Source organism: Mugil cephalus, chromosome 16, assembly GCF_022458985.1.
Source record: "Mugil cephalus isolate CIBA_MC_2020 chromosome 16, CIBA_Mcephalus_1.1, whole genome shotgun sequence".
NCBI classification, from domain to species: domain Eukaryota; kingdom Metazoa; phylum Chordata; class Actinopteri; order Mugiliformes; family Mugilidae; genus Mugil; species Mugil cephalus.
The window spans coordinates 19,656,443-19,800,621 of record NC_061785.1 but is presented as its reverse complement, the minus strand read 5'-3'; the positions used below and the strand labels follow the sequence as shown (position 1 = coordinate 19,800,621).

The window sequence follows — 144,179 nt, the reverse complement described above, 5'->3', positions numbered from 1 at the left end:
GATTGGTCAGTCGTGACATCTCGGCCAGTTTCTTTCTATTCTTTTCTTTTTAATAACACCTTAAAAAAACCAAAGCTGTTTCACATGTTATTTCTCACCTTTTCCAGATCAAGACCTATCGTCATGGTTGAAGCTACTGTGTCATTTGACCCAAAGATAATCCCTACTCAAAATGTAGACTGCTCAGTAGCACTGCAGAACACAGCTACAATCTGCTTTACCATGACCAGTCTCACTTCAGTATCTACAGGTTCCTCAGGTGACAAACCTACCGTCTGTCCATTCTTTGGTACGTTTGTTCAGTGTACCATTCAAATGTAACTCTGATCTATTCCAGCTCAAGCAACGATCAAACATACTTTCACACTGGATGCCACTCGCAAGGCCCCAAAGAATCGAGCTTATATCACTGATAAACAACGAGAGTCGACCAAGACCATTACTGTTTCCTTAAATAGGAAAGAATGCAGCACCTTGAAATTCTTCATTCAGGTAAATCAGAAGACCCTGATACAACTATTTTGTTTTTAAGAGTCCTCTAACACTGAATCCTAACGATTCTCACAACCTTGACAACAAAAAACTTCATAATAGTGTCCTTTTCCTGCAGGCATGTGCAGAAGATGTTGTCAGTCCACTTAGGAATGAGTTAAGATTCAGCTTTGAAGGTTTATCATCTTCTTCAGGGCTCAAACCAAGTCTTGCACAGCAGGCCCAAACTACAGCCATTCATTCAGTAAGTAAATTTAAAGGCACAAAACTTAGCATTTATGTAGTTAAGAAAAACATATTTGTGTTTGCCACTACTTTTTATGCATTCATTTCATTGTTGCTACATTATTGACCATTTCGCATGTTACTATATGGAGAGCTCTCCTAGACCATGTCCAGATATCATCACAAACTTTGATTTAATTGGTTCTTTCTGGTAAAATACAATTTACTCCATACTCTCTTTCACAGTTAGGGTTTGAGATCAACTGTGGCACTGACAACCAATGTGTGGATGACTTGAAACTGGATTTCAACTTTACCAGGTGAGGACACGCTACAACACAGTCTTCGCTTACATGCATGATGGGAAGCCAGCAACCTCGGCCTAAAGCAGCAACATACCGGAGGCCTATGATACTAACAGGCCTTTAAGATACGATGGGGCTTCGCCTTCAATGGCCTTGTATGTTAAGGAGACGGAGCCAAGGAAGAGAAGCTACAATTTGAGAAAAATTCTTGTGGCAGCAGTTCGGATAATCTTGGTGCTTTTTGGAGAGCTATTTAGACCTGCTAAAAATTAATTATAGTACTTTAGTTTAGACGTAACACAGGCAGGTACAATTTGTACTTTTAGCTTCACCTTGTAATTGGATGTTTGACAGTGTTGAAAAGGTGAAAAAAGGTGGTTCAGGTTTTATGTTCACATTAAAGGATGCATCCCAGTCAAAAGCAACCCAAAGATTCCTCACAGTAGTACTAGAGGCCAAGGTAATTGTTGCGTCCACCTGGTAAAACTACGTGTCAGACAACACGACAACCAGTAAACAAACAAGTCTTGTGGAAATGAGCAAGCGTGATTTATTGTAACAAAGGAAAACACGCTAAGGTGAGGGAGGATGGGACAAAGAGGTTGTGCCAAATAAAATGAAAGTAATATAACAAAAGACGGCCTATCTGAGCTACCTCTGGAAAAAGAAAATCAACAAAAATTCCTAACTGGCTTGTCTACCAAGAGACTTTCCCCAAAACAATACAGCGGTGGCACAACCCATAAACCTAGTGGAATAACAATAATCACCTACGTGAGTGCACAAAATGAACAGGGTACCCCGTCTTACCTAGTCCCAAAAACCTCCCACACAAACCTGAACACACAAAAGTCGCTGCAAGAGCACTAAGAGACAAAGACAGCAAAATCATGTGCAGCCAAATCAAGAGGCAGGAGAAAAGAGGCTGAAGGCCTGAGACGTCCTCCATCTTAAGGTTTCTCCTCTGTTGTGATTGGCCAACTGACGAGGTAATCATCCAATAGCCTGTCTACACAGGTGAGCAGCATCTCTGCAGCCATTACCTGAAGAAATAACACAGGAAAGGGGAGGGGAGTCACAAACACACAAAGTACCTGGCTGCCTGGCACGTAACAGTAATACTATATTAATAAATCCTAAACCTTTGTAATTATAAAATTAATCTCTGAGTTGCTTTGATCAAAATAAAATTACTTTAATTTTAGAAGTAAGTTTAGAAGTAAAAAGTTGAAAGAATCCAAACCTTTGTGTCTTCCAGGCACACTTGGAGCTTGGCAGATTTCATTAACTTGGCTTCATAGATAAATATTATTGAGTGTATAGTAGAGGAAATTCATGCAGTGTTTCCTAATAATATTTTCCAAAGAAAACGTGTATACATTTGAAAAGTACTGGTCCTAACAGAGTGCCCTGTGAAACTCTATGACAAACCTTTGTATGAGTGGACAAATTTCGACCTATCTGACATATATATAAGATTCAAACCAGTTTAACGGCAGTACATTTAATCCAGACAATGTGAAGAATGTGAAGCTATAGTTTGAGTCTTGTCCCCCCTCATATTTAGATCCTTATTGGTTAAAGTGGGCATTGATGAGCTTCTGGATGTCACCGTATCAGTGGAGAACAGAGGAGAAAACTCCTACAGCAGCCACGTTACTCTCACATACCCAGCTGGGCTCTCTTACAGGAAGTTCACAGGTCTTCAGGTAAGGCTCAGGGTCAAACCTTTTTCACTAGGGGTGTAATGATTCCTTTTAACAACAATTCGATTCGATTCACGATTTGTGATGGCCGATACGATTCAAGAACGATTTTAGTTCATTTAGAACGATACAATCCAAAACGATTCAGTGACTTGAAATTGATTCAGTAACTTCTTAGCTTAAAATTAAACCAGTGTGAGGGGAATAAATACCTACTCAGTGTTTCCTCTACATTCATTTAGGAGTGGCGGTCCGCCAACAGATAATTATCTTGCTCAGTATCTACTCTTTGGGGTTCTTAATCTACGGTTACAGTCACTTTTTAAACTTCTTCAAGTGTCTCGATGCCCTGGACAGCGCTCGGTTTATCAATAAAGAACGAGGCTATTGTGGCCCTGAAGTTAAACACCACATGTCCGTTTCTGTTTATTATCTACTCTTTTGAACGCTGAAGTTCCCACTACACGCTGGTCTGTTGACAATATCACATGATGGTGGTGACCGACGTTAAGTGCCGACGTTTCATCGAGTTGTTTTCGTTTTGGTCAGGTCACTGTGTGTTACTGGTGGGGCGAGACGCGAAGGCGAATGTTAACATTAGCATATACATTAATTGTTCCATTGATGTTAGCCGAAAGCTAATAAATGTATAACAGTGTTTTCGGTATATAAAACTAATTTGTACATTTTGTTTGTCCAGTTCGTGTTTCTCAAGTAAATACTCAAAATGGATCCTCTGACGTTCTTAGTCCAATGCGTTATTTCCTAGTATCGATACAATCGATCGATTACCTTCTAAATCGATATTAGATCGATGTATGTTGTCCAGACAGCCAACATACTGAGCACAGATCGATGTAGTTGGATCGTAGGAAAATTAATCGATTCATCGATATAGTGGATGAATCGTTACACCCCTATTTTTCACAATGTCTCTGATCAGATGTTCTTCTGAGCCACACGCCAGTTGCTTTTTTTTTTTTTTTTTTTGATACAGGGAAGAATTGAGTGTAACTCCTTGGACAGTGAAGATGTTTTAATGCGGGGAAAGACAGATTGCACGATTGACAAGCCCATTTTCAAGGGCAACTCTAAGGTTTGTTTGTTATACAGAAGGATTTCGTCTCAGAGCCAAAAGAGGAGGTGGTTTGATTTCTCTCCTTCACATGGTTTTTAGGCTCTCTTCATCGTCTCCTATGGGATTGGAATCACCAGTGAACTTGACAGGAAGCTCTTTATCACGGCAAATGCCACCAGGTACCATTTGTCGAGTTACTTTTTATTTATGGAGCTGTCATTAAATGATTACTACTTTAATATAATAAATACTGATTTCAATAATTGCTCTTCTACCTGTTAGTGGGAATGAGGTGCGCTCCAGTTCAAGCGATCTCTACAAAATGAAAGAGATTGATGTAAAGTACAGCATCTTTGTTACAATTGAAAGGTTTGTGATGTTTTAGTTGAAACATACATATATATATATATATAACAAAGTGATCATTTTAAATTAGAATACCTAATAATTCAAAATGTTTATTTAGCTCCCTCAGCTACAACAATTTCTCTTTTGGAAAGAGTAATTTGGAGAAACAAGTCAAGCAGTCAATCAAGGTAAATTATTACTTCAAATAATTCTCTCAGTATTATTTATGATGTTTATTGCTCATATTTAGACTTAAAGCTTGGTCTTTTCTCAGGTCACAAATGTAAACAGGGTGCTGAATTTCACAGTGGTGATCAGGGTTCCAGTAAAGCTCGGCGACAAAGACTGTACAAAAATCTGGGTGGATTTGAAGAGTCTGCAGGTAATGCATGCCGAAACATTGAGCGATTGGCCCCAGAAATGTCTCAGATGTAGATATAAGATGCATGGATACGACAAAATAAGGACCACACCCTGGTCTCTGTTAAACTAACATGACTACATCGGCTCCATTTCAGATCGCAAACTGTCAAAGAGGTCAAGACGAACAGCCTGCTGTCCGAGACTTTGTTGCTCAGATACAGAAAACAAAGTCAGTGGTGAGTGCTGATACAATTTTCCTTTCAAAATTGATCTAATTTTAGATATTTTAGAAAATGTATTTGTATTTATTACAAAATACATATTTATTTGTATTTCTAACCTCCTGCAGGACTGTTCTGTAGCCTGGTGTACAGTGTTCAGGTGCGATAAGTTCATGGGAAGAGGGGAGAGTGCGACCTACAATATCTCTGCTAACGTTAGCTCACAGTGGATCAAGCAGGTAATTTGTGTATATTCAACAGTAAGTTCTACACTGTGTTGCATAATATTTTGCTCATACAACATTTTATTTTTATTTTTTTAATTCTCAGATTGGACTTCAATCTGCTAAATTCCTCTTGACCAGCACGGCGAGCCTGGAGTACGACACAAACCAGTACATCTTCTTTTCAGCGAGATCTAACAACAACCCCCCTGTTCAGAAGGTGATGCCAGATTTTATCCACTCATGTGTTATTTGAGGCATAAAAAAGCTTGAAACTGACCCACATTCTGTCCCGTCACATCTCAGATTGAGGCAGAAATAGAAGTGTATCCTGAACCAGATTTCACCAAAGAGATTGTCGGAGGATCGCTGGGAGGGTTGTCTTTCCTAGCTTTACTCACAGTCGGCCTGTATAAGGTAAGACACTGGACCTACACTACTTTAACTGACTGGGCATTACAGGAAGATGCAGCCAGTAAGAGTGCAATGGTTTGTAATTATTAAATATGTATTCAGTAGTTCTCCTCTCTTCTGATTTGGTACTAATTTATTTATACTCCAATGCAACAATGACATATGTGTATAACTGTTTTTTGTCCCCTTTATACTTTAAGGCTGGATTTTTCAAGAGTAAATACAATCAGATGATAAATGAAAGTGCAGAAGGAGAGGAGGATCCTGGGGCCGATGAAGATGCAGCCTGAGCAAAATAGAATAATGTAAAATATCTGTGTGAGCAATTATTTTAGACGCAAGCTTTTTGTGGAGAGACGCTGAAGGCCATCTATAGCAATTTGTAACGTTAAATGTGTTTGAGTATTTTTTAGAATGTTATCAGTATGTTTCCTTGCTGTCAGACAGTCCTCTATGATGAAAAACAAACTGATGTGTGAGTCTATGCTTTCTTCATAGCCCTCAATGATAGAAAAGAAAAAGGTGACACAACATGGAATTGTTGTGTCTAACCCAAGCCTGACAACCAGGCAAGCAGTGTTTTTATTTTATTTTCATTCGATACATTGAAAGATGCTTGGAATATTTTTCATTGACATTGTGAAATGGTGTAAGAATTCTAAAATGAAATAAAGGACATTTATTTTATGATTGATCTGTATTTATTATATAAATATGACTAAATTACAATACATTTGTCAACACTAGGTAACAGCAGTGAATAGAATAATTTAAAACTTTCCTTCATTTAACTGGATTCATTAAAAAAATTCCTTTATTTAAGAACAAAATGCTCTTTATTGCTTTACCGTTATAAAATGTAAACTTCTTCGGAAATACCTCATGTGAAGATTTGTTTTCATTACTGTATGTAAGTATATAAATCAGAGGTTACCGAGAGATTTCACGGCTGTCACTACTGTGGGTCAACCGCCTACATCAACACAGACAACAGAGACATTGAGGTTATGGGACAGTGAAAGACAGGAATAGAGACAATGAAAAACGTGGTGAATCTGCTGTTAGAACTGCTGCAGGAGAAGGCAGATCCCCCACTGACTTTTCAATGAATGATCCGAATCTTGAAGTCTTGAAAAAGACCTGGACATCTGCACGGGCCGATTTACTCCCACTCATTGTTACAGCAGCTACCTGGAACCAAGATGTGTCTGACTTGCACAGCAGAGGGCCCCCTCGATCCCCCTAAAAAAACATTAAAAAAACAACAACATGAGTTTGAGAATCCATGCCAAAAAGGTTTCAGAAAAACTGATAGATGGGATTTTTTTTCACCTCTCGAAGGTCCATGGTGTTAGTGCAGATGTTCTGTGAATCAGAAACATCCCCACAGCTTGCCACTTGAGTTTCTAGGTCTCGAAGAGAGGATCCGGCTTTACTGACACCTACAAGAATCACAAGAACAGTTTTTGTGGATTATCAACTGATGACTGTCATTGCACTTGCTATAAGAGCAAACCTTGCAACAAACACAAAAGCTAGATATAAGCTTACCTCTTCTTTGGGGTCCATTGTCCCAACCTGCCACCCAAAGCTGGCTGCCAATTGGGAAGGGTCTGGTGTTGCTGATGTCCAGACACACAGGCTGGAAGTAATTGTGGCATTCAGAGCCATCAGTGGGGTTATATAACTACAGAGCCATCAGTGGGGGTATATGACTACAATATTATTATTTGCATTTAGTACAGCTCATGTTCAGAGTGTGGTGAAAATTGTCTGTGTGTTTTCTAATAAGGAAAGGTTGGTTTATTGTTGAAAAATGTTGTTGTCAAGTAGGATACGGTATCTAACTTCTACCAGCAGAGGGCGCGTTCGCTACACTGGGTATTCAGGGACAAGGGACATCTCGCGTGAATAAGTTCAGAGAACGAGAACACACTTGAGTGTGAAGTTATTGTGTGCGTGTGTGGCTAACTGTGATGGTAAAATACATATTTTTGGAATTGGGTAATTGATATGTGAATATGTTATGTGTGAGTTTATGATCCCGGTTGGACTTCATGCAGTATTGTTTATGAACGTTGTTCTTGTTTAGCCAATGTACCGTACAGTAAACGGCTATTCAGTTGCCACTACTGGTTGCCTAGTTACCGCGCGCGAGCGGGAGACTGGAAAGTAGAGCCGGTTTAAAGAGCCCGGACTTCTCGTGTACAGTTCATAGATAAATGAATAAATAAGCTTAAATAGATACATAATTGATTTGATTAATTTGACAGTGTTTAAAAGACAGGACTGGCTGACTGTGTGTTGGAGAAACAAGTTGATATTGAATGTACATGGTGAAACTGGTCTGGAATAACAATGCAACAGATATGATGATTGTTTGGATGTTGGGACAGATGTTCATAATTTTTCTGTGTTAGGATATCGAATACGTTCAGGGAACGAGAGCACACTTGAGTGTGAAGCTACTGTGTGCGTGTGGCGCCAGAACACCAGCACAGACCATATTGTCTGTGACTGTGCCCACACCATTCAGACAGTCACACTGCCTGTTTCCCACAACTGGTACCTCCACTTCTTGGAGAGTTTCAGGGAACGGTAAAGAAACTAAGGAGGAGGAAATACATGGGAAACATTTTTCACATGTAGGTACAGATTACAGACACATGAACACTGACCTCAACCAAAAGTAATGATCAGCAAACGTCCAGACTCACCTCCCTCCTGGACTGCACCCCAGCCAGTGACCCAGCTATCAGTGCCGTTGTTGAACACACTGCCACTCGCTGCCAGACACACAGGTCTGATGTAGTCTGTGAAGCTGACTGGTGAGGAGAGTCTGAGCAGAGCAATGTCGTTGTTGCTGGTGTAGCTGTCGTAGTCTGGATGCAAAATGATGGTGGAAACAGTTCTGGACACTTGGTTTGGGTTGTCACCCTGTAGGCTCTGAAGACCCAGAGAAACGCTCCAACCAGACGTACTTGCACTGGAGGAGAAAAGACAAAATGCCTTGGTTTTACAATGACAGGAGTGTCTCTGATTACAATGAAATTACTGTCAACTACTTGTGTTAAAACACATTTTAGTTGCCCACCTGGAGAAGCAGTGAGCAGCAGACATCACCCACTCTTGGTTGATGAGGGAACCGCCACAAACATGGCCACCAAATCTCTGCAGACTAACTTGCCATGGCCAACTTCCAGCTGGAGCATCTTGACCTCCAACAATCCTGGTGTACAGAGGAGTGGTGCCACACACTGGAAAATGGTTGCAGGAAAACACACAATTCAGTTCATTGGTCCAGTTACAAATGAGGTGAAATGCATTTTAGTTTAGGATTCTCTCTGGGTCCATTCATAATGCCATCCATCTGAGAAACACTTTCTTTTAAATGAATATGTCTCAAAGGCTTTGGAGGAACTTTTTTTCAGTTTACAACAAATGTCCACTTGTAGATACAGAGTGAGAGTTTGGGCTCAATGGTCATCGTGACCTAGGAAAATGTGTTTTTGGCCATAACTCAAGAATTTATATGTTACTGAGGATATAGTTTTTGACAAATATGTAACTAGATAAAACAATGGAATGAAGACATTTTATCATTTTGAAGTTCAAAACCGTCTTCACTGTGACATCATCAAGTCTTACAAAAACACTGCTCAAATACATTTAAGGTCTTTCCTACATATAATTTATGAGTCTGGGTGAATACAGATGTAAACTGTAACTCAAACAATTGTTAGAGGAATATAACAAGGAGTTGATGAGCTGATGATTGGACTGTCTGAGCTACTTCCATCTAGTTTTAGCTAGACATAGTAACCAGAGAGGTGTTAATGGTGTGAAGACAAGCAGCGTATTACCGTACCGTGTGAAAACGCGTATAACTGTTCTATAAAGTGTGGTGAAAATAAATGGGTACGTAGAGCATATAATCCAGAACACACAGGCAAATTGGCCTGATGTTAGAGTTTGGTATTGCACATGCTCCTCAAACTAAAGGATGTTTCTTTCATTAGGTCCCTGCACCTTTTAGTAAAGAGTTGTTTTTCTTTTGCTGTACGTTGTGATAAGTAAATGTTTAGTTCTTATTCATTAATAGATTATTAACTGTCTCATCTAAGAAGAGCATCTCATCCCTCCAGAGGTCATTTTAAACACACACACACACACACACAGAGAGCCTTGGAGAGCATGTGACAACATTGCTAATCTGCCCTTAGAAATCGTCCTTTCTCGATCGTCTTTGCTTGGCAAGAAGGGGGGACCAGCAAGTCTGCAAAAGGTCGAACGTGGAGGGAGTCAGGGTGATCAACACTTTTCATCCTCTTAAATTCCTCGCTCGTTGGAATTACATAACACAACATTTAAAGAAAAGTGGGCACTGAAATTTGATGACAGTGGTACATTTTATAGCTAGTGAGCAGGAGAAGAGCTTCACTTCCTGCACAGGGGCAGAATGAGTCAGCGCATACAAGTGTGACGGTGTGAGAAAAGAAAGGCCTCACCGGTTGGTCAGTTACCAGTTTGGAAGAAGTTATTCATCTTTTCAAATATCAGTGAGTTACTGGCCAGCTGTTAATTGTGTAACTGGAATTAGAATTCTGTAATTAGTCACAAAGTATCTGGAGAGAGACAACAGAGAGACAGAGAGATAAGATTACAGGGGAAGTTGAGCAAAAAAATGAGAAACGGTTACTGTTTCATGAGGGGGAGGATGTCTCAGTCATGAAATGGTAACGGGGACAATCAATCAACTCATATGACAGATCTTTTTGGTATTTGACTTGTCTTGGAAGAAGCCAATGAACAGTAGAAACAGAGGAAAGGAAGTTCAGTTCAATTTTATTCATATGGCGTCAATAACAAATTGCATAGATATGTCACGGGGACAAAAAAGAAAAAAAGTACAAGTAAAAGTCGAGTACAACTGTGAACAAGCCTTTCTGCTGCAGCCTTAACTACAGTTTAAAGTGATGGTCTCATGTTCTTATTTCTTTGGTTTCATATCATTAATTAAGTTCTGGTTACCATGAATTTAACAATACCAATGCTGTGTGCAATCAAGGTCCAAAATAGCCTGTTCTTTAGGTCTATCAAACAGAAAGAGTTTGTCAGTGTGATAACCCCTCCTACATCTGAGTTCCTCTAACTGAGTGTCTTGGTTTGGAGCTGTCTTGTGATTCTTGCATTTTGCTTTCACCATCTCCTTCTTTGGGGCTCAGCAGCAGAAGCTTTTTTTGAAGTTCGAAGTTTTCGAGTTTTAGCTTTTTTTCTGTCCATGGGACTAACACAATGGGCTGGGTAATTGCTGCTACACTGTTCTTGTCAGGTAAGTCTGTGCATTCAGGTCTTGTCTTGCATCATATTTGCCAACAGTTTTAATTTGAGCTTTTTATTTTATTTGATTACATGACATTAAGCAAGCTGTAAGCTGTTTGATCCCCATTGCATGCAGCAAATGTTATTAATGACAACACTTATTTGTGGAACTTGACATAGATACAGATAGAAAAACAATTTGAGATGAATATATGTGCTTTTTATCCTTTCATTCTGAATATAAGAGAAACTGTGAAGATTTACATTCTAAATTAAGGACTCTAAAAAAATGTATTGCTCAATAAATTGATTTCCTTGAAAATACGTTTTATAAAGAGCCACTGTGTGGTACTAACATTTCAGCTAAAGACCTCATCTGGCGCGCTGGCTGCTTTTTTTGTGTGGTGTTGAAGTGCTATTAAAGTTTATACACATTTCAGTCCACACATCCTCTTCATCTGTTTCAGTGACACCCTTACTGCAGCCATTTACGTGGTATTTTCTGTCACTTTCACTTGTTGAAGCAACAAAGACTATAATGGCTCAACAGGGGCTTTTTCAGTGATGAAAAAACAAAACAAAACAAAACAAAAAAAGACCACGAGCTGAAGAAATATTTTGATTTATTTCCTATTATTTCTTGTAAATTCCACAGCAGCAGAACTCTCACACGATGTCACTGTTGAACACTGAAATGTAAATGGAATTAACAGACGACAGTAAACATCGCCCTGCCATATATATATTCGTGTGATGGCACTGAAACTGGTGAGAATGACAACATGTTTTTTAGGAGGCTAATTTTAGAAAATTTCATGTACTGCCCAAAAAAGGAAAACTTGAGCAGCAAAAAGTGATGAGGAAATCTCACACGTAGGCTCGTAGAGAAGAGAGACTTCTTATCAGCTGCAGTGGGAGATATTATTGTTGCTTTTCTTTTAAGTTCATACAGAGTTCAAACAGTTTTTACAAATTGGAGGAAACATTTAGAGGTTATAAATTGCAGGCGTTGTAAAAATTATATATGCCTACATATGCATGAATGGATAGACAGTTATAGAGTAAAATAGGTTGAAAGGAAACACTGAAAATAACAGGCCAGGAAAGGATCTCACACACAGAAACGTCCTGTTTGGTCAAATCTGGTTTGATTTATTAAACACTTATTAAACACTTAATTACTAAATCATAGTAATCACTTACTATGATTTCTAATAGTAAGTGGCAAGAATTAGAGTCAACAGGGTCAGCCTCGCAGACAACACAGGCTTCACAATGAATCCTTGAACGTAAAAAGAATCATTCCTTCTGAGCCACTATGTTGAATATGTCTGACTTTGGTGCTCCCTAGTGGCTTCAGAATAAGACACCGTGGGCAGACTGTACTGTTACACCCCAGAGATAGACTGAAGGCAACACAAAGACCAATGACATCACAAACAAAAAAGCATAGTCAGATTAATTAACTTCCACAGAATCACATTGCGATAAACGGTTCTCTCTTCTGATTCCTTCAGTGTTCAAAGCTGCTCTTTGTTTCAATATTGATCCCGTGGCTTGGAAGACCCTGACCAACTCTGCAGCAGGTTTTGGCTACCAGGTGGTGCAAAGACAATCAAAGTAAGTCAGACGATGCATTGTGGCGCTGAATGTGGGTTTTATGCAAGATGACAGATTTGATCAGCTAACAACTCTTAGTACACTGCCCTCACCACACTGATGTTGTTTGTTTTTTTGTTTTTACTTTTTATTAGATTGGTCATCAGTGCCCCACTCGAACAGTATTCACCAAATGACAGAGGGGAAATATTTACCTGCAACATCAACAGCGAATCCTGTGCTAGAGTGTCACCTTCAGGTGGGCAACTTTTTATTTCTTGACGTCTTCACAAGGTTTCTAATCATACTGCATCACATACAAATGTATTTTATGTTTTAATATGGTTTAACTATCATTAAACCTCTGTTGAATCGTTCCCTTGCAGTGCCGAATTATGCAGTGAACATGTCTCTTGGTTTGACATTGAAAGCTAATCCCACCACACAGGAAACACTGGTGAGTAGGTGGACTGCAGAGAATTGCAGAGGTTTGTGCTACTTGGAAATATATCTATATTTTTGTTTTACTACTGATCAGGATTGGTCTCTTTTCAGGCATGTGGTCCGACCATTCCTAAGGACTGTACAAGTATCACCATGTACAATGGTCTGTGCTTTCCCATTACAACTTCCAATCCTGTTCAACCACCCATACCTTCCTCTATTGAAGGTAAAAGTATATTGAATTGAAAGTTGACAGTGTACTAATGTCATTTATTAAAAAGCCCAGAATCTGGAGGTTGCATGATACTAAAAGGAAAAATGTTCAAAGGATCCTTTGATTAATTATGTTCACTGGTCAACAGAGTGCCGGTGGACAGAAGTTGCTTTTCTGCTGGATGGTTCAGGCAGCGTGTCTCCAGACGATTTTCAAACCATGAAGAATTTTGTTAAAAATCTGGTCCGGTCATCTCTGCAGGGAAACACACGAGTAAGAGGACCGTGGTCCCAAAGACATAAAATAATTCCACAGTTTGCGTAAAATAAATGAATAATTGTGTTCTTGTCTTTCAGTTTTCTATTTCCCAGTTCTCCTGGAGCCCCACAGTCCATTATTACTTTGATAATTTTTTCTCATCTACACCATGGGAGACTAACATTGACCATATAATCCAATTAGGGGGAGGAACCTACACAGCAAAGGCCATCAAACATGTTGTGTGAGTGCTGTTATTCTGCCATTATATTATTTAAATGCTAAAGTATGACATCTTCACCTTGATTTCCTGTCCAGACAATTTTTTAACATGATGAATTTAATCATTGTGTGGACTTTACTAATACAACTACTTTCAAAAGAGGCATTGTATGAATTAAAATTTTACACCATGTGACTTAAACAGACCCAACCAAAGCTGGACGTAAAAACTGTCAATTAAAATTATACATCCTCAAATATTATTGAAAAAGTCATGGAAGGAATAGCACTAAAAATGAGGGTTATATGGGTAATAAAGATTAAAATGTTATTTTGTCATTTGGCAGTAACAACGTTTTTACATCACAAAGAGGTTCCAAACGAAATATGAAGAAGGTCTTGATCGTCATTACTGATGGAGAATCTCATGACCGGAATGAATTACCACAGGCTGCAACATTAGCTGCTGGGAAACACATTGTTCGATTTGCTATTGGAGTGAGTACAAATTATTGATAAATATTTTGGATTTAGATGTGGGTTCACTGCTAGCTTGTGTGTTGAAGAGTGAGTCGAGTGATTCTCTGTAATCCTAGTTTAGAACTTAATTTTAATAACTCAAACCATATATATAACATCTCAAACACGTTGTTTCAATGTCCCTAGGTGGGGAGTGCATTTGAAACGTCTGCAGCAAAAGGAGAACTGGACACCATTGCATCTGCTCCTTCAAATAATTATGTGTTTCAAGTGGACGGCTTCGGAGCACTTGAAAAAATAAGACAGAATTTACAGAACAAAATCTTCTCCATTGAAGGTGCTAATGTAAACTAAACCTCAAATCTTCAACGTTGAAATTACTGTACATGTTCTGTCATTGACCATTGCTACCTCAAGCCATAATGACTCAGACTGTTGTAGTCTGCCTTTTAAGTACTGTTTTGCTTTTCTGTCACAGGATCTCAAAGCAGCGGCGAGTCTCTGAAAATGGAAATGTCTCAAGAGGGATTCAGTGCAGCTTTTGTGCCTGGGGTAAATAAAATCACAGGAAGGCGACTGGACAGTGACTGGACTGGAGGTTTTAGTGTCATCCTGGTTATAAGAATGAGGAGACTTAATGTATTTAAAACTGTCTCATATCATATAGGTTAAGGTACATTTTAGCCTCATCGTTTTACAGATAGTTTCGTGGTGGAAATGTTAAAAACAGTATGGGTGTTATCTGGTTAATGGAATGGATTGGTTGGCATGACAACTTTTGGTCTACATGATGTCACATCCTGTTCCAATAGCGTCAAATAAGCAACTAAAATAAAACTCATCAGAAAAATGGACACTTGAGTATGCATCAGCATTATATTAACTATCTACAATGGCTGAAGCCATCCTTGAAAAAAATCCACTAACATGTAGGGGGTGGAGCTTATGACCTATACTGCAGCCAGACACCAGGGGGAGCTCTACTTGCTTTGGCTTCACTCTTGGGGAGCTGCTCCATCATCCATATTTATACAGTCTCTGCTCTATTCTAATATATTATATAAGTCTTACAGTAGGTAGATTAGCTTCTCTAGCTGCTAGAGGCATACAACTGAGAGGTGGTTATTTATTTTTTTCCTCAAATATTATGCAAAACACTTTTAACTCATTACTCCTCGGTCTACATTGCAGGGAATTCAGTTGGCAGTTGTTGGTGCAAACCAGTGGAGGGGAGGATACGTAAAATACTCACGTACTGGATCCTCAGGACATATCAAGACCAGTTCCTTTGAGCCTGCTTTTCTACAGCCTGACAGTTACCTTGGTAAGAATATTACACTAACAATAAACTACTTTCACACTGTACCTACTGTACACCATCATGCACAGTGCATGTGCTGCATGTGTGTAAAGGTTGACAGCAACACATTGATCAGAACAGGAAATTGACCGAAAAATGTGAAACGAGAAATAAGGAGTTGAATATATGAACATGTTTAATACAAGTCACGTTGTTTTTGTTTTTGCATTTAATGTGATACACAGAAGTCTCCTCACCACTGGAATATACACACTAGCTAAACTTGGATATTTGATATTTTAACTGATGACCTTGCTTGACTGTTTTGAATTCTAGGTTATTCTATGGCAGTTGCTGAAACTTCAAGTGGCACAGTCACAATTATTGGTGCTCCACGATATCAACACAGAGGAATTGTGATGGTTGTTGATGAAAGCATGACACATTATAAAATGATAGATCCATATCCACAGCAGGTATGTATTTATGTGTAAGCCATACGGACCTGAAAGACAACATTATCAGAATTGTGCTTCATCATGCTGTTTGGACGGTTTCAGCAATCTGGTGAATACTTTGGGGCAGAGGTTTGTGCCATGAGCATGAGCATGCCAATATACTGACCTCATCCTCATATCCGCCCCAATGCATATTGAATCCGAGAGAGAGGGAAGAGTTTATGTGTGCCAGTTGAAGTATTTGGTAAATGACATTATTGTTTTCTAATGACACAATTCATCTATTTTTCTACTTTTAATAAACGTGTAACATTCACTTTCATCCTTATGCTTTCACCAGACAGTTGAGTGTCGCTTTGACTCTCCATTAGTATTAAGAGGGGCTGAATCCAGCAAAGGAAGGTTTGGGTCTTCTCTTGCTGTGCTGCCTGATTTAAATACAGACGGGATCAGCGATTTAGCAGTGGAGCACCTTTGGAGAATGATGGCCAAGGCAGCATCTACATATTCCACGGCGAAAGAAGACCAAGTATCGATCCCATTTACTCACAGGTGAGCAACAATAGAGAATTCTCAAAGGACAATAAACACATTCGCCATCTGGGATCTGTTTGCCACTGCTTTTAAAGCCTGTATAATTTGAGTAATTCAAACTGTCTCCTTTACACAGAGAATAACTGGCTCTGAAGTCAAGTCAGGACTGAAGTATTTCGGCTTGTCGATCAGTCAGGAGTCTTTAGACCAGAGTGGAGATAAACTGCCAGACTTAGCGGTGGGATCAAAGGGCACAGTTGTCTTACTTAGGTATGTCCAAAGTACTGTAATCAAGCACTGTTTTGTCAAGTGTAACTATACCATTTTTGGTCATTTGTAACCTACTGTACACCACAGATTGTGCATAAAAAATGGATGTAACCACCAAGTCTTGAAAGTGAAGCCAATGCAGAAGTATGTAGGCACTTGGAGATGTATGGCTTGGATGCAGCTGCTGGGCCATGGAAGCCCATTCTATGAAGTTCTCTACGCACTGTTATTGAGCTAAGCTGAAGGCATCATGAAGTTTTGAGGTCTGTAGCCATCAACTCTGCAGAGAGTTGGTGACCTCTGGGCACTATGCCTCTCAGCATCCACTGACCCCGCTCCACTTTGTTATAATATCACTGACAGTTGACAGTGTAATATTTATTTGACCAAAAATGTCAAACTGAAATCTAATGTCAGAACTGTAGTCTACAAACCAATGGGTGTTGTCACTCTGGCAACATCCATCATTTACAAGGCTCATGATGTATTGTTTTTGTCAGTGTCTTTTGTAATGTGTGAAGACCAAAGCAAAGGTTGGTCAGTCGTGACATCTCGGCCAGTTTATTTCTTTTCTTTTTCTTTTTTTTTATAACACCTTAAAAAAAACAAAGCTGTTTCACATGTTTTTTCTCACCATTTCCAGATCAAGACCTATCGTCATGGTTGAAGCTACTGTGTCATTCGAGCCAAAGATAATCCCTACTCAAAATGTAGACTGCTCAGTAGCACTGCAGAACACAGCTACAATCTGCTTTTACCATGACCAGTCTCACTTCAGCATCTACAGGTTCCTCAGGTGACAAACCTACCGTCTGTCCATTCTTTGGTATGTTTGTTCAGTGTACCATTCAAATGTAACTCTGATCTATTCCAGCTCAAGCAACAATCAAACATACTTTCACACTGGATGCCACTCGCAAGGCCCCAAAGAATCGAGCTTATATCACTGATAAACAACGAGAGGCGACCAAAACCATTACTGTTTCCTTAAATAGGAAAAAGTGCAGCACCTTGAAATTCTTCATTCAGGTAAATCAGAAGACCCTGATACAACCATTTTGTTTTTAAGAGTCCTGTAACACTCAATCCAAATGATTTTCACAATCTTGACAAAAAAAAAAATTCATAATAGTGTCCTTTTCCTGCAGGCATGTGCAGAAGATGTTGTCAGTCCACTTAGCAATGAGTTAAGATTCACCTTTGAAGGTTTACCGTCTTCTTCAGGGCTCAAACCAAGTCTTGCGCAGCAGGCCCAAACTACAGCCATTCATTCAGTAAGTAAATTTCAAAGGCATAAAACTTTTAGTTACTTTTAGTTACATAACATATTTGCGTTTGCAAGTACGTTTTATGCATTCATTTCATCGTTGCTACGTTATTGACCATTTCGTATGTTACTATGTGGAGAGCTCTCCTAAACCATGTCCAGATATCATCACAAACTTTGATTTAGTTTCTTCTTTCTGGTAAAATACAATTTACTCCACACTCTCTTTCACAGTTAGGGTTTGAGATCAACTGTGGCACTGACAACCAATGTGTGGATGACTTGAAACTGGATTTCAACTTTACCAGGTGAGGACACGCTACAACACAGTCTTCGCTTACATGCATGATGGGAAGCCAGCAACCTAGGCCTAAAGCAGCAACATACCGGAGGCATATGATACTAACAGGCCTTTAAGATACGATGGGGCTTGGCCTTCAATGGCCTTGTATGTTAAGGAGACGGAGCCAAGGAAGAGAAGCTACAATTTGAGAAAAATTCTTGTGGCAGCAGTTCGGATAATCTTGGTGCTTTTTGGAGAGCTATTTAGACCTGCTAATAATTAATTACAGTACTTCAGTCTAGACGTAACACAGGCAAGTACAATTTTTTCTTTTAGCTACATACACGGATGAAATCAGATGTTTGACGGTGATGAAAAGGTGAAAAAAGGTAGTTCAGGTTTTATGTTCACATTAAAGGATCCATGCCAGTCAAAACCAACCCAAATATTCCTCACAGTAGCACTAGAGGCCAAGGTAATACCAAATTAATAAATCTTAAACCTTTGTAATTATAAAATTAATCTCTGGGTTGCTTTGATCAAAATAAAATTAGTTTAATTAACCTGAGTTTAGAAGTAAAAAGTTGAAAGAATCCAAACCTTTGTGTCTTCCAGGCACACTTGGAGCTTGGCAGATTTCATTAACCTGGCTTCATAGATAAATATCATTGAGTGTATAGTAGAGGAAATTCATGCAGTGTTTCCTAATAATAATTTCCAAAGAAAACATGTATACATTTGAAAAGTACTGGTCCTAACAGAGTGCCCTGTGAAACTCTATGACAAACCTTTGTATGAGTGGACAAATTTCGACCTATCTGACATATATATAAGATTCAAACCAGTTTAATGGCAGTACATTTAATCCAGACAAAACAATATTTTATTACAGTGACTGGATTGTGATCAGTTGTGTAGAATGTGAAGCTCTAGTTTGAGTCTTGTCCCCCCTCATATTCAGATCCTTATTGGTTAAAGTGGGTATTGATGAGCTTCTGGATGTCACCGTATCAGTGGAGAACAGAGGAGAAAACTCCTACAGCAGCCACGTTACTCTCACATACCCAGCTGGGCTCTCTTACAGGAAGTTCACAGGTCTTCAGGTAAGGCTCAGGGTCAAACCTTTTTCACTAGGAGTGTAACGATTTGTTTTAACAACGATTCGATTCACGATTCGTGGTGGCCGATACGATTCGAGGACGATTTTAGTACATTTAGAACGATACAATCCAAAACGATTTGTTGACTAGAAATTGATTCAGTAACTTCTTAGCTTAAAATTAAACCAGTGTGAGGGGAATAAATACCTACTCAGTGTTTCCTCTACATTCATTTAGGAGTGGCGGGCCGCCAACAGATAACTATCTTGCACAGTATCTACTCTTTTGGGTTCTTAATCTACGGTTACAGTCTCTTTTTAAACTTCTTCAAGTAACTCGATGCCCTGGACGGCGCTCAGTTTATCAGTAAAGAACGAGGCTATTGTGGCCCTGACGTTAAACACCACATGTCCGTTTCTGTTTATTATCTACTCTTTTGAACGCTGAAGTTCTCACTACACGCTGAATGTGTTGACAATATCACATGATGGTGGTGACCAATGTTAAATGCACGTTAAATTATCCGACGTTTCATCGAGTTGTTTTCGTTTTGCTCAGGTCACTGTGTGTTACTGGTGGGGCAAGACGTGAAGGCGAATGTTAACATTAGCATATACATTAATTTTGCCATTGATGTTAGCCGGAAGCTAATAAATGTATAACAGGAAAATAAATCGATTCATCAATGTAGTGGATGGATCGTTACACCCCTATTTTTCACATTGTCTCTGATCAGATGTCACGCCACACTTCTCAGCCACACGCCAGTTGCTTGTTTTTGTTTGTTTGTTTGTTTATTTTTTAATACAGGGAAGAATTGAGTGTAACTCCTTGGACAGTGAAGATGTTTTAAAGCGGGGAAAGACAGATTGCACGATTGACAAGCCCATTTTCAAGGGCAACTCAAAGGTTTGTTTGTTATACAGAAGGATTTCTTCTCAGAGCCAAAAGAGGAGGTGGTTTGATTTCTCTCCTTCACATGGTTTTTAGGCTCTCTTCATCGTCTCCTATGGGATTGGAATCACCAGTGAACTTGACAGGAAGCTCTTTATCACGGCAAATGCCACCAGGTACCATTTGTCGAGTTACTTTTTATTTATGGAGCGTCATTAAATGATTACTACTTTAATATAATAAATACTGATTTCAATAATTGCTCTTCTACCTGTTAGTGGGAATGAGGTGCGCTCCAGTTCAAGCGATCTCTACAAAATGAAAGAGATTGATGTAAAGTACAGCATCTTTGTTACAATTGAAAGGTTTGTGATGTTTTAGTTGAAACAAACATATATATATACATAACAAAGTGATCATTTTAAATTAGAATACCTAATAATTCAAAATGTTTATTTAGCTCCCTCAGCTACAACAATTTCTCTTTTGGAAAGAGTAATTTGGAGAAACAAGTCAAGCAGTCAATCAAGGTAAATTATTACTTCAAATAATTCTCTCAGTATTATTTATTGCTCATATTTAGACTTAAAGCTTGGTCTTTTCTCAGGTCACAAATGTAAACAGGGTGCTGAATTTCACAGTGGTGATCAGGGTTCCAGTAAAGCTCGGCGACAAAGACATCTGGGTGGATTTGAAGAGTCTGCAGGTAATGCATGCCGAAACATTGAGCGATTGGCCCAGAAATGTCTCAGATGTAGATATAGATTGCATGGATACGACAAAATAAGGACCACACCCTGGTCTCTGTTAAACTAACATGACTACATCGGCTCCATTTCAGATCACAAACTGTCAAAGAGGTCAAGACGAACAGCCTGCTGTCCGAGACTTTGTTGCTCAGATACAGAAAACAAAGTCAGTGGTGAGTGCTGATACAATTCACCTTTTAAAATTGATCTAATTTTAGATATTTTAGAAAATGTATTTGTATTTATTACAAAATACATATTTATTTGTATTTCTAACCTCCTGCAGGACTGTTCTGTAGCCTGGTGTACAGTGTTCAGGTGCAATAAGTTCATGGGAAGAGGGGAGAGTGCGACCTACAATATCTCTGCCAACGTTAGCTCACAGTGGATCGAGCAGGTAATTTGTGTATATTCGACAGTAAGTGCAACATTGTGTCGCATAATATTTTGCTCATACAACACTTTATTTTTATTTTTTTTAATTCTCAGATTGGACTTCAATCTGCTAAATTCCTCTTGACCAGCACGGCGAGCCTGGATTACGACACAAACCAGTACATCTTCTTTTCCGCGAGATCTACCAACAACCCCCCTGTTCAGAAGGTGATGCCAGATTTTATCCACTCATGTGTTATTTGAGGCATAAAAAGCTTGAAACTGACCCACATTCTGTCCCGTCACATCTCAGATTGAGGCAGAAATAGAAGTGTATCCTGAACCAAGATTTCACCAAAGAGATTGTCGGAGGATCGCTGGGAGGGTTGGCTTTCCTAGCTTTACTCACAGCCGGCCTGTATAAGGTAAGACACTGGACATACACTACTTTAACTGACTGGGCATTACAGGAAGATGCAGCCAGTAAGAGTGCAATGCTTTGTAATTATTAAATATGTATTCAGTAGTTCTCCTCTCTTCTGATTTGGTACTACTTTATTTATTCTCCAGTGCAACAATGACATATGTGTATAACTGTTTTTTGTCCCCTTTATACTTTAAGGCTGGATTTTTCAAGAGTAAATACAATCAGATGATAAATGAAAGTGCAGAAGGAGAGGAGGATCCTGGGGCCGATGAAGATGCAGCCTGAGCAAAATAGAATAATGTAAAATATCTGTGTGAGCAATTATTTTAGACGCAAGCTTTTTGTGGGAGACGCTGAAGGCCACCTTAGCAATTGTAACGTTAATGTGTTTGAGTATTTCTAGAATGTTATCAGTATGTTTCCTTGCTGTCAGACAGTCCTCTATGATGGGAAACAAATTGATGTGTGAGTCTATGCTTTCTTCATAGCCCTCAATGATAGAAAAAAAAAGGTGACACAACATGGAATTGTTGTGTCTAACCAAGCGTGACAACCAGGCAAACAGTGTTTTTATTTTATTTTCATTCGATACATTGAAAGATGCTTGGTTTTGGCAGAATTCACTCCCTTAGTCACTCATTCATTTGGGGTTTGGAGTCCAACCAGAATTGAAGAAATCCACTTAAATGTCTTCATTAATACTGAGTAATTCTATATTTCAGCACTATGAAATTAATCTACTGAAATACTCAGAGTAGGAAAAATAGTTGTCTGATACATCATTAGCACACACTGGTTGATTGATAAGGTCACGCTCATGAAAGGGTTAGAAGTGCTTTAAGTTCCAATCGAAGGCTGGACTGTAAACATAGGGGCTATTAGTGTCTAGTGAGTGATTATTACTATGTGGTACAATGCGACAGGAGCTTTAGAGTTATGTTTTACACTTTTGTAATCCTCAGTTTGAACTGAGCAGCTTATTAAGACTCTGACCAAAGAAACATTTCTGTATCTATATTTTTGCTAATGTTGTGTATTAATTGTGTAGAATTTAAAACTTCTTTACAAGATAACCTGTTTCATCAAATAATGTACTGTAAAACCTTTGAAGAACATGCTTAACAGCTGGGTACTACTGTTTGAATATTTTTTATATTGACATTGTGAACTGGTGTAAGAATTCTGAAAAGAAATAAAAGGACATTTATTTTATGATTGATCTGTATTTATTGTATAAATATGACTAAATTACAATACATTTGTCGACACTAGGTAACAGCAGTGAATAGAATAATTTAAAACTTTCCTTCATTTAACTGGATTCATTAAAAAAATTCCTTTATTTAAGAACAAAATGCTCTTTATTGCTTTACCGTTATAAAATGTAAACTTCTTCAGAAATACCTCATGTGAAGATTTGTTTTCATTACTGTATGTAAGTATATAAATCAGAGGTTACCGAGAGATTTCACTGCTGTCACTTCAGTGGGTCAACCACCTACATCAACACAGACAACAGAGACATTGAGGTTATCGGACGGGGAAAGACAGGAATAGAGACAATGAAAAACGTGGTGAATCTGCTGTTAGAACTGCTGCAGGAGAAGGCAGATCCCCCACTGTCTTTTCAATGAATGATCCAAATCTTGAAGTCTTGAAAAAGACCTGGACATCTGCACGGGCCGATTTACTCCCACTCATTGTTACAGCAGCTACGTGGAACCAAGATGTGTCTGACTTGCACAGCAGAGGGCCTCCTCGATCCCCCTAAAAAAACATTAAAAAAACAACAACATCAGTTTGAAAATCCATGCCAAAAAGGTTTCAGAAAAACTGATAGACGGTATTTTTCCTCACCTCTCAAAGGTCCATGGTGTTAGTGCAGATGTTCTGTGAATCAGAAACATTCCCACAGCTTGCCACTTGAGTTTCTAGGTCTCGAAGAGAGGATCCGGCTTTACTGACACCTACAAGAATCACAAGAACAGTTTTTGTGGATTATCAATTGATGACTGTCATTGCACTTGCTATAAGAGCAAACCTTGCAACAAACACAAAAGCTAGATATAAGCGTACCTTTTCTTGGGGTCCATTGTCCCAACCTGCCACCCAACACTGGCTGCCAATTGGGAAGGGTCTGGTATTGCTGATGTCCAGACACACAGGCTGGACGTAATCGCTGTAGCTCACTGCTTCAGCCAGTTTTAAAGTGCAATATTGGAGCCGGTTATCTGACTTAGCAGGATGCTCACAACACCCAAAGATTTCTCAAAACTGTTTACAAGTCGATGGCCAAGGAAAACCTTCCACTCACTGACATCTGTATTGTTTCTGTAAAAGGTGGATAAAAGGTATTTTTAGAGCAAAATCTACAGTATATATTATCTTGAAAAAGTACAACTAAATTTATTGTGTACTTACGTAGGAAAGCAATCAGCAGCAGAAAGGGCAAAGTTATGTGAAATTAAGGTTCCCCCACACATGAAGACCCCATTCTTGTGGAGACTAACCATCCAGGGCCAGGTTCCTCCAGGTACAACTCCACTTTCACCGACAACACGACTGTTCATGGGAGCTTTGCCACAAACTGGAACTAACTGTGAAAAAAGACAAAGTTAGAAGAAAGAAGAAAAACAGATATACAAAAATAATATGATTGTATTCTTTGACAAACTCACTTGGTTCCGTTGTTGCGGATGATGTTGTGGATGTTATTTGGGTTTTGTTGTATGAAGAAGGGAGACCAGGACAGGTGTAGCTGCTGTCAGCATCCAGCCCACTGGAGGTAAACTGACAAGCCTGGCTTATCAATGCTGATGTGGGAGTTGATCCAGGACTGATAACGGGACACTCTGGAGTAGACTCCTGGCAGACCGGGCCGAGCACAGCCAAAACCAAAACTGACAAACACCAGACTGGACCAGACGGAGCCCTGCTTACTCACCATTGGACCTCCAGAGTCCCCCTGAAAGATGGAAAGAGCACGGTGTGAATTTTACAAACTCCACACCACATTTACCACGAGGAGAGACATGACATAAAGCAGCCCACCTGACATGAGTCTTTGCCTCCTGCCAGAACACCAGCACAGATCATATTGTCTGTGACTGTGCCCACACCATTCAGACAGTCACACTGTCTGTTTCCTACAACTGGTACCTCCACTTCTTGGAGAATTTCAGGGAACGGTAAAGAAACTAAGGAGGAGGAAATACATGGGAAACATTTTTCACATGTAGGTACAGATTACAGACACATGAACACTGACCTCAACCAAAAGTAATGATCAGCAAATGTGACGACCACAAAAGTGTCACATTTTATGTTTTTGAAAAAGAGTAAAAAGAGAAAAATTGTCTTTTATTTTGAATACAATTTATTGTAATCCATTTTGAAGAAAGGTACCCCAAAGAGATTGCATTTATTTTTGCGGTGGTTTATTTTCCTATTCAATGTGTATATTGCAATGTTTGCTCCATGCCAGCAGGGGGCGAGGGCGGGTTCGGGTTTTAGTGACTTGCATTGCGTTTTCCCCTCATTACTGCAAGTGCCTTGAAACTGACAAGCCGTGTCCTCATCTCTCTCCTGTTTTCAGGTTTGTAAATGTTCAAATATGCTTTGAAACTAGGATTTAGCCATACCAGGATGTATTGGGGATGTTTGTGAACTATTTTAGTCAAGTAATTTTCGACGGAGACTTTTGGTGGTTTTGTTTGAAGTAAGTTTGAAACACGGAGGTGAAGTCTAACCGTTTTACAGTGTAGTGATCACGTGCTGCCTACATGGTTGTTGAAAGCAACTCAGTTTAATGCACACGCCTCCCCCACGTGAACGTACACCTCAGTAATGTTTTAGAAACTTACAATGTTGATGTGTAGCGTTTACTTTGCCGTCTGTAAGGTCCCAACCATTCATTTTGAAGTGTGATTTGGCTAGGAATGTTCATGGAGGAAAGAAAGGTGACTGTTTAAAACGAGTTTTGTTTACATTAAGCACTTTGGGTTTCCAGTGGTAAAATGCAGTACTGTCTTGATTTAAAACGAAGTAAAATACTTTGATGAAGAGTTAAAAGTAACTTGAACATTATGCTGGTTAATATACCATGGTCTATGTATTTCATTTTTGATAAATAGGTTAAAATACTAAGCTGAAGAGTAAGTGAACATGTTATTTTGGAGAAAAGAGATGTATTCTGTTATGGACTTTGTACTGAAGAACATTTTGAGTTTTTGTATTGACATGGACACTGAAATTCATTGAGAATGCTCAAAGGACATTGAATACTGAATATGTTGAATATAAAAAAGAGACATTTAACACAAGAGTGTATTTAAAGTGAAACTTTAATAAAAATTACTGCAAGTGCCTTGAAACTGACAGCCGCGTCCTCATCTCTCTCCTGTTTTCAGGAACTTAACTGTTAACCAGGGTGCCGTTGCTACGGTACCCGTTACAGATTTTTGGTGGCCCGTACGGGGATCGGCGTCAGATGCGCAGGCGACAAGTACAACCAGAACCAGCTGTGTGAAGCGTCCCAACACAGTTGATGACACTTCAGCCCATGCACCTGGAGGAAGATTGGGTCCTACATCCGTGATGTCAGCACCTCTTCAGCCCTCCAGACACAACCTACCCTAAACATCCATCATCTGAGATGCACATGCTGTGCATCCACCACAACGAGTGCCAGTGAAGCAACGTGCCTGTGAAGCGGCGACGGTGCTCAGCAACTGCAACCAGGCCTGGAGCCACGGATGAAAGAGCTGCCTGGAGGAGCGACCAACGGCGAGGAAGACGGAAAAGCAGTCATGGCGGACGGTGAGAGAAAAGGCTTGGTGTGGGACATCAAGAAGAGTCTGCTCACTCTGACGGCCGATGAACTTTTCCAACTAGCTCGCAGTGTTGGTCCTGTACCGGGGAGGATGCATCCACGCTTGAGGTTGGTGAGGAAGACAGTTTGCTTTGGAGTACATCCAAGCTTTCATGAACAGTGACACTCTCGTTAAATCTGAGGATTCAGGTATGGCAGTGTTGTTGGAGTTGAATGATACTGTGAGTAATGTAATTCAAGTTCGTAATGCTCAGTCTAAGATGATAACAGATGTTGATGAGCATGATCTAAGGGCAGCTACAGAGCTGAGTGAGAATGTGACAACAGATCAGTCAAGTGTAGTTGCTGATGATATGACGGCCAATGTTTCTAACACTAATATAACCCACACAGCTGAGGTTAGCCCAGATACCCCCCTACCAACTACCATTCCACCACTCACACACACTGACACCACCACACAGAAACTGACACAGTTGAGTTACAGAAAATGCTTTCTAGCTATGCAGAGCTTAGTAACAAAGTCCTTCGATACTTACACAGCCCCACATCACCACTTATCCCCGCACCTACACTAGCACATTCCACATCCCGCCTGATGTCAAACACACACCTGAACATGCTCATGACAAACATGACCGAGTCGTGCCCTTCGAGAGCTCTCAATGCTGCGACGTGAGTTCAAGGTCCAAGGCGGGCAGATCGGGGATCGGAAATCAGACCTAAGTTACAATAACATATGCAGACAATTGATGATGGAGTAAAAGATCGGTTCAGTGAGACAGAAATACTGAGAGGCGTTCTCAGAGTGATCACGCCAGGGCATTTCAAAGACATGCTGATGCACAAGGATGATTTGACAATAGATGAGCTGAAGGGCTTCCTGCAGTCCCACTTAGGTGGGCGAAGCAACACAGAGCTATTCCAGAGTTGATGTGCACGAAACAAAATGACAGTGAAACCCCCAACAGTTCTTGTACCGTGTCATCGGTCTGAAACAAAAGATCCTCTTTGCTTCAAAGCATGCTGACACGGAAGTGAAGTACAATGCGAACACAGTTCAAGACATTTTCCTACACACCATATTATCAAGGCCTTAGCCACAAACATGATGACATACGCAGAGAACTGAAACATTGCTTTCTGATAGCAGTGTGTCTGATGAGACAATTCTGAAACAAATGATGAAGATAACAAGCACAGAGAATGAGCGACAGAGACGTCTGGGACCAGATGTGAAAACGAAACAAGTAAGCGTGCAAAGCACTGAGCTAGTGGAGGTTGAAGTCGCAGCTGCACAGGGCAGTGGTGCAAAGAAAGATGCTCCAGATAAACAGCCAAAGGCTAATGCACTCCAGCAGCTAACTGAAAAAGTGACAGAGTTAATGACTAAGGTTGAGTTACTGCAACGGCCACAGCAGGCTCACAACTCCGAGCCCTGCCACCACTGCAAAGCTCAAGTGGAACAAAAGAAACCCAAGTCATATAGCTGTGCTAACTGTCTCGCAAAGAATCTCCCAGGTTGCACTCACTGTTTTAACTGCGGTGAAGGCGACCACAGAGCAGCAGGTTGCTTGAAGTCAAAGCCGAAGCGTCAGGAAAACTGGAGCCGGTCGCTGCAACGGGACAACCAGTGACCGGGTCTCATGTTAAGTCCCACAGTGTGAAGTGCGATGTATTTAGCTCTGAGAGTCATACAAAGGAGAGTATGCTGAACATGAAGACCTAAAGTATACGATGAAAGTGACCCCCAATCTCCCCTCTCCCTACCCACTCAAACAAGCAGGCGCCTAGCCAAGTTCATAGGTGCCAAAGCTCTCGCACGATGTGACCTGAATGGCCTGACAGTCGATGCACTGTTAGCACCGGAGCTCAAGTGAGCATGATAGATCGAAGCTGGAAGAAGAAGTATATACGGATGCACCGGTGAGGCCCCTCAGTGAGATCTTTGATGATGAAGAGCTGGAAATACAAGCTGTGAATGGAGGAGTCCTTCCTTTTGATGGCTGGGTCCTAATCGCAGTCAGCTTTGCCGGAAATTGGACTCTTAGCCAGTCTATAATGGTGCCTTTCCTCATCAGTAGCATAACCTTGAATGACCAATCCTTGGATTCAATGTGCTAGAGGAAGTGGTTCAGGATAGACCAGCAGAGCTCCTCCCAGCCCTCACCACACTCCTCTCTGACTCCATATCTGCCTCTGTGGATCAAGTGGAACTTCTGGTGAACTTCATCCAGACAGGCAAACCCGCCACGTGCCCCAAGCTATTGAGAACGGGCAACCACGATACTGCAGTTGCAGCTGGTCAAGTTGCCTGGGTTAAGTGTCAGGTCCCCTCAGCTGTAGATCAGTCAGACCCTCTCCTCTTGTTTGAACCTGAAGAAAACAACGCTCATCTCACAGAACTTGAGATTGGGGAGGGCCTGCTCGAAATGCAATCTGTGAAGCGACCTTATGTGACCATACCAGTAAGAAATTGCACAAAGCACCCTGTGATCATTCCAAGAAAGACTGTTCTAGGAAGTGTCCAGGCCGTTGCTAGGGTGATGAGACCAACCACAGGAACTGTCCAGGCCCAAAGTAGTAGCCAATGCCGCAACAAACACCAGCTGTGCAGACTGCTCCAGGCCTGTGGCAGCCTCCAGGGACCTCAGCCACCTTAATGAAGAAGAACAAGACAAAGTGAAGAAAATGCTGCGGGAAAAATCAGCTGCTTTCGCTCAAGATAGCCCGATATCGGCTGTATTCCCAGTTTGCAGATGTCGATCAACCTCAAGGACGAGATTCCAGTGCAGAGAGCGTACTTCCTCTGTCCCCAAGCCACTGTTTAAAGAGGTGAAAGAGTATGTGCAAGACTTGTTGATGAAAGGCTGGATTGTGGAAGTCAAAGTCCTCTTATGCAGCGCCAGTGGTCTGCGTCCGAAAAAAGATGGTACGCTCCGCCTCTGCATAGATTATCGTCTCTTGAATCAGAAACCATCCTGATCGCCATCCTCTACCTAGGATACAAGACCTGACTGACACCCTTGGTGGCTATTCCTGGTTTAGCATCCTCGACCAAGGAAAAGCCTCACCATTAAGGTTTCGTTGCCAAAGACTCTCAACACCTCACCGCTTTCATTACTCCTGGGGACTGTATGAATGGGTCCGCATCCCATTTGGCCTCTCAAACGCCCCCCAGCCTTCCAGCGAGTATGGAAGAGATGCTAGGTCCCTTGAGAGATGACTACTGTCTCCCGTACCTTGACGATGTGCTTTGCTATGCGGAAACCTTTGATGAGCACGTGGAAGGGGTTCGCAAAGTACTACGAGCACTTCAGAGGCATGGGGTGAAGCTAAGACCTGAAAAGTGTGAGCTGTTTCGCCGAGAAGTGAGATATGTGGGTCGTCTTGTGTCAGCTCAAGGAGTGAGGATCGATCCCAAGGACCTGGATGCAGTGCGATCATTAGCCAGCAGGATGCCACGGACAGTTGGAGATGTGAGAAAGCTCACCGGTTTCCTGGGCTATTACCGCTCCTACATCCAGGACTTTTCAAGGATAGCGAAACCCATCTATGAGCTACTACAAGTCAAGCCAGGACAAGCAGCTGCAGAGCGTGGTAGAGGCAAAGGTCCACAACTACCGTCCAGAACACCTGTAGAGTGGGCTGCCGAACACCAGCAAGCCCTTGACTGACTTGTTTCTCTTCTTGTTAGCCCCCCTGTGTTGGCGTACCCCAACTTCAGCGAACCTTTCGTACTGCACACAGACGCTTCAGACCAGGGACTGGGCGCAATCCTTTACCAACACCAGGATGGCAAGTTGAGAGTCATCGGGTACGGCTCTAGGACTTTAACTCCAGCTGAGCGAAACTATCATCTGCACAGTGGAAAACTAGAGTTCCTTGCCCTGAAGTGGGCTGTGTGTGAAAAGTTCAGAGACTACCTGTTTCTATGCACCCCACTTCACGATATACACAGACAACAATCCCCTTACCTATGTAATGACCACAGCAAAGCTAAACGCTGTAGGCCATCGGTGGGTTGGGGAACTCTCAGATTTCAGATTTGACATAAAGTACAGACCTGGAAAGTCCAACATAGACGCTGACACGCTGTCACGTCTCCCGTTACACACTGAAGCGTACAGTGAGTCCTGCACCAAAGAGTGTTCTGAAGACGTGGTTCGCGCTGTCTGGGATGGGAGTAAAGTAGCCAAGCAGAAAGATGTAGCCTGGGTTGCAGCTCTGAACATCAACTCACTAGCCGACCCGTCTCTTCCCTTTGATGACTTGAAAGCAATCAGTCATGATGAGCTTGCGGAAGCGCAACGTGCAGACGAAGCCATCAGTGAAATGATTAAGTTGAAACAGGCAGGTACACCCTTAACTGATGAGATACGGAGAGCCGCGAGTGGAGCTACTAAAAGACTGTTCCATGAATGGGGAAAGCTCGTTTTGGAAGATGGTATCCTGTACAGGCGTGCCAATGGCAGAAAGCAGTTGGTGCTCCCCGCCAAGTACAAAGACCTTGTCTTGAAGAAACTCCACAATGACATGGCTCACGTTGGCACAGAAAGGGTCCTGAACCTTGCCAGATGAGAGATTCTATTGGCCATTCATGGCAAAAGAGATCGAAGACCATATCACTAAGAAATGCCGTGCATAAAGTCAAAGAAGCCAGTACTCATGTTCGCGCCCCGATGGGTAGTATCACATCAAGCTCACCTCTAGAGTTGGTGTGCATCGACTACTTACATCTGGAGACCAGCCGTGGTGGCTATGAGTATATCCTAGTGGTCGTTGATCATTTTACAAGATTCGCACAGGCTTACCCACAAGAATAAAAGTGGAAAGACAGCGGCTGAGCGCATCTTCAATGACTTCGTCCTCCGCTTTGGATATCCTCAAAGTTGCACCACGACCAAGGCCGTGAATTTGAGACGAGCTGTTCCGTACTCTCCAGCAGCTGTCAGGCATTCGCCACTCCAGAACCACGCCCTATCATCCCCAGGGAAACCCGGCGAGCGGTTCAATCGGACGATCCTGCAGATGTTGAGGACGTTGACCGACAAAGATAAAGAACGATGGAAAGATCAGATCCCGAGAATTGTGCATGCGTACAATTGTACTCGCCATGAGTCGACAGGCCTTCTCGCCCTTCTTTCTCCTTTATGGCCGTCATCCTCGCTTCCCCGTGATCTGCTCTTCGGATTGCTTGAAGACACAGAGCCTGACTCACCGAAAGGATACGCGAAGAAGTGGGCGAAGCAGATGTCTGAAGCCTATCGAATTGCAGTGGAGAACAGCAAGCAGGCCAGTGCCAAAGGCAAAGTGCTCTATGACAAGAGAGCAAGAGGAGTGGTGCTACAGACCTGGCGATCGAGTCTTAGTCCGGAACCTCAGTGAGCGTGGTGGACCAGGAAAGCTACGATCCTACTGGGAGAAGGCCATCTACGTCGTGAAAGAACAGTTTGCTGATAACCAGTGTACGTAAGTGTATCCGAGTCTGGGGACCAGAAAAAGACAAGGACGCTCCATTCGCAATCTGCTCTTACTCGTGAATGACCTTCAGTCGAAGAGCCTCCACGACAGACTGCTCCTGAGAAGGCAACCCAGAAAAGGAGACGACAGACCCGACGTACCACCCCAGAGCGTGCAGACCCAACCGCAGGCAGATTCAGACTCTGACTCGAACTCCGACTCTGATGGTCCCCGTTACTGGCTGAGAATACCAGCTGAGAGGATACAGGAGGTCCCAACGGTAGTCCCACCTCAACGACCAGCCATTACAGTGAGTCGCCCAATTCCAGTCCCTGTACGAGAAGAGGTGCGAGTTGACGTAGACTACTTACCTGAAACGGATCCGGTACCTGTAAGAGAAGCAGAGACGGTAGAACCTGAACAGGATGAAGTTCAGTCTGATGATGCGAGACCCGAGGAGCAAGATGGATATGCTGAGGCTCCAGAGGCCGTCCAGGAAGAGCAACCTCTAGTCAATGCAATGCCGGACCAACAGACAGAGGTAAGGAGGTCAAGTCGAGACAGACAACCTAGACAGATCTTGACCTATGAGAGACTTGGTCAGCCCACACTGACGACACAAGCTAGAGTTAACATGGCGAACACTGACTTACACTCACCTGCTTACACCACACCTCACACTACACAACCCCTGCACCCATTCATTCCCTACGCAACACCAACATATCCCTTCAACCCCTATTCCACACCTTATCCCCCCTTTACATACATACCTTACCCCTTCCCATCACACCCATACATCTTTCCTGTCACCTGTTAGAGAAAGAGAACTTTAGTTCATTAGAGTTGAGTAGAAAATGGTGGGACCCATTTCTTTTTGTCGGGGAGTGTGTGATGACCACAAAAGTGTCACATTTTATGTTTTTGAAAAAGAGTAAAAAGAGAAAAATTGTGTTTTATTTTGAATACAATTTATTGTAATCCATTTTGAAGAAAGGTACCCCAAAGAGATTGCATTTATTTTTGCGGTGGTTTATTTTCCTATTCAATGTGTATATTGCAATGTTTGCTCCATGCCAGCAGGGGGCGAGCGCGGGTTCGGGTTTTAGTGACTTGCATTGCGTTTTCCCCTCATTACTGCAAGTGCCTTGAAACTGACAAGCCGTGTCCTCATCTCTCTCCTGTTTTCAGGTTTGTAAATGTTCAAATATGCTTTGAAACTAGGATTTAGCCATACCGGAATGTATTGGGGATGTTTGTGAACTATTTTAGTCAAGTAATTTTCGACGGAGACTTTTGGTGGTTTTGTTTGAAGTAAGTTTGAAACACGGAGGTGAAGTCTAACCGTTTTACAGTGTAGTGATCACGTGCTGCCTACATGGTTGTTGAAAGCAACTCAGTTTAATGCACACGCCTCCCCCACGTGAACGTACACCTCAGTAATGTTTTAGAAACTTACAATGTTGATGTGTAGCGTTTACTTTGCCGTCTGTAAGGTCCCAACCATTCATTTTGAAGTGTGATTTGGCTAGGAATGTTCATGGAGGAAAGAAAAGGTGACTGTTTAAAACGAGTTTGTTTACATTAAGCACTTTGGGTTTCAGTGGTAAAATGCAGTACTGTCTTGATTTAAAACGAAGTAAAATACTTTGATGAAGAGTTAAAAAGTAACTTGAACATTATGCTGTTAATATACCATGGTCTATGTATTTCATTTTTGATAAATAGGTTAAAATACTAAGCTGAAGAGTAAGTGAACATGTATTTTTGGAGAAAAGAGATGTATTCTGTTATGGACTTTGTACTGAAGAACATTTTGAGTTTTTGTATTGACATGGACACTGAAATTCATTGAGAATGCTCAAAGGACATTGAATACTGAATATGTTGAATATAAAAAAGAGACATTTAACACAAGAGTGTATTTAAAAGTGAAACTTTAATAAAAATTACTGCAAGTGCCTTGAAACTGACAAGCCGCGTCCTCATCTCTCTCCTGTTTTCAGGAACTTAACTGTTAACCAGGGTGCCGTTGCTACGGTACCCGTTACACAAACGTCCAGACTCACCTCCCTCCTGGACTGCACCCCAGCCAGTGACCCAGCTATCAGTGCCGTTGTTGAACACACTGCCACTCGCTGCCAGACACACAGGTCTGATGTAGTCTGTGAAGCTGACTGGTGAGGAGAGTCTGAGCAGAGCAATGTCGTTGTCGCTGGTGTAGCTGTCATAGTCGGGATGCAAAATGATGGTGGAAACAGTTCTGGACACTTGGTTTGGGTTGTCACCCTGTAGGCTCTGAAGACCCAGAGAAACGCTCCAACCAGACGTACTTGCACTGGAGGAGAAAAGACAAAATGCCTTTGGTTTTACAACGAGAGGAGTATCTCTGATTAGAATGAAATTACTGTCAACTACTTGTGTTAAAACACATTTTAGTTGCCCACCTGGAGAAGCAGTGAGCAGCAGACATCACCCACTCTTGGTTGATGAGGGAACCACTACAAACATGGCCACCAAAAGTCTGCAGACTAACTTGCCATGGCCAACTTCCAGCTGGAGCATCTTGACCTCCAACAATCCTGGTGTACAGAGGAGTGGTGCCACACCCTGGAAAATGGTTGCAGGAAAACACACAATTCAGTTCATTGGTCCAGTTACAAATAAGGTGAAATGCATTTCAGTTTTGGATTCTTTCTGGGTCCATTCGTGATGCCATCCATCTGAGAAACAATTTCTTTTTCTCTCAAAGGCTTTGGAGGAACTTTTTTTTTTTTTTTTTTTACAACAAGTGTCCACTTGGAGATACAGAGGAACAAGTGAGAGTTTGGGCTCAATCGTCATTCTGACCTCGGAAAATGTGTTTTGGGCCATAACTCAATAACTTATATGTTAGTGAGGACATTGTCACACCGTGGTGAGGGCGTCTTGTCTTGGGGTTGTTTTGTCCTGTCATTTCCTGTTTTATTTTGAAAAGTAACTCTCCTCTTTTTTCAGGTCACTTGCCCTTCCTCATGTGTCACCAGTCTGATTGTCTTCCCTGATTCCTGATTGTGTCCACCTGTCCCCTATTTCCCTCCATGTGTTTAAGTAGTCTGTGTTCCCTTGTCTCGTGCCAGAGTGTTATCGTCGTCAACCTGTTCTCGTGCTTTGCTTCATGTCTTCAACCAAAGTATTTTCAAGTAAGCCTGTGAATCCTCTCGGAGAGAAAGTTTTGGTTTGTTTAGTCTTTTCTTAGTTAAATCCTCAGTCCTGAGGTTTTCCTCCATTCGGAGTGTTTTGTGTTAATTTTGTGATTTGTTTCTTCGATTTGAATTTCCTCCATCTGGAGAGTTTTTTGTTTTCACTGATCAGATTTACGTCTAGGTTTTTTGTGGCCATTTGTTTGTCCCTCTGTGAGGGATCTCTGAGCAATCCAATTAAAGCCTTTTTTGTCATCTCTGCATTCTGAGTCCTGAGTCCTGCTTTGAGTCTCGGCCTGACAGACATAGTTTTTCACAAATATGTAATTAGATAAAATAATGGAATGAAGATATTTCATCATTTTGAAGTTCAAAAACATCTTCACTGGGGACTTCCCGGTTACGCCATGTGGTACTTAGAAGCACACTGTCCGAGCCCCGCACCTTTTCTGTTTAGTTTATTCATAAAATACCTTTCATCGTCACATAGTACTTTATCCTGAAACAGTTACTACGCTTAACAAAACTCCTGAGGCAGAATGAGTAAAGTGGGTAAATTGGGTGGTAAAACTGAAAAGCAGCAGGGTGCTAAAGCCTGTAGCAACATGGTGGAAGATCCTGTGGCACCATTAACGAAGGAGACACTTGTCCTAGAACTTGAAAAGATGAGAAGGAGTATGAACTCACAGCTCTACTAAATAGCTCCCTGGAACCTATCCGGTTGTCAGTCGAATCGTTTCAGTTGAGCTGGCGGCACAGACTTCTACTATCAGAAAGATGGAGACTAGCTTATCCGACCACAGCGACAGGATAACGCAACTAGGACTGGATGAGTGCGGGCTCCAGTCTGACCTGCGATCGGTGGTGAAAGAATACGGAGCTCACGGCGAAAGTGGAGGACCTGGAGTCCCGCTCAACACGCCAAAATGTCCGAACGTGGAGAGAAAAGATAGGCTAGGGTCTTTATGGCCAAGCTGTTTGCTGATCTACTGGGGGACCTGCTCTCTGGACCGCCTGAGCTGGATCGCACACACCGCAGCCTGCGGCCGAAACCCCGACTGGATGATCCTCCACGTCCTGTTGTCAGGTTTCATCGTTACATGGAGAAAGAGGCTGTTCTGAGGTGGGCAAAGTCACATAAGGACTCTTCTTACAACGGCTACAGAATCAAAATCTATGAGGATGTCAGCGCAGCGGTGGTGAGGAGGCGAGCAGCATTTAACCCGGTCAAGGGGTTTCTCTACCAGCGGGGAGTGAAGTTTGGTGTGCTGTACCAGTGCGCCTCCGAGTCACCCACAACAACAGGGAGCACATCTTCAACTCTCCCGAGGCCGCGGAGACTTTCTACCGGCAGATCTTTCCAGCCTAGGAGGCTATAACGATGGAGTAAAAAATACATTCAGGTGGTGCTATTATGGCTAAGGTATTAGATACAATATGTTATCAGACTTTTGTTAGCCTGCTGTTAAAGTTACGTTCATTCTTTTCGTTATGACAGTAGCAGTAGTCCTAACCGTTTTTGGCTTTATGTGTAGTGTTGCTGTAGGCTTGGGGCTATGCAATGGCACTTTATAATTTACAGCCTATTTGCAATAAAGCCACAACTGTGCAGGCACCTGTGCATAGTTTTGTTACTGAGTATAGCCTCTTTAAAGTTTGCTGTTGTGATGCATTTCTCAGGCTGCTTTCTCTCTCCCTCTTGGTTGACTGTAAAATTCAGGGTGTAAAAAATACAATGTTAAGAGCAGTTAACACTACATGATTAACCGGCTGTATGTACACTGGCTCTGTCAGCTCGTTGGTTTCATTCGAGCGGGCATCAGACATCTATTACTGTATTTCTCAACAGATGTAAGCTATATGTGGGTAGTGGGGTTGGTGGGGGCTGTGCTTCTTGTCCGGTGTTTGTTTCAATTTTTTTATTTCTCTCTCTCTCTATCTATCAAAAATGGCAAATGCCTCTGTAATGCCAGGGGGAATAACTGGACATAAAATTAATATTATTACTTGGAATATGCAGGGTTTGGGGGGGCAGTGTAAGCCTTCCAGAGTCTTTTCACACTTAAAGTATCTCTCCACTGATATTTCTCTTTTGCAGGAGACTTACCTGCGTACAGTTGACCACACTAGGCTCCGTAAACCATCGTTTGGACAGATGTTTTATTCCAATTTCAACAGTAAATCCAGAGGCACAGCCATATTAATACATAAACGAATTAGGTTTGTCCCTGGTCATATATATTCTGATCCTGGTGGTCGTTACATTATATATTTTTTGTATTCTTTATCAAACTCCTGTTGTGTTAGTCAGCGTGTATGCACCTAACTGGGACAGCCCAGATTTTATGTCCACATTATTTTCCCATCTGCCAAATTTAGGAGGAGATTTCAACTGTGTTGTCGATCTGTTAACTATGTGACCGTGAGTGGCTGGATGATGTCCAAGAAAAGTTAAGACAACAGTCAGGTTTCCTGTTTTTCTTTCTTTTTATTAATCAGTAGTCAACAATAACAGCAGCGGGTGAACACAAACAACGTAATTTTACCATGTTGTATATTGATGTGCCTGAAGAAAGAAGTGATCACCGCTGACAAGTCTTATCTTGCATTTAAAAAGGTTTATTTACAAGAAAGAACAATGTCAAACTCTTGCCGAATCTGAGAGAGCTTCTGGCCAATTGTCGAATCCCCTCTCCCATTCAGCTTCTACAGACCCCTTATATATGGTTCTTATCCCCAAGAACCCCCATTCATAAACAAAACTTGTCTCCTTACAAGGTCTAGCAGTTTTATGGACTGACAACTGGTACATCACCTTTTAACCTTTAAACTTTATATAGACATCCCCAAAAAGGAAACAAATACTGAGAACGAATGGAGAGGACCATATACTACATATTTCCCCCTTCGAGGCTCCTAGAGTCTCGAGCCAACAAAAAACAGCACAAACTATTCACTGTTACAACATAAATACATGTTCCTCCTACATGTCCAACTATAGCACAACTCTTAACAATACAACAAATTCATGGAGTGTGAGAGCAAAAACCTATCAGACAGCCATCTTTCTCAAAATGTTCATCTTTGAAACAAGACAGGAAATTCTCTCACGGCCCCTCTGCCTTAGGCGACCACACAGTAGTACTCCAAGCCTACTAAAAAAGAAGGATTTCTAAAATTTATATAGGGAAATATCTTAAGCAGAGTATATATATGGATACCTCAGAAAATAAATTAAAACCATATCCAACATCAGGCTGGTCGGACCCATCGGACCCTCCATCGGACCTTTCCCTTCCTAGCATTACTTTCCTTAACACCCGAAAACAAAAGAAAACAACTGAGGTTCCAATACATCCACTTTCTTAACAAACACATAACTCAATTACATTCATTACAACATTGACAAAACAAAAGTATGTTGCACTGTGATTCTTTTCCACTTTGCTCCATTCGTTTCCCACTGGCACTGCAAAGCTTCATCACAGTGTCCTAGTTCGGGTCCTTCAGTCCCCGAACACCCAGCTTCTCACATTGATCCTCCTTCAATATCCTTCTAAGTGGAGAAAAGACAGCACACCAGTATCTTTGCAAACATTAAAACAAATAGAAACAATACATTTAAAACAAACATCAACACACACACATTTCTCCCTTTGACTCTATGGATGATAAACTGCCCTGAAGCTGTTTAATCCCCAATTTTGTAAGATCAGTTTCACAGTCTTATCCACAAACTCCTTCCCGTTATCCGAAGATATTCGATCAGGAAGTCCCCACCTGCTTATGACCTCCCTGCACAGAAACTTTACAACTGACTGAACATCCTTCCGCTTAGTTGGACAAGCCTCAGGCCATCGTGAAAATCTATCCACGACAACTAACATATATCTTTTACCTGCAACTGGTTTTATCATATCAACAAAATCCACCACCAACTCACGCATTGGACCCCTTGGTGTTGGAATATGACCTGGAGGAACCATCACACCCCTCGAACATTATTTTTCAGACAGATAGTGCATCTGCTTATAACATGATCAATTTGCTCAAGCAAATATGGTGCCCAAAATCCATACTCTTTTATAATCTTCCTCCTAACTTCACCCCTTGCAACATGGGCTAAGCCATGTGCTTCCTGAATCATCAATCCCAACAGGTCTGGAGGTGCTACTATCAGTCCCTCATGATTTCTCAAAGACCAGTAGAATCCTGTGTTGCCCCTCGATCTACCCACAACTGTTTATCCACCTCAGAGACAGCTTCCTGCATTAAGACCACATCTTTCACTGTAATCTTATCCTCCAAATCTACTTCATGTGTGACCAAGAAAACTTTACCCAACTTCTCAGCTCCTGTCACTACTTTTGCAGCCTCATCAGCCGCTTTATTACCCTGAGTGACTCTTGACACATCCTTCTTATGTGCTGCACATTTAGCTATTGCTATTTCTTTAGGTTTCATCATAGCATGGAGAAGTTTCATTATCTGAGTGTGATGCTGTATTGGGGAACCATCTTTTTTCTTAAACCCTCGATTTTTCCCTACCGATCCAAACAAATGACACACATTATGAGCATATGCAGAATCTGTATAGACCGTCACACGGCTTGCCTTCGCTAAAAGACATGCTTCAGTTAACCCACCAATTCAGCAAGCTGCGCTGATGCAGGCTGCGGTACCAACTTCCGCTTTCTCAACAACAAATCCTGTTCCCTGGGCTTTTACCACCGCATACCAGCACTCAAATTATCTCCCACACGATAACAGACCATCAGTCCAATACTCTACATCTGCCTCACGCAGTGGGAGAGCTTTCAAATCTGACCTTATCTTGATGTATTTCTCTGCTTCTTGAACACAAATCATGTGGTTCACCATCTTCTGGAGTTGGCAAATTCTCAGCTGGATTTATCGTAACACATCTGACTAATGTGACATCCTCTTGTTCTAAAAGCCTATTATAGTCTCTAAGTCTAGGCATGGTCAACGTATACTTGCCATAGTTCAAAAGATTTCTGAGACTATGATGAGTAAGAATTGTCACTGGATATCCCCTCGTGACCAAAGATGCTTTGTCATACATTAAATAGACTCCCACCATTGCTCTATAACACAGTGGTAGTCCAAGTTCAACATCTGAGTAAGCAGTAGAATAATATGAAATAGGTTGAGGACTGGTCCCTGTACCTGTTGGCTGACAAAGAACTGCACATGCATATTTTTCCTCCAGCTGAGGTAGATACATACAACAGAAATTTCTAGAATAGTCTGGAAGGGCTAACACTGGAGCTTCTTGTAACCTCTGTTTAATCGTTTCAAAGGCTAATAAACCATCCTGTGTCCAGAGAAGATTACAATGAAGTTGAGTACTCCCAGTATCTTTAATCATAGCCCTTAAAGGTCCTGTCAAACTTGCATAATCTTCAATCCATGCTGAAGAGTAACCAGTGATTACCGAGGAATGTCATCATCTCCTGACTGTTCGGGGCTTTGGAGCCTTTCGAATAGCCTCTAAATGACTGTCAGAAATACTTCTGTGGCCCTGTGATATTGTTTGACCAAATACACTACCTTCTCCTGACAATATTGCAACTTCTTCTGTGAGACTTGTGACACATTTTCTGCCAAAATCTGCAACAGCTTAATGAGTCTTCATGACATGTTTCCTTATCTGGTGAACAAATAATAATGTCATCTACATATTGAACCACTGTACTTTTTAATTTCTGATCTAGTCCTGCCAAATCATCTATTTTCTTTATTGAAAATATGAGGACTATGTTTAAATCCCTGTGGCAACCTTTGGTACTCATAAAACTGTCCCTTGTATGTGAACCCAACAAACCCTGACTTCTACGCTCAGTGGAACACTGAAAAATGCACCACATAAATCCAATACTGTAAAATGTGTAGCATTTGGGGTAATTTGAGCTAACAAAGTATGCGGATCTGGCACTTCTGCTGGAAAATCGGCTACTACTTCGTTCACAAATCTCAAATCATGAACCATGCGATAGGAATCGTCTGGTTTCTGTAAAGGCAACAATGGCGTATTGCTTATAGAATTTTGAGTTATCTTCAGCACATCTGCTCTCAGAAGTCCTTCAATCTGTGGTTCAATCCCTTGAACTGCCTCTTCTTTCAGTGGATACTGATTCTTCCAAGGAGGTCTGGCTCCAGGTCTAAGTTCCACTTTCACTGGTTGAACTGATTTAACAAGACCAATATCAGTACTGTGTCGAGACCACGAACATTCAGGTACTTGCTGTAACATTTCTCTCCTCAAAACGTCTGCGTCCATTTCAACCCCACATATCGCTTCATGTGTCATTTGGACAACTTGTGGTCGCCCATGTCCTTGAGCAGATATCATAATCTTGAGAAACCGCTGATCCTCACTCTTCCAGATGGCAGAATTCCCCTCTACTGGTGCAAAAACAGGTGTTACTGCTTCCGCCATCATTTCTCCTATGTGTTTCTGTTCATATTCTTCAGACACCATCAAGGTCACATGTGGTACACTCTCTTTGATTTTATATTCTTCGCTCACATATTCATTCATATCAACCATCATTGCTGCTCCTTGTGGTCCCCAAAATTATACAAGACGAGGTGAGTTCAACTTCTTTTGGTTGATGACTTATCCACTCCTCACAATTTGACTGGACAGCGTCCTTAAAATACTTGAGCGTACAATGAAGTGAATAGTCTGGAAGTTTTGCATCAGGCATATTTGCTAAAATAAACTTCTCCCACAATCTAACAGGTTCCAAAAACTCTGCACTAAGATCTCCAATCCAGTATACTGAAGAGGCCTCAACATCTGTTGTCATCAGTAGTTGGTAAGCAGTATCAGATGGCATCTCCACCAAACAGCCGTCGGGTGTACACTTTATAACACACTTCAATCTGCATAAAGCATCTCTTCCTAACAGTGCAGTCGGTGTGTGTTCTGAAACCAATATAGGTATTGTAGTCTTTTGATTTTTGTAACAGAGCTCAATTGGTTTTGTAAGAGGTACCAGCTGTTTCACTCCCTCAAACCCGATCGTCCGTATCAATTGACCAGACATAGGGAGGTGTATAGCATCTTCAGGCCGAATACAGGTGAAAGCCGCTCCACTATCTACCATCACTTCTAATGGTCTATTATTTACTTTCACCATTATTGTTGGATCTTGTTTCGGCCCTGACACTACCAGCTGACACCCCCCTTTCGAATTCTCCGGGCACCCCTAAAATCCTTGGGATTAAATGGGATTAATCCTTGCTCTGAAGTTCCCTCCTGGTCTAGTGCATTCTCGAGCAAAGTGTCCAAACTGTCCACAGTTATAACACACTTCTGAGAACTGTTGGAAATTAGAGTTTCCTCTTCCTCTTCCAAAGGTTCCTCGACCTCTTCCTCTCCATATTTGCAGCTGGCCAAAAGTTGGTTGTGTGTTATAAACAACAGGGACCACTGGGGACGGTTGAGGTGATTGAAACTGAACCTGGTTTGGCTGCAATTGTGGAGATGATTGATTTTGTCCAGGCTGGCTCTGTAAAACTAAAGCCTGCTTCTTCTCCTTCTTCTTGTTATCCACCAATTGTATTTGATTGAGTTTCCGAAGAGTTTCTTGATCTTGTTCCTTCTGATCATACTCCTTCTTTCTATACAGGTCCACTTGATGTGCTACATGGTCTGTGTATACACCCTTTGCCATATTTCCAAGACCAACCACTTCTGCCAATTTGCTCCTCACTGGTAGAGGTAGCCCCTTCTGTATCTTGACTCGCAAAACTGATTGCTCCATTTGGCTCTCCTCTGGATCGTTTCCTGTGACATTTCTCCACACTTGATAGGCTCTTGACACATAGGCTCTCGGATTTTCTTCCTGTCCCAGTGGCTCAATGAGAATGTTGTCGGGGTGTATATTTGTTGGAAATGTATCTTTCAATGCTCTCCATACTCGACCTCTATTTGCTGCAAAAAGCTCTGAATCATTTACAGCAGTTTCCACATAACGGTTTAATCCAGCTCTTTGCAAAATCTCCCCCATGGCTGGGACCCCAAGTATATTTGCCAGCAATCTCTTAATGTCTCCTACTGCAGCTTGCGTCCCCACCATGATCTCTTCCAACTTTGAGATCCAAGGGTGTGCTCCATCTTGAAGAGTAGGTAACTTTTCAAGTATATCTGACATGTCAGTACTCTGCCAAGGTTTATACTCCAAGTTCTGACCTCTGATGACTACTGGACACAAGCACCTGTATTGTTTTTATCACTTCTGGATTAAAAATTCCTGCCACTGGCCATGGTTGCTCAATTTCAGGCCAACGCTTACCCCACTTCTGTGACATTTTTCAATACCTTTAATCAAAGGGTTATTCTTCTGAACCACCTCAACAGGAGTAGTTACTTTTGAGTTATCCATTTTTGATATAATAGTAACACCCCCTTTTTATCTGTAATCAAATTCAACCTAATTAAAAATTACCTTAACTCTATTCTATTATCCTATTATTATGTTTATTTTAATTGATACACTATTATCATTACTACCTATATTCCCCCTTTTTATCACAATCAACAAACAAATGAATAAATTTGCCAACTTCAGAGGATGCAAAAACAAACCTACAGATGTAAGAGCAAACAACACCAGGTCCACACACAATATCAACCATATACAAACAACCGATCAAATTGCAAGGTACAGCTTCCCCAACTCAGCAGAAATTAACTCTGTTATTTGAACTGTCAGTCATTGCCAAGCCTCAACTGCAACATACATGTTATGTGCAAACAAATGAATATACTGTTGTTGTCCCAAATCTGATTACCAATCAAACAATATATGTATCATCAATATCAACCATTAACAAATGCATAGAGGTCAAGAAGCAGGTAGATTAGAAAGAGTCTGTGGATAAAATCACACTGGCCTTATTGCTGGGTTCAGATGCGTGTGCTGTCGTCTGCAAGCCTCAAGTTTCCTGTGAGGTAGACCAGCTGTTCTCTCCTCTGCCTCCAGACACCCCCCTTGTCCTTTTGCTTCCTTCTTGAACTCTCACCCCATAAAAAGAGACAACAGGCAAACACTTTAACATTGTAAAAAACCACTAAGTACAATACACTCTTCAATGTGACTAACACATTCCTGCCAACACTTTCCTTTATTATTTCTTTAAATATAAAGTCCTTTTTCTGGGGCTCATATATTTTAAAAGTTTCTAAAGTCCTCCAAGCAGAGGCTCCTAGTATTTTAACCAAAAAAGTCCCCACAAAAGGCTCATACTATATTTATCAAACGTTCTTTACAGGCTCATAATATTCTAGCACATACTAATATGTAAGTGTATTATTATTTTTATCGCCTTAATCTCCTATTTCCTAATTTTATTCGTTTTTTTTTTTTTTTTCATAAAATCTAACATATTACTTCATGAAACCGAAACAACAAATACAGAACATACAACTTTAAAGTGATCACACATTTCTCTTCCAAATAACTAGGCCTCTAACTTCTCTCTAACTTCTACCTCTAACTTTAACTTCTAACTCACTTCTTCTTTTAACTAACTACTATCTTCTATTTCACTGTTAACCTTTCACTATTAAGAAAATTCCTATTTTCTTCTCTTTTTTAGGCGATTCTTTCTAGCGGTCCACAGACCTGCCCTAGTAGCCTCAAGCTATAGAACCCCTTTTTCTCTATTCCTATTTAACTCTTATATACTCTATTCCTATTTTCCTCTAAATTTACCTCTTTTTTTTTTTTGAAAAATTCAAATGTTCCTAATTTCCCCTGGGCCCAGGAGTTCTCTCTCTCTATATATATTTTTATCCTATTTTATACTTTAAGCCAATTCCTTTAAAGCCAATAAAGCCAATTTTCACACTGCTACCAAAGACCATGTGTCTTACTAGTTACAGCGGTAAAGGGCCCGTCCACTTAACTTTGCACGATGTGAGTTCAGCGCCTCATGTTACTAATTAGGCTTTTCTACTCTTATTTCTTCTATTCCTTTTCTATTCTCTTCTTCACTTTTTCTCTATTTGTAGGCCTACTCTTATTTCCTTTTATTCCTTAATCCTAACTTCTCTTTTTTATTATCTTCTTATTTCCTTTAAATCTATATTGTCCTTTCCCCCCTTTTGCGTTGCCAGCAACGCAAAGAAAACCTCAAATTTAGAAATTTAGAACAACGAACAACTTCTAACAGCAGCACAACAACCACCCCACAAAGAGTCTTTTACGTTGTGTCCCCACAGCAACACTGCACAGTCCCCACGAGCAAACCAGCGCACAATATTGTGAAAAACTCACCCTGTATATAAGCCGGCTGATGCGGGAGTCAGCTCCCCAGGACTGAAAGCAGATGCTGAGAGGCCACAAACACGTCCAAGTTCGTGACGCCAAAATTGTTGTATATTGATGTGCTGAAGAAAGAAGTGATCACCGCTGACAAGTCTTATCTTGCATTTAAAAAGGTTTATTTACAAGAAAGAACAATGTCAAACTCTTGCCGAATCTGAGAGAGCTTCTGGCCAATTGTCGAATCCCCTCTCCCATTCAGCTTCTACAGACCCCTTATATATGGTTCTTATCCCCAAGAACCCCCATTCACAAACAAAACTTGTCTCCTTACAAGGTCTAGCAGTTTTATGGACTGACAACTGGTACATCACCGTTTAACCTTTAAACTTTATATAGACATCCCCAAAAAGGAAACAAATACTGAGAACGAATGGAGAGGACCATATACTACAACCACAACAACTTTAACTTCCTCATTTACCACGATGATATTGCACATACATATTCACAACACTTTTGCACTGCTTACGGTGACTCTTCCAATAATGTGCACAACTTTGGTGGAGCTTAACTTTTCCTCTCCTTTTGCAGGCGGAGCCGAGTGCGCATTCCTGCACCTGCCTGACAGCAGCCGTGGTCACGAGGTTCCCTAAAAGCTCATAAATATTAATAAATATTAATATATAAAATTAAGTTAAATATCTGTAAAGATGTGCAAATAAGCAATGTGCAAAAATGTTTTGTGCAAACCATGGTAAATAAAGTGCTATCGTGCTATCAAGTGCAATGTGCGATTATTACTATCACTTGTGCAAAGTTGTGCAAATAAATACCGTTACCACATGTGCAATATAAACAGGTCACGAAATGTGCTTCATTACACGATCCAAGCGTTGAACGTTCACAGTCCAGATCAACCACACCAACAGCAATGTCCAAGACTTTATTAACACTTACGGATCGGGTGGGGTGTGTTGACCCTTGGCGTTTCTTTCACCCTAATTACAATGCTGTAATTACGTATCTTCAGACACTGATTTCTTTTTAGAGACCAATAGGTCTGATCACATTTCCCCATCGCTTCTATGGGAAACAGTGAAAGCCTTTTTACGTGGGCGTATCATCTCTTTCAGTGCGCATTTGTCCAAAACAGGAAGGATGAGGCAGCAACAACTTATGGACTCTATCTTAGACATTGATAGACAACATGCCTCTTCACCAAATCCTGCTTTGGCAACTAAGTTGCAAACCGAATTTGACCTCCTAGCAATAAGTAAAGCAGGACACCTATTACAACAGACGAGAACAACTTATTATGAGCACGGGGGCGTCAGCATGCCTCTCCCTTTATTTCATAAATGTATGACTCTTCCCAAAACCTGACAACAGATCCAGCAAACATAAATCTTGAGTTCTCTTTGTTTTATTCTAGCCTTTACAAATCAGAACCTCCCCCTGATATCTCGGTCATGGAATCATTTCTTAAAAACATAGATATACCAACTATGTAGGGAGTCAGCAGAAAATTTACATAAACCATTAAGTCTACAAGAAATCACTTACATTTCTCTGATGCAGAATAATAAAAAGCCCGGGCCCAGACGGTTTCTCATTTGAGTTCTTTAAAAAGTTTGCTGTACAGCTTGCCCCTTTATTATTAGATGTTTTCAATAATTCGTTAGGACGGGGTGTTTTGCCACCGACACTGAACGAGGTGCTGATATCTCTTATACTTAAGAAAGATAAAGACACAAATTTATGTAGTAGCTATAGACCAATTGGCTCCGCTATACAGCCTTGCTATAGAGCCTCTGTCTATTGCTCTGAAAGCTTCCACATTATTTTCAGGTATAATCAGAGGAGGGATTGAACACAGAGTAGCACTATATGCTGACGATTTATTATTATACGTTCAAGACCCAGTAAATTGTGTCGGTGGAATAGTAAATCTGTTAGAGGCCTTCGGAATATTTTATGGTTATAAGCTGAATATTGCAAAGAGTGTATGTTTTCCTGTTAACCAGTTAGCAAAATTTATTTCTTCCAACATGCGGCCCTTCCATTTCTCCCCTAGTGGCTTTAAATACTTAGGTGTACACATCTCACATTCCTTTAGTTCACTTTATAAGAATAATTTTGTAGAATTGACTGAGAAGATTAATTTAGACCTACAGAGATGGCATGCATTACCTTTTTCACTAGTGGATCGTATCGAAACAATTAAACTGTTCCTATTTCTTTTTCAAACTCTCCCTATCTTCCTCCCCAAATCTCATTTTAATCACTCAATGGCATTCAACTTTCTTACATCTGGGCAGACAAGCCCCCCAGGATTCAAATATCTATTCACCAGAGGCCCAAACCTTGGACTTCCCAATATGCAGTTGTATTACTGGGCTGCTAACCTCCAAAAGCTTAAATCATGGTATCATTCCCCTGACACTAGCTGGTGTATTATAGAAGCTAGCTCTTGCACTTCATTCCCTCTACCCGCATTGCTTTTTGCTCCCCTCACAACGCGCCCCTCTCAGTATAATAATAACCCTGTTGTACTTTCTAAAAATCTGGAAACAGTTTAGGCAACACTTTGGATTAAAATCTTCCTCTGTCCTTTCCCCTATTTGCAATCACCACCTTCTTTGCTAGACCCAGCTTTTAAATTATGGAAAAAGAAAGGCCCGGTTTCTTTCTGTGATCTTTTTCTAGATGAAACATTTGGTAGTTTGGAAAACCTTGTCACTAAATGTGGCCTGTCAATTCATGGTCGATTTAGATATTTCCAACTTGTAGTTTTGTAAGAATTCATTTTACATCTTTACCTAAACTGCCTGAGAAGACTCTTTTAGAAAATAAAATGTCTTCATCATCAACATCACGAAACAGCATTGGATCAATTTATAACCTTTTACTCTCTTCACATGTATCTTCCCTTTCATGGCTAAGGGATACATGGGAAAAAGAGCTCAGGCTGGGGCTGGACGAGGACTGGTGGAGAGAGTCACTGTTTAGGATCAGCTCCACTTGCACTTGTGCTCGTATGAGCCTTATTAAGTTTAAAGTGGTTCACAGGATCCACTATACTAAGGCCAGGCTAAAGAGATTATTTCCTGATATGGACGATTCTTGTATCAGATGCTCTCTCCCCCCAGCAGACCACACACACAGGTTTTTCTCCTGTCCTAAGCTCAACTCCTTCTGGTCGTCTTTCTTCAACTCCCTCTCTGTAATTCTGGGCATCCCCTTGTCCCCTTGTCCATTAACTGCTATTTTCGGTGTGTCTCCAGGGCAGGTTTACTAAATATCAGTCCTAATCCCCCTGGCACAACCTCTTGCTTAAAAGATTTAATGTCTTTTCTTCATTTAGAAAAAGTCAAATACACAGTCAGAGGATCTGTGAAAAGATATCACAAAATATAGGACCACTTTCTCTCCTATGTCAACTCTTTAACTTTGATAGACTCTTAAATTTCAAAATTTCTCTCCTTTTTGTTTTTATGTGATTCATTATTATATTACTACTATTATTTATTTATTTGCTATTCTATTTCAAGGTCTTTACTACATATAATTTATGAGTCTGGATGAATACAGATGTAAACTGTAACTCAAACAATTGGTAGAGGAATACAACAAGGAGTTGATGAGCTGATGATTGGACTGTCTGAGCTACTTCCATCCAGCTTCAGCTAGACATAGCAACTACAGAGGTGTTAATGGTGTGAAGACAAGCAGCGTATTATCTAGTTTGTGAAAATGCGTATAACTGTTCTATAAAGTGTGGTGAAAATAAATGGGCACGTAGAGCATATAATCCAGAACACACAGGCAAATTGGCCTGATGTTAGAGTTTGGTATTGCACATGCTCCTCAAACTAAAGGATGTTTCTTTCATTAGGTCCCTGCACCTTTTAGTAAAGAGTTTTTTTCTTTTTCTGTACGTTGTGATAAGTAAATGTTTAGTTCTTATTCATTATTAGATTATTAACTGTCTCATCTAAGAAGAGCATCTCATCCCTCCAGAGGTCACTTTAAAACACACACACACACACACATGTACACACACACACACACACATACAAACACCTTTTCACAACCTTTGATCGTCTTTGCTTGGCAAGAAGGGGGGACCAGCAAGTCTGCAAAAGGTCGAACGTGGAGGGAGTCAGGGTGATCAACACTTTTCATCCTCTTAAATTCCTCGCTCGTTGGAAGTACATAACACGACATTTAAATGTAATGACAGTGGTACATTTTATAGCTAGTGAGCAGGAGAAGAGCTTCACTTCCTCCACAGGGGCAGAATGAGTCAGCACATACAAGTGTGACGGTGTGAGAAAAGAAGGGCCTCACCAGTTGGTCATTTACTAGTCAGGAAGAAATTTTTCATCTTTTCAAATATCAGTGAGTTACTGGCCAGCTGTTAATTATGTAACTGTTATTAGAATTGTGTAATTAGTCACAAAGTATCTGGAGAGAGACAACAGTGAGACAGAGAGATAAGATTACAGGGGAAGTTGAGCAAAAAAATGAGAAACTGTTACTGTTTCATGAGTGGGAGGATGTCTCAGTCATGAAATGGTAACGGGACAATCAATCAACTCATACGTCAGATCTTTTTGGTATTTGACTTGTCTTGGAAGAAGCCAACCAACAGTAGAAACAGAAGAAAGGAAGTTCAATTCAATTTTATTTATATAGCATCAACGTTAACTACAGTTTAAAGTGATGGACTCATGTTCTTATTTCTTTGGTTTCATATCATTAATTAAGTTCTGGTTACCATGAATTTAACAATACCAATGCTGTGTAAACAAGGTCCAAAATAGCCTGTTCTTTAGGTCTATCAAACAGAAAGAGTTTGTCAGTGTGATAACCCCTCCTACATCTGAGTTCCTCTAACTGAGTGTCTTGGTCTGTCACCTTGTGATTCTTGCATTTTGCTTTCACCATCTCCCTCTTTGGGGCTCAGCAGCAGAAGCTTTTTTGAAGTTCGAAGTTTTCGAGTTTTAGCTTTTTTTCTGTCCATGGGACTAACACAATGGGCTGTGTAATTGCTGCTACACTGTTTCTTGTCAGGTAAGTCTGTGCATTCAGATCTTGTCTTGCGTCATATTTGCCAACAGTTTTAATTTGACCTTTTTATTTTATTTGATTACATGACATTAAGCAAGCTGTAAGCTGTTTGATCCCCATTGCATTCAGCAAATGTTATTAATGACAACAATTATTTGTGGAATTTGACATAGATGCAGATAGAAAAACGATTTAAGATGAATATATGTGCCTTTTATCCTTTTATCCTGAATATAAGAGAAACTGTGAAGATTTACATTCTAAATTAAGGACTCTAAAAAAATGTATTGCTCAATAAATTGATTTCCTTGAAAATATGTTTTATAAAGAGCCACTGTGTGGTACTAACATTTCAGCTAAAGACCTCATCTGGCGCGCTGGCTGCTTTTTTTGTGTGGTGTTGAAGTGCTATTAAAGTTTATACACATTTCAGTCCATACATCCTCTTCATCTGTTTCAGTGACACCCTTACTGCAGCCATTTACGTGGTATTTTCTGTCACTTTCACTTGTTGAAGCAACAAAGACTATAATGGCTCAACAGGGGCTTTTTCAGTGATGAAAAAAAAAACAAAACAAAAAAAGACCACGAGCTGAAGAAATATTTTGAATTATTTCCTATTATTTCTTGTAAATTCCACAGCAGCAGAACTCTCACACGATGTCACTATTGGACACTGAAATGTAAATGGAATTAACAGATGACAGTAAACAGCGCCCTGCCATATATATGAGAACATGTTTTTTAGGAGGCTAATTTTAGAAAATGTCATGTACTGCCCAAAAAAGGAAAACTTGAGCAGCAAAAAGTGATGACGAAATCTCACACGTAGGCTCGTAGAGAACAGAGACTTCTTATCAGCTGCAGTGGGAGATATTATTGTTGCTTTTCTTTTAAGTTAATATAGAATTCAAACAGTTTTGCTTCTGCTTTTTACAAATTGGAGGAAATGTTTAAAGGTTATAATTTGCAGGAGTTGTAAAAATTATATATGCCTACATATGCATGCATGGTTAGACAATTATAGAGTAAAATAGGTTGAAAGGAAACACTGAAAACAACAGGCCAGGAAAGGATCTCACACACAGAACTCAGAAAACATGATTCTATTGCAAAGAACGGGTTATCATTTATCACACGCATCCACTTCTGTGTGATTTCTAATAGTAAGTGGCAAGAATTAGAGTCAACAGGGTCAGCCTCGCAGACAACACAGGCTTCACAATGAATCCTTGAACGTAAAAAGAATCATTCCTTCTGAGCCACTATGTTGAATATGTCTGACTTTGGTGCTCCGTAGTGGCTTCAGAATAAGACACCGTGGGCAGACCGTACTGTTACACCCCAGAGATAGACTGAAGGCAACACAAAGACCAATGACATCACAAACAAAAACACAAAGTCAGATTAATTAACTTCCCATAATCACATTACGATAAACGTTTCTCTCTTCTGATTCCTTCAGTGTTCAAAGCTGCTCTTTGTTTCAATATTGATCCCGTGGCTTGGAAGACCCTGACCAACCCTACAGCAGGTTTTGGCTACCAGGTGGTGCAAAGACAATCAAAGTAAGTCAGACGATGCATTGTGGCGCTGAATGTGGATTTTATGCAATATGACAGATTTGATCAGCTAACAACTCTTAGTACACTGCCCTCACCACACTGATTTTGTTTGTTTGTTTGTTTTTAATTTTGATTAGATTGGTCGTCAGTGCCCCACTTGAACAGTATTCACCAAATGGCAGGGGGGAAATATTTACCTGCAACATCAACAGGGAATCCTGTGCTAGAGTGTCACCTTCAGGTGGGCAACTTTTTATTTCTTGACGTCTTCACGGGGTTTCTACTGATACTGCATCACACACAAATGTATTTTATGTTTTAATGTGGTTTAACTATCTTTAAACCTCTGCCGAATCGTTCCCTTACAGTGCCGAATTATGCAGTGAACATGTCTCTTGGTTTGACATTGAAAGCTAATCCCACCACACAGGAAACACTGGTGAGTAGGTGAACTGCAGATAATTGCAGAGGTTTGTGCTACTTGGAAATATATCTATATTTTTGTTTTACTACTGATCAGGATTGGTCTCTTTTCAGGCATGTGGTCCGACCATTCCTAAGGACTGTACAAGTATCACCATGTACAATGGTCTGTGCTTTCCCATTACAACTTCCAATCGTGTTCAACCATCCATACCTTCCTCTATTGAAGGTAAAAGTATATTGAATTGAAAGTTGACAGTGTACTAATGTCATTTATTAAAAAGCCCAGAATCTGGAGGTTGCATGATAAAAGGAAAAATGTTCAAAGGATCCTTTGATTAATTATGTTCACTGGTCAACAGAGTGCCGGTGGACAGAAGTTGCTTTTCTGCTGGATGGTTCAGGCAGTGTGTCTTCACGCGATTTTCAAACCATGAAGAATTTTGTCAAAAATCTGGTCCGGTCATCTCTGCAGGGAAACACACGAGTAAGAGGACTGTGGTCCCAAAGACATTAAATAATTACACCACTAATATAATGTTTAAAAATTGTGTTTCTTTCTCTTTTCTTTCAGTTTTCTATTTCTCAGTTCTCTGCGTATCCCATCACCCATTATTACTTTAATGATGTTTTCTCACCTCAACAATGGGAGACTAATATTGACAATATCAACCAGTTAAGAGAGGTAACCTACACAGCAAAGGCCATCAAACATGTTGTGTAAGTGCAATTATTATACCATTATATGGCAAAAACACTAAAGTATGACATCTTCATCATGTTGATTTCCTGTCCAGACATTTTTAACTTAATGTATTTAATCACTGTGTGGACTATATTTCTGACAAACTGCTTTCAAAAGAGGAACCGTATGAATTAAAGTTTTACACCCTGTGACTGAAACAGACCCAACCAAAGCTGGACGTAAAAACTGTCAATTAAAATTATACATCCTCAAATATTATTGAATAAGTCATGAAAGGAATAGCACTAAAAATGAGGGTTATATGGGTAATAAAGATTAAAATGTTATTTTGTCATTTGGCAGTAACAACGTTTTCACATCACAAAGAGGTTCCAAACCAAACATGAAGAAGGTCTTGATCGTCATTACTGATGGAGAATCTCATGACCGGAATGAATTACCACAGGCTGCAACATTAGCTGCTGGGAAACACATTGTTCGATTTGCTATTGGAGTGAGTACAAATTATTGATAAATATTTTGGATTTAGATGTGGGTTCACTGCTAGCTTGTGTGTTGAAGAGTGAGTCGAGTGATTCTCTGTCATCCTAGGTTAAAACTTAATTGTAATAACTCAATCCATATATATAACATCTCAAACACGTTGTTTCAATGTCCCTAGGTGGGGAGTGCATTTAGAAATTATGCAGCAAAAAGAGAACTGGACACCATTGCATCTTCTCCTTCAAATGATTATGTGTTTCGAGTGGACGGCTTCGGAGCACTTGAAAAAATAAGACAGAATTTGCAGAACAAAATCTTCTCCATTGAAGGTGCTAATGTAAACTAAACGTCAAATCTTCAACGTTGAAATTACTGTACATGTTCTATCATTGACCATTGCTATCTCAAGCCTTAATGACTCAGACTGTTGTAGTCTGCCTTTTAAGTACTGTTTTGCTTTTCTGTCACAGGATCTCAAAGCAGCGGCGAGTCTCTGAAAATGGAAATGTCTCAAGAGGGATTCAGCGCAGCCTATGTGCCTGGGGTAAATAAAATCACAGGAAGGCGACTGGACAGTGACTGGACTGGAGGTTTTAGGGTCATCCTGGTTATAAGAAAACTGTCTCATATCATATAGGTTAAGGTACATTTTAGCCTCATCGTTTTACAGATAGTGTCGTGGTGGAAATGTTAAAAACAGTATGGGTGTTATTTGGTTAATTGGATTGGTTGGCATGACAACTTTTGGTCTACATGATGTCACATCCTGTTCCAATAGCGTCAAATAAGCAACTAAAATAAAACTCATCAGAAAAATGGACCCTTGAGTATGCATCAGCATTATATTAACTACCTAGAATGACTGAAGCCATCCTTGAAAAAACATATTTAATGTGTATTTTAGTGTTTTATTTTGGCCCAAGTCGCATCCACTAACATGGAGGGGGTGGAGCTTATGACCTATACTGCAGCCAGACACCAGGGGGAGCTCTACATGCTTTGGCTTCACTCTTGGGGAGCTGCTCAACCATATTTATACAGTCTCTGCTCTATTCTCTGTTCTAATATATTCTATCAGTCTTACAGTAGGTAGATTAGCTTCTCTAGCTGCTAGAGACATACAACTGAGAGGTGGTTATTATTTTTTTCCTCAAATATCATGCAAAACACTTTTAACTCATTACTCCTCGGTCTACATTGCAGGGAATTCAGTTGGCAGTTGTTGGTGCAAACCAGTGGAGGGGAGGATACGTAAAATACTCACGTACTGGATCCTCAGGACCTCTCAAGATCGATTCCTTTGAGCCTGCTTTTCTACAGCCTGACAGTTACCTTGGTAAGAATATTACACTAACAATAAACTACTTTCACACTGTACCTACTGTACACCATCATGCTCAGTGCATGTGCTGCATGTGTGTAAAGGTTGACAGCAACACATTGATCTGAAGAGGAAAATGACAGAAAAATAGCAAACGAGAAATAAGGAGTTGAATATACGAACATGTTTAATACAAGCCACGTTGTTTTTGTTTTTGCATTTAATGTGATACACAGAAGTCTCCTCATCACTGGAATATACACACTAGCTAAACTTGGATATTTGATATTTTAACTGATGACCTTGCTTGACTGTTTTGAATTCTAGGTTATTCTATGGCAGTTGCTAAAACTACAAGTGGCACAGTCACAATTATTGGTGCTCCACGATATCAGCACAGAGGAATTGTGATGGTTGTTGATGAAAGCATGACACAATATAAAATAATAGATCCATATCCACAGCAGGTATGTATTTATATGTAAGCCATACGGTCCTGAAAGACAACATTATCAGAATTGTGCTTCATCATGCTGTTTGGACGGTTTCAGCAATCTGGTGAATACTTTGGGGCAGAGGTTTGTGCCATGAGCATGAGCACCAGTATACTGACCTCATCCTCATATCCGCCCCAATTTCATATGGAATCCGAGAGAGAGGGAAGAGTTTATGTGTGCCAGTTGAAGTATTTGGTAAATGACATTATTGTTTTCTAATGACACAATTCATCTATTTTTCTACTTTTAATAAACGTGTAACATTCACTTTCATCCTGCTTTCACCAGACAGTTGAGTGTCGCTTTGACTCTCCATTAGTATTAAGAGGGGCTGAATCCAGCAAAGGAAGGTTTGGGTCTTCTCTTGCTGTGCTGCCTGATTTAAATACAGACGGGATCAGCGATTTAGCAGTTGGAGCACCTTTGGAGAATGATGGCCAAGGCAGCATCTACATATTCCACGGCGAAAGAAGACCAAGTATCAATCCCATTTACTCACAGGTGAGCAACAATAGAGAATTCTCAAAGGACAATAAACACATTCGCCATCTGGGGTCTGTTTGCCACTGCATTTAAAGTCTGTATAATTTGAGTAATTCAAACTGTCTCCTTTACACAGAGAATAACTGGCTCTGAAGTCAAGTTAGGACTGAAGTATTTCGGCTTGTCGATCAGTCAGGAGTCTTTAGACCAGAGTGGAGATAAACTGCCAGACTTAGCGGTGGGATCAAAGGGCACAGTTGTCTTACTCAGGTATGTCCAAAGTACTCTAATCAAGCACTGTTTTGTCAAGTGTAACTATACCATTTTTGGTCATTTGTAACCTACTGTACACCACAGATTGTGCGTAAAAAATGGATGTAAACACCAAGTCTTGAAAGTGAAGCCAATGCAAAAGTATGTGGAATATCATTGATGGTCACTAGGTGCTTTCTCCAAAAATACACCATATTGCCAACGGTATAGACCTTTCTTCCAGAAGTGTACTTGTTGTTAGACACTGATGTTGGATGACAAGGTCTGGTGGTGTGCTTTACACCACTGCATCCGGCGCTTTGCATTGCACTTGGTGATGTATGGCTTGGATGCAGCTGCTGGGCCATGGAAGCCCATTCTATTAAGTTCTCTACGCACTGTTATTGAGCTAATCTGAAGGCATCATGAAGTTTTGAGGTCTGTAGCCATCGACTCTGCAGAGAGTTGGTGACCTCTGGGCACTGTGCGCCTCAGCATCCACTGACCCCGCTCCACTTTGTTATAATATCACTGACAGTTGACAGTGTAATATTTATTTGACCAAAAATGTCAAACTCAAATCTAATGTCAGAACTGTAGTCTACAAACCAATGGGTGATGCCACTTGGGCAAACATCCATCATTACAAGGCTCAGATGTATTGTTTTTGTCAGTGTCTTTTGTAATGTGTGAAGACCAAAGCAAAGGTTGGTCAGTCGTGACATCTCGGCCAGTTCTTTCTATTCTTTTCTTTTTAATAACACCTTAAAAAACCAAAGCTGTTTCACATGTTTTTTCTCACCTTTTCCAGATCAAGACCTATCGTCATGGTTGAAGCTACTGTGTCATTCGACCCAAAGATAATTCCTACTCAAAATGTAGACTGCTCAGTAGCATTGCAGAACACAGCTACAATCTGCTTTACCATGACCAGTCTCACTTCAGTATCTACAGGTTCCTCAGGTGACAAACCTACCGTCCGTCCATTCTTTGGTATGTTTGTTCAGTGTACCATTCAAATTTAACTCTGATCTATTCCAGCTCAAGCCAACAATCAAACATACTTTCACACTGGATGCCACTCGCAAGGCCCCAAAGAATCGAGCTTATATCACTGATAAACAACGAGAGTCGACCGAGACCATTACTGTTTCCTTAAATAGGAACAAATGCAGCACCTTGAAATTCTTCATTCAGGTAAATCAGAAGACCCTGATACAACCATTTTGTTTTTAAGAGTCCTCTAACACTGAATCCAAATGATTCTCACAACCTTGACAAAAACAAACTTCATAATAGTGTCCTTTTCCTGCAGGCATGTGCAGAAGATGTTGTCAGTCCACTTAGGAATGAGTTAAGATTCACCTTTGAAGGTTTATCATCTTCTTCAGGGCTCAAACCAAGTCTTGCGCAGCAGGCCCAAACTACAGCCATTCATTCAGTAAGTAAATTTCAAACGCACAAAACTTAGCATTTATGTAGTTAAGACAAACATATTTGCGTTTGCCAGTACTTTTTATGCATTCATTTCATTGTTGCTACATTATTGACCATTTCGCATGTTACTATGTGGAGAGCTCTCCTAGACCATGTCCAGATATCATCACAAACTTTGATTTAGTTTGTTCTTTCTGGTAAAATACAATTTACTCCACACTCTCTTTCACAGTTAGGGTTTGAGATCAACTGTGGCACTGACAACCAATGTGTGGATGACTTGAAACTGGATTTCAACTTTACCAGGTGAGGACACGCTTCAACAGAGTCTTCGCTTACATGCATGATGGGAAGCCAGCAACCTCGGCCTAAAGCAGCAACATACCGAACGCATATGATACAAACAGACCTTTAAGATACGATGGGGCTTGGCCTTTAATGGCCTTGTATGTTAAGGAGATGGAGCCAAGGAAGAGAAGCTACAATTTGAGAAAAATTCTTGTGGCAGCTGTTCGGATAATCTTGGTGCTTTTTAGAGAGCTATTTAGACCTGCTAATAATTAATTATAGTACTTCATTATACAAGTAACACAGGCAAGTACAATTTTTACTTTTAGCATCACCTTGAAATCGGATGTTTGACAGTGTTGAAAAGGTGAAAAAAGGAAGTTCAGGTTTTATGATCCATCCCAGTCAAAAGCAACCCAAAGATTCTTCACAGTAGTACTAAAGGCCAAGGTAATACTATATTAATAAATCCTAACCCTTTGTAATTATAAAATTAATCTCTGGGTTGCTTTGATAAAAACAAAATTACTTTAGTTTTACCTGAGTTTAGAAGTAAAAAGTTGAAAGAATCCAAACCTTTGTGTCTTCCAGGCACACTTGGAGCTTGGCAGATTTCATTAACCTGGCTTCATAGATAAATATTATTGAGTGTATAGTAGAGGTAATTCATGCAGTGTTTCCTAATAATATTTTCCAAAGAAAACATGTATCATTTGAAAAGTACTGGTCCTAACAGAGTGCCCTGTGAAACTCCATGACAACCCTTTGTATGAGTGGACAAATTTCGACCTATCTGACATATATAAGATTCAAACCAGTTTAATGGCAGCACATTTAATCCAGACAAAACAATGTTGTATTACAGTGACTGGATTGTGATCAGTTGTGTAGAATGTGAAGCTCTAGTTTGAGTCTTGTCCCCCCTCATATTCAGATCCTCATTGGTTAAAGTGGGCATTGATGAGCTTCTGGATGTCACCGTATCAGTGGAGAACAGAGGAGAAAACTCCTACAGCAGCCGCGTTACTCTCACATACCCAGCTGGGCTCTCTTACAGGAAGTTCACAGGTCTTAAGGTAAGGCTCAGGGTCAAACCTTTTTCACATTGTCTCTGATCAGATGTTCTTCTGAGCCACACGCCATTTACTTTTTTCTTTCTTTTGTTTGTTTATTTTTTTAATACAGGGAAGAATTGAGTGTAACTCCTTGGACAGTGAAGATGTTTTAATACGGGGAAAGACAGATTGCATGATTGACAAGCCCATTTTCAAGAGCAACTCTAAGGTTTGATTGTTATACAGAAGGATTTCTTCTCAAAGCCAAAAGAGGAGGTGGTTTGATTTCTCTCCTTCACATGGTTTTTAGGCTCTCTTCATTGTCTCCTATGGGATTGGAATCACCAGTGAACTTGACAGGAAGCTCTTTATCACGGCAAATGCCACCAGGTAACACTTGTCGAGTTACTTTTTATTTATGGAGGTGTCATATTAAATGAATACTACTTTAATATAATAAATACTGATTTCAATAATTGCTCTTCTCCCTGTTAGTGGGAATGAGGTGCGCTCCAGTTCAAGCAATCTCTACAAAATGAAAGAGATTGATGTAAAGTACAGCATCTTTGTTACACATTGAAAGGTTTGTGATGTTTATAGTTGAAACATATGTATATATAACAAAGTGATCATTTTAAATTAGAATACCTAATAATTCAAAATGTTTATTTAGCTCCCTCAGCTACAACAATTTCTCCTTTGGAAAGAATAATTTGGAGAAACAAGTCAAGCAGTCAATCAAGGTAAATTATTACTTCAAATAATTCTCTCAGTATTATGTATGTTGTTTATTGCTCATATTTAGACTTAAAGCTTGGTCTTTTCTCAGGTCACAAATGTGAACAGGGTGCTGAATTTCACAGTGGTGATCAGGGTTCCAGTAAAGCTCGGTGACAAAGACATCTGGGTGGATTTGAAGAGTCTGCAGGTAATGCATGCCGAAACATTGAGCGATTGGCCCCAGAAATGTCTCAGATGTAGAAGTAAGACGCATGGATACGACAAAATGAGGACCACACCCTGGCCTCTGTTAAACTAACATGACTACATCACCTCCATTTCAGATCGCAAACTGTCAAAGAGGTCAAGACGAACAGCCTGCTGTCCGAGACTTTGTTGCTCAGATACAGAAAACAAAGTCAGTGGTGAGTGCTGATACAACTTACCTTTTAAAATTGATCTAATCAAAGATATTTTAGAAAATGTATTTGTATTTATTACAAAATACATATTTATTTGTATTTCTAACCTCCGGCAGGACTGCTCTGTAGCCTGGTGTACAGTGTTCAGGTGCAATAAGTTCATGGGAAGAGGGGAGAGTGCGACCTACAATATCTCTGCCAACGTTAGCTCACAGTGGATCGAGCAGGTAATTTGTGTATATTTGACAGTAAGTGCTACACTGTGTCGCATAATATTTTGCTCATACAACATTTTATTTATTTATTTTTTAATTCTCAGATCGGACTTCAATCTGCTAAATTCCTCTTGACCAGCACGGCGAGCCTGGAGTACGACACAAACCAGTACATCTTCTTTTCAGCGAGATCTAACAACAACCCCCCTGTTCAGAAGGTGATGCCAGATTTTATCCACACGTGTGTTATTTGAGGCATAAAAAAGCTTGAAACTGACCCACATTCTGTCCCGTCACATCTCAGATTGAGGCAGAAATAGAAGTGTATCCTGAACCAGATTTCACCAAAGAGATTGTTGGAGGATCGCTGGGAGGGTTGGCTTTCCTAGCTTTACTCACAGTCGTCCTGTATAAGGTAAGACACTGGACATACACTACTTTAACTGACTGAGCATTACAGGAAAATGCAGCCAGTAAGAGTGCAATGCTTTGTAATTATTAAATATGTATTCAGTAGTTCTCCTCTCTTCTGATTTGGTACTAATTTATTAATACTGCAATGCAACAATGACATATGTGTATAACTGTTTTTTGTCCCCTTTATACTTTAAGGCTGGATTTTTTAAGAGTAAATACAATCAGATGATAAATGAAAGTGCAGAAGGAGAGGAGGATCCTGGGGCCAATGAAGATGCAGCCTGAGCAAAATAGAATAATGTCAAATATCTGTGTGAGCAATTATTTTAGACACAAGCTTTTGTGGAGAGACGCTGAAGGCCACCTTATAGCAATTTGTAACGTTAAATGTGTTTTGAGTATTTTTAGAATGTTATCAGTATGTTTCCTTGCTGTCAGACAGTCCTCTATGATGGGAAACAAATTGATGTGTGAGTCTATGCTTTCTTCATAGCCCTCAATGATAGAAAAAAAAAGGTGACACAACATGGAATTGTTGTGTCTAACCCAAGTGTGACAACCAGGCAAACAGTGTTTTTATTTTATTTTCATTCGATACATTGAAAGATGCTTGGTTTTGGCAGAATTCACTCCCTTAGTCACTAATTCATTTGGGGTTTGGAGCCCAACCAGCATGGAAGAAATCCATGTAAATGTCTTCATTAATACTGAGTAGTTCTATATTTCAGCACTATGAAATGAATCTACCGAAATACCCAGAGTAGGAAAAATAGTTGTCTGATACATCATTAGCACACACTGGTTCATTGATAGGGTCACGCTCATGAAAGGGTTAGAATTGCTTTAAGTTGCAATCGAAGGCTGGACTGTAAACATAGGGGCTATTAGTGTCTAGTGAGTGATTATTACTATGTGGTACAATGCGACAGGAGCTTTAGAGTTACGTTTTACACTTTTGTAATCCTCAGTTTGAACTGAGCAGCTTATTAAGACTCTGACCAAAGAAACCTTTCTGTATCTATATTTTTGCAAATATTGTGTATTAATTGTGTAGAATTTAAAACTTCTTTACAAGATAACCTGTTTCATCAAATAATGTACTGTAAAACCTTTGAAGAACATGCTTAACAGCTGGGTACTACTGTTTGAATATTTTTTATATTGACATTGTGAACTGGTGTAAGAATTCTGAAATGAAATAAAAGGACATTTATTGTATGATTGATCTGTATTTATTATATAAATATGACTAAATTAAAATACATTTGTCAACACTAGGTAACAGCAGTGAATAGAATAATTTAAAACTTTCCTTCATTTAACTGGATTCATTAAAAAATGTCCGTTATTGCTCTTTATTGCTTTACATTTTTAGAATTTAAACTTCTTTGGAAATACCTCATGTGAAGATTTGTTTTCATTACTGTATGTAAGTATATAAATCAGAGGTTACAGAGAGATTTCACTGCTGTCACTTCAGTGGGTCAACCGCCTACATCAACACAGACAAAAGAGACATTGAGGTTATGGGGACGGAGAAAGACAGGAATAGAGACAATGAAAAACGTGGTGAACCTGCTGTTAGAACTGCTGCAGGAGAAGGCAGATCCCCCACTGTCTTTTCAATGAATGATCCAAATCTTGAAGTCTTGAAAAAGACCTGGACATCTGCACGGGCCGATTTACTCCCACTCATTGTTACAGCAGCTACCTGGAACCAAGATGTGTCTGACTTGCACAGCAGAGGGCCTCCTCGATCCCCCTAAAAAACATTAAAAAAACAACAGCATCAGTTTGAAAATCCATGCCAAAAAGGTTTCAGAAAAACTGATAGACGGTATTTTTCTTCACCTCTCGAAGGTCCATGGTGTTAGTGCAGATGTTCTGTGAATCAGAAACATTCCCACAGCTTGCCACTTGAGTTTCTAGGTCTCGAAGAGAGGATCCGGCTTTACTGCCACCTACAAGAATCACAAGAACAGTTTTTGTGGATTATCAATTGATGACTGTCATTGCACTTGCTATAAGAGCAAACCTTGCAACAAACACAAAAGCTAGATATAAGCTTACCTCTTCTTGGGGTCCATTGTCCCAACCTGCCACCCAACACTGGCTGCCAATTGGGAAGGGTCTGGTATTGCTGATGTCCAGACACACAGGCTGGACGTAATCGCTGTAGCTCACTGCTTCAGTCAGTTGTAAAAGTGCAATATTGGAGCCGGTTATCTGACTTAGCAAATGCTCACAAACACCAAAGATTTCTCAAAACTGTTTACAAGTCGATGGCCAAGGAAAACCTTCCACTCACTGACATCTGTATTGTTTCTGTAAAAGGTGGATAAAAGGTATTTTTAGAGCAAAATCTACAGTATATATTATCTTGAAAAAGTACAACTAAATTTATCGTGTACTTACGTAGGAAAGCAATCAGCAGCAGAAAGGGCAAAGTTATGTGAAATTAAGGTTCCCCCACACATGAAGACCCCATTCTTTTGGAGACTAAACCATCCAGGGCCAGGTTCCTCCAGGTACAGCTACCACTTTCACCGACAACACGACTGTTCATGGGAGCTTTGCCACAAACTGGAACTAAATGTGAAAAAAGACAAAGTTAGAAGAAAGAAGAAAAACAGATATACAAAAAATAATATGATTGTATTCTTTGACAAACTCACTTGGTCTCGTTGTTGCGGATGATGTTGTGGATGTTATTTGGGGTTTTGTTGTAGAAGAAGGGAGACCAGGACAGGTGTAGCTGCTGTCAGCATCCAGCCCACTGGAGGTAAACTGGACAAAGCCTGGCTTATCAATGCTGATGTGGGAGTTGATCCAGGACTGGTAACGGGACACTCTGGAGTAGACTCCTGGCAGACCAGGCCGAGCACAGCCAAAACCAAAACTGACAACACCAGACTGGACCAGACGGAGCCCTGCTTACTCACCATTGGACCTCCAGAGTCCCCTGAAAAGATGGAAAGAGCACGGTGTGAATTTTACAAACTCCACACCACATTTACCACGAGGAGACATGACATAAAGCAGCCCACCTGACATGAGTCTTTGCCTCCTGCCAGAACACCAGCACAGATCATATTGTCTGTGACTGTGCCCACACCATTCAGACAGTCACACTGCCTGTTTCCTACAACTGGTACCTCCACTTCTTGGAGAGTTTCAGGGAACGGTAAAAAAACTAAGGAGGAGGAAATACATGGAAAACATTTTTCACATGTAGGTACAGATTACAGACACATGAACAGTGACCTCAACCAAAGTAATGATCAGCAAACGTCCAGACTCACCTCCCTCCTGGACTGCACCCCAGCCAGTGACCCAGCTATCAGTGCCGTTGTTGAACACACTGCCACTCGCTGCCAGACACACAGGTCTGATGTAGTCTGTGAAGCTGACTGGTGAGAGAGTCTGAGCAGAGCAATGTCGTTGTGCTGGTGTAGCTGTCGTAGTCTGGATGCAAAATGATGGTGGAAACAGTTCTGGACACTTGGTTGGGTTGTCACCCTGTAGGCTCTGAAGACCCAGAGAAACGCTCCAACCAGACGTACTTGCACTGGAGAGAAAAGACAAAATGCCTTGGTTTTTACAATGACAGGAGTGTCTCTGATTAGAATGAAATTACTGTCAACTACTTGTGTTAAAACACATTTTAGTTGCCCACCTGGAGAAGCAGTGAGCAGCAGACATCACCCACTCTTGGTTGATGAGGGAACCGCCACAAACATGGCCACCAAATCTCTGCAGACTAACTGCCATGGCCAACTTCCAGCTGGAGCATCTTGACCTCCAACAATCCTGGTGTACAGAGGAGTGGTGCCACACACTGGAAAATGGTTGCAGGAAAACACACAATTCAGTTCACTGTTACACGTCTGGTCCAGTTACAAATGAGGTGAAATGAATTTTAGTTCAGGATTCTCTCTGGGTCCATTCATAATGCCATCCATCTGAGACACACTTTCTTTTAAATGAATATCTCTCAAAGGCTTTGGAGGAACTTTTTTTTCAGTTTACAACAAATGTCCACTTGGAGATACAGAGGAACTAGTGAGAGTTTGGGCTCAATGGTCGTCGTGACCTTGGAAAATGTGTTTTTGGCCATAACTCAAGAATTTATATGTTACTGAGGATATATTTTTTTGACAAATATGTAACTAGATAAAACAATGGAATGAAGACATTTTATCATTTTGAAGTTCAAAACCGTCTTCACTGTGACATCATCAAGTTTTACAAAAACAACTGCTCAAATACATTCAAGATCTTTACTACATATATTTTGAGTCTGGATGAATACAGATGTAAACTGTTACTCAAACATTTGGTAGGGGAATATAACAAAGAGTTTGTAGTTCCAGGTGTGTTTTTTTTAATTGCTGGGTGTTTTCAAAATTACATGAATGACAGACAATCATGTATTGTATTTTTCATATCGTATTGATGATCATGATACCTACATTCAGCAGTGGACCCAACGGATGGTGAATCTGTGCGTGTGAATGTTTCTGTAGGGCCAGTGATAGCAGTAGTAGGAGGAGGAGGGAGACCAGGACAGGTGTAGCTGCTGTCAGCATCCAGCCCACTGGAGGTAAACTGGACAAAGCCTGGCTTATCAATGCTGATGTGGGAGTTAATCCAGGACTGGTAACGGGACACTCTGGAGTAGACTCCTGGCAGACCAGGCCGAGCACAGCCAAAACCAAAACTGACAACACCAGACTGGACCCAGACGGAGCCCTGCTTACTCACCATTGGACCTCCTGAGTCCCCCTGAAAAGATGGAAAGAGCATGGTGTGAATTTTACAAACTCCACACCACATTTACCACGAGGAGAGACATGACATAAAGCAGCCCACCTGACATGAGTCTTTGCCTCCTGCCAGAACACCAGCACAGATCATGTTGTCTGTGACTGTGCCCACACCATTCAGACAGTCACACTGCCTGTTTCCTACAACTGGTACCTCCACTTCTTGGAGAGTTTCAGGGAACGGTAAAAAAACTAAGGAGGAGGAAATACATGGGAAACATTTTTCACAAGTAGGTACAGATTACAGACACATGAACAGTGACCTCAACCAAAAGTAATGATCAGCAAATGTCCAGACTCACCTCCCTCCTGGACTGCACCCCAGCCAGTGACCCAGCTATCAGTGCCGTTGTTGAACACACTGCCACTCTGCCTGCCAGAACACACAGGTCTGATGTAGTCTGTGAAGCTGACTGGTGAGGAGAGTCTGAGCAGAGCAATGTCATGTGTTGCTGGTGTAGCTGTCGTAGTCTGGATGCAAAATGATGGTGGAAACAGTTCTGGACACTTGGTTTGGGTTGTCACCCTGTAGGCTCTGAAGACCCAGAGAAACGCTCCAACCAGACGTACTTGCACTGGAGGAGAAAAGACAAAATGCCTTGGTTTTACAATGACAGGAGTGTCTCTGATTAGAATGAAATTACTGTCAACTGCTTGTGTTAAAACACATTTTAGTTGCCCACCTGGAGAAGCAGTGAGCAGCAGACATCACCCACTCTGGTTGATGAGGGAACCGCCACAAACATGGCCACCAAATCTCTGCAGACTAACTTGCCATGGCCAACTTCCAGCTGGAGCATCTTGACCTCCAACAATCCTGGTGTACAGAGGAGTGGTGCCACACACTGGAAAATGGTTGCAGGAAAACACACAATTCAGTTCACTGTTACACGTTTGATCCAGTTACAAATAAGGTGAAATGCATTTTAGTTTAGGATTCTCTCTGGGTCCATTCATAATGCCATCCATCTGAGAAACACGTTCTTTTAAATGAATTTGTCTCAAAGGCTTTGGAGGAACTTTTTTTCAGTTTACAACAAATGTCCACTTGGAGATACAGAGGAACTAGTGAGAGTTTGGGCTGAATAGTCATCGTGACCTAGGAAAATGTGTTTTTGGCCATAACTCAAGAATTTATATGTTACTGAGGATATAGTTTTTGACAAATATGTAACTAGATAAAACAATGGAATGAAGACATTTTATCATTTTGAAGTTCAAAACCGTCTTCACTGTGACACTCATCAAGTTTTACAAAAACAACTGCTCAAATACATTCAAGATCTTTACTACATATATTTTGAGTCTGATGAATACAGATGTAAACTGTTACTCAAACATTTGGTAGAGGAATATAACAAAGAGTTGGTAGTTCCAGGTGTGTTTTTTTTAATTGCTGGGTGTTTTCAAAATTGCATGAATGACAGACAATCATGTATCGTATTTTTCATATCGAATGATGATCATGATACCTACATTCAGCAGTGGACCCAACGGATGGTGAATCTGTGCGTGTGAATGTTTCTGTAGGGCCAGTGATAGCAGTAGTAGGAGGAGGAGGGAGACCAGGACAGTGTAGCTGCTTCAGCATCCAGCCCACTGGAGGTAAACTGGACAAAGCCTGGCTTATCAATGCTGATGTGGGAGTTGATCCAGACTGGTAACGGGACACTCTGGAGTAGACTCCTGGCAGACCAGGCCGAGCACAGCCAAAACCAAAACTGACAACACCAGTACTGGACCAGACGGAGCCCTGCTTACTCACCATTGGACCTCCAGAGTCCCCCTGAAAAGATGGAAAGAGCACAGTGTGAATTTTACAAACTCCACACCACATTTACCACGAGGAGAGACATGACATAAAGCAGCCCACACTGACATGAGTCTTTGCCTCCTGCCAGAACACCAGCACAGATCATATTGTCTGTGACTGTGCCCACACCATTCAGACAGTCACACTGCCTGTTTCCTACAACTGGTACCTCCACTTCTTGGAGAGTTTCAGGGAACGGTAAAAAAACTAAGGAGGAGGAAATACATGGAAAACATTTTTCACATGTAGGTACAGATTACAGACACATGAACAGTGACCTCAACCAAAAGTAATGATCAGCAAACGTCCAGACTCACCTCCCTCCTGGACTGCACCCCAGCCAGTGACCCAGCTGTCAGTGCCGTTGTTGAACACACTGCCACTCGCTGCCAGACACACAGGTCTGATGTAGTCTGTGAAGCTGACTGGTGAGGAGAGTCTGTGAGCAGAGCAATGTCGTTGTTTGCTGTGTGTAGCTGTCGTAGTCTGGATGCAAAATGATGGTGGAAACAGTTCTGGACACTTGTTTGGGTTGTCACCCTGTAGGCTCTGAAGACCCAGAGAAACGCTCCAACCAGACGTACTTGCACTGGAGGAGAAAAGACAAAATGCCTTGGTTTTACAATGACAGGAGTGTCTCTGATTAGAATGAAATTACTGTCAACTGCTGTGTGTTAAAACACATTTTAGTTGCCCACCTGGAGAAGCAGTGAGCAGCAGACATCACCCACTCTTGGTTGATGAGGGAACCGCCACAAACATGGCCACCAAATCTCTGCAGACTAACTTGCCATGGCCAACTTCCAGCTGGAGCATCTGACCTCCAACAATTCTGGTGTACAGAGGAGTGGTGCCACACACTGGAAAATGGTTGCAGGAAAACACACAATTCAGTTCACTGTTACATCGTGGTCCAGTTACAAATGAGGTGAAATGCATTTTAGTTTAGGATTCTCTCTGGGTCCATTCATAATGCCATCCATCTGAGAAACACGTTCTTTTAAATGAATTTGTCTCAAAGGCTTTGGAGGAACTTTTTTTCAGTTTACAACAAATGTCCACTTGGAGATACAGAGGAACTAGTGAGAGTTTGGGCTGAATAGTCATCGTGACCTAGGAAAATGTGTTTTTGGCCATAACTCAAGAATTTATATGTTACATGAGGATATAGTTTTTGACAAATATGTAACTAGATAAAACAATGGAATGAAGACATTTTATCATTTTGAAGTTCAAAACCGTCTTCACTGTGACATCATCAAGTTTTACAAAAACAACTGCTCAAATACATTCAAGATCTTTACTACATATATTTTGAGTCTGGATGAATACAGATGTAAACTGTAACTCAAACAGTTGGTTGAGGAATATAATGAAGAGTTGGTAGTTCCAGGTGTTGTTTTTTTAATTGCTGGGTGTTTTCATAATTGCATAAATGACAGACAATCATGTATTGTATTTTTCATATCGAATGATGATCATGATACCTACATTCAGCAGTGGACCCAACGGATGGTGAATCTGTGCGTGTGAATGTTTCTGTAGGGCCAGTGATAGCAGTAGTAGGAGGAGGAGGGAGACCAGGACAGGTGTAGCTGCTGTCAGCATCCAGCCCACTGGAGGTAAACTGGACAAAGCCTGGCTTATCAATGCTGATGTGGGAGTTGATCCAGGACTGGTAACGGGACACTCTGGAGTAGACTCCTGGCAGACCAGGCCGAGCACAGCCAAAACCAAAACTGACAACACCAGACTGGACCCAGACGGAGCCCTGCTTACTCACCATTGGACCTCCAGAGTCCCCCTGAAAAGATGGAAAGAGCACGGTGTGAATTTTACAAACTCCACACCACATTTACCACGAGGAGAGACATGACATAAAGCAGCCCACCTGACATGAGTCTTTGCCTCCTGCCAGAACACCAGCACAGATCATATTGTCTGTGACTGTGCCCACACCCATTCAGACAGTCACACTGCCTGTTTCCTACAACTGGTACCTCCACTTCTTGGAGAGTTTCAGGGAACGGTAAAAAAACTAAGGAGGAGGAAATACATGGAAAACATTTTTCACATGTAGGTACAGATTACAGACACATGAACAGTGACCTCAACCAAAGTAATGTATTCAGCAAACGTCCAGACTCACCTCCCTCCTGGACTGCACCCAGCCAGTGACCCAGCTATCAGTGCCGTTGTTGAACACACTGCCACTCGCTGCCAGACACACAGGTCTGATGTAGTCTGTGAAGCTGACTGGTGAGGAGAGTCTGAGCAGAGCAATGTCGTTGTTGCTGTGTAGCTGTCGTAGTCTGGATGCAAAATGATGTGGAAACAGTTCTGGACACTTGGTTTGGGTTGTCACCCTGTAGGCTCTGAAGACCCAGAGAAACGCTCCAACCAGACGTACTTGCACTGGAGGAGAAAAGACAAAATGCCTTGGTTTTACAATGACAGGAGTGTCTCTGATTAGAATGAAATTACTGTCAACTACTTGTGTTAAAACACATTTTAGTTGCCCACCTGGATGAAGCAGTGAGCAGCAGACATCACCCACTCTTGGTTGATGAGGGAACCGCCACAAACATGGCCACCAAATCTCTGCAGACTAACTTGCCATGGCCAACTTCCAGCTGGAGCATCTTGACCTCCAACAATCCTGGTGTACAGAGGAGTGGTGCCACACACAGTGAAAATGGTTGCAGGAAAACACACAATTCAGTTCACTGTTACACGTCTGGTCCAGTTACAAATGAGGTGAAATGAATTTTAGTTCAGGATTCTCTCTGGGTCCATTCATAATGCCATCCATCTGAGACACACTTTCTTTTAAATGAATATCTCTCAAAGGCTTTGGAGGAACTTTTTTTTCAGTTTACAACAAATGTCCACTTGGAGATACAGAGGAACTAGTGAGAGTTTGGGCTCAATGGTCGTCGTGACCTTGGAAAATGTGTTTTTGGCCATTACTCAAGAATTTATATGTTACTGAGGATATATTTTTTGACAAATATGTAACTAGATAAAACAATGGAATGAAGACATTTTATCATTTTGAAGTTCAAAACCGTCTTCACTGTGACATCATCAAGTTTACAAAAACAACTGCTCAAATACATTCAAGATCTTTACTACAATATATTTTGAGTCTGGATGAATACAGATTTAAACTGTTACTCAAACATTTGGTAGAGGAATATAACATAAGAGTTTGTAGTTCCAGGTGTTTTTTTTTAATTGCTGGGTGTTTCAAATTACATGAATGACAGACAATCATGTATTGTATTTTTCATATCGTATTGATGATCATGATACCTAACATTCAGCAGTGGACCCAACGGAATGGTGAATCTGTGGTGTGAATGTTTCTGTAGGGCCAGTGATAGCAGTAGTAGGAGGAGGAGGGAGACCAGGACAGGTGTAGCTGCTGTCAGCATCCAGCCCACTGGAGGTAAACTGGACAAAGCCTGGCTTATCAATGCTGATGTGGGAGTTAATCCAGGACTGGTAACGGGACACTCTGGAGTAGACTCCTGGCAGACCGGGCCGAGCACAGCCAAAACCAAAACTGACAACACCAGACTGGACCCAGACGGAGCCCTGCTTACTCACCATTGGACCTCCTGAGTCCCCCTGAAAAGATGGAAAGAGCATGGTGTGAATTTTTAAACAAACTCCACACCACATTACCACGAGGAGAGACATGACATAAAGCAGCCCACCTGACATGAGTCTTTGCCTCCTGCCAGAACACCAGCACAGATCATATTGTCTGTGACTGTGCCCACACCATTCAGACAGTCACACTGCCTGTTTCCTACAACTGACCGTACTCCACTTCTTGGAGAGTTTCAGGGAACGGTAAAAACACAAAGGAGGAGGAAATACATGGAAAAACATTTTTCACATGTAGGTACAGATTACAGACACATGAACAGTGACCTCAACCAAAAGTAATGATCAGCAAACGTCCAGACTCACCTCCCTCCTGGACTGCACCCCAGCCAGTGACCCAGCTGTCAGTGCCGTTGTTGAACACACTGCCACTCGCTGCCAGACACACAGGTCTGATGTAGTCTGTGAAGCTGACTGGTGAGGAGAGTCTGAGCAGAGCAATGTCGTTGTTGCTGGTGTAGCTGTCGTAGTCTGGATGCAAAATGATGGTGAAACAGTTCTGGACACTTGGTTTGGGTTGTCACCCTGTAGGCTCTGAAGACCCAGAGAACGCTCCAACCAGACGTACTTGCACTGGAGGAGAAAAGACAAAATGCCTTGGTTTTACAATGACAGGAGTGTCTCTGATTTAGAATGAAATTACTGTCAACTGCTTGTGTTAAAACACATTTTAGTTTCCCACCTGGAGAAGCAGTGAGCAGCAGACATCACCCACTCTTGGTTGATGAGGGAACCGCCACAAACATGGCCACCAAATCTCTGCAGACTAACTTGCCATGGCCAACTTCCAGCTGGAGCATCTTGACCTCCAACAATTCTGGTGTACAGAGGAGTGGTGCCACACACTGGAAAATGGTTGCAGGAAAACACACAATTCAGTTCACTGTTACACGTCTGGTCCAGTTACAAATGAGGTGAAATGCATTTTAGTTTAGGATTCTCTCTGGGTCCATTCATAATGCCATCCATCTGAGAAACACGTTCTTTATAATGAATTTGTCTCAAAGGCTTTGGAGGAACTTTTTTTCAGTTTACAACAAATGTCCAACTTGGAGATACAGAGGAACTAGTGAGAGTTTGGGCTGAATAGTCATCGTGACCTAGGAAAATGTGTTTTTGGCCATAACTCAAGAATTTATATGTTACTGAGGATATAGTTTTTGACAAATATGTAACTAGATAAAACAATGGAATGAAGACATTTTATCATTTTGAAGTTCAAAACCGTCTTCACTGTGACATCATCAAGTTTTACAAAAACAACTGCTCAAATACATTCAAGATCTTTACTACATATATTTTGAGTCTGGATGAATACAGATGTAAACTGTTACTCAAACATTTGGTAGAGGAATATAACAAAGAGTTGGTAGTTCCAGGTGTGTTTTTTTTAATTGCTGGGTGTTTTCAAAATTGCATGAATGACAGACAATCATGTATTGTATTTTTCATATCGAATGATGATCATGATACCTACATTCAGCAGTGGACCCAACGGATGGTGAATCTGTGCGTGTGAATGTTTCTGTAGGGCCAGTGATAGCAGTAGTAGGAGGAGGAGGGAGACCAGGACAGGTGTAGCTGCTGTCAGCATCCAGCCCACTGGAGGTAAACTGGACAAAGCCTGGCTTATCAATGCTGATGTGGGAGTTGATTCCAGGACTGGTAACGGGAACACTCTAGAGTAGACTCCTGGCAGACCGGGCCGAGCACAGCCAAAACCAAAACTGACAACACCAGACTGGACCCAGACGGAGCCCTGCTTACTCACCATTGGACCTCCAGAGTCCCCCTGAAAAGATGGAAAGAGCACGGTGTGAATTTTACAAACTCCACCCCACATTTACCACAAGGAGAGACATGACATAAAGCAGCCCACCTGACATGAGTCTTTGCCTCCTGCCAGAACACCAGCACAGATCATGTTGTCTGTGACTGTGCCCACACCATTCAGACAGTCACACTGCCTGTTTCCTACAACTGGTACCCTCCACTTCTTGGAGAGTTTCAGGGAACGGTAAAAAAACTAAGGAGGAGGAAATACATGGGAAACATTTTTCACAAGTAGGTACAGATTACAGACACATGAACAGTGACCTCAACCAAAAGTAATGATCAGCAAACGTCCAGACTCACCTCCCTCCTGGACTGCACCCCAGCCAGTGACCCAGCTATCAGTGCCGTTGTTGAACACACTGCCACTCGCTGCCAGACACACAGGTCTGATGTAGTCTGTGAAGCTGACTGGTGAGGAGAGTCTGAGCAGAGCAATGTCATTGTCGCTGTTGTAGCTGTCATAGTTGGGATGCAAAATGATGGTGGAAACAGTTCTGGACACTTGGTTTGGGTTGTCACCTTGTAGGCTCCGAAGGCCTAACACCACAGTCCATTCATCTGGATTCACGCTGAAACGTTAGTTACCATTGAGTCACCATATTAACATTCAGCGATGTAAACTGTTTCAGGAATGTGAGCAATGTTAGTATTCACAATCTCTCTTCTGATATCTGCTTTCTCAGACAAATATTGATCAAACCTCAGGCCTAACTGGATCACATTGGAAACAGAGACTCAACGGTGTTTTCAGCCACTCACCTGGAGAAGCAGTGAGCAGCAGACATCACCCACTCTTTGTTGATAAGGGAACCACCACAAACATGGCCACCAAATCTCTGCAGACTAACTTGCCATGGCCAACTTCCAGCTGGAGCATCTTGACCTCCAACAATCCTGGTGTACAGAGGAGTGGTGCCACACACTGGAAAAGAGATCCATTGGGCCAGTCTTTAGAAGCATTAAAGTCAGTCTGAAGTGATTGTAGTCTCGAATGATTTTCCCTATATTTGTAAGTTGACAAATAACATATCAATCACCACCACTTGAATCACTTTGTAAAATAGATATTCAATCAGAGAACTAATTTAACCTACCATCAAGCTGAGCATGTGACTCTGTGAAAGAGACGACGCATTTGCATTAGTGTTCAAAGACGATTTCCATTGAAATTCTCCACATTAACAGAACAATATTATGTCTCAATAAAACAGTAGTGTGAGGTTTTAGTTTGGTCTTGGTTTTTTGTTGTCTGTCTCTGTCTTCCACCTCCTCCTCGTTCACCTGCAGAGTCTATGTTTGACAGAAAGCGTGGCTGTTCATGTTCACCCTGTTAATATAAACCCAGTCTTCCACAATGGCTTCCTAGTTGGACAATTAAACTTTACCAGCATCTCCTCTCTGCGCATTTTTGGTTTAACTCTTACACATACTGTACACTCACTTGCTCAAACACTAGTGAGAATGAATGCATTTTAATATAACAGTCCTGTTCTTGACCGTCATAATGTTTAGGCTAAAATGCGGTAATTCAGCTGGATGAAATTTTTTAGGGTTATGTAGTCTGTGGTGCTGTTAGGGTTAAATTATACACAAAAGTCCTTAATGGAATGGTCAAAATTGTAAATGGTAATTAACTACTACAAATGCATGCTGGTCCTGACATTCCAACTGGAATGTCATCAATGTGAAGGAAAAGGTAAATCTAATTAATATCAATTTTTGCCTTTCACAACAGATTCAGTTCAGATCTGTAAAAAACAAACACCTGGATTCATTTCAGATGGTGTGGTGTTATGGATTCTCAAGAATTTAGACTTCTTACACAGCACTCCACACGCCACTTTCAGTGAAAAAGAACAATTCAGAATTCAGAATGTCAGAATTTGCATTTAGCAGACTCGTTAGTATTATCTGAAAAGGGACTTACCAGCAGACAGGAGGTGGACAAGCGTCAGAACGGTCATCCAGTTCCTCAAAGCCATTGTGTGAATGCACAATTCCTGTGGTTCACCCTTTATAAGCATGGCTTGTACCTGCCACACAGCCAAGATGTAGGCCCCTCCCATAAAGCACCGAAAGGCAAGAAGCTCAGCAATTTAGTCATATCTTTTTTTAATTTCAACTTCATGTCATAAGCTGCTGTGTTGGGGGTGAGTGGCAAAACATACTGTCAATGACAAGAAAGCTTTTGAAAGCGTCTATCTTGTGGCGTGATGTAACGTGTTGAGTAAAACTTTTGTTGTGATGATTGAGTTGACTCTTTCTGTGGTCTAAATACAGCTCCTACCTATTGTTGCACTGATTTCTTTTCAAAAGCAGGGGGAACAAAACCAGTTTCATGTGGACAGTCCCGACGCAAGAGATTCCAAACGCTTCACGCGTTGAGAGATAGCCAAACAGTGGAACATTTTTCCGAGATGTGGCAGAAATGTCGTTGCCTTTGTTTGTGGCTCAGTGGTATGGGTCAGCACCTTGACTTAATGCGTAAAGAGAAAAATGGCATTTCAGAGACAAAACACCTCCAGGTTATGTAACCTGTCACTTGACAAGTTACCAGCATGCTGTCACAGGATCCTGAGATATGAAGCTATGATTCAATCAGATTAATGTTTTTTTATAATCAGCTAACATGGGGTCTGTTTGGCAGGAATCAGTGAATCACCTGGCTTATCATCTTGCCTCGCACACATACAGTACACATGTTAAATTACATCATACACATGAAACATTACCACCACCGTCTTTCCATTACATCATAGCTGTTGTTGACTTTCAGTAACACAAGTAATGAGTTTTACCTAACGGATGCATACTTCTTACAAGTTTGCATCCATCTATAATTTTCCTGTCCAAATATGCATCCGGAAAGACAAGAAAAAGACCTTTGCAAATGCCATTGCATAACATTGCAAAACCATACAGCATGCTGTTTGCGGGAGTGAAGTTTTTCTAAGATTTGTTCAAGATTCAAGATACAAATCACTTTATTGATCCCTGCAGGTAAATTATTTTGTCCAAGAGTCATGAGATAAGAAAAGAACATATTTAAACGAGACACTAACATATGAATAAAATAAAATAAGATTAAGAATGAGGTACAAGTAAAAGTTACAAAAAAATATACAGTCCAATTTACATGAAATACACAGTAAATAAAACATTTTAGCTAAAGTGGCTCAGTGTAAGTGTGTGTTAACTTTGTGCTTATTAACTGGTCACTTAGATGAAAATAAATGTTAAATAAATAGAAGTTAAATGACTTTGGTTCAGGAACAAGATCACGCCTCAAACATCTAATTACCCACTCTTGCCTTCATAGGTGCACCGAACCTGGCTTGGCTCAGTTCTCAAACCCCACCACCCAAACCCTCTCTGTTCTCTCTTCTCTCTTACATTCTCATTACAGGAACTGGGGGACAAGGAACCAACACCTCCAACCCTCTAAACTATTTTGTACAAAAAGTTAAGCCTTCAGTGGAAAACTAGATTCCAATGCACCAAAATACAGTATACACAAAATATAAATGAATCTGCTACTCAGCAGTGAAATAAGAAATTTCTGATTCCGACGTCTCGGGTTGTTGATTTATCCAGAAGAGAGATTCACGTAAACAAAGCCAGTATGTGCATCAGTGTATTAAACTGGTATTAAACATTGACCAAGGGACAATGTTGAAGTTTTCCTTCTTCTGGAATGATTACATGGTCAAACATTTATTTTGGTTCATTTACAAACTTCTTTTAGCCAACAAACACATTTTTTTTTTTTATTATTTTTTTTATCTACAACAGAAAACTGACTGAACTTGAGACACAGCTTAAGTATTTACAGAACGTTTAGAGTGGTTGGTCAGTTACTTCTTCATTTGAAAAATGTAGATAGGTGTGTCCGACTCAGTCAAGCAAGTGACACTAAGTGAGAACTGATACACAAAAGAGCCATTTTAGTTTTGTTTCCACAAAAGAAAAGGATTAACGAGACAATTATCGAGTGACATCCATAGTTCTCTCTGAATCTCACTCTGTCAGCTGTCAGGCATAGTGACAGTACATTCATTCTTTGGGAATTGTTTGCATCTAAATGTTTAAATCTCTAACTTGTTGAGAAAATAATTCTGTTTCACTATATTGAAACAGTGCTGGAAAATGCTCGATGCAACATTTATGTGTTTAGCCCTTTTTAGATTGTTGTTTTAGATGAAAACAAGTCATGATTAAGTCAACAATTTTTTTTCTTAGTCATTTATCTGGAAATGTGTTTTTAGCCCGGACTGTTGTCATGGGTGAAATCAAATCATGATAAAGTCAACAATTATTTTCCTTAGTGATTCATCTAGAAATCATTTGTCAGAAGGAGAATCTGCCTTGTCCTGGCACAGCCCGATGGAAGAATTAAACATTGCAATGAGGTATCGGTTGCAAAGAATAGGCCGGATTCAGTGGAAAACTTCAGGAAGTGACCAAGTATGACGTGTATAACAGACAGATAAGGAAGCGAGGAAAAAAGAATTGATGAGCAAAATGACAATAGATACTAAGCTATCAATAGCCCCTTTCATACGTGACAAAAGTCCTGGGTTGTCCTGGATCTTTTCAGCAGTGTGAAAGGGTTGACCTGGCATTTTTATCGATTCGGCTCGGCTGCAGTAAATTACACCGCAAATTACCTACCATAATATTCATAGAGGTCCTGTCATAATAGTGATACATTGCAAATGTGATTCAGGGGTTTAGAAGTATTTACTATTTGGAGGTTTTTGCTTAATTTGTGTTTTTTTTCTGCCTCTCGTCACTTACAAATTATGATGGATGCGTTGTAATTCAAAGTTTGGACAGATGTTAGGGCACAAAGTCGAGATGTCGCTGAACAATCACTCGTTTAGTTTAGTTTCAACTGCAATTTAGCAGAGTCACAGACAAAATACTAAATAAACAAAACTTAATTGATTGGTTCCATAAAAATACATACAATAAATTGAGTATTGGGTCATTGTGGTGCCAGTGATCCACTAATGAAGGACATGCTTTTTATTTAAAATTTTCAGTTGCTGTGTTTCATATCTATTTAAAGCCAGTACAATTGAAAGTTCTTCAGAGACAAAACTCGCTAAAAAAAAAAAAAAAGAAAAAGAAAAAACCTAACACAGGAAACACAACTGAAGATACAGATTCTCAGCCTGGAAGGATACAGCTACTGCCAGATCACCAGGAAGTGCAGGTGCAGTCCTTCAGCAGTTGGATCCACTCTGTAGAAATACAGATGAACAAACAACTTGGGAGACAAACCAAGATCTGGGCGTCCAAGGTTTTCTTCAGCAAGAAATTGTTGGATCCTGATCCGCATGTGCAGGGAAAATGGCTGAATGACATCACAGGAGCTCAAACAGCAGTGGTCAAACCAAACTGGTGTCCATTGTTCCACCCAATTCAATTAAATTCAATTCAATTCAATTTTATTTATATAGCGCCGATAACAATACAAATTGTTTCAAGTCACTTTACAGAGGGGTGGGGTGTTGGAGGCTTTTTAAAGAGCTATTTGGACAGCTAGATAGTAAAGAGTTACAATAATCCAGCCGGGAAGACACAAATGCATGAACTAGTTTCACAATTTTACGCAGGTGAAAGAAAGCAGTCCTGGTCACCTGCTTTATGTGAGAATTAAAGGATATATCCTGGTCAAATATAACAGTGTTTCCCAATCCTGGTCCTCAGGGAACACTGCCCTGCATGTTTTAGATGTTGTTTTGTTGTTTTAGATGATCAGCTCATCATCAAGCTCTGCACTGGCCTGATAACGAACCACTCATTTGAATCAGGTGTGTTGGAGCAGGAAACATCTAAAACATGCAGAACAGTGTTCCCAAGGACAAGAATTGGGAAACACAGAAATATAACACCAAGTTTTTTTTTTCACAGTAGTACTGGAGGCCAAGGTAACGCCATCCAACAAAACTAGTTGATTAGATAATGAATCTCTGACATGTTTAGGGCCAAATACAATGACTTCTGTTTTGTCTGATTTTAAAAGTAGAAAATGACATGTCATCCAAGCCTTTATGTCTTTATGTTTTTGTTTCATGGATAAATATAGCTGGGTATCATCTGCGTAGTAATGGAAGTTTATGCCATGCTTTCTAATAATATTGCCTAAGCGAAGAATGTATATTGTGAATAATATTGGTCCTAACATAGAACCCTGAGGAACTCCATAGCTTACTTTGGTATATATAGAAGAGTTGTTGTTTACATGGACAAACTGAAATCTGTCTGAATCTGACATTCAAACCAGTCTAATGCAGTTCCTGTAATCTTGATCACACTTTCAAGTCTCTGTAGTAGAATACTGTGATCAATAGTGTCAAATACATCACTAAGATCTAGCAGCACTTGTGCAGCACACTGTATGTGGTCGACTTTTAGATGCTAAAGGTCCTACAAGGCTGTCAAAAAGCCCCTGATCAATGAGAGACAGAGGTCAGCCTGGCATCGTTGGGCCCAAGCACACAAAAACTGGACAGTCAGGAACTGGGAAAAGATTCAGATGAGTCCAGTTTCCAGCTTTATCTTCCTCCTGCTAAAATGAGGGTATGCAGAAGGCCAGGCAAAGCATTATCTCCAGCATGTACAGTACCTACTGTCAAAAATGGTGGAGGCATTATCATGGTTTGTGGATGCATGAGCGCTGCTGGTGTTGGTCATCTCACTGCCACACATCCAGGGCAGTAGAACTTGGCTGCAGGAGCACAGTATCCAGTTATTGAAAATCTGTGGAGGATCATAAAAAGGTCTGTTTCAAAGTGCAAACCAAATAATTTTGAAGAATTAAAAGTAATAATCCAGGAAGAAAGGGACAAGATTACCCCTCAACCGTGTGAAAGGCTTGTGGGGAACATGCCAGCCAGGATGAGAGCTCTACTGTGTGCCAATGTCAGAAGTACTAAATATTAATTTGATAATGTGATGATTTATTTATTTTTTGTTTAGTTTTGAACACAATCTCTGTTTTTTGTTGACTTTGATACTGACAATGTTGAGAACTGACATACTGAAACTGTCAAGAATTTGGTTTTTCTTGTAAACAATAAACAAAATAAACATCATTTGTATTTGTCTAATATGGCCACACCTTTTGAAACACAAAAAGGATTCCAGGATTTCCACAAAGGATAATATTTGACACTGTAAAATTTTATGGGTGTCCGAAAACTTTTTTTCCACCACTGTACATATACAGTATGTGCCATATGCTATATATAGCTATATATAGTTTAGCTATATATAGCTTTATAGCACAGCCTTTTTTATTGATCATGGCAGCGCTCACTCAGACATTTTCCAGTCTGCGTTGAGTTTGTATACTTTGCAAAACAAAACTCAACCTCCATGCCTACATGCTTTGCATTGTTTACCTGGCAGTGTTCCTCATCTCATCTTCTACTACCACTTATCCTCACTAAGGTCGCAGGGGTTGCTGGAGCCTATACCAGCTGTCATTGGGCAAGAGGCGGAGTACACCCTGGACAGGTCTATCACAGGGCTAACACAGAGACAAACAACCCTTGGCACTCACACTCGCACCTAGGGTCAATTTAGTGTCACCAGTTAACCTAACGAGCATGTCTTTGGAGATGGGACAAAACTGGAGTACCTTGAGAAAACCCCCGCAGACACAGGGAGAACATGCAAACCACCCAGAAAGGGCCGAGCTCTTAAATGCACTTAAATTTGTAATGATGACGTTGTCAACGTGATTACGCATGAGAGGGAGGGGAAAAAACTGGCACACAGCTCTCACAGCAGAAGGTCAGACCAACCCCCGTGCTGGCATTCTGAAAGCACACCGAAGCGGGCGACCACCCACTATTTTAAGTGTGAAAGCGGTCTGTCTGTCTGTCTGTCTGTCTGTCTGTCGATAGATAGATAGATAGATAGATAGATAGATAGATAGATAGATAGATAGATAGATAGATAGACAGACAGACATTTGGAGTTGGAGTGTGGGCCCTGAACTAAAGTGAGTTTAACACCCCTTAGTTAACTGATAAGAACAAATGCAGTGTGAAACGCGTACCGCAATTTACCTTATTACACCGCTAATTACCGTATTTCCTCTGATACTGGCCGCTACTCAATTGATGGCCGGGGGCGTCGTTTACACGAATAAATAAAGGCCGGCCTCAAATACAGGCCGGATGCGGTATTCAGCCAATTGTAGACGTAATAACACACAGGTACCACAGACGGGAGCAGCTACATTTGACGTGTCACGTGAACCCAGGTTTTCAACGAAACACTGTCAAAACAACAGAGACCTTTAGCAGCATGGTGCAAACAAGAGGAAAATTCAAGGACAAGGTTTTAACATATGCAGAGCAGAATATGGGAGAAAAAGCTGCGAGACGTTTTAATATTAATATTGAATAAGTTATTCTGACACAAGGGTGGTGTTATGGGCAAACATAAATAAATAAATAAATAAATAAAAGACATCTGTATAATTTACCCAATAAATGGACCCAGGTCAAACTGATGTAAAGGTGTAATTTATTCGGTCGTAGGTTCTGACCAAGCATTTATTCATCCTGTCCCGGCTGCTGTTGTATGGTGTGCCAGCTAAAGTGAAATAAACAAATAGCAGAGTAAATGGTAGGAATTTTTTGAGCAAATATACCGGTACGAACGGTATGAAAGAACGGGAAGGCTTCCCTCTAATAAAGGACTGACTCTAATAATGGCCGGGTACTCTATGCGGCTGAGTAAATAAAGGCCGGGCCACTATCGTCAAATCGTAATCCAGTGCGAATCGATATCTTTGTGATTCAGGGGTTTAGGAGTTTTTTCTATGTTTTTGTTTAATTTGCGTTTTTTTTTGTTTTTTTTTTTGCTTCTTGGCACTTACGAATTATGACGGTTGTGCTATAATTGAAAGTTTGTACAGATGTTAGAGCGCACAGCCGAGATGTTCAGACAGATGAACCACTGATGTATTCATCGGCAAAGGTGGAGCTGATTTAAATACTGACAGGTCGTTGGTAATTTCTTCCCCGGGATAAACAGTATCAAAACATATTTTTTATTACCCATTATAATTCGCAAAGTAAGCTAAATATCTATTTATAGTCAATTTATATGGCGTTACGCATTACGTCCATGCTTTCCGCTGTTTACCTCGCGGTGTTCCAACGCACTTAAGTGTGTAATGATGACGTTGTCACCAAATGACAATGTGAAGGTGGCCGTGGGTTTGACCTGCAAACACGGACATGTGCAGCACCTCACAGCTTCTAAAAATGTAACACCATTTGCACAGTGTAGGCGATACTTTCTCACAGCAGCTTCGCTGAAGTGTTATACATTGCTATTGTTAACTTGAGCAAATATTCTCGTGCAAACGAGACAGTCTTAAGTAGTGTGAGTGACTGCATCGTTCGTGCTGCAGGTCGTGCTTCGTGTCATTTTAAGTAGCGGTAAAGCCGCAGTCAACAATTTATAAACAATCAAATATGGAATCAGTCGCTCGATTATACAGATAGACCGGATGTGTTAGACCAGCGAAAGAATTCATGAACAGCTGTCATTTGTAGAGCATCTGCAGCTTCCTTAATATAGAAGATTGAACAAAAACTTTTTTAGTAAAAAAGAAAAAAGAAAAAAAAGTATATATATATAAAAAGCATGTACATACATATAATCTACATTCTACAGGTTTTATGTGTTCTTAACATATAAGAACATTCAGAATAAACTTAAGCTTTGTCCTCCATTGACTGAAATACTAATAATAGAATACCTAGTCTGCAAATCCTCCAGTGGCCCCTGTTTACACGGAGAGAACAGTCTTGAGTTTTCTCTGCGCTACTCTTTATTTGTCAATAACATAATTATGAGTACTTAAACTAAAATTGCTTTCACGTTCATGCCATTAATAATGTTGGTTTTAAATTAAAATGAAACGTATCCTGGTATTTAGCTCCATCTGCTGGTAGGACTGAGAAATTGCAAGACACTTTGCAGCTTGGCCACCTAATTTAGGAATGAACAGGAATTCCTTCTTTACTGCCATTTTTAGGATTTCTGACCATAAGCCAGGACAAAAATTACATCAAACGAGACATGTGTAATCACAATCATACAATGCTGTACAAAAATAACTGCTGCTTCATCAAGTTCCTGGACTGAAAATCATTATGCATATCTTCTGGGATGAGTCTCCAGTCATTTATCTCTGAAAATACGAAACAAAACAGCTGTAAACAATGTGATAATACTGCAGGAGGAGAGAACATGCTTTTCCAATCCAGTGTGGCTTCAGCTTTGCGAGAAAAAAAAAAGGTGTTGACTTTCACAAGTAACACTTCTATCCAGCCTTTTCCTTCATTCCTTCAATTGCGGTTCGTCGTTTCAGGTTGGTGTAGAGCAGTGCAAAGTTGATAATGTATGTTGACACACAGACCATGCAGAAATCCCCCAGAACAAAGGTGAGAATTGATGCGAGATAGAGCGAACCGGCAACGGACACCCAGGAGGCAAAGACCAAAAACAGTGCTGCTTTTTTAGACAGAGACAGTCCTGCAATAAACACAAACAGATATTTTGGAAGGAGATCGCGTAAGTCAGCATGTTAGCAAAAAATACATTCACAGCACTACAGTGAAATATGCAAATAGGTCCAAACATGGTTCACTGGCGCGCTGGCCTGCAAAGGATGTTCTGTCTAAAAACACTCAGCATTGCACTGTTATTTGCAGAAGATAATGACAGACTAACCGAGGCCCATCTGCAGAATGTAAAATATGATGCCAAGCACGCTGTTGGGTTGATTCAGAGGGCTATCTTTGGCCACAAAGAACTGGACCAAACCAAATCCACGTCCCCATCTGCCAAAAAGAAAGGGGAAACAGTCAGAGCAATGCATTCTTAGAAATAAAGAAACAAGTACTCTAAAATGAGTCTGCCATGCAGAGATTCGGTGGTGCAAGAAGTTCTCAAAATCTTTTACCAAAGTGGAAACTGGAAATTACAATAAAAAAATGCTAGGTTAATGCTTAAAAGTATTCATTAAATATACCCTGGCCATGTGTCAGCTGTCTATCCGACACAGTTAGATTAGTATTGGTTTAGTATCCGTAGTAGTACAACACTTTTAATACTGCCAGGTGTCTTAATTAACCGCACAAGAGTTTGCTATATTTTACATCATCCATTGCATCATGATCATCTTTTTAAATTCCTAGTCTTCTTAAGTAACTACAACTAGAAGTAGATTCAAGATAAAATAGTCAAGTAAAATTGCAATTAACTACAGCACTGGGTACATTTACTTTGTTACGTTACACCACTGCAGAGATTGTTTTGCAGTATAAAACATTAAAACTATTTTCCATGAAATGCCAACAGAGAGACGTGTAGTGTTTTCAGAGGAATTTGCAACACGTGGCAGTGAAGGAGGGTCATAAAAAAAATTCCTCCAGATCATCAGTTTTCATGAAAGGTTTCCGTGTGGATCACCGGTTGCCTGAGTGCAGGAATAAAACGCGGAATAAAAACATACCTGGAGGTGAAAACTTTCGAGCAGCTCACAGATTCCCCCAGGTCACACATCGCCCTGTAATCTGGGTTTCTCTCTCGGGACAGCTCCACATGAAGGGCATAAACGGACAAAACCATGCCGAAAATGCACAAAAACACGCGCACCTTTCTCTCCCACTGAGGCAAACCCCGAGCCACAGCCATGTGGACAATCTTAGGCTCGGTTATGGCTTGAATTAAAGCGGAAATCCCGATAGGTTTTCTTTACAAACTTCACCAAACTGTCCTTCTGGTCAAGGTGACGTGTTGAAGTTCAGTTTCTCGCGTTTGATTGGTCTGGCAGAGTTTTGGAGCTGCCATTCATTGGATGATCGGGTCCAGATGTTGAGGACAGGCTGGTGGGCGTTTACTACGTGTTCACTGTGGACTTCAGCCTGGTTTGGGAAATTTTTGACGAGGCCACTGCAGGTTTTATGTTGCGTCAAAGCAAAAAACTTTACAATACACTACTAATACAGTTTATAGAATACAAAACCTTTATTTGCCCCTCAGTGACGGAATTGCAGATTATATTTGCATTTACTCTACATTATGCATTACATAAGTAATATCATTAAGTTTTTAGGATATTTACTCACAATTAGGAAAAACTGAGTAGAGCACTTGCAAATGTGTCCATCGTCATTTGGTTTACTTCACTGCGTTATTATCTCATATCCGATCCGTGACGGAAATGGCGAAATTAAGTCGTTTCAATCAAATTGTTTTAAACCATGCCATTTTACTGTGTGTCTTAAAAAGTCAAAATCGAGTTATTCTTTTCTTTTTTCGTCCTGTCTTTCTTTTCCTGCTTAACTGATTACGTATAACAATTAATATTATTGCTGTCATTATTAGTAATAGAAGTAGTCGTAATATTAGTATTTTTAGTATTGGTATTTGTTATTCTTCTAATACCTCAAACATATGCAGTGCATCACGTAATGTGGTCCATATACTGCCCCTCCCAAAGTAATTAAATTGTGGAAAACGGCTGCCTATAAAATAAATAAATAAAATTAAATAAAACAGGGACCCTACTATTTACGATGTTGACCCGCCCCCCACACATGACCGCCGCTCCTATTGGACGGCCTTCCCGACGTCACGCCACCTCATTGGTCCGCCACATGCCGCTCAAACCCAACGCGGAACTGCACGAGGAAGCGGCAGACAAAAACAAGAGATCGCTACGCTTTTACATGATCAAAAACATAAATCCGGATGTTGCGGTTGGGTCACAAGGTGAATGTTTGTTCCGTTATGTGGGTCACATACCTGTGCTGTGCCGTTTGTGTCCAAAAACCGAGAAAGACAGGGTTTAAGAGTAACGTTTCTTGAAAGACAGAGCTTCAGGTAACGTTGACTAGCCTACGCCCCTGCGTCAAGAAGGCTGGTAAGGGTGCGTCTATCTCATATAGTGTGTTTATTTATCAACGCGTAGTACAATAATTAGCGTCTTATATATAGCTACTCGCGAGTTTATCCTCTAGCGACGTATACGAAGGCTGATGATGTGGAGAGGTCGTTTGAGTGAGAGCTACAGGTTTTGGACCGTTCACCGCCAGGCCTAACCAGTGTGAAGTTACTGGGCGATGTGTGTTGGTCACACCTCGTTTCTGTCCCATCATTTCATCTTCACAGTCAGTTTATTTAAACGTGAAATACCTGCCTTATCAACTCAAAGACTTTAAAACTGCCGTTTTTATTTCAATCAAGCGAAGTTTTACCTGTGGGATAATGGCTCAATCTCGGTTGACCTTAGCACCACGTGACTTAACTTGGCGTAAACACACCTGAGGTGTCTCCTTGGGGTCCCGGGAATTGACCACTCATCAGGGAAAGTCAGTGGAAAAAAAGGTTTTACTTTGTGGTTCTTTGCAGCTACCAGTAAGATAGTTTCCAAGTAGTGCAAATATTAACCCCAATAGATGCCATTTATCCAGAACTACATTTTCAGTATAATACTATTGAATAAATGATCTGTAATTTTGTCTATTAAGTGTTATAACACCCCAAAGCCAAAAGAAACAATTGTTTAAAATATTAAGTTATGCGTTTAAATATAACTTCTAAGAAACTGGGGCAAGCAATTGGAAAGAAAAGTGACCAAATCAGTAATTTGATTATTTTTTGATCAACCAACTGGTAAACTTTATGATATTTAAGGCTCATCAGTTATTCCAGACTTTAAAACAAATTACAGTGTTACGGGCTTACTGTGCCACAATTATACATTTATGTTGTCCACGTGAGTAATTCTTGATTTGGCATGGCATTTGTATGCTCATTGACTGAGATGCCAGGAACCATATATCCTTATATAGTTGTAATCGTTTAAATCGTATCAGCCGCATCTATTTGTCTTAAACAGCAGAAAACGAACTACAACAATGCCAAATCCACAAAATGAGTAGTGTAAATAACATCGGACTGTTTGTTTGTTTTTAAATCATAGGTCAGGGTTGACAGTGTACTAATATTGTACATGCTGATGTAACTCTAGTTGTAGAAAACAAGCCGTACAATACCACTGCAACATGATACCAATGAACACCTCTCACTTTGCCATTTGATCCTTTTTCAGAAAAATGTCAACCAAGGAGGAAGGAGACGGTAAAAATGGTCGACCTCTTGTGTCCAGTGAAAGAATGGCCACTGACAAAAACAGCGATAACCGGAGCCAGCATGGAGTCGAGGCAACGGGCACCACCACGGACACCAGCACGGCAGCAAAGAACCTTGCTTTGCTCAAAGCTCACTCTCTAGATGTGAAGTTCGACGTCGGGGAGGAGTATGATGTCATAGAAACCATTGGAACTGGGGCCTACGGAGTTGTTTCATCTGCCAGGAGAAGGGACAATGGTAGGGATGACCGACGTGTACTGCAGTGCAATCATAATTCGATCGTGGAAAATCAGTTGCCTTTCAAACTCTGCTCTCCGCTCTGTTTTACATGTACATTTCACAGGCCAGCAGGTGGCGATAAAGAAGATCTCCAACGCTTTTGAAGTGGTGACAAATGCCAAACGCACCTTGCGAGAATTGAAGATTCTCAAGCACTTCAAACATGACAACATTATCGCTATCAAAGACATCTTGCAGCCAAACCTTCCTCACTCTGCCTTCAAGTCTGTGTATGTACTTTTTTTGTTTTTATACTGACTTTGGTGGCAAATAATACTAAATAGTACTAAAATATTTGTCAAATGTCATATTATGTTGTCATATTTGTCAAAATGTTCACACACAACTAAACATTCTGGAGATATAAACTTTGAGGCAAATTTCATTCAAAAAAGAACTTCTTCCTTCATCAACCATCATTGAGACTGTATCAATGGTAGAGAGAAGTATTCATTCTTCTGTTATTGCTTGTTTTTTTTTTATATATACTCAGCAACTCTATAGGCAACTTTATATGAGACAAGTGGAATATTTAAAGAAAAAAGGTGCGTCTTTTATAAAGCCATTTTAGATGTGTTTGGCTTCAAACTGTGAAGTGGATTCGTGTACGTCTATTTGAGTAGTTTTGCTTTTCATCCAAGTATAAATCAAAAATGCTGCCATGAAAATTTCAATACATAGTTCTTAGTGGTATCTTACTAGTAAAATCCTTTTTTGGTGCATGTGCTAATTCACATGAAATTCACAATTCACCTATGAAAAATAAAGGCAGTTTGGATGACTTATTAGCTTCAGTAAACTTTTCTGAGGCCTGTCTAAGGTAGAGGGGACTTTTGTAACCGCAGATTACATTCTACCACTCAGCATTAGAATATTTCACCACAGGTCCACATTTTTCTTCAGTTTGTGCATCATGAAAACATTAGTCCTATTGCCACGTGAGCAGACTGTGTCTGTCACTCACTTTTCTGCTTCCCATATGTGCAGGTATGTGGTGCTGGACCTCATGGAGAGTGACCTGCACCAGATCATACACTCTGCCCAGACGCTAACCCCAGAGCACACACGCTACTTCCTGTACCAGCTCCTCCGTGGCCTTAAGTATGTGCATTCTGCCAACGTCATCCACCGTGACCTCAAACCCTCCAACCTGTTGGTGAACGAAAACTGTGAGTTAAAAATTGGCGACTTCGGCATGGCAAGGGGTCTCAGCTCACACCCTGAGGAGTCTCATTCCTTCATGACCGAATACGTGGCGACTCGGTGGTACCGTGCTCCTGAACTCCTGCTGTCTCTGAATCACTATAGTTTGGCCATTGACTTGTGGTCTGTTGGTTGCATCTTTGCTGAAATGTTGGGCCGGAGGCAGCTTTTTCCCGGGAAGCACTATGTGCACCAGCTCCAGCTCATTTTAAGTGTGTTAGGCACTCCTCCCGAGGGTTTAATTTGTGGTATTAGGGCTGACAGGGTGCGCTCCTATGTTCAAAGTCTTCCATCGCGGTCCGCTAGGCCTTTGGCGGAGCTGTACCCACAAGCTGAACCGCAAGCTTTGGACCTGCTTGGGGCCATGTTGCGCTTTGACCCTCGTGAACGAATCAGTGTTACAGAAGCGCTGGAGCACCCTTACCTGTCCAAGTACCACGACCAAGATGACGAGCCAATCTGTGTGCCAGCTTTTGACTTTGAGTTTGACAAGCTTCCAATGAACAAAGAGCAAATTAAGGAGGCGATTTTGATGGAGATCCAAGACTTTCATCGGAAGAAGCAGACCTGTCGTCAGAGACTGCAGTTCAGGCCGTTAGCGAGGGTGAACGGCGGCACTTCCACACAAAGCAGTAACCAGTGTAATGCTCAGTCTGCATCCGTCACCCTGACCGGATCAGCGTTGGTTCCTATGGCACAACACTCACAAACAGCACAGATACATCAGCACCAAATGAGAGATGTGAAAACTCAGCAGCAAGAGCAAGCACCAGCAGAAGTGAACCATGTATTTACAAATCAGATGAAAACCTTTAACAAGCCCGCATCCCCGCCTCATGGGACCCATCATTTGCCTCTTCTCAGTAAGAACGAAAGCGGCCCTGTTGATGTAGACATGCCCAGCGCCAACTCTGACAGCGGTCAGCCGGAGACCATAGATCTAACAACACCAGTGTCCGGTCAGGATGCTCCATCAGAAACGATGAGAGACAGTGAGGCACAAGAGCAGCTAACAAGCACCCAGGCTTCCCAGAGCCGGCCCATGGCCCAGGCTCCCAACTCCATTCCTGCAACACCAGCACAGACCATGACACCCCTACCCACCACTGCCACTGTGCCTTCCCTTTCTCTCTCTGCGGCACAGGCCCAGTCACTCTCTCAGTCCCTTTCACAGTCATTGTCCAAGAATGCCAGGCCTCCTTCATGTGCTGCAGATGGAACCAGAAAAGAAGGCGCCATTTCAGAGGATACTAAAGCTGCACTTAAAGCAGCCATATTGAAATCAGCTCTCAGACATAAAGCCAGGGGTGGTAAGTACCTATCGGCTCCATCGTCCCATGTCATTCTTAAGGCCTTCTTCATCTGAGTTTGATGTTTTCGTTGCAGATGGAGGCACCTCTACTCTGGGCATCGACGCTTGCGCAGGAGGAGGTGTGTCGTCGTCCCAGTCGTCTGTTCCTGAGTCGCGTCGGCCAGTCACCGCCCAGGAGCGCCAGCGAGAACGAGAGGAGAAAAGGAGGAAGAGGCAGGAGCGAGCGAGAGAGAGGGAGAGGAAAATGAAGGAAAAGGAAAGAAGAGAGGGAAAACAGGGGGATTCGCTGGGCGGGGTCTTGCTGAGTGACAACGATAAAAGCCTTTTACAGCGCTGGACAAAGATGATGGACAGCCGCAATGAGAAGTCTCATACTTCTAATAACGATGGCACAAAGAGTAAGGACTGTAACGTGAACTCCCACAGGGGTGTAGTTATTGGTGAGAACGCTCAAGGAGCACTGCACAATAAAACAGACAAGGAAGCGAGGAAGATTCAGCCTCATGAACAGTTAATGTCTCAAGTTAAACCTAACCAGCCGGGCTTATTTCAGCCTCCCAGCAACCAGCAACCATCATTACTGTTCTCCATGAGCCAGAGGAAGCCTCCAGCGGACATAGTTGTTGCAGTAAGCGGAGGGCTAGATGTAATGAATGTCACTGGTGGCTTTGTTAAAAACACACTCAAACCTCACAATGAGAGCAACGGGCAAAGCGGATTCAACTGTTTGGGGAATTGGAGCGGGCAGCAAATAGAGACGAGGCCACAACCACAACCAAACAGGACGCCACAGCCTCCTTCGTCAAGCTTTCTTCAGCCCCAGCTCCAACCTCAGATCCAAACCCAACCTGACTCTCAGCCTCAGTCACAGCTGCTTCCCCTAGAGAGTTTTTTGTCTAAAGCTCCACCACTAAACACCAGAGAGACAAACGGAAATGTGGAAATCAGAGGTCAAAATAATGTCAACCCTAGCTCTTTGAATGCAAGCGCTGGACCAGCAGAGAAGCTTTGTACTTCTGGAGGAGATAAAACCGGACCACAGACCACAAACGCTCTCTGCGGAGCTTTAGGGGTCCCCTCTCAGCCTCATCCCAGCTTAGGATTCACAGATACTGGACAGCAAGGACCCTCCATTGCTCCCGACATCCATACAGTAACACTGCAGCTCTCAAAGTCCCAGGTGTGCATTGTGATTTATTGTAGTGTTTTCCTTGTATTGACGGAGCTCTGTTGTTGCCCTCGGAAGCATTATTCATATATATACCTCGCTTAAAAGTCACAATCTTGTGCCTGCTTCGAACTGATGTAAAGGTTGCAAAGTTCAGTTAACCTCAAGTTTTCCACTTTCCTCTCTGTCAGGTAGAGGACGTTTTACCCCCCGTGTTTTCGGTCACGCCAAAGGGCAGCGGGGCTGGGTACGGCGTTGGCTTTGACCTGGATGACCTTCTCAACCAGTCTCTTACAGACCTACCTTGTGACCGAGACAGGTGAGGTCAAATACAATTATATATACACATTTATATTGATAAAAAAATTATACGTGAGAAGAATTTCCTTTTTGCCCATTCATAAAACAGCGTTATGTGGTGTGGACGCATGATACCATTCCAACATTATTTTGAATATGAGCAAATTCTGTATTTAATCAACATTTTCTAAATCAGCTCTTATTTTCTGAGTATAGAGACATTTCAATATTAGTCAGGTTTTAGTCGATCTAATCTGCAACTACTGGAAAGGTTTGGGTAAAAAGGGTGTTGCATGTATACCTGATATTACTAATGCTGTAAAAACTTGTATATTTTGAGCCATAAACATAGTGATATCCATTTATACACTATGTTCATTACATCAGCTGCAACAGAAGAAGTTCAGTCAAAGAACAGGTTCACACGAGTCTGTGAAACTGATGTGCAGTATATTAAAATTTGGGATTTTCTTATCAGTAATTGCCAAGAGATTCCTCCTTAAGGCAGTTTCAACACATGGCGCAACATTCATATTCACAGTTTGTTCAAGTGAATACTAGAATACCAATACTGCTAAATGTTTTACTATATAAAGCATGACTATAATACTGTGATTCTACATAGAATTTCAGGTCTCTTCCATGTCCAGACACTGCCCCTTTACATTCTGCAAATTTAACCTTCTTTTTGAGTTAAATTGCTGTGCCTAAAACCAGCAGTTAAATTAATTCTCTACTTCTGTGCAAGTTTCTCAGTTAATCGTTTTGTCCATAAAATGTCCACAAAAACGAGTGTTCGTCGGCTTACCCAAACCACAATGACTGAATCTGGTTGTCACAATAATGATAGCCGTAAAACCGTGCTCTACAATCTTGAAAGCTAATTAGTAGTATCTACTTAAGGGGAGGAGAAGAGTTGAATGATGCATGTAAACACCTTAAAGCTGTACTTTAAAAAACATATGACCAGTCTAGGCTTGATGCTTTAGTTTAATTTAATGCTTGATCTTACGTCTTCCTTACAATGAGCAACACGACAAATGACTGATAAAGTGTCAAAGCAGCACATTTAATTAACTTTAAATAGGAACTGAATTGAGGACATACTGTACATATGGACAATCACCCTCCACTTGTGTGAAAACAAACTCACTTTAACAGTGCAGTCATGAAGGGGGATTAAGTGACCAGTGTATCTAATGAGTTCTTTTCAAGTTGGACTTTCAGTCTTGTCCCTTTCTGTCATTCTTTCTGCATTCTCTTCTTCTCGTCCATCAGTTACGACTCAATCCCCCTGTCGGCCTCCCTGTTGTCTGACTGGAGCGAGGTTCACCGCATGACTCCGGCTGATCTGGAGTCTCTGCAGCAGGAGTTACAGCTCGGATCTCCCATGATCCTCTCTGATACCATTCCTCCTGACGGCTGACGTTCCCCTCAAACACAACACTTGGATTTGTGTAAATGTTTCTCATCACAACAACACTTAACAAATTAATTTAAAAGCTCTTTTTTTGTTTGTTTGTTTTTTTACTAGGCACTACCAGGCATTCTTTTTGTTACCGTTACGACATGCTTTCTTTGCAATAAAGAAAACTGCATCATCACTTGTCTTTGCTACTGGATATTTAATGAGCTAACAATAAAAGTCTTGGAAAAAAATGGATGGACAGAGCAGTGAGGTGGTTATAAGAATAAAATTAACAATTTATTGCAAATACAAAACACATGATTTATTTAACTCAGAAATCTGACGTAAAGTACAAATGTATCAAAACTACTTCATATCAAAACTCATAATGCAGCGTTCTAAAAATGAGATATTTTAAGTTTAATATGGCTTAATGTGCATGTGAGATACGAGACTATTTTGCTAATTTAACTACTCGGGATATGACTGTCTCATCTCTGAAGCAGCGTCAGTAGAGCGGATAGAATGCTGAACAACACGACAACCACCCCACAACAGTTATGATTGGCTCGGCCGTACAGTTGGATCTCTGGTATTGTGCTGCGGATGAAGCTGGAGTAGCTGGTCAGTCTGGTATACACGCCTGGTTTGTTTTGCTTCGCACAGCCCAGCCCGAAACTCACCACCCCAGCCTGCACCCAGGTGCCGTTTACCATTTGGCAGACAAGGGGTCCTCCTGAATCCCCCTGCGAAGACAAAAGAATCGACTTAAACCGCTGGGAAACATGTACGCACCAATTAGACAGAAAAGAAGCAACTTCTTTTAATTGCATTGTCTTCTGTGTAGCTCTACCAGCTGATCCAACAGTACCTGGCAGGAGTCCTTGCCGCCCTCTTGGTATCCAGCACAGATCATGTCAGACAGAATGTCCACCTGCTCCGCTGGGTCCGTTTGGTACATATCCTGACATGAACTCTGGGAGATGATTGGCACCTGTACTTCCTGCAGAGTTCCGATTCCTTGGAGAGGAACTGAGGGGGACACAAGGACCAGCAGAGGATGAAGGAAAGAACCATACCACTTTTTGCTATGGTACCAACATTGCAATTGTGAAAAATATGTAAAATTACAAACTGATGTTCAGTATAATTAGGTACATAGTTCCAGCAATTTTTCCATTTCAAATTTTTCCAGACTACATTTCAAATAGACGTTCACAGGGGGAACATCATGTCAGTATTACATTCCTCTGGTATATGATTTTATGTTGCCAAATCATGAAACTCTACATAGCTCATTCAAATCGGTTAACACCTCAGGCAATTTCAATGTGAAAATTTAAACTGTGGGAGCAACAAGGAACTAAATCTCTACGCTTGCAATTCAGAGACAGTGTTGCATTTTTCTTTAAAGCTAATTTGGTTAAAGATTTTGGATCTGGTGCAGTTGTAAGATTCTTAGGGCAGAACTGTTTTTCAGCTCATGCATGGTGTGTGTGTGTGTGTGTGTGTGTGTGTGTGTGTGTGTTCTGTTGCACACCGAGATCCCTCCCTAGCTTTTGTTTACTTATTGTAAGATAGCTCTCACACTGTGGTTAACATTTTGGCTGCGTGCATAAAACAAAACGCTGCACGTATGAACATCACTTTTTAATTCTGAATTTCATATTTTATATATAAAAAATCAGAGCCCCAATCAGGAAACTATATTTTTTTCCAGTACTGCATGGGAACAGTATAATTATGCATGAGCCAAAACTATTGCTCAGCTTAGTCATCCAAAAATACCTGTATGAAACAGTATCTGAGGAAATCTTTTAAAACGTATTACTGCTTACTATATACATTATTTACGTGGAATCTGCAATCCTTGCTCTGGTTCAAGATTCATCAGATAAATTTGTTTCCAACTTAAATGTAGAACGTAAATCTTTTGCCTTCATTTGAGCTATAGAGCAAAATGGCCGAATAAAAGTTGCGCGCGGAATTTAGCAAGCCTTACCATCTTCCCGGATGTTCCCCCAGCCAGTGACATAGCAAAACATGTTACTTGGGAACAGGGTTGAAGCGGTGGGCAAGCAGATAGGACTGGCATGATCTGACCAGGTTATTGGGCTGGACAGCTCTACCAGCGCTAGATCTTTCCCGTTGTGTGGGTCCTCGTAGCCGGGCGCGATCACCACCTGTCTCGCGTGGTGTAACGTTTCGTACCGGTTGAAACCATTCAGCTGGTAGCGGCCAACGTAGATGATGTAGGGGCTCAGGTCAGATGGACTGAAAGGTGACAGAAGGACACTGAATGAAACCTGCTACACTGGAAATCTAAGCCAGAAACATGAAACCTTTACATTTTGTCGCAACTCAGAACGAAGTATCGAACGGTTTTATTCGCTGTAGGTTATTTCTTGAAATGAGTGTGAAATGGAGAAAGTGTTTGCAGGATTTGTGAGTTCTGGCGTGCAAAAATAAATGGTTATTAGGCACGCACGTAATCCTAATTTGTTCACCCCTCCAATACTTGAAGGTCGTGGAGTAGGCCGAATTCCGGACAAAGAGCACATTTGTTCCCCTCAGTGCTCTCCGCTAAAGTCGCTTCAGATTTGCGTTCATTTCTGCAGTAGCAGTGAACACTAGCTGTGAGGACGGTGCCAGAGCTTTGGGTCCGTCCTACAGGACTTGTGCGCCGTTGCCTCCTTGTCTGGAATGTTCAGAGCCGAGCCCTGCATATTTCTGAGGCTGAAAACCGGTATTTCAATGAAGGGGAGCGGAGTGCAACGGCGAGCGCCAGAAAGAGAGGAAAACACTACAGAAAGGAAACAGCCCATGGACGTATTAAAGGCATGGCTGTTAGAGAAAACAATGTTCATGCTTTATTGTATGCTCACATGTATTCACCTCCATACAAAGGTATGTGTGAGCTTACGTGGTAATTTGCCACCTTTGCCTTGGAGTTTGTTTTAATAAGTAGTACTAAATAAAACAAGATAAATTTCCATTTCTTCCAAAATACATGATGTAGCAGGCACCTTAAAAAAAAGACATGTTAGCTCAATGTCTAAATCTCACAATAATACTGTTCAGGTAGGTCATGCTAATTCAGGGTTTTGACAAGTGCTGATGTCGTGTTTGTCGCCCAGACAAATACCTGCAGCTGCAGTAGAGATGAGAGTGATGTATCTGTGATGTGTATCTACGCCTGTGAATAATGCTCTGCTCCTCCACACATCGCAACAGTTCAGACTCATTCCAGGTTTATCCAGGGGAAGGGTTTGCAACAAAGCTTCTAAATCCTGAGCTCCACCAGAAATGTCTAAAAACATTTTATATAAATAAGCCTGTCTTGTGCACAAAATTAAATTTCAGTGTTTTATTTGAGTTAGGGTGGAGCTTTTCACTGGCTCAGATAAACCAGGGCCTCTTTCTGCTTTCCATTTTGTCTTTTTAACATCCTGAGACATGAGCTTTTTTTTTAGTTTGCATTTTTTTTTTTTTTTTATTTCTCCAAGGTAGAAATCCGATAATCCTTGATTTGGGACCAGTAGGACCGAAGAAGTATAAAAACTAATCATCACCTTTGAACAGGAAGTAGTAGTTTTTGAAAAACTATGTCCTCATATGTGGACAGTTGGATTATTATTTCATTATTTATATTATAATGAAGTCACCAATATTTGACAAAATATAAAACAGTTTACTTTAATGCCTAATTAGCAAGATTGTGTCCTGCGATCATCTGCATCGGACTGGATTTCCCCATCCAAAAAGCAAATTTTAATTGGACTGGTTTTCTCTCCAAATGATGACCACGACAAAAAAAAAAAAAAAAAAAAACTGCACCACCTCTACACCTAGTGCACTGCAAAAGCTGACATAAGATTACACCCTTACACCCTATAAATGATTATTATTATTATTATTATTATTATTATTATTATTATTATTATACTGAGAATAGTTAGTTAACACAGTTGAAATTATTTCCTGTAAGCCTTTAATCCAACAGGGGGGCCTTCTTCCAAGAATTTCAATAAAATTACTCAAAACAAGCCCCTTGAAACCTGCAGATCAGCCGGGAGTTTACCTGCAGATTTCTGCCTGACCAGAGCTTTCTTACTTGGGGAAACAGTGTGCCGCTGATAGGACCCAGTTCTCCGTGATGATGGAGCCTCCACATATATGACCAACGCTTGTCTGGGAGCCCAGCAGGGGAGGGGGAGGAAAAAGAGTGAGTCACCTCAGCATCACATGCAAATAAACAAAAGCACACACTGTATAACTACCCACAGGCGCAAATGATAGCAAACAGGATTATATTGGGAGGGTTAAGGTGTAAAAGCAGCTGGTTGGGGAGGGGGACACCTACCTGAATATCCACCTGCCACGGCCAAGCCCCCTGTGAGGCGTCCACCCCACCCACAATCCTGTTCTCCATTAACGGTGGTCGGCCGCACTGTTGGGCGTAAGAAGCCGAGATACCTGCGCAAAAAACAAAAACAAAAGCCCGAGATTACATTTCTGCGTCACAAATGATGAGGGAAGCTGAACTGTAATTCACGGCGCGAGGGAGAGGGAACACACAAAAGTCGACACTCACCTGCTAGGCACAGGAAAATGGCAGGAAACCGTAATTTCGGCGACATTTTTGCTCGGTTTCGTTAGACTGCAAATATTTTCCAAATAAGACTATAGAGGCGAACGACTAATTACAAGCAAACAAACAACGTTTTACGTCCTACTGGCGCTATCTCATGCCATAAAATCCAGATATATCATTTTTGCATTTTTTCAAATCACATTTCTTTAGATGAAGTCGCCTCCCTGTCCGTATTCTCGCCAACAAGGGAACTTCTGTTCAGGCTCTGCTGAATAACCTACGGTGTAGAGAAACCGCTTCAGTCTCGGTCAGGTGGTCACCTGTGTGCTCACCTACACCCAATTAAAACCCTGCTCCCGCTCCCTCGAACCACCTGCGCCAATGAAATTGAAGAACTGCATCAACTGACGAATCAGACTCTCCTCCATGTTTTTTCCAGGCAGGTCGTTTTCCGAGTAAGACGTCCCCGCTCCTTATTAGTTAGAAGTCTTGAGTTCCACTTCCCTGTTTCTGTTTCGATGCAGATGTTTTTTTATAGATTGGTAAGTGATAGCATGCAGTCCGTGTTTTTCGTTTCAAACGTTATTGAGGCATTTAACCTTTTTGTAGCTTAAGTAAAAACTTCTTCAGTTTGGACTTTTTTTTCGAGAGAGAGAGAGAATCTTCTTGTTTTTGACGTGGGACTGCTGGTGTTTTCACATGGTTCTTGGTTCATATTCAGTGGATTTATCGCCAACAGTTTACCTGTAAACAAACGCCAGATCCGGTTCATAATTCACGCAAGGGCCCACGGGGGTTAGGGATAAGGTGGATACTGAGAATACAATGAACTAAACCTCCTTTCATGGCATAGTTTTGTAAAGAAACTAACACGTAATTGCGCATTGTATGAACAATTGTGGACAATTTGTTAACTGTTGTGTATTGATGTGCTGATGAAAAAGAAGTGCTCACCGCTGACAAGTCTTCTCTTGGATTTAAAAAAAAAAGTCTTTATTACAAGAAAGATCAGTGTCAGAAATTCTTGCCGAATCTGAGAAAGTTTCTGGTGCCAATTGTCGAGTTATAATTGTCGAGTTCTTATACGTGCTCTCTCATCCCCAAGAACCCCACATTCGTAAACAAAGGAAACCTGTCTCCTTAGCTCTTTTATTTTACCAGCTGGCAAATAATCTTTAGCCTTTCAACCCTATACACACTTCACAAACCCACAAAGTGGAAGAGGGACAAGAAGAGAAAAAACAAGAGGACCATATACTGCACAACATTAACGCATAAAAGATCTTCTTCGTGGTGGCAATTATGATCCTAATTTATATATATATTAGATGCTCTTGAGTTTTACTCAACACAAATTCTACTTTAACACAAATTAATACAAATACAAATATTCAACATAGTGCACCATTTCTCTAAGAGTCCACAAGTCTTTGGGGTTGGTGCCACCTGTACTTATTTTTGGTTACTCTCTGCTTTGTGGATAGTATTTCCACTATATTTTGGCACAGCCGTCTCGTCTCACACTTCTCCACAATAGTGTTGCTGTGTTCCTCGTTTTCTGTTCAATAAAACATTTCCTTTAGCTCTCGCAGCCTTTTGCCTCTTGTTTTGATCGTTGTGTTTGTGTCTCCTTCCTCATGTAACTTCCTCATCTAAATTGAAGCAATGAACAAGGAGTGGAACGTGCAAACCTGTTTAACAGGTGTCTGCACCCAATGCAAACTGCTCCCTAATCTTGTTTTTCTGTCGTGCGCAGCTCCACATTACTTGGGTTCGTTACACCTGTTTGAAAATGTCTTGGGCATTAATTCAGCTGACTGGCATTGTACGTGCGCCACACATCTGGCCTCCGATAATCCTGTTTCTTTCTGCCTTTCTTTTTTTATTGTTTTTTTCATGACACCAAATGTTTATTCCTTCTGTCTGTCCATAAAGCTATCTGTCTTTCTCTCTCTTTTCCTCCCTCCCTGTATCGCCTCCTCCCCTCCCCATCCCTCCCTTCCTCCCCCTCTCCCTGCCCCAGGCAGTGTGTCTAGTTTCACAGAGCAATTGAAGGTGACAGGGACAGAGAGAGAGGGAGAGGGAGGGAGGGACAGAGGGAGGACACATCACAGTATCGCCCGAGGCTACACAACAGCAGAGGAAGAGCGAGAGATGGAGGGACAAAGAGAAAAGAGAAGGAGAGACTCACGAAAGTACACATAGGGAATTCCATAAGCAGGTAATGGGGAAATAAAGTTACACAAAAAAGAGTTGGGATGTGAGCGAGTGTGTGCATTTTGCCCGGAGGTCAGAAGATCTTCACTTTTTTTTTTTTTTTTGGTTATCATCGACGGCGTCTTCTTTATGCCCCACACTCTGCTCCTCTCACTCATTATATATGAACACATTATTGGAGCCAGTCAGTAAGAGCAATTATAATGCACTCCCGTTTGTTTTTATTTTAACGTCTTGATGAATATTTGTCGTGGCACTGTAACCATGGCGACTGCCTCCACCGCCACTGCCTCCCCCTTTGCCTCCCCTCCTGGCCCCGTCCGCTCCCCACCCCACCTCCCCTTCCCCACCCCCCCTTCAGCGCTGAAAAAGCAAGGGATGGCGAGAGAGAGGGAGAGAGAGAGAGGGAGGGAGAGAGAGGTGACAGGAATGAACTAACAAGATGCACTAAAAAAAAAAATGCATGTCCTGGAGCTACATGAATCTTTGCAGCGAAGCACGCCCCGTCTCACACACACATGAACTCACACGCTCTCACGCACACAGACACACACACACACACACACACACGTCATGGCACTCAGCACGCAGGGATCACATAGGTTAGGCCACATTCCAACAACTGGAACACAATAAGATGCAACTAGGGTCTAGGATAAAGGAAAAACAAAAGTGGGACCAGCTACAAAACAAGGGGGCGGCGAGGTTGGGCGCGCGTGTGGTGTTAATATCACGGCTTTAGGTTGAGTTTCCAATTAACCGTACAGTTTAATCACTCAACTTTGCCTCACTTAGCACCGATTACTGTGTTCAAAGCACATCTGTTCTAGAGCAACAAAAGAAGTACAGCAATGAGGAACTTTTTCCATATTGCTAGTTCGTCATTTATTCGATTAGACTGTGGTTTTACACAAAGCAGAATATAATTTTGAAGGAAAGTGGAAAAATAATTCAGAAAACACATAAAAAAGATAAGATAATCTTGTTGCCTTGTACAAGATTACAGGAATGTAAAACACATGTAAAGTAGCTTAAGTGATCTCCACCTCAACCAGATGTGACATTATGACACTTCTTATAAGTTTATGCATATGTAGTGTATATCATTATTCTTATTATGAGCACCAATTTTTGTCCATTTTTTTTACATTCAAGTGAAGTCTCTTACGCAGGACTTTTACTTTTAATTGAGTATTTCAATCCTTTTTTTTTTCCACCACTGCTCTTACTTGTTTTTACCTTTGAACTTGTCAAGTCCTTTCCGTTCTCTAAGGCACGTCTTGGAGGAAAGTAACAGAGAAAGAGGGGTGGAGGGGGGTGGAGACAGAGCAATGGGGGCAGCGGAGAAAGAATAGCAGAGTATGAAAGAGAGAGGGAGCGACAGAGAGAAAGGGAGCGCAAAGTCTTGTCAACCGGAAATAAAACAAGCTGGCACCCTCCCCATCCCCAAGCCCCTACACCCACCCCAAAGTCACATACCTCCTCTTCACTCCCTCTATCTCTCCCCCTCTGCCTCCCCACTTCCATCTTCCGTCGCTCTCTTCTTCTCTCCCTCCGTTGCATAGAGATATATTTAAACCGTGGTGCGGCTCGCCTCTCGTTCTTTGACTATACCGTACATACCGTCATACCTGCGTCATTACTTACGCCTCACATCAGACCCTATGTGTCTATCGCAGAGGGTTTCTGCATGGTGGTCCTCTGACCTGCTCTGGGCCCAGACAATGCCTTTGTTTACTGTTCCACGGCTTAAAGCAGGAGAACAATACGTCTGTTGTCAGGGAACAATAGCTAAGCTGTAACTCACCTGTAAAGCATCTTTTCAGGCCTAAAGCGCTGGTGCAAGTACATGACAGCTGCCTGAGATCCACATAGACCTTAGGAGTTTAATCATTCCTCAAATATAAACACCAAACCGCTGATTGCGGCCTCTCATATCAAATTGCTTTTTCTTATCTTTCATTATTCCAAAAAATTTGAATTTGAAGGAAATGATGATGCACATTTGTTGTTATGTCCTGGCCTTTTATGGAACATTAAATCTCACGAGTCAAATGGGGAATTAAACAGCAGTTTATAATGGATAATGGAAACCATTATTTGCGGCCGCAGCTCACAAACAAACAAATGTTGTGAATGTTTTTTTGGGAGAAAGCAGGTTTTTAGTTGATCCAGTCCGTAACATGGTAACACGAGATTTAAGGAGGGTGTATTAGTTTGTTCTTTGATGACTGTATGTCCGCAAGTAAATTAGTTATGCAACTTCAGTAGTGCAAATATCTGAGGATTCAAAAGAATTGTTCCTTTAAGACATTAGCAGCAGAATCAGATTAATATCCATTTAAATGAAGCTGGTCACTCTGAAGAGCTGAAAAATAAAGTTTTATCTTTATATCTGGTTGTCAAGTATGTTTAATGACGAACGTGATGAAATAGATTTAAATCAATATCAAAAATATGTATCATTGTATAGAATGATCCTATTATTGTGTCCATATTTTTATATTTTTTAATGATTATCATTTTTTTTTTTTAAATAACATTTAACGTCATTTCAGTGCCTCTACCTGAGCAAAGAATCAATAAAATGAAATATTCTGGAGAGTGATATCACTACATCATAAAATGTCTCATAATGCATATACATTTCTCTTACTAAGATGTTCAAACTTTTCAGATATATTCTAACAGAGAAGTGAATCCAAGAAAAATCAATATAATATTATTTTCCTCTGTATTATTATGATTCCCACTTGTGTTCCCTTTGTTTGTGGTTTCATCAGTTTACAGCAGTTACAGAATCAAATGTCAGGTTTTAATGATTGTGTCTTTTAAGTAGCAGCCAGACAAAGATTATTAATAATAACTGAATCAAATTTGAGTTTCGTCTAAAACCGTCACGTCTGGTTCAAACACACTTGACTTTTTTTACTCAGTATTGATGTGTAATTTATTGCTAAAATTGAATTCCATCATCTATTTATCATCCGCTATCTTTCCATTATCTGTGCTTTATGCTCCACTCTCTCGGCCTCCCCTCCTCCTCTCGCTGGCATTAAGTTCAAACTTGACACTGATGTTGACTCACTTTGTCACCCCTCGGTGGCTCCCTCTCCCTTTCTCTCTCTCTCTTTCTCTTTCCCTCCCTCTCTCTCTCCCTCTTTCTCTCTCTCCCCATCGCTTGGAGGACAAGAGTGCCCGCAGACGCATTTCTCTCCAGAGCCCCCCCCCCCACACTCTTCTCCCTCTTTCACTCTCTCTCACCCTGTCTAACTCCCTCCATCTCTCTTCATACTCTCTCCTTTACACACACACAGTGTTGTCAACAAAGCTGGAGAACAAGGGACGTGGGGGGAACAGGGGAATAAAGGTCCACAGAGGAGGAGAGGAACACGCAGGACCTCCGCATCGTTTCACCTGGACGCTGGGTAAGTTTGCGGAAACGACCTCTTTGGTAGTAATTCAGTGCGCTGCGCTCGGTTCTGATGTAACTTCTTTAGCGCTGACTTCAGCTTTGGAATCAAGGTCACCGCCAACAGTCTTCACAAATATTTTCCGGAATTGAGTCAAGAATCGGATCAATAAATTCTTGACCTAGGGTGGCTTCACCCAAACCAATCAATGCTGACCTTTGACACCGTGCCGCTGCGGCACTTTGAGAGATTCGGCTTAGCGATGACCTACATTCCTTTATTTACCCTGCAAGGAGGAAATCTCCCCTAAAATGACGATAAGATGTTTGATAATAGCTCCTAATCATCTCAGAATAGGGCAGATATTTATTTAGGCTGATATGACTTAATGAGACACCTGTGTGGTTTATTATAAAAGTTAACCATTGGCTCGGTTTCCGTGTTTAGTGGGAGATTGTGTCGTTAAAGCTATAGTCTGTGTGTGTGTGTGTGTGTCTACGTGAATAAACCGGGCGTCTTTTCATGCGTACGTGTGTGCATGCATGCTCAGGTTTACCAGTATAAATAGAGCTGAAAGTAGGCAGCATTATAAATGCCATGGCTTTCAGAGTGGGTTCTAATGTACCTTATGTCCCCGTGGTATACTAGCGTAGCAATGTATAACACACACGCGCTTTGACAGCGAGCATGTAACTAACTCCATTTCTGTCTGTCATCATGAGGCTAATTCACCACAATGCCAACCATGTGTGAACTCATGCGATATGGACCCCTCCTTCTTCTTCTTCTTCTTCTTCTTCTTCTCCTTCTCCTCTTGACTCCTGCCCCTAAACCCTCACACCCCCCACGCAGGAGGAAGGACTGAGGGAGCGGGAGAGGAGTCAAGGTGACAGTAAACAGGGGGCGAGCGCACACGCAGGACGGGACTCCTTTACTTCCCTTCATGGTGGTTCGGACGCTCATAGTATGTATGAGAAGTTAACCATGCTGAACCTGCAGAGCGGCTCAAACTGGAGCGGGCCTAACAACTGGTACCATGACCCCACCGGCGTTCAGACGCAACACAGCACAGGTGAGAGGGCGTTTTCCACACAGTTCTTCGCGGTAGCTCACTTCAAGTCACTTGTGGCGTTCTCGCCGGCCTCCCGCAAAGCATGCATCAAACATTCTGTTATTTTAGAAGTGTAACGCTCCGTCGCAGGAGTTTTCTTGACACGCGCGTGTCTCTTTTGTCACCTTCCTCGCTGCCAGTGTCTGAGGGCTGTCTGCTGGACACGGAGGGCAGCATGGGGGGAGAGGCAGGGGGAGGAGGAGCGGGCCGAGGGGGAGGAGTTCCCGTGGAGAGGGACGAGGGCGAGGAGTCTCAGCTGAGGCTGCAGCTCAAGAGGAAGCTGCAGAGGAACAGGACCAGCTTCACCCAGGAGCAGATCGAGGCTCTGGAGAAAGGTCAGGCCATGCAAGCACGCACAGCTCTCTCATTGCTTCCCCAGCCAATCGCTGCCCTCCATGGGCGCAGGGCCAGACCAGAGTGTGTCATGACGCAGCTCGTCCTGCTGCTTCTTTCCCCTGCCAACACCTTCGTTGCAGGATTATAGCCTTTTACGCCTTGTTTCAAGCTCTTTTGTTGAACTGGGGGGAACAAATTGAAACAATTTCAAAATCTGGCTGTGTTCATCTTTAACTGGGCAGCGTTTTTAGAAATCCCTGAAAGGAAGGAATTCGCATCACTTCCAGATGCAAATTTTAAACTCGACCAACATTCCAGATTTGCTCCAAACAGCCTCCGGCGGTGTGTAGAGCGGAGCTTTGATAACGCATCATTACTGCGGTTGTATTATGCGCTGAGATCAGGCCCCGGTCGCCTGATATCCACTGAGAGGGATCAGAAAGCCACCCTTGACTGGATATGGCTGCAGAAGGCCCTTGAGCTAAATAAGGACGCAATGTCCACTGTGCAGCCGAGTGGAAGTGTATCACTGTGGTCACTCTGTGCAAATGACATTAATGAGGTACACTGACCTCAGTGTGCAGCCAAGGCACAATAATAATCATGTGTTGACACAGACGCCAATTATAACCAAGCCAATTATAACAATTTGTGAGACAGACTCAATTTACAGCCTTCCTTTGATATGGTGGATATGTGCTTCATGTTTTAGGGCGGGAACTTAGTTATTAACAGAATGTGTCATATGTTTAGCTTTATCCTCTGAAAGTATTAAATAATCCTCCTCCACGCGTAAACCGATTCATTTGTTCCGCTTTTCTATTAGCATGTCATTGACACGGGGGACTGATGGCGAGCGTCGCAAGCGCAGACACTTCAATCCATAAAGACGTCTCCCTTAGTAAACTTGAAACTCCAGAGTTCATCAGGATGACTCAGTCTGTCACTTAGAGGGTGGTGCAGATTCTTGTTTCGACCTGTCAACAACAAAAATGTCAGCGGTTCGTCAACTATAAATTAACTGCCGCGATGAGAAATGATTCGCTGAAACAGAAAGGGCTTCGGTGAACTCAAAGACGTTCAGTCAGCCATTCACTTGCAGTAAGCCGTTGTTAAACAGCGATCATAATAGTGCTAAATGCTGAAGCTGCTGGGATAATGGTAGAAAAGTAACAAATGACAAGTATGAAAGGATGTTTCCTGATTTTAGTTTTAGTCAGCCTTCTTTGAAATAAAGTGCTTAGGCAGCTTCTCAACTTGAATCCTTTCATTTGAACTTTCTGCGTGCTCTATAATGATGAATAATTCACACAAAGTGCAACAGATAAATATTTCAAATATGGTTGTAAGGGTACAGCTCAGCTTCCAGGATTTGTATGTTGCATGGAAATATAATTAGCAGGCCTGATGTTAAGCAGTAAACACCTTGTAAGGAAGTTGGTGTATATCAAAATTAACTTGTGATTTATTCTGTGTAAAACTGTATTTTTATCCTAAAAAAAAAAATCTACTGAGTCTAACACACCTGAAGGCCACACGGAAAGACCTATCAGACGAGCAGCTTTCCGTTTCAGTGCCGTCGCCCCTGATCAAGGCTCACGCCGTGTGTTTGACGTTCGTGAATATCTTCCGCAGAGTTCGAAAGGACACATTACCCAGATGTTTTTGCGAGGGAGAGATTGGCGAACAAGATCGATTTACCCGAGGCCAGGATACAGGTGAGGACGCCCCACAGTCAGGCGGCAGCGTTTAAACGAAACCCAGAGCTTTCCCAAGTATCGCTGCACGACCGACGGGCCTGACAGGGGTGTGATTGATTGACAGGTGTGGTTTTCAAATCGAAGAGCCAAGTGGAGGAGGGAGGAGAAGCTGCGGAATCAAAGGAGGTCGGGTGGTGTGACTTCTTGCTCACAGAGCCAGGCCCCCCTGAGCACGTCCTTCAACACGTCCGTCTACCATCAGCAGCACGGCAGCACTTCAGGTAAACATCCAGTCATGTTCTCTGGCTGCAGTGCATGCGTTCAGCGCGCCGGTGGAAAGCAACATTTACATTTGCTCTCTATGATTTATGTATTTGGTGACAGGAATATTTTAGTGCCTCATAATTAGAAACCTCAAACGTCCCCTGTTTGACATTTGCAGACAAGCAAACCATTAGAGTTCTTCCATTAGGGCGCATCTATATTCAAACGCTTCCACTGCGAGATGCACGTCACATGTGAGTAAATGTGTGTGCGTGCTCTCTCCCTCTCTCTCTCTCTCTCTCTCTCTCCCTCCCTCTCTCTCCAGGGTCCATGTTGAGTCAGGCTGAGTCGTCTCTGCCCAGCTACAGCTCGCTGTCAGTTTTCTCATCTGGAGTCCAGGTTGGACATTCATCATTCATCATTCATCAGCACCCTCCAAACTATAGCAAAACAAAGTCGTCATCGCAGAGCGCAATCTGTGTATTATCACCTCTGGGGCCTAAAGGCAACGAGAATGAAACTAAATGTGGAATTAAATACATAACATATCAGAACTGAAAATTAATATTAATAGTTTAACAGTAACACATCATTTATTCTTCTTCTCATTATCAGTTATAATTGCTCTCAGTTATATTAAGATAAATTAATTATTATTATTAACGATATAAATTATATCACTTTACATTATAAAAATACTGAAAAAAGAAGTAAGTAGAAAATCCAAATATAGGAAATGATTGTAGTATTAGAGATTAATTCATTTATTTGATCATCGACTGAAGCCAAAGTGCTCACATTTAATGCTTTGAGCTTATTTAATATGAAACATCTTCAAATGATTGGATTAATGTAGTTATACTGTCTATATTAACTCCTGAAAAGAGCTTTTAGTTTCACTGATCTCCCAGATCTTGAGGCCTTCATCTGGATATCTCTACAACCCCATAGGCTCAGTCGAGCTCCATGTTTTAAAATTGACAACTGGAAGGTTGACATTTAAAAAAAAAGAAAAATGTTTTGTCACAGTGTCTACCCCTATTTCTAGTCTGCGTTAACTCTCAAATCACAGGTCTGTTTGTCGTTGGTTGCACACCCTGTGCTTAATGCAAATGAGCCGTGGACATCTAAGACCTTGGCGGACTTTCCATTGTTTATAGAAATCACAACTGTTTTCAAGCTGTACGGTTGACGGTGTTCTGCACGACCTGGAGGCTTTCATTTATTATTTATTTAAGCAGCTTGTGTCATCACAGTGTCAGAAATTTCTAACACATTATCATTCACGCTGCTCTGGTTTTGCACCGCATTTTCGACACATTATAACCATTATAACCACATTTATGTTGGTGGCTTTGCATTAATCTTATTCACATCATAATATTCACCCAGTACGGAATCCCTAAGTGGCCATGCATTCATACATATTATTTTCTTCATTTTCCCACGATAACAAGTTAAATTCCTGTGTTTTCTCAGGATCTCGGGAAAACAAAGCTTTGTTTTCTTGAGATCTCCAGAAACTTTATTGTTATTATCGGTGTTAAGGGCATCGTTTAGTCAGCACGACGGGTCACATGTGATGGAACTCTCTCCAATCACGAGAAAACAGAGGAAATTAACTTGTTATGGGAAAATGGTGGAAATAATAAGTGAACTCATGACCGCTTAGGGCCTCCGTAACCTGACTCTCCACTCCCTCAATGAAGTGTCATTCACTGTGGTTAAAAGCCCAATAGACCATTTTCATGACATACATTTAGACTTGTCACGGTGAGGAATGTGCAGGTGCATGTCACGTCAAGTCATAGCAATAGACGGAGAAATAACACGGCAGCATGTTAAAGTGCGTTTACTAGAATAACAGAACGTTATACTATTATTTAATTGAATGCTTGAGGAAGACCAGAAAATAAATGATAAATAATTTAAGTGCTTTTAAAGAATCCTCTCACCGGCTGCTCTACACTTCCTCCACACTCCAATACTCTAGCACCTCCGTGTGGTTGTACCGAAACCGTGCAGTTCAAACGTCTTCAAACTTCATGTACAGTAAATGGTGCCATACACATCAATGTATTTAAAAAGAGAATTTCTTTTTGAATTTTTTCTGTATGTAAATCTAATCGATCGTTCCTCTTCTCCGCTTCTCCTCCCCTATGTCAACTCTCAGTCTATTCCTCCCCAGTCGGCCTCCTCCTACTCCTGCATGTTACCTCCATCCCCTTCTGCACCCCGCAGCTTTGACTCATCGGCGTACTCCTCCCCTCATTTGCAGACTCCGCCCTCAGCCAACGGCAACACAGGTGAGCGTAACAATCGAAAGACACGCAATTAAGAGACGCTTGCTTTAGGTCTGTCCGCCTCGTCCGTGACTGCTCACTGAGTAGCACACGGTGAGTTGGACTTGTAAAACTAAGCCCACCTTTCTTCTTCTCCTTCTCCTCCCTTCAGGGCTCATATCGCCCGGAGTGTCAGTGCCGGTCCAGGTTCCAGGAACTGAGCCGCAGAGCATGAGTCAGAACCTGGGTCAATACTGGGCCAGATTACAGTGAACAACAGACAATCGATGCCATGACAAAAGAAGTCGGAGTCAAAAAAAACAACAAAAAAAAACATAGTGTCAAGAGATCAATATTGGGACCCAGGTTTTAAGAAAGCACAGGGCAAAGATATAGAGGGGCCTCGTTGTGTTTACGGGACCCCGAAATGCTTTAAATGTTTACAAATACAGCCGAGAGCAGCTTTGGTTGCACTTAACAGCACTCTGGTCATACTGGTACTGTCTTAGTATTATTAGGTTGCACTGTTTACTTTTGGATAGCACGTTAATCATAGAGCTGAGGTCACGATTAGGATCAATTTGAGGTGTGTTTGGGATGAAAACAGAGGCAGGATTAGTGGGAGGCTGAAGTCAGGATTTAGTGCCTGTGAGGATGCATGAAGGTGGAGTTAGTCTCAGTTCACAAACTAAACAAAAATAAGGAAAAACAATGCCACCTAAACCTCAGTGCACCATGACACGTGTCTCTAAAAATCAAAGAAATTAAGTAACTGCTTTGATCATTTTCATAGACAAACTTTATTTATAAAAAGAGAAAGAGAGAGAAAGAAAGTTAAACCCCTGGCTTTAAGTTTACTTTAAGTGGTTACGAATGCGATTCATCCACACGCGAACGCTTCAATAGGTGACTCATCAGTTCTAAGTAAATGCCAGCAGATGTCAGGTGTACTGTGAAGTGTAACCACAGGTTCTTGTTACTTGAGCAGCTCAGTGATATTGTGATAGCAAGGTGAGCCTAAGCTGCGCGAGGTGGAGATTTAAATCTCGCTTATGGCAATCACTTGTACTAAAACTTAAAAACCTACTGTAAAAAAAAAACAACAACAACAAATGAATAAAAAAAAAAGTGTCACTCCTGCCTATCCTGCCAGCAACATTACACCGAGACCGCATATTTTTGTACAGACATCCGTGTACGTCAGTGACTACCGTGGGAATATTGTCAGATGCTAATAGAGGGAAGAATGTAGCACGTTGTGAACTCAAATCATCCTTGAAGCACAAGTAAATTAATAGGAATGCGAAACACCAATCATATAGGTAACAGGCATTTTAATAGGATTTACAAGATTTTTTTTTTTTGAAAACAAATACAGAAAATATTCAATTTTCACTTTGTTTTACGGAAAAGTGAAGTGGACCTATTTTTTGCAAGTGAAAAAACAACTAAAGCCATTCCATACCAAAATTAGCAGTGATTAATATACTTCGATTAGCAGGGTATTTTTGTACGTCACTAATGGCACATATCTATCAGCCGAAGACAATCAAGCGTCATTACACACCAAACAAGGCAGCCACTTTAAGAGACCGACAATCAAAGCAGGCGATGGAGGGGATGGATAAGCTGCGAAGCGACTGCAGCGCTGTCCATACGGCAGCGACGACTTTAACTATTGTGCATGACGAAAAACAGGCCGCTCCAGACAATCTCGCAGAAGTGAACCGAGCATTGTACAAAAAGCCGTTGCTGTTCTCTGCAGGGAGTTCCAAGCCTCTGCTCGCTTTCCTCCGTCAGTTTTGTTGATGCATCTCATACGAAATGTCTCTCAGCTCTTATTTATTTGTCTTTTCACTCGTTCACACAATGAGTCCTTTGTGTTGTTTTTGTTGTTGTCGTGCGTTGTGTTAGTACTGTATAGCTACCAAGAGTCAACCCTTTTGTGAAGGCCTTGGATCCCTTTAATGAAAATAAAGCCGTGTGTAATGAATATGAATTGAATTGTGATGGTGTGTGTTATTTTAGTCAGAGATGTTTGGCACAATATCACTACAGTCACCTAAAATGATTTTTTATTAGTCCATTAATAAAATAATGTCTTTGTTTTATTAAGGTGGACAGGAACCCAAACCGCAGCCACACATACAAATGAAATCCAGTCAAATGCAAACTCGGTTTCCCAGGATTCAATATTTCACACAACTTCAAAAGGGCAGCAGCGTGAACAGGGCGTGTAGTGTTATCCCAATGGAACGGCAAGCAGCTAAAAGGCTGTTCATTTTCCACGGGGCAGTGGCATGAAGTGGACATGACGGAAACTGGCCAGCCATTAGCGGAGCCGCATTTTGTCCTAATGGCATGACTCACTTGAGCCCTGGAGGATGAACAGAAATTAAAGACGGGGGGAGGGGGAGGGGGGCAGGGAGGCAGAGGGAAAGATAACACCAGCGATGCTGTGCAGGAAGAGTGAAAATGCGGGCCCATATACATAATGGGCCTCTAAGATGGGATGTGAGTAGCCAGAGTACTCCAGCTTAGTGCAGCGTCATCATCAGTTCCTCGAAGACTCGTGTTGATGAAACTCAAGGGTGATTCACCTCTCGTGTTCTATTTGTGTTTCCTGTAAGTCCAGGTACATTCATTTTTAATTAAAATGAGCATCTTCATTTTTATTGTTGTGTTTGAAACTGGAATTAAAGATTCTGGTCACTACCTTACATCAAGCGAGTCGACGCGGTGTTGGTGGAATATAAGAACCACTGATGGAAATGAAAACGTTTTCTCAGACAAAGGAAGCATTAGTGACTTTCCATTGTGATCTGGCATAAACATCTGTACCTCTTTCTCAAGGAGTCCTTATTTAGATTTCTATTTAAAGAGTTTCATAAAATACCAGTGAGTATATATTCGACATTTTGGTCATGTGATTTTCATGACGACAACTCAACAGATTCCTTTTTATTACCAGAAAACAAAAATTCCCCCTTGTGGTAAAGCTCAGGGAGACTGTGTGGGCTGCTTAGTGTGAATATGTTAATTTGAAGTCGAGACCAAGATTGTGTTTTCAGTACAAATAAAGAGCTGTGGCCTACCGACATGAAACCATATATAGTAGCAATAGTTTGGTGACATGAACTGAGTGGGTAGCAAGCTGAACTGATCTAAAGTCTGAGGTGACCCCACTGATAATGGTAATTAACGTATGACGCAGACACTTCAAGTAAGTTTCCCAAAACTACAAAGGAGGGACTGTGCAAGACTGTGCTTCCCAGCCCCAAATCCACCATGCTGACTGCAGGCCCAGGCTGCACAGTGAACCCAGATGGAGTGGCCATGTTTCCTGCTCAAACGGTGAGCGCTAGTAGTGTTGTTATGGTCTGCTTGTTTCACTCGGACACATTTGGGATGGGAAACACTTAGAGAACCAGGGCCTGGTTGTATCCAACGGTCACACACAAAAAAAAAAAAAAACGATTCATGGGATTAGTAAGCATAGCTCAACATTAAGACCTTTTTCTGACCAAAAAAAAAAAAAAACATTCTGCATGAATATGTCTGAGTAGAAAGGAAGGGAAAGGGAAATAAATAAGTTAGAACTACAGGGAGTAGTTTGCTGCTTTCTCTTTAACATAATTTATTGTTTAAGTTAAATAAGCTTGAGTACAAGGCAAATTGGGTTGCTTGTACTATAGTAACTGAGTTGGCCTAACTAGAAAAGTCTTGTGGCATGTACTCAAAGCTAGCTAAATTGAAACTGCTTAAAAGTGTCCATGCAAATTGTCACATCGAATTTTTACATTGAGCCAGCACATCATTTTTTAGAGTGCAACTACAAAGCAACTGACTGAAACCAAATACCTTCATGTGTAGAGGGGCTGTATCTTACAACAAATGTAAATAACCAAATTCATTGTTTGGGCCAAGGCTAATACATGAAACATTTTTGCTTCTAAAGGACCTGGAGGCTAGTTTTTTAATCCGCTACAAACTTGTATATATTTAATCTTAACATATTAGAAATGATTTATATTCATTAGATATGGAGGAGAGCTAAATGGATATTAAACATATTTTTATTAAGGGGCTTTATGATTGCAGAGGAGGGGGTGTCAGTCTGCAGATGTACAAAGGCTACAGGAAATACCAAAACGTAGTTGCATACAAGTTAAGAGACAAGACACGTCTTGTTGGTATTAAAGATCAGCAGGTCGCACTAAAAAAAAAATCAAATACATTTTACCCCGGATATTATGCATGTTTGTGTTGCCTTATATGGCCTCACTACCGGTCATTGTGTAGGGGGGGGAAGCAGAAGAAAAGACGCTCTACTTGATGAGAGAGAGACAGAGACTGAGTCGACTGATCGATAAGCCCAGCCTTGTCTCAGGAGACGTCGAAGCATCAGAGGAGAAACAACGGTGAGCTTTGTTTCTGCTGTCTGTAATTTAGGATGGTTTGGAGGAAACTGCCGCTAAAAATGTCTGTGTTTCCTCCAGACAATAAACTGAATAACGGACCGCTTGTGTTTTTTTCTTCAGTTTGCAGTTACCGGAATGGAGCTGGTCCTGGGGTTATTAATGATTTTATCCTTAACGGAATACACATCAGCCTCGTCAGACCAATACGCAAGAGCGGTGGTGAGTAGAAAATGCTTATAACTAAGAAAAAAAAAAAAGAAAAGAAAAACTTTTATAAGAAGCTGATAGGATGTTTGCGTCGCTTTCTCCGTGTTGAAATATAAAGTATGATTTAGTGTAATACTAAGCTTTTTTAAAATAATAATAATAATAATAATAATAATACACACACACACACACACACACACACACACACACACACATATATATTATATATTAACATATCTCAATGTGTGATTAAGGACGCATTTATTGAGATTTCAGTTTTTTATTGAGCAGCCATATCAGTTTACTCATTGTTTTTGTGCATTAATATTGATGCACACCAGGCACACACATATTTCCTCTGAGGATTGTCATATAGAGGAAACATATGGCGAGGAAGGGGGGCTGGTGTAAGTTAAACGTCCTAATGAGTCACAAAAGCACAAGAAAAGACTTTTGTTCACTCTTGCAACCCAAAAGCCTAATGATTTGTATTATTTTCAATGTCTTACACTGAACAAAAAAGATATACCTGATTCACAGCCAACTGCAGCTGCATGTGTGACGCAAACGTTTCAAACCACAAAGAAGCAGCACACAGGACTTCCTAAAAAAAACTGACATAAATGTTGTCACTTTAGGGAAAATGCTTCTTCCACATGGCACCCTGTAATCTTTTCAGATCCTTTTTCATACAAGTCTGACTGGACCAAAACACGAGCTGAAGTGACACATGCAAGACAATAGCATTCACATTTGTACACATGAGGTGGACATGTTACTTATTGTTACAAATGAAACACTGCTGGACATGAAATGCGCTAACTGTGAAGGAAATTAAACTACTTGAAGCGTGGAGTCAAAACCCACAGAGAGACGACAGTTGAAGGCGTTGGCCCACACCTTTCCTTTCATCTATGCAAGGTTGCAAGGTTGAAACGAGGTGGAGGCAGTAAAGCAGGAAGAGTCGATTTCAAAATCACTTTTAAGAAACTGATTTTGTGTGCGAACAGTACATTACACCAGATTAATCAGCCTATAGGTCCATTTGCAACTTCTCTATTCGTTGTTCCAAATAAATGGGACTTACCCAACAAGGATCATGCAACAGTGAAGAGAGAAAGACACAACACCTTATGATGGTTCTACTGGTCTGACTGAAAACTGGTGATAGACGGTCATGAGCGGAGCAGTGTGGCCATTATGACACCCAAGTGAGTTCATTTTAGAGATGGATCTCAGCAATGTGGTTAGTGGTGTGATTATCAAAAAAGAAAATACAGATGTGTTAATGTGTTCATTTCCTTCCACCTTACACAGTATTACAGTTATGATGAATTAGTCTTTTGACTGAAATGTTAGGCTTGTGAGAACATTCCCAGGAAAGCAGTAAAGACACACCTTCTGCATTTCAAAGAGGAAAGAGGCCTTCCACAGAACTATCTTGTTTGCACAATGTGTTACTATCTATACCTCAATAAATAATTTGCAGGAAATCAGCCCATTTCATGTGGTTCCTTGTTTTCTCTCCAGGACTTTCTGAGTAGATATGGATACCTTTCTCCTCCCGATCCACGCACAAGTAAACTGCAGACCAAAGAGGGGATCGAGAAAGCTATTCGCGTCATGCAGAGATTCGGAGGGGTCCAGGAGACCGGGCAGCTTGGTAATAACCTCTGAACCTACATCCATCAAGACAATGTAACCCTTACATTTCACATGCCTGGGGTCACGTGATGCCCCAAACTTCCTATATTCTCCTGCTCAGTTTCGACATGATCAACTTCTCTTTTAGACGAAGAAACCATCAAACTCATGTCTACGCCACGATGTTCTCTGCCTGATGTTATTGGAAGTGAGGACATGCTGAGGAAGAGGAGGAGGAGGAAAAGATATGCCCTGTCAGGCCTTAAGTGGCACAAGAAAGACCTCACATGGAGGTGCGTTTCCTGTCATGTCATCCTGTGGTTTTCTTATTGAATCATAGGGATTTTCTTTCCAGTGTTGCCTTATTACTCCATAATGTTTTCACATGACTGATATCACATGGAGCTGTGTTCATTGCCTAAACAAAGCTCTGGTTCATAAACATGGGTTTTTCAGGGCATGTTCTGTGATCACAAGCTGTGTCATTGCAGTAAGGTGTCAATGAATGAGGCTGTGGCACACCAAGCTGATGATTGGCATTTTCTGCTGTCAGGCTGTCGATGAGTGTCTAAAACCCCGGCTTTTGTTGTAAAATGGTGGCGTTCCAGCGTATTGAATCTGTAACAGAGGACACACATTAACACATAGAGTTGCAGAAAGTATGCTCTACCTGGTTGATAGCTGTAGTATTTGAGGTCTGTTTGATCCAGGCGTTTAGCTATAAAAGACATTAAAGGTCCAGCATGTAGGATATAGTGACCTCAGGAGGATACGTTTTGGATTGCAACCAACTTGAATAACCCTTCGCCTTGCTTTACAAGCAGAGGAATCGGAAGTGGCCGTTAAAAATGAGAAAAATACAAGAGGCCTAACACGCTGGACTTTCAAGAAAACAAACACCATAGATCAATAATAAAAAATAAAAGAGAGTATTGGCATACACCACTTCATTTAAAATAAACCTTGCATCCAAAATTTAGGGTTATTTGGAGTTATATTAGGTTGTGTTTTGGCTTTGCAGGTGCGTAAGTAGAGTTGTTTTATTGCTGGTCTATTGGTGAGGTTTGCTGACATTAAGAGAAATATCGAATAGGCCCAGGCTAACTTTGGATTAAGGAACTATACCGACATTGGTAACACTATCTATGAAGGTTGTATTTATAATGCCATTTGAATGCACTCATAATATTTTATAAGGTGTCTATAAAGCATTCTAATGGTCATTATTACATCTATACATATTCACAAGTCGTCATAACCAACTTCATGATGCATTATGACAACTGGTTATGAATGATTATAATTTTAATCTGAATAGTGCATTATAAATATGTCAATATCTGCCTAGTCACTTGTTAGTTTTATGATGCATCACATTTAGCATCATTCATAACCAGTTGTCAAAATGCATCATGACGTTGTTAAGACGACTTGTGAATATGTATAGATGTAATACAGACCATTATAATGCTTTATAAACACCTTATAAAATATTATGAGTGCATTCATAGGGCATTATAAATACAACCTTCATAGAAAGTGTTACCCAGACATTTTAACCCTCTGAACGACAGAATGCCTACCCTTTATAATGATACTAACCATTCTTCTTATCTGCAGCATCGACAGCTACCCAACACCCTCAACCTCTCCCAATCTGCCAGACCATTTGGTGGACAACATTATGTTTTATGCCTTTAAAGCCTGGAGTGACGCGGCTCCCTTGGAGTTCCGTAAGGTGTCCAGTGACAAAGAGAGAGACATCAGAGTGTCTTTCGCGCAAAAGCTCCACAATGACGGGTACCCTTTTGACGGCCGCGGTGGCACCCTGGCCCACGCTTTCTTCCCTGGCATGGATGAAGTGTCGGGTGACACACACTTTGATGATGATGAGATCTGGAGCTATGGAGGTATTCACTGACTGAAATCATGATGATTGGAGGATGGCTAGAGGACCTGTGTTACCTTAGATTTAAAGAGTACAGAGAAAGACCACGTCATAGACACAAAATGTATGCTTTTTTTTTATGTCTTCCAGTAACACTTTTGTTTCACACTTCCCCAGGTGACAGCAGCGCCACAGACTTATTCACAGTTGCAGTGCACGAGTTTGGCCACGCGCTGGGCCTGGCTCATTCCTCCTCCGATCCGTCCATCATGAGGCCGTACTATCAGGGTCCCGTGGGACGCGTGGACAGTTTTCAGCTGGCAGTGGACGACATGCTGGCCATCCAGCAGCTTTATGGTCAGTGGTCAAAGTAAAGCTCAGACTATAATATCACTACATACAGACTGATAGAGTATTACACATGCCACTATTGCAGAAACAGAAAGCTCTTTTGAACCCTTCTGGCCTTTCACCTGAAATGCTTTTTTTGAAGGACAGTTCAGGTGAACATGATGGTTTTGGGAGGATATACGCAGATTTCCACTGGCAATAAAACAAATGCAGGCCTAGTCAAATAAATGCCTCTACTGCTGCCTCCACAGTCGAAATGATATCATATCATTTATCATTACACTTCTTGCAAAGATGCCGTCATTAACAGGTAGTTACTGAACCAGTTCCTTTCATGTCTTTAAAAAGACACACAGCATCCTGTGCGTCAAACACCTCTGGCCTCTCAGATAAGTGTGGGTTTCTTGTGCGGCTTTCTCCCTCTTCAGTGGCGTCACTGTTTCGTTGCAGGTGTGAAGGATTCTGGGCGACCAGGTGGCGTTGATCCGGATCTCCCCCGCCTTCCCACTCAACCTCCCCCAAAAGCAACACAGCAGTGAGTTAAACAATGATCCCTGCTGCACCTCAGTCCAAACATTAAGCACCTATCATTTGCTTTTACAAACTGTCAATGCAGGCATGGCTACACAGGCAAATGAATGGTGATGAGGATTTTAAGCCTGGTCATAAGAAGATAAAGATAAAAGCCTTGTGATTGATCATGGCTCTTGCAGTGTTGCTGTGGCTTGTTGCACCCTCTAGTGGATTTTTTGTTTATTACTCAAACTACATGCATTAACAGGACACTTTCTCTGTCCCAGTGCCGATCCCGCATTCGCTGAGAGATGTCAGGGAGGATTTGATGCGATAGCAAATATCAGGGGAGAGGTCTTCTTTTTTAAAGGTAAGAAAAAAATCATCAGGGAGTATAAATCCTATTTTATGTGACAAAAATGCCATAAACAGTTGTATGCTCTCTTTTCTTGAAAAGGTGCACAGTTCTGGAGAATCAGGAAAGACGGCTCTTTGGTGTCCTTAAATCCGGCCCTGATCAAAAACTTCTGGTTTGGCCTTCCACAGGGAACCAACAAGGTTGACGCTGTCTACGAGAGGCAGAGTGACAGCATAATTATCTTCTTCATTGGTACGAAATGTTGTGGTTAGGTGGGCTGATCCAACTTTTCAGGGGTGGGAGGTGTGAACCTGTCTGAGTCATCTCACACATCTCAGATGTATTATTTGTTATTTGTTATTATTTGCTATTTTATACAAAAATCACAGGGGAGTCAAACATACGGTCCGTGGGCCAAAACCAGCTCACCACAGGGTCTAATCTGGACCACAGGATGAATTTGCAATTTTTCAATATAAGTTTTCTAAAGACATTACAGGTTGTTCACAAATTGTTTTGTGAAATACTACTAGACCAGACTACTAGAGTTACTTATTATATTATATATTTTGTTATTATGCTCCTGGTCCGGCCCACTTGAGATCAGATTGGGTCGTGTGTGGCCCTTGAACTGAAATGAGTTTAACACCCCTGCCTTAGAATAACATCCTATATATCCATATCCAGAGAGGAACCATGATATTTTAAAACTAAAATAAGCCATTTAAAATACATTGCTTGGCCTATTGAAAGTACTTCACCATATGACTGCGGTTGTAATATTGTCATGCCCACTGTAAAATTTAAGCAAAGTCACTGCGACATAAAAGATCAGCTTAAAACTACCCACATAAACAAGTTTCCTCCCATGCATTCAGGCTCTCAGTACTGGCTCTTCAAAGACACGCAAGCCATGGAGGGGTACCCTCGCCCCCTCTCTGATTGGGGCATGACGAAGAGTGACGGGACGGCAGTGGACAGAGTGGATGCAGCCTTCACCTGGGCCCACAACGGCAAGACCTACCTGTTCAGCGGAGGGCAGTTTTGGAGATTTGACGAGAGCCAGAAGGATCAACGGCAGGTCAGGCAGCCGGATACGGGCTACCCACGAGACAACAGCCTCTGGGGAGGAATGCCTACCCACATGGATGATATCATAAGCTGGGGAGAAGGTAACATCGCGTTCAGATGCCTAAATATGCAACACATTTCAGACACAGATAAATAAACAAGACTATTGGTTATTTTAGTGTAGCTGACACACACGTGTTACACAGAGGAATGAAGTTGTGAAAGATAACAAAGATAAAGATAAGAAACGCTCAAAGCCATATGCAATCTGAATTATATAGTTTACTGTTATGCTAAATATTAAAAGCATGGGACTTGTGGCCTGCGGTACAAACAGTGGAAATGAAATGCAGGTTTATGCGCAAGAAACGTGCGGAAAGTAAATGTCCTCTTTTGCAACGTGCTCTAGATAGTTTATTTTAGCGTAGAAGCATGCAGTAATCGCAGCAAAGGTGTGTAAGAATGTTGCCAATGTGAATGCATTTGGCCATAAACCAAACGACGGAGCAAACAGAAACTTTAACGAAACCATAAGAAAAAAAGAGGGGATCATTGAAGTATTTCTTTTTTTTTCATGGTGCCTGTCCTCACAGTGCAACCCTTGTGGAGTCAAATAATCATTCTAAATATATATAATTATATATATAGTTTCTTGTCTTGTCATCAAATAATAATAAATTTGAAATGTGCTACATCTTGCTGTAAATAGACGTAACAAAAAAAATAAAAATAAATAAAAAAATCTCTTCCGATCTATCTCACAGTATGTTTTATTCACTGATTGCTGCTGTCTTTTAGGCGATGCCTACTTCTTCAAGGACAACCTCTACTGGGTGGTCCAGAAAGGAAGACTGAACGAAGAATATGCCACACCTAAATCCACTGCAGTAGACTGGCTCAGGTGTCCAGCTCCTCTGACGCCCACAACAGAAAACCCTAAGGAATGCAACTGTGGCTTCAACAGATCGTCTCCGGTGCTAACAAGCAGCTGGCTCCTCATGGCCTCTCTTATATTGGTAATCAATGAGCTTAATAGGAACCTCAAATTTGCTTGATTTGTCGTTGAAACCCGAGCGGCTGCTTTGGCTCTGCTTCGCTCTTTCCGCTGGGAGTGGGGAGAGACTATCTGCATTGTCAAACACTGCCAGAACATCACAGCCCTGGCCTACGTCATGCATTTTAAAACGTTTGTGTTCGAGGAATTTAGTAGAAGGGATGTTTTATTGTACATTGTTTTATGAGAGCCCACCGTTGACCCAGAAAAACATTTACAGTCTCTTATTGTCATAGAATGCCCTTGGATTTTACGATCTCTTTTTCTAGATTAATTCCTGGATTGCTGGAAATTGGTCACCATAATCTAGCAAACAGAATCTGCTGCCTCATAACAACACTCTGACGTTAGGAGTGCAAACAAGGAACACGGAAAGGAAAAGGACCTTATCAGCAATAATCAGTTTGTTTATTATGCTCTTTCTCAGGATTTGTCATGTGTGAATGAGGTTACATCCCTACAATCCAGACAGAAATATGTGTTGCTGAAGTACACTTGCAGGAAGTGCAAATTTTTTTAAAAAATATTTTTTATATTTTTTATCAGGATTTCAAACATGTACATATTTCACATTAGTGTTAATTACTAACATATTTTATCGTTAAATTTGATTGTTTTTTTTTGCTCAGGTTAAGATCTGTGTGGTTACATCTATGCACTGTAGCTTGCATCATTAAAATGTGTCAATCTTTCTTTGCTTTTTTCCTTTCTGACTACCAAAGGCAAATATCTTTAAGAGTCGTATCTCTTGACTGTACAAACTTTGTTCTTGAACCCGTGTTGTTTCTATGTCGATTACTCATGACACATATGATACAATAGCGCAAATGCTGAGCATTCTCCAGTGACAGTCCCCTATGTGGTGACTGAGATCACTGGGTGATATAGCTCTTATAGGAAAACCTGTCCCTGCGGACGCATGACACGCCTAGCATTGGAGCCGGGTGTTGGCAAAAAAAGTTAACAATGAAGGAAGGTCAGAATGATAAAAATGTCTTTACAGTTCTGTGCTGATTTATTTCAAGGTGGTTTTAAATGGTCAAATTTGATTGTTCACTTTAATGCTTTTCCTCAGAACTATATAGTGTAGCTTTCATTCTCATTAAAATGTTATTTCTTTTCTGACTCCCAAAGGCAAACATCTGAAATTAAAGTGAAAAACTGTTGAGATGAAAAACAAAAATAGTTACTTCAAATGCCTTCTTTTGAACCGTTAGTTATCCATTACTCACTTTTAGTTATTCAAGGATGTTTGAGTTTACATAGGAGCGTTTGTTCTGTTGCTTTAAGTAAACACTTAGGCAACGTGTAAATGGCAAAAGCCATTTGTTAAAGTTAGAAGCACAGTGAGAAATAATTGCATCTTCGAAGAATTAAAATAGGGACTTTTGATATAAATCGCCGCCCTTTAATGAGCAAGGCTTTCAGGTGAGTTAATGTTTTGCGAATTCTAACCATGCGCTCTCGAAAGCTCAAATATCCTTTTCTGAAGGCACAATAGGGATTAAATTTGATCCCCCTCAACCCCCACGACACCACCTCCAGAAACAAGAACAACAAAAACAAAGCAAAGTGACTGACAATATTTTATGAGATTAGGACATCATAGTGTTACATGTGCAAGTAGTGCAACGCAACTTCAAAGACAAAAAAGTAGTCTTCATTGTGTTAAATAAAGGTGCTCATGCGATCAAGTGCCACTTGGATCCTTCATTACACCAGCTAAAAGATAGAGTTAAACTTAACAAAGACTAAAACAACTTCAAATTCAGATGCATGTCGACATTAAATCAGACTTTTCTGTAGCTAAATACTTAACCCTACAGCTGGATTTCAAAATCACTATTACTACATGTATGAAGTGCAAGTCAGCTAACCCTCCTTCCACCCTCCCGACACTGGGCTTAGCATTGACGATTATTACAGACATGAGTCATTTGTTCTTATTTTGTGCAGAGCGGTAGACGGTACATGTAGCCGTGACCATTACATGACAATATTCACAATAGTGAAAAACTAACGTGTTGTGGCATTATGGCTCAGTTTATACAAGAGAGACAGGCCATAAACTGTAGCACATGACATTAAAAAACACTGAAATATATATATATATATATAAATAGTACTTTTAAGTGTGGAAGACAATCTTTCATGGAACAAAGGTAGGAAAGAGGTTGAACTGAGAGGTCAAACATTTTCAGCTCAGCTCCTCCCAAATACAAGGCTGAGAGCCAATAGACCCAGAGAGTAGCAGGTTACAGAGCTGCTGCCTGTGGCAGGCTGGGTTGTGACTCGTTGTGCTGGCTGGATGTTTCTGTAGACATTGACCATCAATGGTGACGTGCTGTTGGAGACGTATAGAGTTGTGCTGAAGAGGTCAATCTGGGAGGAGATATTGAGTCGGTTAGTTGCAGCTTAAAGCGCTAGCAGGGGATTTGTTCTTGTTGTGTAGGAAAAGAAAGCTCACCAGATCTTTGCTGACTTTGATTGTGTCCTTAAACACAGTCCAAACGACAGCCTCATTACAAGTGGGGGTGGTCAAGGAGCCAAGGTAGCGGTAGTACTTGCTACGGTCCACCCCGACCAGAAGATCATCCAGAGAAATTGGAAGCGTTATTGTAACCGATTCACCTGAGAAAATAAAACAACCTCTGTAAGGACTGCAGAAGACACCGAATTCAAATGCATTACAAGACGTCAGCTGCGCAACCCGGTACCAGGAAGCTGGAAAGCTTTCCTACAGAAGCAGAAAACATCTTACCGGCGTTTCTGATGCTGGTCAAGTAGGAAGTCAAATTCTTCCAGCTCGCTGGTTGGCCAGTTGCATCCCCAGACATTTCCTGAAAAAGAAACATCATCCTGTTGGACAGTCTTTGGAGCTTGGGGAAGTGTTTAGAAACAGTGCAAAAAAAAAATAAAAATAAAAAATCTCATTAAGCATACGAGATGCATAGAGTGAAAAGATTTGTTTATTACCTCAATGAAGAAACCAAGGGCAGCAAGTCCTGTAGAGTCTTGAACGGCGAGAGACGTGTTTCCATTATACTTTGACTTACTGTTTACAATGTGCAACTGGGAAATTTAAGTAAAACATGATTTAATGTTGACTTGGTAAAAGAGATCCAATCTCAAATTAATTAATGAAAAAAAAATTAAGTGTATATACCTCCATAGGATAGCGCTTGCCATCCACGGTGTGTTCAGAGCCGGGGATAGCAGAACCATTACCCCAGTGCAAGTGGAACTGCAGGCTGTCGTAGGTCTCAGACAGATCTCCCCCTGACACCGTTATGCCACTACTCAGGCCCACTTTGACTGGAAGAAGGTTGGGTGGGAACAAAACAAAAAGGAAATACAAGTGTTGAATGACACCAATAATCCAGTGTAAATATAAGTTATGGCTACACCCTGCCTCTGACTCCCCTCGGAGTTACAGTAGCAATTGTTGCAGGGATACATTGTTGAGAAAAGCCTGAAGAAAAACACGACTTGAGGGGAATTCTTTAAAACCAAACCAAGTGTTTTAGCCATTTTTTTTTTAAACTGTCGTAACAAGGTCAGACAAACTCACCCGTCTTTCCAGTGTTTTCAATCTTCTTCAGGGCTGAGGTGCTGCTGTAGTTGACAAACGTGAATTCAGTGAGGTTGGCGTCAGCAGCCGCAGTTGCAGACACGATGTCAATGGGTGACTGTCGGGTGCCGTTGCAAAACTGTGCAGCAATAACTGGCCAGGTGGTGTCATCTGTAAAGGAAACCAGACCTTGAGTACTGAAGAGCAGCAAAGATAACAGATGGTAGGATTAAGGACTACAGAGAAAAAAAAATAAATAAATGTGATGGACTACTTACTGCAAGTTGGCTCGTTGTAACACCAGGCTGGAGGAAGAAAAGAGCAGTTAGTGTCACACTTACTAATGAGCAGTCAAGAGATAAACAGTGGAGATAGTCACTGGAAATTCTACAGAAGCGCATACCGATGGAGTCTGTGGCACAGTATGCGCTGGGTGCCAGGACGCACAGAGCAAGAGCAGCTACTACGAGACAGTTCATCTGAAACAGAACAAGGACCCAATGTAAAACACAAACAATAAATATGTGGCGAAATACAACGCGCAGATATCACGCAAATAGGAGATCCATCACCCTTGCACGGATCGAGTAATTCAATTAATTAATTTAATTTGCAACTAGAGCGCCAACTGTCCTTCTTCTTTCAAATCTTTAAAAATCGACAAGTTTGTGTCCGATCAGCGAAGCGGGACGCTTTTCTGCAGGTGAATCCAATTGACCTGAGCGGCAGCTTGTCTTACCTTAGACGCCTTGGACGCACCTGTGGCTCTTCTCTGTCTTTTTGCAGCTGTGAATGAGAATCAGCCTCATCCCCACTCCTTATATTTCCATCAGGTAGACAGACCCCGCCCCCTTTTTAACACATGAGTCCACCTTTAACTCTCCGCGGGGATTTTGTGAGGCTCGATTTAAAAAAAAGATAAGTAGTAATGACCCCGCCCGCCATCCCGAGTTACAACAGGGACTTCTGGTTTGAAACAGGAATTGGGGCGTGATGTGTTTTTGGCCCATCCAGAGGAGTTAGAGGAGGATGTTGGGCCTGGCTTAAAATTGGGTCAAGCCATCGTGATTACAGCAATAAACAATAGATTGAGATTATAAAAGCTTCCCAGCAAAAAAAACAAATAAATAAAATAAAACAATAAAAAATGCACTACTTCCTTCATTTCCAAATGTATGAGGTAGATACGGGATGTTGAATGGATACATAGGTTGCTTATGCTTTTCACGATTGTTTTCCTTGGCAAGATATTTTCACTCTCTCTCTCTCTCTCTCTCTCTCTCCATGTGTGGGCATGAAACCATTTTTTTAAAAATGCCAGTTGCATTGGTCACATCATCCCTTTGTCACTTGTTCGTGATTTACGTCCTCACCTCACCATTCTTCTTTCCCAAACTTTCCAGTCCGATGTACTGTCTTATTAATCTATGTCTCATCATAGCTGATACAATACTTCAGGAGCAGGACCACACCCCAACCGCGCCTTCCAACCGGCTTAAACACCCACCTAACCTACTCCTCCTGTTCCGTTCTCGAATTCCGCACCCTCTCCCCCCATTCCACCACCCTTGTCTCTTTCTTTCTTCCCTCTCTCCGTGGGGACCTAAAGAAGAGGGTCCGCCGTGTCCCATCGTCTAATTCATATCCATCCATATCCACCTATCAATAAATAAAGTCTTCCCCCTAGTTGGAAGTGTGGCCCTTGCTAGTGAAATAATAATAACTGTGATTATTCTTTTACTGATCCCTTACGGGGACATTCTTTCTCCGCATTTGACCCGTCCATTCGTTCACACAGTAGTGTGTGCAGTTGGAGCACTGGGCTGCAGCCTCAGGTAGGCCGCACCCAGGGGGCAAACTGGAGGTTGGGTGCTTGCTCAGGTCACCGCAGCCATGGGCACTCCACAGCTCCCCACAGCCCTGATCTCAGCACCACCAATTACGGGGTAAGCCTGGTTCCACCTGTCTGTTCACAAAGACACATTAAATTCACACGAAATGGGTTGGAGCATGTTCAGAAAAAAACAAAAAACAAAACAGACCGGATACTTAGGTGGAGGCAGTTCTTTCAATGCATGCAATTTGTGACATATACACGCAGACACACGAGCCACTGAAAGACAGGTTGATCTGGTCAGATGTGAAGTCTTTACTGTTATATACACTCCCCTCCACAAGTATTGTTAAATGTGACTGACAGGTGTGTTTTATTCCCAAGGTGTGTCCTAATACTGGTGAATATCTACGGCAGAACAAAGACAATTTTAGCAGATGAGTGTGAATATGAATTCATATTTAGTTGGAAGTCATTTGCATAAAGTAACTGCCACAAGCGTCTTACCCATCGATGTTGCCAGATTTGTGCATTCTTCTTTTGTGACGCAGTTAGCCATCATCTTTAGCAGGTACCATGCGTGCTCTGTTGGGTTTAAGTCTGGACCTGGAGACCGACTTGATCAGAATAAAACCTTCCACTTCTTGCTCCCGATGAAGTCCTTTGTAGTTTTGGCAGTGTGTTTTGGGTCGCGGTATTGCTGCATAATGAAGGATCTGACCAGTTTGGTTGCACCTTTATTTAAACTGGCAGACAAAAATCTTGCTGTAGCCTTCAGAGATTGTTTTGCTGCCATCATCTTGTGTTACATCCTCAATGAATATCAATGAGCAACGTCCCAGAAGCCTCGACACTACCCTCATTGTTTTTCACAGTGATGAGCTGGTATGTTTGTCATGAGCATATTTCTTTCTTTCTTTTAACTTTTCCATCGCTTTGAGGAAGGTTAATCAGGCACACCTAGGCAACGAAACGTACTGTCAGTCACAAATTTACGACTTCCGGGTTCAAACAAAGGGAGCCATCTTCTAAGCCGGGCATCAGATCCAGGCGTAAATACCCTGAAATAAAAGCTGAAATGTTGATCTCCCATCCTCATATTAATCTTCTGAAGTCAAACCCAAATATTTTCAGTCTGCATCATAAAATAAAGGAAACACTGCTCTTTTGGATGGGAGTGTAAATGATACTCAAAACCAGTTTCGCTGGCAGCATGATTATAGGTTTTCTACACCACCCAAGCATAGCCACATTTGACAATAATTGAAAAGGCAATGCACAAGAGCCTAGAGGTGCACCATCATTTGACAGTTTGAGTGTGGAAAAAATACCACCAGTGACAAAGAATTCATTACAACAGCACTTCAGATTTAGCAGGAAGCTGGAATCATTCTTATCGAGGTACGTTACCATGGTAACTTACTATGAACGGCAAACCTGCTTCGGGTCAGGGTAACTTTCAGGAGTTATCTGATTCCGATAAATGCTCCGCCCACCGGCCAATCAGCTGGTCGGGAAAGAATCACGTGCTCTTTCGTTGAAGACCCGATGGAGATTGGCGCCCGAATCACGAGAAGAGCGTTACGACGTGAACGCATCTTCCAGGAGATAACCACACAAAGAAGAGTCTATTTTTGCCATTCATCCCCGCTCAGCTCAAACACAGCTCAGAATCAGGATAATTTAATTCAGGCCAACAACTTGATGAATTGATAGCATGTAATTGTGGCATCATCTTCCATCTTTATCGTAGCCCACATAACATTATAGAATTAAGAAATCCAACTCCCCAGATAAAATGATGTGCTTGGTTTTTATCTGCTCCCATGTTCTTTTTACTCCAGAGGGGTTACATCTGGGGGAATGACACTTATTGTCATACACGCGATTCATCTATGCAGCACAGTGATTGGGTTTCGTGGCTTCGTTAAATGTAAACTAGTTGAGCCATTGATGTGTAATTTGCGCATTTATTCAATCTGCAATCCGTTACCATGCCTTATGGCGTCTCTTCGATGCAGCCTCGGTGTTTGACTTTTCAGGATTTTGAGTGCGATTTACTTTTTCTTCGTCATATTTGAGGAGAATCAGTCTTTACTGTCTTGCTGGCGGATCAGCCTCATGATTGTGATTGGTCTGCTGCCTTGGAACGTGCGCGTTCACCAATTCACAACAAGACAAACCTGGATTGAGTTAGTGAGTTGATAACCAGATCGTGATACCGCTCATCCAGATCATCACTGTTCTTCTGGATAGGTTCATCTGGATAAGTTGGAGTAAAACCGGACAAGTTGAGCTTGCTTCGTGATAAAGGCCTCAGCTCTACATACTGGACCACAGCAACCCCAATTCTTGTTTGTTTTGAGCTCCGAGACAGAGTCATGTACAGCCATGAGCTCCAAGACATCAGCACAGACTCTTTAAAGATGACCACCACTGCTTAGATGGATAAAGAGGTGCTTAGGGAAACACTGTGCTCTGGTATACAGTTCAGTTCATCATTGCACTCTTTGGCTTGCTACAGGAGACGCATTGTGTGTTTAAAAAAAAAAAAAAAAGGTAACTTTTGGAGATTTTCTAAATCTCAACACAGGCCTCAGTCTAAAGTGACAACTTTACAACTATTATTATTCAACTCTACAACATATGGTAGGTGTGGCTGGCTTGCTGACAAATATCATTGTTGATTTCAAAAGGTTTTCTCATTCTGGGTGTGAGCTTATTCATATTGGTGACAGCAGGGCTTTTATAACTTTTTTTTCCCTCCAGTTCAGCTAGTCCTAATGTTTGACTTGGCAGTTAAGCTCCTAACAACGAGGTTTGTTTTCCAGTTATTTTTGATTTAAGAGAGAGAGAGAGAAAAGGGTTGTGTGAAGATTGGTTGCTTAAATGGCACCGAACCAACCAGACAAATCCCTAGTCCAGTTTTCACACTCAGTTTGATTGAAAGCCTTGCATTTACTTAAACATTGCCCTTTGTTTTAGTCTTACTGCATTTGGCCGAATGTATGTCTTAGACAGGAGTGTTGGGCTAACCTTGTAGATGACAAATTCCTTTTTTTTTATCTGTTATCACGAAAGAGTAACTTATGTGTAAACCGCTCCAGGAAGTATTGTGCTTCCTCAAAGCTGGGAATGATAGAACCCGAATTGACCACGCTCCAATAGAGTTTAGGAAACCAAGCCACTATACAGGTGTTTTCACTTGTGCACAGGACATCCAGTCTTGAGGTCAGGTTGCTGACGTTACTTTCCAATCAGGAAACTGACTGACTTGAGAAGGTATACAGTCACTAGCATACTTTAGAGTAGAATTGCTGCTCTTTTCTGTCAAACTTTGGTTGACATTTGGGACAACGGGAATGTGTTTGTATCCAGTGTGACTTAATGTTATGTAATGTGATAGAAATTCTGATAAGGTTTTCTTTTACATAACGGCCCACACACCCAAGTCTGTCACATTCCTTATTTTCATTGACGAAACTGCAGGTTAAATTTTTGTTACACCTTACGTACAGAGATCAAAATCCTGACTTCGGTTACAGTTGAACATTAAACCTTCTTAAAACTGGATAAAGTGTACGCAGTACATCCGTGGTGCCAGTGAAAATTACTACACTTAATGAAGCATTTCTCCTTCAAACAGTAGCACTCTTATTTATTTCACAGGATACAAGAATACATTAGCCAACACACACACTGGTTTCACCTGAGATGCAGTTGATTTTTTTTTTCCCCACCACAGAATTTTTCAATGTTCGTCACTAATATAGATGAAGTTTGGACAGCAGGATAATCAACACTAAACATGCATTAAGTCCACTCAGTAGTTTAACGTGTTGCGAAGACGATTTCAAGCAGCAATCTAACAACAGTCATCAGCTTTTGTTATATAAGTCAAAGTGGTAATATTGCCACTCAGTCATTTTTTTTAACATTTTTTTTAAAAAAAAAGGCACTTGGTGCAAGATACATTTTTCACAGATCACAAATTACATGAAAAGGGCACAAAGACTTGCCAACAGCATAAGCAGTAAGATAGGTCCAGGGACACTGGATGCCGATGTGGAGTAGATTTTTCTGCCATTAAGAGCCTGTGTGGGCCGAAACACGTCGTGATATCCGGCCTTAGCTGGGAACATGTGCATCTGGTGGATTTAAAGAAAACTCTGTTAAAACCGACAGTGGTTTTCCATTTACTTAATAAGCATCTGTTGGAATGTCACATCTTTGATGATCAAGTTTCGGCATCCAAAACAAGACAAATGATAAACTACACTTTGTCATCACGCCACAGGTATGTAGTCACTGCCTTCAGATTGTGGGAGATAGGCTTAAAATGTATTGTAATCTGTGTCACATGTTTATCTCTTTCTGCCCTTCCCTCATTAGCATGAAGTACGCGCAACAACAGACTTCACACTTGGATCAAATCAAATAAATCTAAAGAGGGGAATCACCTTCATAGCCAAAAGGACATTAATAATCTGGCTAATTTTCAAGTTCAGACACGAAAATGAAAGTTAAACACAAATTAAAGTGATATTATTGGTGTTCTTACATTCATAATAGATGGAAACTGTTATAGTTATTTGTTATGCATGCCTTCTTTCCTTCAATGCCTCATAATGTTAACTCTACATCCAGTACTTTGTACAAGCTCCTTTGGCATTCATTGCAGCTTCAAAGTTGTCTTGGAAAGCTTAATAAGTATTTTTGCGCACTTGTACTCGGGCAGTTCATGTCATATTTTTCTGTGTGGAGTCAGACTGAATGAGAAGCATCCAAATTCTCATCTTTAAGCAAATCCACAGATGCTACCCATGGTTTAGGTCGGGGATTTTGCTCGAGCAACTCGAGGCCAGTCAGACAGACTCCAGCATCGTCTGCGTGAACTCTGACCGGCCCGTGTGTCATTGCTATCATCATTTTTTACTGTAGCCGGGAGATTAGAAGTATAATTTTTATCTTACTTATCAGATATAATCTTCATGCTTGCATTGTTCAGTCCTTTAAACACAGCTTGGCAAACGGTTAACTGACTCCTTATCAAGTGGGTACTGTCAAACTGCTCTACCATAAAGACCTGAGTGTTGCTAAAAGGTATGGTGCTTTTAGCACATTGTACCATCTTCCAATCCTCTGTTAAACTGGTCAGTCACTTTCCTTACCCAAACTCATCTTGCACAGCTAACAGACACCAGTGTGAAGACGACTCAAAACTTTAAAATTGATTTTACACACTGAAACTATCTTGAAGTACTTAAAACTTAAAAGCTAACAGGATAAACCTGGCTGATTTGACTAAATGAACTATATATGAGCAGTAAAAAAACATAGGAAAACCAAGAGTATTTTTCATTCCTGGTCTGCACTTGCTTTGCTAGCACTTCCAGCATCTAACCCTAACCCTACATCTGTTGAAGATGATGAGAAGAAACACATACCAGGGACGGGTCCACCTTGACAGATTCTTTAAAGATCGTCCAAATTACAGCTTCATTGCACGAAGGGGTGGTAAGGGAGCCGCTGTACCGGTAGTATGCGGTTCGATCAATGTTGCCGAGGAGGTCATCAATGGAGATCTCTTCTGTGAAGTTAACCATTGAGCCTACGTTGAAGCAAAAAGCGGACAATGTGTGAGACGCCTGTGTCCATGCCATGTATTTTTGTGTTTATAGTCTACGGAATGAACGCGCTCACTGATATTGCCAACAGCTGAGAGGTGGCTCGTCAGTTTTTTCCAGGCATCCATGTTTGATGCTGCACTTGCTGCAGGATTTGTCTGTTGAGAAAAATAGGGAGAATGATATACAGTGTAGAGAAGAACAATCGATGAGCTGCCAAACTAAACTAATATTAACAAAAGACAGCTAAACTACTTACAGCCGGATGATCTGAACTCTCAGTGTTGCTTTTGGTAGTATCTTCAGCCTGGTAAACAGATGTACATGTCAAAAGTTTCAATAAATAAAGTCATTGATGTCAGTCACTGTAACTGTTACAACGTAGATAATAAATGGCAGATTGCCATTTCCCTTTGGGAAACTTTTGGCATGGGCCATTATGCGAATACGATAAGTGAAAGAACAGTATGTGTGGAAGTTAGGCTTTGTTTCTTATCACTGACCTAGTAGCTCCACATATACAAGAGAAATATCTGTGTGACTGAGGGCGGGTGCATTGTGACGTTCTTGTCTTTTTTTTGTTGTTGTTTTAGATGAAATGCTGATATACTGCTATAAGGGATGTCACCTGTTGGGCAGCATAACTCAAGACGCCAGCATAGCCCCCCCCCACCCCCTGCCCTCATATGTTTTGTATGGATTGCAAATAACTAGATGCCTTTTTCCATTGGACATTGTTGACAGTGGTGAAAGCACCAGGAAATGTATGAGGGTGCTTTTATTCTTCCTGGTTCCCCTGGCATTAAGCCATGGTTAATAAAACTGTGCTTTCGTTATCGCCTCAGGTCCAGGAGTCTGCTCAAAGAGGCATACCGCACAACAGTAAAGACAATACAATGGAATACTGCATAAGATTGCACTTACTAAAAAGAAGTGTAACATCGGTAAAAACTTTCATTACCAAGATCTAAACCTTTCATTTTTCGTGGTGTGTGCATAAAATCACACCTGTCAATAAAAGGTGTTGGGTTCCAGTCAGGGGACAGACTGGATGAGGTCAGTTTTCACATTCATTATTATTATTATTATTATCCTTATCTTCCTGGAATATTCTTATACTGTGTCTGGAGATGGAGTCATCTCGTCTGCCACTATTTTTGGATAAATACAGGCATTCATGTTGCCGTACACAAATGCCATTTCTCAAGCACCTTTTGCAGACAGCAGCTTCCCTGTTTCACTGCCGGGACGATACACCGTTGCAGCCCTGGCCAGTTTCACAACAATATGTACCAAGTTTCTTTCCTTGTTCTTTAGCGAAGTGTAAAGTTTTGTGCAGGATGTGTATATATATATATATTTATTTTACATTTTCTTGTACATATTGTTTTTACTCTTGGGCTGTTTTTTCTATTCTACAAGTGTTATATAAATGTTTGCGTATTTATGTGTGCCTTTAAGCCGCAGTCTCTGCAAAATTTCATTATGTCCTCATAATGACAATAAAGACTCTTGTATCTCGAATATTGTAGATAGTTAACCATTCTTGTTTTGACCGATCCGTCAGTTGTGGACCACAACAGATGCTCGTAAGGTTACCTCAATAAAGAATCCAAGCACTGCCAAACCATCTTGATGATTTAGTGCCTCTTCCAGGGGTAAATTTTTCCTCTTGCTCACTATGTGCATCTAAAAAAATATATATATAAATAAATTAATAAATAAATAAAGGAGGGAGAGAGAGATACAGTTTGACATATCATCCATATAATTTAACATTAATGAGTTTCAGTAGTTCAGTGCTACCTCCATGGGGTAATGTTTTGAATTCATAGTGTGCTCGGATCCATCATGCTCATCAGAGCCCCAGTGGAAGTGGAACTGAAGGGTGGAATAGACATGTTCCAAACCTCCACCCGTTAACTCCACCATATCCTCCTCCAAAACGCACTTCACTGGGATTTGAGCGAGAAAAAGAAAAAAAATCACTTTAAATAACTTGAAGGACCAGACACAGTGAGCTGTCAATGACTTCTCAACAAGCTGTGATTATGGCTGCTCACAACTATTCCCCAGCTTCTTAATCAAAGTGACAATAGTGTTTTTTTGTTGTTGTTGTTGTTTTTGTTTTGCTGGCCCCCAGAATTCAGTCACCAGAACCCTGTATGCTTTGCTTGTTACAAATGGTGCCTGTAGCCACTTTCACTTGGTCTGAAATCCTTGACATTACCTCTCTACAATGTTTCCTGTAAACAAAATGTGTTATCCAACAATTGCCATGTCACAGCTCCTACCCATAATGTGAAAGAAAATTTCACACCTGAGTGGCCTGTGTTAGTGATGTACTTGATGGCATGCTTGTTGTCAAAGTTTGTAAATGAGAAGGGGCCCAGGTGGATATCGGTCTCAACGAGATCCGTGTCGATGTTGATGGGTGACTGGTTGCTCTCTCCGCACTTCGAGGCCGGCAGAAGGTGCCAATGCAGTGGTTCGTACATTGAGGGCTCTAAGGGTGGAGAGGCAAAAGTTTAATCTCTGCACCTTCGTCATTATGAAACGGTCATCAGTCTGGCCGATACTTACCACAGTGACCTTCATAGCACCATGAATGACCTAAAGAATAAAAAAAATAATTTTTTAAATGTTCCAACTCACAGTTGTAAACATCATGGGGCTTACGTGTGTGATTTTCCAACTCACTTATAGCAGGGGAGGCTGACACATTACGGCCATTGAGATCTTGTGTAGGTCGATAGTTATTAAAAAGACCCGTTTCCAAGGAAAACATGTCGATCTAAAAACAGAACAAGATCATTTTGATCAGGACATCAGTGTGACTGATCGGCTGGGAAACCAAAATGTGTTCCAGTAGCACGGACATGCACTCTTATATCTGTGGCTAGTAAAGGGATTACAGATTTTCACAGCGGGGTCAAAGGGTCAACCCTGTAGATGAGCACTATAGCCTCGGGCTGGACACATAACCTGAGGAAATATGCAGGCTCTTTGAAATCGTTACAATGGAATGAACGTTCGACAGACAGCTTTTGTTATCAGTTTGTCTCAACTATTTGCGTCTCTGCTCTGCTGCAATTCACGATACACAGTCGAGTCAGCGAGTGATTGACAGGAAACTGTAGCAAAAGTCGAGATAATCTTTTGCTTTTTCCACACTCCTCTTCCTGCTTTGTTACACCTGAAGAAATCCCTCCTAGTCACAGGTTGTCGTTTTTCTTGCGACGCCGATTCTAGTTTCAAAACTGTGGCCGCAGGCAGAGAGGAGGAAACGGTTAGAGAGGGCTGCTGGCTTGTTTTTTTTTTAGCTTGTTTTACCACACTTAAGCTGAACTTTACCACTTTCAAAACAGGTTTTCAGCTAGAAATGAGTGATGGCAAGCCTGCAGTTTTGCAGCGCGCGTTCAGGAGATAAAAAGGTTTATGCAACTTGGCAGCACTCTTCAGCGCAGTGATTTCTTGCATAAATCCTTTGCGAATATGACTTTAATTAACCTCAACAATGTGGTGCCGAAGCAATCAAAACAAGTTTGGATGCCACTATTGATGCAATACTTTTGAACTTTGTAATATGCATGCAATTGCTTTAATGAGTCAGGTATGTAGTTCAAGAGAGTTATGCGCCCTCGCAGCAGTCACATTATGTCAGGAGTGGAGTGAGCTATAGTCAGAAAAATGCACTCCATCAACGCAGCACTGGGTGTTAGTTGGACGAGATGGAGAGAAAGATTATCCGCAGCATGCCAAGGTTCCTCCACAGTCACATGCAGCCGGGTTGTTACAGTCAACGGAAAAAGAAGAAGAAAACAAGAAGAACAGAAACCCCAATTATCAGAACGAACTATCGACACCAGCATGTACCATTATGTTCCTTTGCCCGTCTGTTATCTGGGGATGTTCGCCTGCATGAGCCAGTGACTGCTTGTGTAACAGTTTGTGTGTGGTGACTCGACAAAGGGCCATTTACTCGCTAAGCTGTCTGACTAATGAGAGTCGGCGATGGCTGTTCTTATTCAGGTGTAAAGGACACACAGATTTAAGGAGATTTCAGTCCGCTTCTGACTGTTTGACTCGGTTACATTTGATTAAAGTAACTTAAAAACGGGCAAAGAATATATTGTACAGTCCTCTTGAAAGCGACAGCCTTTACACTAGTCTTGTTACCAATGGTCAGGGTTTGATTAAACACGTCTTCTTCCCCCATCTTGCCCTGAAAAACACTCACCAGCTCTTGGCTGATGCCAATAGGCTCATGAAACACCGTCCACATCACCGCTTCGTTGCACATGGGGGTGGTCAGGGAGCCCTTGTATCGATAGTACTTTGTGAGGTCCACATTTCCAATCAGCTCATCGATAGAGATGTTAGTTTCTATTTTAACCGTGGTGTTGTCTGAAAGATGGAAAATAAAAAAGGGTTGAAACACAGCCGGTGACCGTAAATCTCTCCTGCATGCCGGTGGCTTAATAATACTAACATTAAGAGCCGGCTTTAAAAAATAAAACATTTCTTGGTTACAAGCCATTCAGATCAGTTACACAGATTACAGAAACTGCAAGCCCTTATATAAAATGTCATTGTTGACACTGAACACATCTCCACTGTGAACTCCTAATTTGCATGAGATCCACCACAAGACTGAGCAAAATATTTCAGCTGTTAGTCAGGTTTAGTTAAGGTGTGACTCCTCATTATCATTCCTCCTGTTTAGGAACTATGCAGTAAATAAGATGAAAAATTCCACAGTATAGTGCTGGCAAGGCAATAAAGCTTATAGTCACCGGCGGTCAACTTCAAAAGGAAGTTAAGTCTTACCTGTGAGGTTTATCAGGTTAGACGCGAGCATCTTCCATGATTTGGACATGTTTTGATTCTCCATTGCCTTTGAGAAAAGACATTTTGCAACATTAGCTATAAAGTGCGCAAATCATGCGTGTCGAGTATGTGCATGCAGCGTGATGTGTGGATATAATCTAGTAATCAGTATTTGAGCAAGGCGATCGGGTGCACTCTCCGCAGCCTCAGTGAAATACGGAACAATGCAAAAATATAAGGAGCATTATCAAAAAATACTTTTCATTTAATTAGTTGTCTCCCTTTATGCTAATGAGTGGAGAAAATGCAAGTGAAAAGATAGAGTCTTCGTTCATTTAAAAAGGAAAACATGCACATTTAGGGCTCTGTTGTATGCAAATTAGTTCACGTGCGTGTACGTATAAAGAAAGTTTCACAAACTTGTAATGCCAAAACTAATCGTCTTACTAAAGTCAAATAAAGTCATCTGGGTGGCATCACGGCGATTAAAAAAGTGGAATTTGACAATAAATATCATCAAAGAGGCAGTAATCTCCAATTCACTTGCAGTGAACGCACCAAACTTTCAATTCCCATCTATATTATCAAGATGAAATGAAGATTTTTTTTCTATTCTATTCCTCGGCATGTCTGTGGGATTAACTATAAAGTATGTGACATACATGCAAGAAGAAGCCAAGAACAGCAAATCCATCCGCCATATTTGCGGCGTCTTCCTCAGAGACATTCTTCTTCATGCCAACTATGTGCATCTAAAAGAGATCATAGGAAGTAATAAGGCAAAGCTATGACGTATATTTATGAACCCATTAAGGGGGAAGGCATGATGTCAAGAGATGCCAAACATTACTGTACCTCGACTGGATATCTATGGTTATTGATCGTGTGCTCTGACCCTGGTAGTTCATGAGCTGGGTCGCCCATGTGGAAGTGAAACTGAACAACAGAGTAGGTTCCATCGAGACCTCCTCCACTCACTTCCACGTCATTTTCTTCCAAACTGCATATCACTGCGTGGCAAAGGGACATGATGGGACACGCATGACCGTAGAGACGTTTAACAGGTGTCACAAGCACATATGCTGCAGGTTCTTTACCTCAAAACTGTTCTAAAGTGTTCAAGTACCTGTGTGTCCATTGTTTGAGATGGACTTGATGACTTGCTGAGAGGAGATATTGACAAATTTAAAGCTGACCAGGTCATTGTCCAGTACAGCGTTGTGGGTGTCTATGTTAATAGGAGACTGCATTTTTTCTCCACAATAAGAACCCTCGATTTTATCCCACTTCTTCAGGGAGTAATCTGTGAGAAAAGACACACGCACCCATGAGCTAATGTCGGCCAACGATGTTTTGAGCTGAATCGTTCAATAAATCAGACATCTGTCCCAACCTACCGCAGCCATGGTAGCACCATTCGCTGCCAGCAGCTGAAATGGAAGCGCATGGTGAATGTGGTTGTTGTTCACATCCTGAATAAACTGCATCTTATTCTGAACAATAAGAGGGAAAGTTGTGGGGGTTTTCTGTTTTTTTTTTTTACTCACCACTCTTCACCAAAACTCCCAAACTCAGGCACGACACAAGGGCGCGGAGATACATCTTTAAGAGGAAAATAGAATCAGTCATAGAGGAAAAGTGCCAGCTGTATGTTTTCAGGCCTCATGTCTTTCTTTGGCTTCCTGTCCACTGTGGGAGTTTTTTTTTTCCAGGTGGAAACAATTTGATTAATTTCCACCTGTGCAGTCTTGTCATGCTCCTCATTCTCTTTGGCCTCTTTGGCCTATTGTCATTTGGGGACTTTCGATGAAAGGAGCAGTCCTTTTCACTAGCATGTTTAATTTTGGCCAGAGGCACTGAATTCGTTCCATTGATTTTTGTCCCTCGTTCCCTTAAGTTCTTTCCAGAACATTTCTATTCTGGATCCATATTTTCATTGCCGTCGCTTTATGGTCCTGTTTTTTCTCTGTTATTTTGAATTGGAGTTCCAAACAACTGGATTTAACAGGAAGATCCAAATGAACACCCATTTCACATTTCAAACAGTACGCTGGGAAAGAGTTTTTTTCTAAATTGTCCTTAGCGATATACTTTGGGCTCATAATGTTGAAGCCTTAATAAACGTTAAAGTCTCATACATTAATAGGCACCCATCACCAAATGTAATGACACGACAGCAGCAGAAAGAGGACTCTTACTGCCAGATATTGGATGAAGTGAACAAATTGCTACACTCAGCTTTAAAAAAATAAATAAAAAATTGACTTACCTTACTCTCTCTACCAGGTCTTAAGTCCTCTCAGAAAATGTTAAATTAATTTGTAGTGGCACTTTAAAAGCATGTGTTCATTTTCAAATGAGTCTTGATGAGGAAAATGTCCCTCTGTATGTTCCCAGTGATATAGACTAGGAGGGACACCTAATGGGAGGGGGACCAGTGTGTATACAACACAAAGCCAGTATGTGGGAGACATGTAACATGACTACAGGTTTTATATGAGGGCCATGGTTCCTACCAAATAGAGGTGTTCAGATCAGACTGTTAATTTACACCTAAATACATCTCAGTGACACAGCATTTAGAAGTCCATGCACAGGACTGGCTCAATCCAAGGGTGAAATAATTGACCCCGACCACGACAACGGACGTGGCAAGCCACGTAGATGCTCGCCAAAGCTCTGTGTTCCAGTGGTAATACGCTGCTTTTCAAACAAACGAAATGCTTGGTGCTTCTGCAAACTGTTGCCCGAGAAGCTTTCACAAGCCATTTTAGGGTTTCTATGTGTTTGGAATGGCGCCATTTCTTTGATAGGTGTAATCAGTGTTTCAGATGTTTGGAAATGGTGTAAACCTTGGAAAGATGCCCTCTTTATTTTAATGTGGACCATACGTTCATCCAAATTTGATGGATGTATTACTCTTCTGAATAGTAAGAAACAAACTAACACAAAAAAAAACAGCTCCACCAAATATCAGCTGTTAAATCCATAAAAAGATGAGCTGTAACCTTACCCTTTTTGGTGAATTTTAAGCGCAATTAAAAACAAACACTAAAAACAAAAAAATGTTGGATTAAATAGTGATTGCCCAAAATGTATCCTTTTGCATTGCTACTGACTGTGTTTCACCCCTCTGGGTTTCGGTTTGCCTTCACCACCACTGGCCCGTGTGAAGATCACTTTCTTGCATGTCATGTCAGATGGCTACATGTGCCGGGCAATGTTTATTGTAATTCTGTTTGTGTTTATAAACACACCGTTTTGCAAATGAACCCACATAACAGGTTTTCCGCCCTTCACAACATGTCCTTGCACGTACGCTTATCGCACACATGCACCGTCACACCTCATTACTCAAAACTCTTTATCGTCCTTTAAGAAGAAGCACGCCCTCCATCTTTTGTTCTGTCTTCCAAAACAATAGTGGCTTTGCAATAAGTGAATTAACACGAGGAAGTGGGAGAGTATGCCAACGAAAGACGGAACAACAAAAGGCGCGTCAGTGCGGCCACGTCATTATCAGTGTCAGGAGTTTATGTAACATGCAAATGGGTCTGTTCATCCAGTATTGATTTTAAATAGCCTGTACTTTAAGAAGGTTAACCATGAGAGCTCCGCTGTTTATTCACTAAAACTCAGCAGACCTTGTCATTGTTTTGATATCAGAGGTTCAACACTTCTGAGTTCCTGTTTTGGTCCGTGTTGACACAATGATACACTCCTGAGAATTTTCCATTTGTCTTCTGCCAGATCACTGACAGCTGATTTTTTTTCTCCTTGGCACATCTCTCAATGCATTTAAACCTAGAAAGCAACCAGGAAATGTAGAGACTAAGTGTGTGTGTAAGTGTATGTAAGGGAGCAGTCTGCTCTTCATTTCTGAGTATTCACCTACAGCGTGACACGCCATGCTCACGCAATCTAGTCTATACTGTCTGGAGGAAATTTTTACCGTTGGCAAAACAAACAACAGGTACTTCTAGGGCTTGAAGAATTTAAAGCTAGTGCAGTGTTTTCAGTGCAGACATCCGCGTGACAACGGCTGCTGCGTGACATTAAACGGGAAGAAGACAAGAGATAAGATTCCTCATGAGTGGAGCGTCAGACGAAAGGGAGCAAAAGGCCGAACGGGGCTAAATTTAACTGGCCTTTCACTAGATGGAGAGATCTCTGCGAAACGCGTCAGAGGCTGCCATCTGGGCAGTGCACGACGGCGACAAGCTGGTCGCAAATTAGAAAGAGAAACGAGTGGAGATCAGGCAGGCTAAATGAAACCTGGCTACTGCGTCACTTTAAATGTTTTGCTCATTTTACAATAATCCTTCTACAAAAAAAGAAAAAAAAATGACCTGTACATTTATTTGTAAAACCTTTGTTGCGAGTGTGTGGCGAGCTCAGGCTCCACCAAAGAGAGGGGACTCTAAGATGGTGAGATGATAAGATCTAAGTTGAAAAACAGCTTATCTAAACTGCAAATCTAGACTGGAATAAAGTCTGCAGTCTGCATTCAACACATTATTATTGCTATTAACTTTTATTATCATTAAAAACGTATTTAAAATTTAAACTTACCCTAAAATTCCCCCGAAAAAAGTTAGCGCAGTATATGGTCCTCTAGGCTTCGTCTATTGTGTCTAAGTTAATGGTTATTTATCAGTTTGTTTGTACTAGTCGTAAAAAATACCAGCTGATGGTTGTAAAAATACCAGCAGTAAGGGATCAAAAGTCTCTTTGTCTATAATGTGGAATTCTCTAAGTAGTGCTGAGTAGTTCTCTAATTATGCTTTTAATAATAATAATAATAATAATAATAATGTTCTGGAGGTACTGGAGTCTGACCAGAGTTTTTCTGGGTAGCACTGCGCTAGTCCTCAACCTACATTACCTTCACACACATATTTTAACCCTAAAGACGAAAATTAAGAAGCTGGGGCTTGTTTGAAATGTTTCCTTCTCCTACGGAGAGACAAAATTCAGTTTTATTGTCATGGTACCATCCTGGAGAACCGTAGCACTTGCTAGGCCACATATTTGCACACACAGTCGGAGGGCTGGAAGGCAAAAAGTGATACCTCTCTGTGAGTTGCTGCCACACTTGAAAGGTGACCCAGCTAACTATTCACGGCAGGGTCACCAGGAGTCCTTTTATTTCTTGGATATGTCTTGTTTTTGAGGCCAAAAAATGTGTCAAACTCAAGCTAAGAAACAATTTCGGCAACAACAACAACAGTTCTCTCACAAAGCTGCCCAACATCGCATTCAAATCCATTCATGTCATTAATCAATAAGTTGTTAATCCGTCCTTCCGTTTGGAAGTTAAGCCCAATATAAGAACAGATCAACAGTTGGGAAAGAGATTCAGAAAATAGACCCAGCTCTGATATAGTAAATATGTAACAGAAGCTTCAGTTAGCTCAGCTTGGAGATAACCTGTTAGTCTTGTGAAAGAAACGTAACCTGACTATCAGCTCCTGCAGGTAGTTGCTGCTGTCACTGTCAGTAAATGACACGCTCAGCTTAGTACTTATGGGACCTATATCTTTCGTCTAGGTAAATCCTAGCAAGAAAACAGTAAGTTCATTAAACTATATGTATAAAATTATTGATCAGAACAACACAAAGAAACACAAAGTATAGCTAATTGAATGCCTAAGCAAACATCGGAACATAACTGAAATGTTAAACTGAAATAATACAGCAGTGAAGACATTGTGGCACTGACCAGTAAATTACATAAAACACACACACATATGGCACATCATTAATCACATTTGTAAGTGCTTTATACACTCACTGGCCACTTTATTAGATACACCTGTTCAATTGCTTGTTAACAACTAATCAGCCAATCACATGGCTGCAATTCATGCATTTAGTCAAGTAGCGGTGATAAAGACAACTTACTGAAGTCCAAACTGAGCATCAAAATGAGGACGACAAGAGATTTAAGTGACTTTGAACATGGTATGGTTGCTGGTGCCAGATGGGCTGGTCTGAGTAAGATAAGATAAGAAAGTACTTTATTGATCCCGATCGAGGAAATTCAAATGTTACAGCAGCACAACAGTGACCAGAAAGAATTAAAGGAATTAAATAGGACAACAACGTTAAAGAGGACATCAGGCAACAAGCAAAAAAACAGTACAGTAAACAAAGTGACAGTGTAAGTATGTCACATACGGGCTCAGTGAGGTCAGTGCTGTGTGCTGTTCACACTGCTGAGTATTTCAGAAACTGCTGATCTACTGGAATTTTTACACACAACCATCTCTAGGGTTTACAAATATCCAGTGTGCAACAGTTATGTGGATGAAAATGTTTTGTTGATGCGAGAGGTCAGAGGAGAATGGGCAGACTGGTTGGAGATGATAGAAAGGCAACTACTAACTCAAATAAACACTTGTTACAACCAAGGAATGCAGAATACCATCTCTAAACACACAACACGTCCAACCATGAAGAACATGGGCTACAGCAGCAGAAGACCACACCAGGTGCCGCTCCTGTCAGCTAAGAACAGGAAACTGAGATACAGCTCACACAGGCTCAACAACACTGGACAATAGAAGATTGGAAAAACGTTGCCTTGTCTGACAAGTCTTGATTTCAGCTGCTTGTATCAACGGTTCAGGCTGGGGATGGTGGTGTTTTCTTGACACACTTTGGGCCCCTTAGTACAAACTGAGCACACAGCCTGCCTGAGTATATTGTTGCTGACCATGTCCATCCCTTTATGACCACAGTGGACCATCTTCTGACGGCTACTTCCAGCAGGATAATGCACCATGTCACAAAGCTCATATCATCTCAAACTGGTTTCTTGAACATGACAATGAGTTCACTGTACTCCAATGGCCTCCACAGTCACCAGATCTCAATCCAGTAGAGCATCTTTGGGATGAGGTGGAATGGGAGATTCGCAACGTGCCGCAATTCACAATGGTCAGCTGACAAATCTGCAGCAACTGTGTGATGCTATCATGTCAATATGGACCAAAATCTCTGATGAATGTTTCCAACACCTTGTTGAAAGTATGTGGAATGATTAAGGCAGTTCTGATGACAAAAGGAGGTCCAACCTTTTACTAACCCTCCTATAATCCTCAAATATTACTAACACATTTTACCCTCAAGAAAATGATTTACACAAACTTGTTGACCAAGTTTTTGTGTCAGGCACTTTGTTTATTTGTTGATTACATAAATAACCCCTTTCTACCAGTGAGTTGACCTTCCCTCTACTGTTATTGTTTGAATGATGAACACTGATTGTGGTCAAATTGACCCCAAGGATAATAGGAGGGCTAGCAAGGTGTACCTAATGAAGTGGCCGGCGAGTGCCCAGTAGAACCAGTTGGTGGGTCATCTGAGCCTGAGTGAAGTGAAGGCATCACAAAGGCTAAGTCAAGTTAACTAGAAGAGAATGTGTGTTGAAGAAGAGATATTTAGGAAGCTTCTCCTTCTGTTTTTTTTTTTTTTAACCTCCACTCACACCTGCCGCTGGCCTCAATAGATGAGCCACTCTCAGCCAAGGTGTCCACCAAACCATGAACAGTCTCCCTAAGGCTCATCTGGTGGATTAGCTGACGTTTTTAAGCGCCTCGCAAAATACGCTCTTGGCCCCAGGCTCGGTAGTTTCACAACTGAGTCAACTCTACAGACTCCTGAAATCATAGAGAGGCACCGGTCGCCGACTTGCAGCTTACACTACCTCACACTGCCACCTACTGGCAGTGGCAGCATAAGGAGGGGATACAATAAACACCAAGAAGACGGTAGCAGATACTAAAAGGCCAAGCGGGTACTGCCACCTTTAATGTGAAGCCCCCAAAAGTTTCAAATATGCCTAGTGAACATATTCATCCCCTTCAATCTATCCCCTCTTTTATAAATAGACAATTTACACAAAAAAAATGGAAACAGATTTCTACAAACTACTGTCAAATGATTAAAAATATATAATATAATATAAATAAATGATTGCATAAATAACTATCCCATTTAAGTATCACTCAGTATTGCCACAGTCTCAGCACTCAGTCGCTGCTCTCTCTTCGAGGCCCTTCCATTTCCAGTATACGTTCAGAGACATTTTTGCTTGCATCAATCTCCTAACGTATACTTTTCCATTCTCTGAGCTCCTTCAACTGTACTTTTGTCCTTTA

At 41.3% G+C, this 144,179-nt stretch overlaps 7 protein-coding genes, 1 long non-coding RNA gene and 5 pseudogenes across 11 annotated transcripts in view; 5 read left to right on the top strand and 8 right to left on the bottom strand.

Annotated features, from left to right (window-relative positions):
* The window catches only part of LOC125022829 (prostasin-like), a 36,676-nt gene extending 27,813 nt beyond the window's left edge, over positions 1-8,863 (bottom strand). Inside the window, exons 1-3 of the mRNA XM_047609770.1 lie at positions 8,836-8,863; positions 8,471-8,633; positions 8,094-8,362 (exon numbers count right to left, since the gene is read on the bottom strand). Coding sequence (XP_047465726.1) covers positions 8,094-8,362; positions 8,471-8,633; positions 8,836-8,863 — 460 coding nt within the window. The remainder of the gene's footprint in view (positions 1-8,093; positions 8,363-8,470; positions 8,634-8,835) is intronic.
* A 1,710-nt stretch (positions 8,864-10,573) lies between these two features.
* Positions 10,574-21,913, top strand: LOC125022018 (annotated as a pseudogene).
* Positions 21,914-23,095: 1,182 nt separating this feature from the next.
* LOC125022020 lies at positions 23,096-34,391 on the bottom strand (annotated as a pseudogene).
* Positions 34,392-51,869: 17,478 nt separating this feature from the next.
* Positions 51,870-61,055, top strand: LOC125022026 (annotated as a pseudogene).
* A 620-nt stretch (positions 61,056-61,675) lies between these two features.
* Positions 61,676-62,781, bottom strand: LOC125022030. The gene is made up of 2 exons (XR_007114402.1): positions 62,561-62,781; positions 61,676-62,471 (listed from the first exon to the last, which is right to left on the bottom strand). It is a non-coding gene; the product is annotated as an uncharacterized LOC125022030 (long non-coding RNA).
* Positions 62,782-62,940: 159 nt separating this feature from the next.
* Positions 62,941-64,411, bottom strand: LOC125022827 (annotated as a pseudogene).
* Positions 64,411-75,181, bottom strand: LOC125022825 (annotated as a pseudogene).
* Positions 75,182-82,706: 7,525 nt separating this feature from the next.
* On the bottom strand, positions 82,707-84,740 carry vkorc1 (vitamin K epoxide reductase complex, subunit 1). Its single transcript, XM_047608288.1, has 3 exons — positions 84,414-84,740; positions 83,630-83,739; positions 82,707-83,431 (listed from the first exon to the last, which is right to left on the bottom strand). Exons 1-3 carry the CDS (start codon positions 84,593-84,595, stop codon positions 83,220-83,222), a joined length of 504 nt encoding a protein of 167 aa, XP_047464244.1. The 5' UTR covers positions 84,596-84,740; the 3' UTR covers positions 82,707-83,219.
* Positions 84,741-85,544: 804 nt separating this feature from the next.
* On the top strand, positions 85,545-92,924 carry mapk7 (mitogen-activated protein kinase 7). 2 transcript variants are annotated; one of them, XM_047608967.1, is made up of 7 exons: positions 85,545-85,675; positions 87,018-87,295; positions 87,402-87,567; positions 88,325-89,850; positions 89,927-91,032; positions 91,212-91,339; positions 92,599-92,924. In XM_047608967.1, the coding sequence occupies exons 2-7, from the start codon at positions 87,022-87,024 to the stop codon at positions 92,744-92,746; spliced, it is 3,348 nt and encodes a 1,115-aa protein (XP_047464923.1). In that variant the 5' UTR covers positions 85,545-85,675; positions 87,018-87,021; the 3' UTR covers positions 92,747-92,924. The 2 variants fall into 2 exon arrangements, with proteins under 2 accessions (XP_047464923.1, XP_047464922.1); XM_047608966.1 differs by lacking the exon at positions 85,545-85,675 and adding an exon at positions 85,687-85,826.
* A 71-nt stretch (positions 92,925-92,995) lies between these two features.
* On the bottom strand, positions 92,996-97,658 carry LOC125022355 (serine protease 27-like). 2 transcript variants are annotated; one of them, XM_047608970.1, is made up of 7 exons: positions 97,523-97,649; positions 97,323-97,427; positions 97,092-97,204; positions 96,843-96,919; positions 94,731-95,002; positions 93,600-93,760; positions 92,996-93,474 (listed from the first exon to the last, which is right to left on the bottom strand). In XM_047608970.1, exons 2-7 carry the CDS (start codon positions 97,366-97,368, stop codon positions 93,220-93,222), a joined length of 924 nt encoding a protein of 307 aa, XP_047464926.1. In that variant the 5' UTR covers positions 97,369-97,427; positions 97,523-97,649; the 3' UTR covers positions 92,996-93,219. The 2 variants fall into 2 exon arrangements, with proteins under 2 accessions (XP_047464926.1, XP_047464925.1); XM_047608969.1 differs by having other exon boundaries at positions 97,323-97,658.
* A 5,100-nt stretch (positions 97,659-102,758) lies between these two features.
* pax10 (paired box 10) lies at positions 102,759-110,644 on the top strand. The gene is made up of 8 exons (XM_047608136.1): positions 102,759-102,967; positions 103,805-104,024; positions 104,204-104,398; positions 106,035-106,117; positions 106,224-106,380; positions 106,689-106,762; positions 108,537-108,669; positions 108,818-110,644. The coding sequence occupies exons 2-8, from the start codon at positions 103,919-103,921 to the stop codon at positions 108,916-108,918; spliced, it is 849 nt and encodes a 282-aa protein (XP_047464092.1). The 5' UTR covers positions 102,759-102,967; positions 103,805-103,918; the 3' UTR covers positions 108,919-110,644.
* Positions 110,645-112,956: 2,312 nt separating this feature from the next.
* On the top strand, positions 112,957-120,844 carry mmp25b (matrix metallopeptidase 25b). Of its 2 annotated transcripts, XM_047609052.1 has the most exons (12): positions 112,957-113,066; positions 113,187-113,285; positions 114,804-114,936; positions 115,066-115,210; positions 116,538-116,827; positions 116,983-117,162; positions 117,607-117,691; positions 117,957-118,039; positions 118,127-118,279; positions 118,906-119,199; positions 119,897-120,114; positions 120,422-120,844. In XM_047609052.1, exons 2-12 carry the CDS (start codon positions 113,202-113,204, stop codon positions 120,455-120,457), a joined length of 1,701 nt encoding a protein of 566 aa, XP_047465008.1. In that variant the 5' UTR covers positions 112,957-113,066; positions 113,187-113,201; the 3' UTR covers positions 120,458-120,844. The 2 variants fall into 2 exon arrangements, with proteins under 2 accessions (XP_047465008.1, XP_047465007.1); XM_047609051.1 differs by having other exon boundaries at positions 119,897-120,844.
* Positions 120,845-121,725: 881 nt separating this feature from the next.
* LOC125022824 (carbonic anhydrase-like) lies at positions 121,726-138,428 on the bottom strand. The gene is made up of 26 exons (XM_047609769.1): positions 138,284-138,428; positions 137,562-137,616; positions 137,412-137,444; positions 137,141-137,317; positions 136,870-137,024; positions 136,677-136,766; positions 136,015-136,081; positions 135,425-135,591; positions 133,885-133,978; positions 133,768-133,797; positions 133,505-133,690; positions 132,991-133,139; positions 132,784-132,873; positions 131,444-131,491; positions 131,261-131,342; positions 131,005-131,168; positions 129,552-129,705; positions 124,463-124,509; positions 124,127-124,202; positions 124,002-124,028; positions 123,724-123,894; positions 123,319-123,467; positions 123,129-123,224; positions 122,914-122,992; positions 122,620-122,783; positions 121,726-122,534 (listed from the first exon to the last, which is right to left on the bottom strand). Exons 2-26 carry the CDS (start codon positions 137,614-137,616, stop codon positions 122,355-122,357), a joined length of 2,730 nt encoding a protein of 909 aa, XP_047465725.1. The 5' UTR covers positions 138,284-138,428; the 3' UTR covers positions 121,726-122,354.
* Between the last annotated feature and the right edge of the window lie 5,751 nt (positions 138,429-144,179).

Bases quoted from the DNA above. Each gene is read 5' to 3' on its own strand.
- vkorc1 (XM_047608288.1), bottom strand. From the start codon at position 84,595: ATGGCTGTGGCTCGGGGTTTGCCTCAGTGGGAGAGAAAGGTGCGCGTG. The intron at 83,740-84,413 runs GTATGTTTTTAT...TCTTTTTGGCAG, and splicing joins TCGAAAGTTTTCACCTCCAG to ATGGGGACGTGGATTTGGTT. The intron at 83,432-83,629 runs GTTAGTCTGTCA...TGTTTATTGCAG, and splicing joins CATTCTGCAGATGGGCCTCG to GACTGTCTCTGTCTAAAAAA.
- mapk7 (XM_047608967.1), top strand. From the start codon at position 87,022: ATGTCAACCAAGGAGGAAGGAGACGGTAAAAATGGTCGACCTCTTGTG. The intron at 87,568-88,324 runs GTATGTACTTTT...CCATATGTGCAG, and splicing joins CACTCTGCCTTCAAGTCTGT to GTATGTGGTGCTGGACCTCA. The intron at 91,033-91,211 runs GTGTGCATTGTG...CCTCTCTGTCAG, and splicing joins TGCAGCTCTCAAAGTCCCAG to GTAGAGGACGTTTTACCCCC.
- LOC125022355 (XM_047608969.1), bottom strand. From the start codon at position 97,368: ATGTCGCCGAAATTACGGTTTCCTGCCATTTTCCTGTGCCTAGCAG. The intron at 96,920-97,091 runs GTAGGTGTCCCC...CTGGGCTCCCAG, and splicing joins CGTGGCAGGTGGATATTCAG to ACAAGCGTTGGTCATATATG. The intron at 95,003-96,842 runs GTAAGAAAGCTC...GTCACCTTTCAG, and splicing joins GCGGCACACTGTTTCCCCAA to TCCATCTGACCTGAGCCCCT.
- pax10 (XM_047608136.1), top strand. From the start codon at position 103,919: ATGTATGAGAAGTTAACCATGCTGAACCTGCAGAGCGGCTCAAACTGG. The intron at 106,118-106,223 runs GTGAGGACGCCC...ATTGATTGACAG, and splicing joins TACCCGAGGCCAGGATACAG to GTGTGGTTTTCAAATCGAAG. The intron at 106,381-106,688 runs GTAAACATCCAG...CTCTCTCTCCAG, and splicing joins GCAGCACGGCAGCACTTCAG to GGTCCATGTTGAGTCAGGCT.
- mmp25b (XM_047609051.1), top strand. From the start codon at position 113,202: ATGGAGCTGGTCCTGGGGTTATTAATGATTTTATCCTTAACGGAATAC. The intron at 118,040-118,126 runs GTAAGAAAAAAA...TTTCTTGAAAAG, and splicing joins AGAGGTCTTCTTTTTTAAAG to GTGCACAGTTCTGGAGAATC. The intron at 119,200-119,896 runs GTAACATCGCGT...GCTGTCTTTTAG, and splicing joins TATCATAAGCTGGGGAGAAG to GCGATGCCTACTTCTTCAAG.
- LOC125022824 (XM_047609769.1), bottom strand. From the start codon at position 137,616: ATGTATCTCCGCGCCCTTGTGTCGTGCCTGAGTTTGGGAGTTTTGGTG. The intron at 136,082-136,676 runs GTATGTCACATA...CTTTTCTCAAAG, and splicing joins TTCTTGGCTTCTTCTTGCAT to GCAATGGAGAATCAAAACAT. The intron at 124,029-124,126 runs GTATGCGCTTCT...TTCTTCCTCCAG, and splicing joins CTGTGCCACAGACTCCATCG to CCTGGTGTTACAACGAGCCA.